The 144,179-nt window shown below is 41.7% G+C and overlaps 4 protein-coding genes across 7 annotated transcripts; all 4 read left to right on the forward strand.

Annotated features, from left to right (window-relative positions):
- The first annotated feature begins 23,644 nt into the window (after positions 1-23,644).
- Positions 23,645-69,278, forward strand: RHBDL2 (rhomboid like 2). 4 transcript variants are annotated; one of them, XM_064493734.1, is made up of 9 exons: positions 23,645-23,819; positions 37,557-37,631; positions 40,848-41,117; positions 43,866-44,014; positions 47,234-47,346; positions 58,748-58,848; positions 60,768-60,828; positions 65,500-65,561; positions 66,746-67,314. In XM_064493734.1, exons 1-9 carry the CDS (start codon positions 23,697-23,699, stop codon positions 66,923-66,925), a joined length of 1,134 nt encoding a protein of 377 aa, XP_064349804.1. In that variant the 5' UTR covers positions 23,645-23,696; the 3' UTR covers positions 66,926-67,314. The 4 variants fall into 4 exon arrangements, with proteins under 4 accessions (XP_064349804.1, XP_064349806.1, XP_031320677.1 ...); XM_064493736.1 differs by lacking the exons at positions 23,645-23,819; positions 37,557-37,631; positions 66,746-67,314 and adding exons at positions 24,799-25,572; positions 68,260-69,278 and having other exon boundaries at positions 40,743-41,117; XM_031464817.2 differs by lacking the exons at positions 23,645-23,819; positions 37,557-37,631; positions 66,746-67,314 and adding exons at positions 24,799-25,572; positions 68,260-69,278.
- A 2,642-nt stretch (positions 69,279-71,920) lies between these two features.
- GJA9 (gap junction protein alpha 9) lies at positions 71,921-74,054 on the forward strand. Its single transcript, XM_010982387.3, has one exon. The coding sequence runs from the start codon at positions 72,054-72,056 to the stop codon at positions 73,599-73,601; it is 1,548 nt and encodes a 515-aa protein (XP_010980689.2). The 5' UTR covers positions 71,921-72,053; the 3' UTR covers positions 73,602-74,054.
- Positions 74,055-74,834: 780 nt separating this feature from the next.
- On the forward strand, positions 74,835-81,998 carry MYCBP (MYC binding protein). Its single transcript, XM_031464825.2, has 5 exons — positions 74,835-74,929; positions 75,123-75,195; positions 78,650-78,698; positions 78,870-78,999; positions 80,210-81,998. The coding sequence occupies exons 1-5, from the start codon at positions 74,915-74,917 to the stop codon at positions 80,252-80,254; spliced, it is 312 nt and encodes a 103-aa protein (XP_031320685.1). The 5' UTR covers positions 74,835-74,914; the 3' UTR covers positions 80,255-81,998.
- Positions 81,999-84,568: 2,570 nt separating this feature from the next.
- Positions 84,569-99,560, forward strand: RRAGC (Ras related GTP binding C). Its single transcript, XM_031464816.2, has 7 exons — positions 84,569-84,898; positions 86,656-86,859; positions 87,830-88,029; positions 90,548-90,662; positions 91,893-92,035; positions 93,768-93,916; positions 98,028-99,560. The coding sequence occupies exons 1-7, from the start codon at positions 84,662-84,664 to the stop codon at positions 98,177-98,179; spliced, it is 1,200 nt and encodes a 399-aa protein (XP_031320676.2). The 5' UTR covers positions 84,569-84,661; the 3' UTR covers positions 98,180-99,560.
- The last annotated feature ends 44,619 nt before the right edge of the window (positions 99,561-144,179 follow it).

Genomic DNA, 144,179 nt, shown 5'->3' on the forward strand with positions numbered 1-144,179 from the left:
TTGGAGTTACTACCATATGGATTAAAGCAAGGTAAAACATTGATATAAACATTGGAAAAGAAGAGATACTAATTTTGTTGATCTCAACAGTGACAAAAAAAGCTACTAGAGTTAGGGGATTTGGTAAGCAGGTAGATACAAGGTAAATATTTTTTAAAAAGTAAACACCTAGAAATGGAAATGGGGAAAAGTTTATTCTCAACAATACTATAAAATACCTAGGAACAGATCAAACATTCTCAACCAAATAAGGGGAAACAGAATTCAGCAGCAATATTTAAAAGACCCATAACCCAGTGGAATTTATTTCTAGAATGAAAGGATAGTTTAACACACAAAAATTGATCAATGTAATAATATACCACATCAACAAAATGAAGGAAAAAACCCACAACATGATTATCTCAATTGATGCAGAAAAAGCACTTGACAAAATTCAACACCCTTTCGTGATTAAAAACTCTCAACAAAATAGGATTAGAAAGAAATTGCCTCAACATAGTGAAAACCATATATGAAAAATCCAAAGCAAATACCATACTCAATGATGAAAGACTGAAAGCTTTTCTTCTAAGATCAGGAACAAGGGAAGGATACCTGCTTTCACCATTTCTAGTCAACATAATACTGAAAGTTCTAGCCAAAGTAATTAGGCAATAAAAAGAAATAAAAGGCATCCAAATTGGAAAGGAAGAAGTAAAATTATTTCTGTTTGTCAGTGATGTGATCTTATATGTAGAAAGCCCCAGAGACTCCACAAAAAGCTGTTAGAACTAATAAATGAATTTATTAAAGTAACAGGATGCAAAATCAACACATAAACATCATTTTCTGTACATGGAAAGGATTTAGAAAATAATTTCATAATCTCAAAAGGAAATTATAAGAACAATTCCATTTATAATAGCATCAAAAAATAAAATATTTAGGAATTAACTTAACCAAGGAGGTGAAAGAATTGTACAATGAAAACTACAAAACATTGCTGAGAGAAATTAAAGAAGACATAAATAAATGAAAAAATGTCCCACATTCATGGATTAGATGACTTACTGTTATTAAAATGTCAGTACTACCCAAAGCAATCTGCAGATTCAGCACAATCCCTATCAAAATCCCAGTGACATTTTTTGGGGGTCAAAATTTTCAAAAAGCTATCCTAAAATTCCTGAGGAATCTCATGGGACCCAGAATAACCAAAAAATCGTGAAAAAGAAGAACTGAAAAAAGAAAAAAAGGAAAAACTGGAGGCTCAGATATTCTGATTTTAAAACTTACTACTAAACTACAGTAATCAGAACAGTGTGTTATTGATATAGAGATAGGCATATAGACCAATGGAATAGAACAGAAATATAAACAGAGAGCCCTCACATACATGGTCAAATGATTTTTGACAAAGGTGCCAAGACCATTCAACGGGGAAAGGACAGTCTTTTCAACGTTCTGGGAAAACTTGATATCCACATGCAAAAGAATAAAGTTGGACCATTGCCTAACACATATACAAAAATTAACTTCAGATGGATCAAGGGTCTAAACGTAAGTATTAAAACAATAAAACTCTTAGACAAAAACATAGGAGAAAATCTTCACGACCTTGAATTTGCAATGATTTCTTGGATAGGATATCAAAGACACTACTAACAAAAGAAAAAATAGACCAATTGGATTTCATGAAAAAATTTTTTAAAATTGTGCATCAGAAGACACTATCCACAGAACAAACAGGGCAACCCACAAATGGGAGAAAATATTGGGAAATCATGTATCTGATAAGGAATCAACATCCAGAATATACAGAGAAACTCTAAATAAATAGAGAAATTCTAAAACTCAACAACAACAACAACAAACTGATTCAAAAATGGGCAAAAGATTTGAATAAACATTTCTCCAAATAATATATATGAATGACCAATAAGCACATGAAAAGATATTCAACATTACTAATCATTAGGGAAATGCAGATTAAAACTACAATGAGGTAACACCTCACACCCATTAAGATGGCTACTATAAAAAATAGAAAATAATAAATGTAGAGAAATTGGAACCCTTGTGCACTATAGGTGGGAATGTAAAATGGTATAGCAACTGAGGAAAACAGTACGTCAATAGCTCAAAAAGTCAAAAACAGAACTACCATCTGATTCAGCAATTTCACTTCTGGGTATATACTCAAGAATAATTAGAAGGAGCATCTTGAAGAGATATTTGTGCACCTATATTCATAGCAGCATTATTCACGATGATGTTCACTGACTGATAAATGGATAAGTAAAATGTGGTATATAAAAACAATGGAATGTTTTTCAGCCTTAAAAGGGAAGGAAATTCAGCAATATGCTGCAACAATGTGGACGAACCTTGAGGATATTATGCTAAGTGAAATCAGCCAATCACAAAAAGACACATACTGCGTGATTTCCACTTATGTGAGGTACTTAGAGTGATCAAGTCATAGAGATAAAAAGTAGAATAGTGGTTGCCAGGGGCTGGGAGGAGGGGGAAATGGGGAGTTATTGTTTAATGGATACACTTTCAGTTTTCCAAGATGAAAAGATTTATGGGGATGGATGGTGGTAATGGTTGTACAACAATGTGAATATACTTAATACCACTGAACTGTATACTTAAAAATGGTTAATATGGTAAATTTTATGTTAAGTGTATTTGCCACAATAAGAAAAGAAAAAAATGAAGAAAAAAAAAAACAACAACAAAACACCCTAGGAGTAAGTTGAACAAAGTCACAGGTCATATATGAAGAATATAATAAAATCTTATTGAAAAACATAAAATTAGAGCTAGGCAAATGGAAAGTTATGTGTTCTTGGATAAGAAAACAATGTTATAAAAACAAAAATATTTTTAAAATATTTATAGTTAATGCAATTCTAGTTAGAATCCAGACAGGCAGTTTAAAAAATATATATTGAATTGTTAAAATGATCTTAAATTTGTATGGAAGACTATAAACCTAGAATAATCAAGAAAAGTATGAAAATTAAGCACAATGAAGGGGGACTATTTGCTTAACTAGATATCAGAACATTCATAAAACTGATGTAATCAAATTAATATAACCGGCATAGAAATAGATTGGTGGTAATAATAGAAAATCTGGAACTAGATCTGAGTGCATAAGAGAGTTCAGCATATGACAACAGTGTCATTTATCACAGTCAGAAGGAAAAACATGGTTCCTTTAGCAAATGATGCTGTTAAGCTGGTTTCATATATGGAAGAAAATAATTTGACCCCTATCTCACACAATTTCAAAATATGGTTTAAATATTAACATTTAAATGTAAACATAAAATTAAACGATAAAAATTTTAGAAGAAAATCTAGGAGGGGATCTAAGGTACAACATGGTGATATAATTAATAATACTGCATTTTATACTTGAAATTTGCTGAGAGTAGATTTTAAATGTTCTCACTACAACACAAACAAAAAGAAACTATGTGAAGCCATGGATGTGTTAATTAACCTGATTGTGATAATCATTACACAATGCATACATATATTTAATCACACATTATATTCCTTAAAAAAATCATGTTGTACAACCTAAATATATGCAATTTTTATTTGTCAATTATATCTCAATAAATCTAAGGAAAAAAGCCACGTTCCCTGGTAAAGTACCTGTGTAAACTGCTGGTGCTAAAAACATTTTGATAACACTTAAATATGTTTAAATAGCTTAAAGAGAAAAATATTTATAAATAAAAGCAACCGGTTTTATTTTATACATGTTTAAAAAAAGAAAGAAAATGTAGGAAACCATATGTACAGTCTAGGTACAAGGTAGACCAAGGCAGCAGTTTCAGATGTTATAAAAGAACTACTTGACCAAATGAAACCTTTTAAATGAATTTATAAAGGAGACAACAAATCTGGTGGAAAATGAAATAGAGAGAACAAACGGTTAATATTTTTAATATAAGAGGAATACCAGCAAATCGTCAAGAAGGAAACTGATAACCTTTTGGAAAAAAATGAACAAAGGACTTGACAAAGTAATTCATGAAAGAACAAGTCTGAATGGACAAAAAGCATACAAAAAGTGCTAAGTCTCATGAATAGCTAAGGAAATGCAAAGTAAAATAACAATGAGATATCACTTTATATTTATCAGACTGTGAAAGTTTAAAAATTCAGATAATGTTTATTGCTGGTAGGATCGCTGAAAAAGAGACATTATTATATATTGCTGTAAACTGGTACAGCCTTTTCAGAAAGCATTTCAGCGACATCTATTAAAAATAAAAACATACTCTTTCATCTACAAATTCCACTTCTGGGTAGACATCCTGTAAAAGAAAAGCACTGAAAAAATGCATCTATGAGATGCTTATTGTCACATTGTTCACGATGGCCAAACTGAGATTAAAGAGAATGTTCATCATTCAGTGATTGCAGAGAGTATGGCACATTGAATGCCGCTATAAAAAGCATGGATCAGAAGTACATAAATTTACATGGCAAGATTTTTTAAAGGAAACTAAGGTATGGAAAACTTACGTAGATCATCCAAGATCGCACAGTAAGTAAGGAGTTAGGGCCAGGGTTCTAAAAGTTTGGGTCAGAGTCCGTGAACTCAGCCACTATGCCATGTTACTTCGGAGGGGGAGTGAATAGGAAGTTGGTAGAGGATGACAAATAAAAGGGAGAAAAAGAGATACAGGAAAATACTGTGAGAGTTTAAAGGAGCATGGAACAAAGTGAAGATAATTATCTGGTAGCCACTCTTTACCCCCACCCCCACGCCCACGCCCACCCCAAGACAGGACAGGACAGAAGAGGCCTCCCTTCCTAGCGTTCAGCATGGTATGGTAATGGTGACTTCTCTTAGGCTACCAGTGGTCACTCCAGCTTCCTTTGTTGGCAACAGGCACCACAACCCTCTGGGTCTTCTTGCCATCCCTTCTTGAGCTGATCCTGTGTCTGCTCTCTGCGGGTGTGGCTCTGACTGCCCCTTCTGCTGGCCGCCGCTGGTGCAGCTGTTACCATTTCAAGAGATGGGACACAGCGAAAGCCTCTCTTCTCTCTGCCGTGTAGCAGAGTGATGTGGTTAAAACACAGACCTGGGGACCTGGCAATGTGTGTCCAAATCCCAGCTCTGTTACTGACCACTTTGTAATTAGCCGAGGCCTGTCACAACCTCTCTGAGCGTCAGTTTGCCCACCTGTAAAATAAACCTGCATTGTAGGTAATTGTCAGAATTGATTGAGATAATGTCTTAAATGTTTAGCACAGCTCTTATGAATAAAGTTAGAAAGTTTCCTTCAGTACTGGCAGTTATATTCAGTTGGTTTTCCTTTACTTTCCAACTCACAACCTTTCTTCTCATTATTTGCTAGGGGACTCCAACAGAAAGAAGTGGGGCAATGAGCCAACTATTATGCTTGCCTGTTTTCTAAAACAACTTTGAAAAATTATGTACTCCTGTGTATAGGTTTAAATTGACATTTACAATTTTTCACTCAAAGATTAAATATTGCAAAGGACGGATTTCCAGCATATTGCAAATATCAAAATCTTAAACTTAAAAAACTATCCTATGCTGTACACCAGAAACTGACACATTGTAACTGACTATACTTCAATTTTAAAAAAAACCTATGCTGTAACTAGGTTGAATGTATTGGGTGGGAATCTGAATACTATAAAGTGGTCCAGAATATGAGTTCTGACCAATAAGGGCATCATATCAGATAATGTTTGACCAACCTAAACCTATTCATTTTTGAACCATCTGACTATGAGTGAAACCGTAGTAGAGGCACAGAAAGAAAGCAGAAGCCGTGAGGTAGTGGTAACATCCAGGAGAAAGAAGAAATCAAGAAGGAGATAGAAAGGGAACAGGGACAGAAGCCATCAGTAGAAGAAGGTAGGAGGAAGCAAGGGCTAGGATAGAGATGAACTGTGTCCAAAGAATGGAGGAGTGACTTGGCTAAGAAGCAATGGATGACCAATTGTGGATGGGAAAGGGGAGTGACAACTAGAGTTGTTTTTCATGCACTAGAGATGTTAGTGTATATTGAATGGCAAAGAACAGGGGTTAAGTTTCACAAAGCCTGATTGTACAACCGGAGATGGTTTTTATGCTCCTTATCTATGAATCTTTACAACAATGAACCTTCATTTCCTGAGGTAAGCTGGGGGTGCCTTTGTTTCCTTTAGCCTGAAAAAGCTTGTAAGTCAGAAATCGGCACCAGAAGTGGGGTTGCAAGGAACAGACCTTCAAACGTTTTGAAGGAGTGAACGTGGCAGCCATAGCAAAACAGTGAGCAGTGGGAGTCTTCTTTCTGTTAATTACAGGATAATATAGCCAGTAGGAGCATAGGCTTTGGGGACAGATAGCCTGGCTATGACTCTGGCTTTGTAACAAGACTTGGGGAAAGTTTCTTCACCTCTCTGGACCTCAGTCTCATCTGTAAATGGGATGTTAGTTTCCGATGGCTGCTAGAACAAGTTACCACAAATCTGGTGCCTTGAAACAACAGGAATTTATTCTCTCCCAGTTCTAGAGGTCACATGTCTGTCTGATCAGTTCACTGGGCTGAAATCAAGATGTTGGCAGGCTCTTCTCCATCTGAACACTCTAGGGTAGAATCTGTTGGTGGTGTCTTCCAGCTCTTGGTGGCTGCCAGCATTCTTTAGCTTGTGGTTCCATCACTGCAGTCTCTGCCTCTGTGGTCACACTGCATTTCTTTTTCTGTCTGTGTCAAATCTCTCTCTGCTTCCCTCCTATAAGTGTACATGTACAGAGGGGTGGGTATAGCTCAGTGGCAGAGCACATGGTCCTTGGCTCAATCTCTAGTAACTCCATTAAAATGTGATTGGATTTAAGGCTCATCTAGGTAATCCAGGATAAACTCTGTCTCAATTTAATCACATCTTTTCCCATATAAAGTAATATTCTGATATCAACTAGGGTACCGCAATAAGAGTCTGGCACTAACCATCTGGAGTTAGTGCAGAACCCATAAATTAAAGGGCATGGCTGCCAATAGAACTGCCCTCACTTCTGAAGCTGCACTTCAGTCATCCCCAGGCCACCAGCACTTCTGACCAACTGGCTACAAATTTGGGGGTTCCCACAACCTCCTTGGACTTGATAATTTGGTAGAATGACTCACATGACTCAGGAAAGTGCTCCACTTACAGTGATCATTTTATTACAAAGAGTACCAGTCAGGACCAACTAAATGAAGAGACACAGAAGGAGAGGTCTGGGAGGGTCCTGAATACAGGGCTTCCATGTTCTCCCCTTGTGGAATCAGGGCACATCACCCTCCTGGCACATTGATGTGTCTGCCCATCAGGAAGCTCTACCAAAATTCTGTATCCAGAGTTTTTATTGGCATTCATTACGTTAGCATGATTGATCGAATCATTTGGCATTGGTTGGCCAGCAATCATTAATTGTCCCCTTCTTGCCTCTCTCGAGTTCAGGTGATATCATGTGAGTATGAAATAGTATCTCATGGTTTTGATTTGCATTTCTCTAATGACCAATGATTAATGACATTGAGCATCTTTTCATGTACTTATTGGACACTTCACTGGTATATCTTCTTTGGAGAAACAACTATACAAATACTTTGCTCATTTTTCTTTCTTTCTTTCTTTCTTCACTTTGCCTAATTTTTGATTGGGCTTTCTGTCTTATTATTGAGTTGTAAGAGTTCTTTATATATTCTGGACAAGTTCCTTCTCAGATATTTGATTCTGCAAATATTTTTCCCATTCTGTGGGGTGTCTCTTTGCTTTTTTGGTGGTATTGTTTGCAGCTTAAAAATTTTCATTTTGAGGTATCCTAATTTATCCATTTTTTTTCTTTTGCCAATTGTACTTTCAATGCTGTATCTAAGAAAGCATTGTTTAATCCAAAGTCACAAAGCTTTATTCCTATTTTTGTTATAGGAGTTTTATAGTTTTAGTTATTACATTTAAGTCTATGATCCATTAGAGTTAATTTCTGTGTATAGTGTGAGATAAGGGTCCAGTGTCATTCTTTTGCATGTGGATATCCAGTTGTCCCTACGCCATTTGTTATAAGCAAATGGTTATAAGACTGCTGGTTATAAGCAAAACGCCTTCCTGCCACACTTCTTGAATTTCTGAATTTTAAAATTTACTTTGAACTGGGAAATCTAAACCAAAATTTTCCCTTTCTTGCTATAGGTACATATAGCAATTAATTACTCTATCTTACATTTTTCAGCTTCTGCAATTGTTCTAATCATCGATGTCTGACTTCAGGGGCACATCATCTGGATGACAAATAATCACAGTTAATTAACTGTGACAAACAGCAGACCATTAGAATTCCAGTGGAATCCCAACCAGGGTTGTTGGTTGCAACAACAGAAGCCAAAAGTGCTTGATTTAGGCAGAAAAGGAATTTATCAGAAGGATATTATGTAGCTCATAGAAAGGAAGGGAAAATGAGAGAAGCAGGCTTGGAAAATGAACAGAAAGCCATTTGCCTAGCCAAGAGAAGCTAGACAGCTTTGATCATATCTCCCTATAAGAAAAATATTTTCGTGATAACGCCACTGGGTATTTGTTACTGCCAGATTCTTGGTATCATCACTGCAGCCCTTAATAATCTCAAATTGAGTCTTTGCAAATTTCCCATGTCCCAGGCTCGAGTGTCTTATTGGTTATTGACCTATGGCGTAGATAATAGGGAAGAGGGACAGAAAATACCTGCCTCCCTTCAAACTTCTGTAATATAATTTGGGCTTCTCCCTCCAACTAAGACCATAAATGGGACAGTCCCTCAAAATAAGAAGGGTGCTCAGGCGCAAAACCAACAAGGTACATTACAGAAATGAATATGAAAAACAATAGCCAAGATTTATTGAGAGCTATTCAGGTACCAGTTTTACATGTGTTAACCGCTGATGCTCACAATAGCTCCATGAGGTACGTTGCATTATTATCCTATGTGGTAGGCTAAATAATGACCTTCAAATATATCCACTTCCTCATCCCTAGAACCTGTGAGCATCGCAAAAGGGTAAATATTACCTGTTGTATATTAAAGAATTTGCTAGGTTTTGTTCCTGTGAAGTGAATTATAGCTCAAAAAGCTGTTATAGAAACCTAATACATGGAGGAATTGCTATGGAAGATAACTCTGATTTCACCATGAATGTGGATCTGTGGCTGCCAGCAGTCCCAGAGTCACGTAATCACAGTATCTTAACCAGAAAGGAAAGGAGCATCTTTCTCCCAACTCTGCTTTGAAAAATCCCAGGGAAAATGCTGATTACACTGTTTTGGCTTATGCTCGCGTCCCTGTGTCCCAAGGAGTGCACAGGTCTGTGATCAGAAGGCAGGGAAGAGTCTGGGAGGACAAAAACAGGATTCCACTGTGTTTGGGAATACACGCAGAGTTAGTAGCAATAATTGCCTAGAGAATCTGGCAGAACCCAAGAGGGAATATTGGATCTTGAATTTCAAGAAGCTATCACCAAGGAGGAGAAAGGGCATAGTTAGATTAGGCACATTTGTTTGCTTTGAGGAATCTCAGTAGAGACTCAAGATTTAAGGAATTAATTAAGGCTGTAGCCGTTGTCTTAATGGCTTACAGGGCTGCAAGGCAAATTTGGAGCCAACACTCTGGCCAACAGAGAACTTGGAATAATGTAGAGGAAGAAATTCAAAGCCATAAAAACTATATACACACAGGGATAGATAGATACATGGATACACAGATAGAGATAGATAAATAGATATGCAAACTATTTGGAGTACTTACTTTTTGGAAATGTACCTGAGGGAAGTTTTCATTTTTTATTGTTTAAATATTTTGCAATATCTTATAATAAATAAAGAAAATAATTTTTTTTTTTTTAAAAACAAAGACTGTGCAAGAAAGAAATGGAGTTCTCTTTGTTGTCAGACTGTCCTTACCTTCCCCAGGACTCTTCTCTCTCACTGGCTATTAAAAGTAGATTGGACTAAAACAGTGTGTATTTTATGCTCATATATAAAAGAAAAAGGGAAAGATAAACATTCACATACCCATAGATCATCTTTGGAATGATAAACAGGAAACTGGTCAAAGTTAATGATTCTTGTGAGGAATACCGGAGGGTTGGAGGATAGAGGAGGGTAAGAGGTTTACTTTCCCTTGTACACTATTTGACAATGTCTGAATTGTTTTACTATGTGAATGTGTTGCCTATTACAAATAATTTTTTTAAAAACAGTAGCATTCAGAGACCGAATAAAGGTGGATAGAGTAAGTAGCTATCTCAACATGTCAATCCCCTCCTATCCTGCCTCCCTATACTGCAGAGGCTGGAAAGCTAAAACTACATTTCCCAGACTCCTTGCTGCTAGGTCTCTGGATGTGTTTTAAGCTCCCCAACACTAGCTTAAGGAATTTGAATCTGGAACTGAGCTAAGGAAGGAGAAGTGAGGCAGCATGTGAGGATTTAAGATGTCTTCGCTCTGGCAGGGCTTCCTCATCCCCAGATCTTCGCTAAGGTGGTGTGTTCTCAAAACCAATAGTTGGGACAATGGCTTCCTAATTTCCTAGTTTTCTGATGTGGTGGAGGTAACAGATTTCCTGGTGAAAGCTGTGCCTGACTCAAATCAACCCACATTCAATAACCAGCTCTAAGTATATATCATTACAATGTGTGAGCTGTGTTTGCAAGCAGGCTCCTTGATGTATACTAGTACCAGTCCCAAGTTGATGTCCTGCATTTGGAGAATTCCCTCAGGCTATGAATCTGATATATAGGACCTATCATCATCTACAAAAGCTGAAGTGCTAGGAATTTCCTTTCCCGCATTCCTTGCAGCCAGATCATCAGCATGTGGATTGGGCTCTGCTGGTCAAGCACACCTGCCTCCTCAAAAGTGTGCTGATCCAATTAGCACTGAGTCCTGGACTGATCACCACCCCTGCAGCCACTGCTTTTCCCGGTGATCTTCCTGAAACCAATTTTTCTAACCAGCTTTGAGGCAGGTGTGCTTGACTGGCAGAGCCCTTCAGCTTTTGCAGAGGATGATAGGCCCTATAATAAATTTCTTTTTTTCTTAAAACACCCAGAATTAGTATTTGTTGCTTGAAATTAAGAATCTTAATGGATACAAATGAAGAAGACAAAGCCTTCCACTAAAGTGGAGGTTTTGCCAGCAAGATTTGCAGTTTAAGGAACATACTTCACATTAACGGAAGTATGGCAATGAATAGATGGCATGGATTCACTGGTGCTAACATATATCTTACTTGTATTAGTCAGGGTTCTTTGGAGATACATATGTACATATAACAAAGTGGCTTACATGGTTATGGAGGCTGAGAAGTCCCACAATCCGCTGTCTACAAGCTAGAGACCCAGGAAAGCCATCCATGTAATTCAGTCCTAGTCAAAAGGCCTGAGAACCAGGGGAACTGATGGCTTAAAGTCTGAAGGCCAGAGAAGACAGATGAGATATTCCAATTCAAGCAAGTAGGAAGCAAAAAGGGAAGAATTCCTCCTCATTCTACCTTTTTTTCTATTCAGGCCTTCAGTGGATTGGATGATGCCACTCACGTTGGGGAAGGCAAACTACTTTACTGACTCCACCAATTCAAATGCTAATCTCATCCAGAAAAATCTCATCCACTCTCACAGATACACCCAGAAAGAATGTTTAATCTGGGCAACCCACAGCCAGTCAAGTTGACACATAAAATTGACCATCCCATACTGGATTAATAAGGATTCTTTTGGTTGTAGGAAGAACTCAATTCAAACCATATTAGGTAAAATGGGAAAAATGTTTTTGGCTTATCAGATCTGTTGATTTGAGCTCATACAGGTGAGCTACAGGACTCCCTCCCTATTTTGCCTCTGATCTTTTTTTGTTCTGTTTTGCATTGTTTTCAGCACATTGGCTTCATTGTCTCTCATTGGCAATCGGCTTTCTCTCCATTGAAGGAAATGTGACTAGTAGGTCCTAATTTTTTCAATCTACAACTTCCACCCCTGGAGATGAATGAATGTAATCAATTCAAGATTGAAAAATCCTGGGAGAGGAGTTTAACTGGCCTGAGTAGAATGAAATGCCCTTCCCAGACCAATTAACTGTGACCAGGAGGGACGTGGTTATGTAAATCCATGATACCAACCTTCTTATATAAAACATAATTTGAAAATCTTTGATCAGTACTTTGCTAAGGAGAGGCAGGATCTGGTGCCAGATTATCTGGGTTCTGCCACCCAGATAATTAATACTGTGATACTAGCCAGAATTAATCTCTCTAAGCCCTAGGATTTATGAATAAGTACATATATAAAACACTTAGGATGGTGCCTGGCACAAAATATGTACCATGTAAGTGTTTGCTATTGTTATTAAGGAGGAACCTACATGATCTTTAAATGAAATAAGTGTCAGATAATTAGGTATATGATATGGAAAACCTTTCTGAAGGTAAGATAGACTAAATTTCAAGGTCATTCAGATGAGATAAAATCTCAGAATTAAGGTAAATAGGTGGGTGATAATCAAAGTACATCAGTCAGAACAATCGGAATGTTTGCAACCAAATGGTCCTTATTTCTTTACTCACCTTGAAATATTTAAGCAAATGATCTAAATGGGAAAATATTATCAGGTCTCTTCCAGAAAAAAATTTACAAAAATCATCACAATTGATCTTGATCTATACTTGATTTTTTTTTTTTTTAACACACAAGCACAGAGTCTCCTACAAGGAAGGATTATTAGGCTTAATTTGATTGAGGACACTGAGATGTTGATAAACTCTAAATTTCAGGGTAGCTTCTACTGTGTTCTGTTTTGCATGTAACTTGCATACCATGAATCTGAGACAGGAGGGAAAGAGGCACTACCATTAAAAGAATGACACAGCAATTGAGGTTAGGTTAACTGGTTAGAACTAACTAAACCCAAGATGGTGGAAGACTTGACTTCTTGCACTTCATTATACACTCATTGTAATATTTTAGCATGCTAAGCAACACACCCACAGGCACCATGACAGTTCTGAGGCTGGCCATAAAAAGTCAAAAAGTGGGTAGGGGACCCAATTCCGGAAATCCCTGCCTCTTCCCCCAAATAGTTGGGATAATTGCCCACTTGTTAGCATATGAAATTACTGCACCTGTAAAAACTAACCCTAGGCCTCTCTTGCTTTTTGAGACTGCCCACACTGTGTCTCTAGAATGTGTATCTCCCTGAATAAATCTATTTTCACTCTACACTCTACTTCAGCTCACTCTTGAATTCTTTCCTAAGTGAAGCCAAGGATCCTCACTTGGTGGGAGGTATCATGGGGACCTGCCCAAGACCTGGGACACAACCATCTTCTGGTGCCCCATTTTCCTGCAACAAATCTAGTAAAGTTCTTTTTTGTTTTGTTCTGTTTTGGTTTTTGCTTCCTCAGCCACACACTTGAAGGACATGGTTCACATTTGCCCAAAGGTAGAAATAGAGAGAACCCATTTTGTTTATGAATAATCTGTGATAGAAAATGAGGATAGAGCCTCCCTTTGGGGGCATAATCAAGACAGAGCTTCACGGAATCCTTGAATAGTAATTTGCCAAGAAAATTCAAGAGACCTTCATTAGCTCTCAATCTTCTCAGCCCTTTAGTCTCATTCAGTTGTAGGCACATATTAATTTCCAGATTACTGTGTCAGAGATTGAGGTGAGAGGGAAATATTTGTTTTCAAAATATTTCAACATGTCTGTGGTAGCCAGCCTTCACAATTGCACCCAATGATCCTTGCCTTGTGAAATTTACTTATTATTTTTGAAAATTTTCCCACTTTATTGAGATATAATTGATGTATAACATTGTGTAAGTCTAAGGGGTATAACCTGATAATTTGGTATGCTTGTATATTGTAAGATGATTATCACAATAATGTTAGTTAACACTTTTTACACCTCACATAATTACTTTCGTGTGTGTGTGGTGAGAACATTTAAGATGTTCTCTCTTAGCAACTTTCCTGGCCTTCTGATATTCATGCCCTTGTGTTGTCTCTTTCCACATTTAATAAAAAAAAAAAAAAGTGATAGTATGATCCCACTGAGACTAGGTCATAAAAGTCATTGCCTCTTCTGCTTTGGTCTTCTGGGTAGCTTGTTTTTGAGGAAGCCATGAACTATTTTATGAGGATGCTAAGTAGCCCTGGGAGAGACCCACATGGAGAGGAACCGAAGCCTCCCACCAACAGCCAACACCAGGTTGCCACTTGGAAGCAGATCCTATAACCCTAGTCAAGCTTCCAGATGCCTGCAACTCTAGCTGACATCTTAACTGCAACCTCATGAAAGACCCTGAACTTTCCAGCCAAGTGGCTCCTGAATTCCTGACCCAGAGAAACTGTGAGATATAATAATTTATCGTTGTTTTAAGCCACTAAATTTTGGAGTAATTTGCTATATAGCAATGGATAATTAATATAATCTCCATTTTCAAGAATAATGGTAATCAGAGAGAGGCGAGCTGTAATATGGCCTGTAACAGTATTGCAAAATTGCCTTCTCTGGGTTTATCCCGTAAGGTGTATTAAATAACAGGACATTTATTTTGTAAGTAAATTTGGCAAGAACTATCCTATTTAGTTCACAAAGCTATCCCTAGAGGACATTGCTAGTTTGGGAGATGAACAGGTTGACAGGCATTATGAGAAACGTTACAGGAAAGAGGTCAGACAAGCTTTGGATGTGCTAAGTGAAGCAAAGTTGAACAGACTTGTCTGTTTGTTGTAGGACTTCTTAGAGCCTCATGACTCTGACGTGCACTCTGAATCTTCAAGGGAGAGTTATAATATGAAACGTACTCTAACCTTAATTAACCAAGAAGCCCTTCTTTTGGAGATCATCTAATGAGACTAGAATTTGTGGAATATGCTTGGGACACTGGCCAAAGAGAAATGACCCATGGGATACAATCTTCCCAAAGCAAAACACCCCATGTCAATCTTGTCATTTAGAACCTTCAAAGGTAATTATGTCTGCTTCAAGTACACAGAACAAATTGAAGTTTAAAATTTTACCAAATTGCAAATTAAAGCCAGGTAGAAAAATAAAATCATAAACCCCTGCAAGAAAATAGGAGACATTACGAATAACCTAGGTGTCAGAGAGGTCTTTCTAGCCAATTCTGGAAATGCAGAAGCTCTAAGGAAAAGAGAGACATATTTTACCATGTAAAAATTAACCTCTTTTATATGCTTAAAAATTGTAAGCAGGTTAATTGATGAGAAATAAGTTAGAAAAATACATATTTTGAGGCTTATGGATACAGAATTAATATTTAAAACATAAAGATCTCACAAATTGACAAGAAAGGAAAAAATAATCCAATTAAAATGGGCAAAAGACATGAAGAAGTAATTCACAGAGGTGCAAATCCTAATGACCTACAACCATTTGAAAAGATGTTCAAATTGATGTGTTAGAGAAATGTAAATTAAAGTTCAATGAGGGGAGAGGGTATATAGCTCAGTGGTAGAACTCATGCTTAGCATGCATGAGGTCCTGGGTTTAATCCCCAGTACCTACATTAAAAAAAAAATGAATGAATAAATAAACCAAATTACCTCCACCACTATAAATAAATAAATAAATAACCACTACAACATCTCTTTTAAAAAGTTCAGTGAAATACTACTTTATACTCACTGGAGCAGTAAATATAAAAAGATCAATAGCACTTATTACTGGAGGGACTATGGAGAAAAAGGAAGCTTCACATATTGCTGTTGTAGATGTAAATTGTTTCAACTCTTTTTGGATAGCAACTTGGCTGCATCTTCTAAAATTAAAAATATGCAACCAGCAATCCAACTCCTGCAAAATCTATTCTATATAAACAAAAGCACTCATATATAAAGACAAATGTATAATCACGTGTATTTGTTTGCTGTAACAAAATACCACAGACTGGGTGGCTTAAACAACAGAAATTAATTTTCCCACAGTTCTGGTGGCTGGAAGTCCAAGATCAAGGTGCTGGCAGGTTTGGTTTCTTCTGAGACCTCTCTTCTTTGGCTTGCAGTCAGCCACCTTCTATCTGTGTCCTCACATGGCCTTTTCCTGCACACTGCACTCCTGCTGTCTCTCCTTATAAGGCCACCAGTCCTATTGGATTAGGGTCCCCTCCCAATGACCGCACTTAACCTGAATCACCTCTTTAAAGATGCTATCTCCGAATACAGTCACATTGGAGTTAGAGCTTCAACATATGCATTTTTCAGGGGATGCAACTCAGTTTATAACAAGATATTTACAGTGAAATTTTTCATGATGATAAAATACTAAAAGTAAAATGAATATTCATCAAGCATAAGAGATAATACCAACAGTCTCTTTGTAGCTGCTCATGTGCCTTGTCCCCCCATCCCATCTCTTACCTCTTCCACAGAATGGCCTGATTTTTTCACTTTTCCTACTTTTCTTTATAGTTATTTTATAAATAAAAATAAAAATAACTTAAAGCTAAACATATTATATACATTTATCAATTTCTCCTTATATCCCTACACTTATTAGGACACTAAATTTATTAGAATCTAACAAGTTTAAATTATTAGAGCACTAAGCTTAAAAGATCCTAACGAAAAAGGTTTATATATGTGTATCTATGTATGTAAGTGTCTATTTTTCTATTAAGCATACATTTAGAATTGTGATAAATTCTTGGGAAATCAAAGTTCTTTTCAATTACAGCAATCCTCTTTATCTCTGGTAATGATGCTTTGACTTAAATTCTACTTTGTGTCATATTATTATAACTATACAAACTGTTTTTGGTTAGGCCTGATATGTACTTTTTACATGCTTATAAAAAAAAAACTTTGTATACCTTAAACTTATGTAATGTTATATATCAATTATATCTTAATAATAAAAACAAAAAACCTTTCCTAGCTTCTTAACTTTGGGATGTGTCTTTTTAAAATAAATTTGTTTCTTTAGCTTTTTTTTTAACCAGGGAAGTTTATTCTCTTTGCAATGATTATTGATATGTTTGGGTTCATTTCTACCATCTCATTATATATTTTCTATTTGTTTCACTGTTTCCAGGTTTCTTTATTCCATTCTTCCTTTCCTTTTCTTGCCTTCTTTTGCATTAAATAAGAATTGTTTCCCTCTCGTTCAGTGTTTCCCCACTACTATTTTTGAAATAATATGCTGTTTTTGATGAGTTCATGGTAACCCTATCAAATTTAACATGCATATTTAACTAATACTAAATTTAACCAATATTTCTACTATCCTCAAGAATAGCAAAAGAACCTTAAATATTTAAACACCAGTCTTTTTTCCCTCACCTTTATGTAATTTTTCACCTAGCATTTTAATCTTGATTTTTAATGCTGCAGACTTGATGTTATTGTTTTATCCTGACAATATTTAATTTATCCATGTTTACCATTTTATTTGCTCATCATTCCTTCTTGAATTTCAGATGTTCATTCTGAATTAATTTCCTTTATTCTGAAGTACATTCTTTAGAAGTTCCTTTAGTGAGGATCTACTCAGAGTAAATTCTCTATGTTTCTGTCTGCAATGTCTTTATTGCACACTTCCTCTTTATTTATTTATTTTTAGTTTAGGCACTGGGGATTGAACCCAGGACCTTGTGCATGCCAAGCACATGCTCTACCACTGAGCTATACCACCCAGCCCCAATACTTCCTCTTTAAAGGGAATTTCTTAGTATAAAACTCAAAACTAGTTTCTTTCTGCACTTTAAAATTAAAAAATTTTTTTCTTGTTGTTGGGGGAGATAATTAGATTTTTTTTTAAAACACAGGTACTGGGGATTGAACCCAGGATCTTATACATGCTAGCATGACCTCTACCCCTGAGCTACACCTTCCCCCTCTCTTTCTGCACTTTTAAGAAGTCATTGCACTGACTTCTGACTTCTCTTGTTGCTGTTGAGAAGTCAACTGTCTTTCTACTTGTCAATCTTTGTAGATATTCTGTCTTTTCTCTCTGGTTTCTTGTTTTTTCCTCCATCATTCATAAAACATTTTATCTTTCAGTTCTTTATACAGTTATTGATGTCATACATCCCTGACTAAATTAATTCTGCATGGTTAATGGATGATGTTCCATCTGCTCACTGACCCCTGGGTGAGCCAATCTAATTGAGGACTCCATGGCAATAGGCTCTATCACTAAAAGTTACAAGACGAGCCTCCTTTGCCTTTAAAAAAATAAATTAAGCATTTCTCATAGAAATGGCTGCAAACACTGGTCTGAGAATAGTCTCTACAGACAAATAAAAAATGTGGCCAATCTGATTTATTAAAGTGAATAGTAGGGGGAAAGTAATTAGCAATGACAGCAAGTCTAGGCAAATAAGGAGAAATCCTAAAAATTCTGGATATTTTCTTGTGTTTAATTTCACTAGAGAAACTTAGGAACCCCTGAACTGCCAGAAAACCTACAGCAAGGTAAATGGGGGGATTAGCATCTGGGGTGCACTGCCTGGCTGAGAGTACAGTTTTGAAGTTCACCTTGCCACCAGTTACAGAGATGGCTGAAGGTTTTCATTTAGAACTGCTGACCTTTGTAAGTTTCTCAGAACTTTATTTTGTGATAAAACATCCATAACATAAAATTGACCACTTTAACCATCTTTCAGTGTACGCTTCAGTGGACTCTCATTGCTTTTTAAGTCTTCTCTTTGTTTTTGATGCTTTAAAGTTTCACTCTTACGACTTTCTATTTATTTACTCTGCTTGTATTCATTTGGATTCCTGATTATGAGTTGATATTATTTATCAGTTCTGGGATATTCATACAATGACCTTTTTGAGAAATGTCTCTCCTCCAGTCTCTCTGCTATCTCCTTCTGGAACTCTGATTAGATGTACATTGGATCTGCTCACTGTCCCTTCTTGGTCTTTAAACCTCTGTTTTATATTTTCCATCCCTTTGTTTCTGTGTTGTATTCTGTGTAACTTCTTCACACACAGCTTCTAATTCACTAAATCTTTCTATCATTTTTAATCTGTGATTTAACCCATCCAATGGATTTCTAATATCAATTTTCACATTTTTTCTTTCTGTACATTTTACTGGATTCTTTTCCAAGTCTGCTTGATTAGTTCTGATGATTTTTTTCCCTTGGTTGTACTTTTAATTCCCTCTGTAATTTATTTCAATGTATTAAACATAATAAAATAACATTTTATAGTTATTAGCAGTATCTCCGATCCTTATGATTCTGTAGTTGGTTGCTTCTGCTTGTAGGGGTTTGTTTCTTTCTGTGGTTAGAGACTTAAAAAAATTGTGAGTCATGTTGAAACTCTGTGGGAAATGTTTGAGGCCTGGGTTGAATGATATTTTTCAAGAGCGAGTTTAGGTTTGCTCTTCCCAGATGCCTGTAGGTCTTACCAATCCAGAAACACTTTAAATTTTCTTCTTGGAGTGTTTTGGGTCACACAGATTAGATGAGACTGTCCCTAGGTAAATACATGAGTGGAAGTATGCTTTTTACTTTGATTCAAGTTAAGACGGGCTTGCACCCCCACTATCCCCCGTTTTTTTGTTTTTGCTTACCCATTGCCCACTGAGGATATTAGTGATGTGGGGACTGGGGAGGCTCAGCCTTGTCCTCTGATTTTACTGTCTGCTCTCCTTAGGCTCAGGCTACCTCACCTCCATGACCCACGAAAACCAAGATGTTCGGTCACCGGGCATCTGCACATGCCCCCGGGGCAAACATGCTCTCACAATTGCTTACTCCCATTTTCTCGTAGGGATTCCTCACAAGATTTTCTTTACATTTTATCAATTTTTTTTTTTAAGTTCTGCTGTGTTGGGTTTTCTGTGAATGATTACTATGTCTTTCTTCATAAACAGCGTATCTTTTTAAACATTTATATTTCCTTTAGACATATAATGCTAAAACCCATAAGGAAAGTGGATTTATACTTATGTTTGCAGTTCATCTGACACATTTAGGAAAGGACTCAGCATTTGGGAGACGTACTCCAGGGACTCTGGAAGAATGCAGTGAGTAACGGGATGCAGCCTCAATATTACTGCTTCCTGTTAGTGACCCGACCCCCTGGGGCCTTAGAGCTGTCCAGGTGGCCACTCTGCACACCTCCAGTGACTCACCTGGAGTTTTACTACCCACTAGGGATCGGACATGAAGCTTGGTGGCCAGAAGCCAGAGAGACAGGTCCTGACACCTGCTGGCGGCTGAGGGAGCCTCCACCTGCAGAAAGTGGGAACCTCCTTTATGCTTCCCAGTTGAAAAGTTTGACAAACATTTATTGCTCCGTACTTTGTGTCAGATTTTGGGTGTAATTGCGTGGATGCAAAGATGAAACAGTGAAGGTTACTGCTCTTGAAGAACTCATAATCTTAGGGCATGCCCGTTTAGCTGGGAAAGATAAAGATACACACCCAGGTACTTTAAATACATTGTGGGAGATGTTATGACCTGTGTGAGATAACAGGATGTATATATTGGTCTCTGTATCCAGTTCTTGGCACAGAGAGTCTAAAACCCTTGTAATTTCCTAAGTGATAAGAGCAACTTTCATTCTGATGAGGTTACTCTGGGTGGGTTCCTGGATGGGGGCTGGTCACCAGAAAGGCCAAGCTATGATTGGAAGCTTGGAATTTTCAGCCCTGCCTCCCCTCCCCGCCTTCTCTAGTAAAGGTAGAAGGGTTGGAAATGCAGTTAATAATTGACAGTGCCTACGTAAGGAAACCTTCATAAAATCCCAATAGCATGAGGTTCTAGAGCTTTCAGGTTGGACCCTCCCAGACCTTGCCCTATATATCTTCACCTACCTTTTCATCTGTAAACTTTATCATAAACTGGTAAATGTAAGGAAGTGTTTCCCTGAGTTTTGTGAGCCATTCTAGCAAATTAATCAAACCTGAGTAAGGGAATGTGGAAAACTCCGATTTATAACCAAGTTGGTTAGAAGTTGTGGGTAACCTGGGGACCTACTATTTGGGATTGGCATCTGAAATGGGGAGCAGTCTGGTGGGACTGAATCCTTCTATCTGTGGGATCTGACACTCTTTTCAGGTAGATCATGTCAGAACTGAGTTAAATCGCAGGACACCCAGCTGGTGTCACAGAGGATTGCTTGGTGGTCACACATTTGGTGATCAGAAATGTTCTGTAAGGGTAGGAAAGGAGACATGCTGGAGGGAAAGATTGGATTTTTCTCCATACACTGTTGTAAGCTTGAGGTGGGAAGCCCTATAAAAAGACTGGCAGGACTCCCAGGCAGGGCCACTACTCTCCTCCCAGCACCATCTGGTTCCCTGGCCCAGGGACTCTATCTCACTTTTTGCATCTGAAACGGTTTACTTTTAGGAAAGTAGAACTTACCCCTAAAATTCTATTGGTTCCTTGAGCTCACTCCTGATTGATTATTTTCTTCACTCCTGATTGGTCCATTTCCCTCACTCCTGATTGGTTATTTCTCTCCCTCCTGATTGGACCATTTCTACAAAGCTTGTTCCTAATTAGTCAACTTTTGTTATACCTTATTTACATATGATGTTACAAAGTGTAAACTGGCAGCCTATAAAAGCCTGTGTAAACCTACAGACGGGGTCTAGAGCTTGGAGTGTTAACTCCTCTGGGCCTGCTGGTGTAATAAACTTGAATTCTCCAACTCTCCAAGTGCTGCTTGGTCTCTTGCCCGGATCTAGGTTGCTTTCACAACTGAGCTGTAACACCGAGCTGTGAACACTAAGCTGTAACACGTTTTTCTGCAACAAGCTCAGAATGCCATGGAAAAGACTAGTTCACTCTGCATCTCCACACAAGTGGAACTCCCTGTAACCTCCAGACTTATTTCTTTCAATTACAGCCATAAGCAGAGACACAGAAGGGTCTTCCTCCGCTAATTGCAAATTTTTAGGAAAGAGAAACGAATTGGCTCAATCTGAGTCAAATGTCCTCCTTCTGTGATCCAATCGCTGAGACCAAAATACATATACGACAGCAAAGTCTTGAGGGATGGTTTGGGGAGGGGCTGGATGTGGTAAGCCAGAAAGATACTTGACTCTTGCCTTTCTGTAGCACCAAACCTGGATCAATCCTACCACACTCCTTCTCTGTTCTTTGCTAGAACAGCTAACAGCTGTAGGGGCGATTGTTGGGGGTGGGGGGTGGGGAGGGGAAACACAAACATTTCATGCAGACATTTCAAATGGAAAGTCTCAGTGGGAAAAGATCCTCCAGGCCTCGATGGTGATTGGGTGAGGAGGGATGGTGCTAGGGGTGGTGGCCTTGCAAAGATGGTGCTGATGGTAGTTTGCTGGCCTGGAAGGTATGTGACCTTGGTGAATTCACCACCATCCAGGATCCGGCTCTGAATTTGCAAGCTAAGAAATATTCAGTATTTCCAGTATTTCAGAACTGATGTGATTTGTAGGTACTGATTCACATGAATGAGGTTCATAAGCAACACCCTCCATAAGAATTTATTAATTTACAAAGTCTATTTAAGGCTATATTGGCCCTCTCCAGATCTGCTTTTCAAATACCTCTTTGGACCCCAACTCATGCTCTGTGCTGTGTGCTGGGGACAGAGATAAATCAGATACAGGATTTGCTCGAAGAGCTCCCTAATATACGTATGTGTTGGGTGTGGGCAGACACTTTCACCCTCTGAAATCCTGCAGCCTGGAAAGCCAAGTCACAATTAGGAAGCAGCTTGTTGAGGGTGAAGTGGGAACAGGGAGGTTGGTTGGAGGGTAGGATGGCTTAGCGGTACCTCTGACAGCCTGGGTCCCACTTTATTTGGTGGGGGTTGACCTGGGGCAGCCACTCTCCCTGTGCAGTTCTGTGACCCACCATGGCCACTGTTGGCCCCATATGCTCTTTGCACTTCTGTGGCTGCCCACCGTCCTTTTGAACAGGACCTTCTTTCTGTAGACATTTGTCATCTTATGTGAAAGCTCAGGTCTCCAGTCCTGGGAACTGAAAGGTGTTGGTGGCATTCCCCGTGAGTCTCATCCATGTCACACAGATCTTACTGTCCTCTCGCTCAGGACCGGACCTGCTTTCCCTGGTCTCTCACTTCCTGAGGGCCGCTCACTCTTGCCGCCTTGTTAATCTGCGACATTCTGATTGGGTTCTCAGCACCCATCTCTGAGCCTCTACATTACTTTGGTCATTTTTTTCTCTCCTCCTGACTGTTTTTCCAAATATCTGACAATTTCCCTCAATTGTCCATCCAACCTCTATCCCTCTAACTCCTAACAGGTGACCCTGCCACTTACTTTAGTTAGAAAATTGGGGTGGGGCGCAACTCACTTCTATGTAGGCATAAGCTCCTGATAAAAGGCTCAGCTGCCCATTTCTAATGCTTCATCCTGGGGCCACCCCTCCCTGCCTTCAGCCTACTTGCTCTGTCCCCTCCGGTCCTCGTCTCCGTTGATGGCATCTGAGTCTTGCCTTCCTGCTTCATACCTACAGTGGGGAGTATGCCTGGTGCCATGGACTGAATTGTGTTCCCTCTCCCTACAGTTCACACGGTGAAGCCCTAAGCCCTCATGTGATGGTGCTGGACATGGAGCCTCTGGGGGTAACTAGGTCACGAGGGTGCAGCCCTCACAACGGAAGCAGAGCCCTTCTAAGAAGATATACCAGACAGCTTGCTTCCTTCCCTTCTCTCTACCACATGAGGACACAGGGAGAAGGTGGCCAGGACGAGGGCTCTCACCAGACACGGACCTGCCAGCCCCTCGGTCTTGGACTTCCCAGCATCCAGAGCTGTAGAAAACAAACATCCACCCAGCTTATGGTATTGTATCTCCCTCACTTCTGGCCTTTCCTCTTCCTTCCCCCCACTCCACGCTCCGCATGTCCCTTGTTCGTATTTCCCGGAGTCCTGTCCCAGATTCCCTTTTCTCCTCTCTCTGGTTTCTCCCCTTGAGTGACCTCATCCACTCCCAAGGTTTCAGTTGCTATTTCTGTGCAGCTCCTAACTATCTTTTTTTCCCAGCTGTTTGCTTCCCTCTGTGAGATAACAGAAAATATATACATTGTTCTCCTGACTCACAGCTCAAAAAACTCTTGTAATTTCCTAAGTGATAAGAGCACAAGGAGCATCTTTTTGTTCTCATATTTGGTCTTTGACTTTGTCTCTGGCACGGGGCTCTTAAAACCATTGTAAATTCCTAAGTGAAAAGAGCTCAAAGGAGCATCTTATGTTCTAATGAGGCCACTCTGGGGAGGCTCCTGAATGGGAGCTGGTTGCTAGCAAGACCAGCTTAGAAGACCAAGATTAGAAGCTTGGAATTTTCAGCCCCGCTCCCTCCACTCCTCTAGAAAGGATAGAGGGGCTGGAAACGGAGTTAATCACTGATCATTGCCTACTTGAGGAAGCCTCCGTAACACCCCAATAATATAGCCTTCGGGGACCTACTAGGTGGGTAAACACATCCACCTAGAGGAAGGGCTGTTCATCCCAGCTCCACAGGGACAAGAAACTCCTGTGCTAGGGACCCTCCCGGACCTCACCGTATATGTATCTTCATCTGCCTGCTTATCCGTATCCTTCACCATATTTCTTAATAAACTGGTAAATGTAAGCACGTGTGCCCCTGAGTTCCATGAGCCACTCCAGCAAATTAAACTTGAGAAAGGGAACGTGGGAACTTACGACTTGTAACTAAGATGGACAGAGGTTGTGGGTAACCTGAGAACCTACTTTTTGCAATTGGCTTCTGAGATGGGGGACAATCTTGTGAGACTGAACCCTTTACCTGTGGGATCTGACACTCTCTTCAGATAGATTGTGTCAGAAATGAGTTAAATTGTAGGACACCCACTGGCTGTTGCAGAATTGGCTTGGTGTGGGGGTTTTCCCCACATCTAGTATCAGAAGTGTTGTGTGGTAGTAGTATTTGACTAAAGGAGAAACACAGGAAGGAAGACTGAGGGGTTTTATGGTTTTTTGTTTTTTTTTTCCCTATACTCCCTCCTGCCATCCATTCTCTTCCCTTCTCTGCCTTGCTTTGGGTCTTGGGGCACTGACCTCTGTGACTGCATCAATGAGCTCTCTTGCCCTCGGACTTCTTGTTGAGTCCAGCCAGTGAGAGGAATCGGAAACTAGGAAGGTGGGAAAGAAAGGAGTCCTCCTACTGAGGTCTTTCCCCAGAGACCCGAGAACAGAGGGCAGGGGACTTGCGGGAGGATTGAAGTTCAGGGCCACTGCCAAGGAGAAAGAGTGAAGAGGCAGTCAAAGGCTCCCTGGCTCAGACCCAGGCAGGCGGATCGGGCGGACTCATTCATCCAGGGCCAGCCGGGGGCCGAGACTGCCGAGCTGGCTGGCCCGGCCCAGGCCCGTCTGGGGGCTGGGAGGGGATTTCTTCAGACTCCCTCCCCCAGGGCTGGGCGAGCAGGAACCTCTGGAGGATTTTAATTTGGGGAGGGACCAAGGCGTGCCTGGCAGGGCGGCAACTTCAGGGCAGCTGAGGCAGCCCGTTGGCCCAGGGCGCCTGGAAGCCAGGGAGCAGCCTCTCCTGCCTGGGACGCCCCTCCGCCCCGCCGAGGTAAGCTGCGGGGGCCGGGAGCCGGTGGCCCACGTCCCTCCGTGGGGAGCAGGGGGCGGAGGCCGAAAGCGCAGGGCGCGGGGTGGGGGAGCCAGGGGCCCAGGGCCAACCGTGGGGTGCTCCCTTGGCAACCTTCTTCCGGTGTAGCCTTCAGGAGTGGCTGCTTGGGATCCTGCTACTTTCATTTTAAAAGTTGGCAGCATGTTGGACCAGGAGTTAGGGGGCTTTCTCAGGCTTCCCGCGCCAGCGACGTGATGGGAGGATCAGGTAATGAATGCCATTGCCCTTCCCAGCGCTGGTCAATCACTGGCCGTCTTTCTCTCCCTTCATCACATTCTCCCCAGTAACCTGCCCCTACTCCCGCCCCGCAATTTTTTAATCTCCCTCCAAGGAACCGGATCCTAGCCCTCCTGTGCTGCCCCTGGAGACCACAGCCAGGGGACACAGTCTCTGGTTTGTTCCTGCAAGGCGAGTTTCCAGGGTTATTTGTTTCCTTCTTCCTGGTACTGCTGTCTGAGGGATTCTGTTCATTTCTTCATTTGTTATTCATTTGTTTACGCATCATTGTTTGAGCCTGTGCCTGGATTCTCTGTGGGGGATCAGGCACGGGACACACAATTTCCTCTGGGAATAAGGAAGACGGAAATTTGTTTCACAAGTGTGTAATGATCATTTATAAGCTGGTGGATAGCATAGCAAAGTGGAAACTCATTTTAGGGTCATAGAGACACTGGATTCAGGTCCCACCTCTTCCTGAGTCTCGGTTTGCTCATCTGTAAAATGGTATGGTTATGAAGATGACATGAGACAACACATGTCAAGTGCCAAGCCAGGTGCCAGGCACACAGTGGGGCCTCAGCAAACATCTGTGCTCTTCCCTTCTTCTTGGCCCCCTTTCTGCCATGCCCCTCCCTAACTGCCACCTTCCCGTGGCTAGTAAAGATAAGTCGGACAACACTGGCCTTGAAGGCACTTAGCAGGTCTGTAAACACCGAACTGGGAGGGAAGGGGGAGGTGGTGAAGGGAGGGGTGGGGGTGGGGCTGACTAGGGAAAGCGCCTCCTGCAGGCTGAAGGTAAGAACGCAGACCCGGCCTGGGACCTCTAGTTGGAGGGAAATGGAGGCTGTCTTGCTGTGTTTCTGAATTTGCATATTCCCACCGGCCCTGGGATGGGAACTACCAATTCCTAAAACCAACTCTGCCTGACCTCAGACTATAGGCTTTTAAAAGCATTATCTCATTTAATCATAACCCTTTTACAGTATTATTAGCCCTATTTTACAGATGAAGGAAATGAAGATACAAACAGTGGAAGGGATTTGCCTAAGGTCACATGGCTAATAAGTAATGAATCTAGAATTCAAATCGAGGTCAGACTCTAGACTCCCTGCCCTTTGTTCAACTCCTTGCTGTCCTTCAAGTTTCTATGTAGCAGAAAGCACAAAAGGACAGCATCACTCCCCCAACCTCCTGGACGCTGGCTTCCCACTTCCTGTGGATCTCCTGCTCTGGGCTGCTTCAGCCAAGTGGGAAAGCTCACACTCCTTCCCTGATTCACTAATTCACTCATTCATACTTCATGCATTCAGTCAAGGGCTCTGTTGGTCCCCAGAGGGCAGGGGCCATGTCTGTGGTTCACTGTTTACAACCAGTGCTCTGTATATGTCCCTGAGACTGTTTGATAAATCCTTTGTGAGTAAATGATCCAATAAACATTAACTGATGCATTCTATGGGTTCCATAATAGGGATTCAAAGATGAATAAAGCAGAAGTTCTAGCTTCAGGGTTTTCACTGCCTTGTGGAGGAGACGGTGATGATATAAAGAAAACAGTGGTACCCTAGGCAGGAGCCGAGGTTGCTGAGGGAACTAAAAAGGGCATTTAATTCTACCATGTCTGCTTTGTTCACCACTGTACCCCGTGCCTAGCACAATGACAGGCACACTGCAGATGCTCAAAAAGGCTTTGCAGAGGAGGTGTTAGGACAGAATCTTGAAGGGGGTGTTAGGACTTCTCCAGGAGAACCACCTGGGGAGGGAAGATACTCTGGCAGAGGGAGATGCTTGTGAAAAGCCTAGTGGAGGGCAGGGGTTGGAACTGCTTAGGGGCTGAAACTAGTGGTTATCGGGGGGAAAGGGAAAGGGAGGGGGACAAGATAGGGGCCAGAGATTAAGGGGTACAAAGTACTCTGTATGAAATAAATAAGCCACAAGGATAGATTGTAAAGCACAGAGAATATAGCCAATATTTTACAATAACTATACATGGAGTATGATCTACAAAAATCTTGAACCACTGTGTTGTACACCTGAAACTAATATAATATTATAAATCAACTATACTGTAATAAAAATTAATTACTTAATTAAAGGCAACAAGGGGTAAAAAATGAAGGTGGACTTTCTTCTGGACAGGAAATTATTCTGGTTTGGTTGATTGGTTTGACAGTGAGGACTAGTTTTGACAATTGGATTATATGGTAGACGTGTTCCATAAACTAAACAAGCTAAATCTGTAGCTCCAAGGTTTGGATGAAAATATATCTAAAGCATGTTGCTAATGAAAACTATGCCAGGAAATTCTGTCTTGGAATCGATTTTCACTTGTGAAACATAATTTCAGGTATTAACTTAAAAGTGAGAGAGACGTAGCTTTTCCAAAATTCTTACGGGGATCCATGAGCAATAGAGATGCAGACTACAGGTGTATGGCGTACGTAGCATCAGTGGCCACATGCAGCATCGTGGGGACGAGCATCCTGACCAGGTCAGGTCAAGTGGCTTGCCCGCAGGTAAGCAGGGGCAGAGTTGGAGTAAGAACCAGGGTCTTCTGAGTGTGGTCATTTCATTGCTCTTTCTATGACTCCAAACTTCCTCCTTCCTTCCTTCTTCTACTCGATGGTTTATTCGGCAAACACTTAGTAAGCACCTTTCGATGGAGTAGAAAAGAAACCTCTCCTACTTTCCTGGAGCTCATATGGTAGTTGAAAGAGACAGACAACAAGTAAACAAGCCAGACATTCTTACACAGCGGTAAGTGCTGAAAGTGCATAAGCAGGGGGCGTGATGGTGTGTGTGGGGCAGGCAGAGGGCGGGCTGAAAGCTTCAGGGAGGCCACGAAAGGCTTCCTAGGGAGGAACTGTTATGAGGGAGCTAGCCTTGAGTGCACGTGTTGGGGCTTGGGGGGCGGGGCAGAGGAGAAAGCGTTAGGTAGAGGGAGCAGCAGGTGCAAAGACCCCAAGGCCGGAGAGTGCTTAGTGTGTACCTGTGACGGAAAGAAGGCCCCGTGGTTGCAGCACAGAGATGTCGGGAGAGAGTGGTAGAATTCTACAAAGAAGGCAGGAGCTAGGTCACACAAGACTTCTCAGCCGCGGCAAGGGTCCTGAGTTGATCTCGAAAGCAATGGGAAGCCACTGAAGGATCTTAAGCAGAGAGTCGATGTACTCTGATTTATGGCTGTGTTTTGTCTGGCTTTGGAGAGCAGGCAGGAGCGCCAACAGAGATGGAGACTAACTGGGAGGCTGTTTCAGGTGAAACATCTGCAGTCGACTCTGCTGAGGGACACGAAGGTGAACCATGTTACTAGGAAGGCCGAAGGGTCTGGGATGTCATGTTGCCTTCTAGTTCTGATGTGTTGGTAACTATTGCTGTATAACAAGTCACCATAAAACGTTATATGTACAACCACTGCCGTATTCACTTGTCATGATTCTCTGGGCCTGGAACTTGGGCAGAATTCAGTGGAGCAACTGCGTGTAGTGATGTAGTGTCAGCTGGGATCATTCACTTGGCTGTATTCAGTTGGTGGATGAGCTGGGCTGGAAGGTCCAAGAAGGCATCACTCATAGGTCTGCCACCTGGGCCCTCCTCCACGTGGCCTCTCTCCATGTGAGTAGCTTGGGCTTCCTCATATCATGGTGGCCTCGGGGTAGGTCCACCTTCTTGTATGGTGTCAGGCTTCAAAGAGGGAGCATTCCAAGAGGAAACAACGTGGGGCTGCAGCTCCCTGCATGCCTGGCTTGGGAGGTTTCCTGCACTAATTCTACTGTGTATTATCAGTCAAAAGCAGTCACAGGGCTGGCCCAGATTCAAGGAGAGGGGAAAAAAACCCACCTTTTAGCGGAAAGAATGGCAAATAATAAACTCAGTCTTTAATCTACTGCACCAGGCTTCTGGGAAGTGAATAACTGTAACTTCCCTGATGATGCTGACCCACTTTAAAGTCTAAACCACAGTAATGTAGTCCCCCTTCCTTATCTGTGGCTTTGTTTTCCCCAGTTTCAGTTACCTGAGGTCAACCTTGGCCTGAAAAATATTAAATGGGAAATTCCAGAAATGAACAATTCACAAGTTTTAACTTGTCTGCCGTTCTAAGTAGCGTGATAAAATCTTGAGCTGTCCTGCTCTGTCCCTTCTGAGATGTGACTCATCCCTTTGTCCAGTGTGTCTTGCCCCCTTAGTCACCTAGCAGTCCGGCTATCAGTCGTGGTATCACAGCACTTGTGTTCAAGTCACCCTTATTTTACTTAATAATGATCCCAGAGCACAAGAGGAGTGATGCTGGCCTTTCGGATATGCCAAAGGAAAGCCCTAAGTGCTTCCTTTATGTGAAAAGGTGAAAATCTTGACTTAATAAGGAAAGAAAAAAAAATCAAATGCTGAAGTTGCTAAGATCTGCAGTAAAAAACAAATCTTTTCTGAAATTGTGAAGGAGGAAAAAGAAATTTGTGCTAGTTTTTCTGTCACACCTCAAGTTGCAAAAGTTATAGCCACAGTGTGTGATACGTGCTTAGTTAAGATGGAAAAGGTATTAAGTTTGTACAATAAGATATTTGGAGAGAGAGAGAGACCACATTCACATAACTTTTTTTTTTTACAGTATTGTTATAATTGTTCTGTCTTATTCTATTGTTCTAAATTTGTTCTGTTTTAAAATTGTTCTATTTTATTATTATTAGTTATTGTTGTTAATGTCTTATTGTGTGCCTAATTTATAAACTAAACTTTATCACAAGTATGTATGTATACGAAAAACATAGTATATACAGGATTTGGTACTATCCACAGTTTCAGCGTCCTCTGGGGGTCTTGGACCAGATCCCCTGTGGATAAGGGGGGATTACTGTTTACTGTGTTGGAACAATTTATAGATCTTTATTCCCCCTGAATAGGAAGGGCCTGGGGAACAGGAAGTGGTTTTGTTTTTGTTTTGTCCTTCATGTTTCCACAGCCTAACATATACAAGGCATTCAGGGAATGCTTGTCCAATGAATTCACACATCACATAAGAATTCATTAGTTATCAGACTACAGTGTACATAAGAATCCCCTGGGGAGCTCTCAAAGAGACATGCAGATTCCTGGGCAAGACCCCAGCCCAAAATCCAAATCTCTAGGGCAAGAGGTTTTAGTTTTGGCTGCACATTAAAAAATACCAGTGCCCAGGCCCTAGCTCCAGAGGCTCTAGCTCCACTGATGGCGTGAGCTCAAACAACAACGCTGCTTTATAATCTCAGACAATCCTGATGTGTAGCCAGGGTTAAGAGCCACTGTTTTAGGATTAGAACCAGCCATCTTCACTTGACTTCTCCAGATGATTTTTTTTTAAAATAGGTTTTTCCCTAAGCTAATTAATTAATTAATTAATTTTAAATGGAGGTGCTGGGGACTGAACCCAGGATCTCATGTATGCTAAGCATGCACTCTACCACGGAACTGTACCACCCCCAGCACACCCTGGATGATTCTGACGCAGGTGGTCTATGATAGGGTGACCAACTCTCCTCAGTTTGCTCAGCACGGCCCTGATTTTAGCACCCTAACTCCCATATCCCAAGAAATCCTAGTCCCATACCAGTCAACACAGTTGGTCATTGACAATGCACCATTGTTTAAGAAACATCATAGATGAGGCAGTGAAAGCCTTTTTGAAAAATACCTACAAATATCTAATGAAAGCAAAGATTCTGCCTCCTTCCTGAAGGAACTGAAATAGTATCATAATATTATCACACTGAGCCAACCCCTTGAATTAAGGAGGGCCAGAGTTTTCCTTCAGCCCTGTGTTCTGGTGTGCTAGGTCTGTTAACCTAGTTAAATAGTGTGACGGTCTTTGGGAATTCTCCCAGACTGTATTCCTTAGTGTACATGAGGCACAATCATCAAGGATGATGTGGTGAGGATAGTAGGAGATACACGATGAAGTTTTTGTGTCTCTCCACCAGTGTGTATTATTACTTCTACTATTCATATTATAATAGGGTACAAAAATATACGTAATATCTTAAATAGCTCTGTGGGGAGGCAGTACAGTATAGTAGAGTGACCCAGGATCTAGCCACAGAAGAACGGGATTGTACTAGGTGTGCAGTCACGAGTGCCTCTTTTTGCCTTAGTTGTTCATCTGTAAAATGGGACTAAAAATGGGATCTTCTTCCTAGGGCAACTGGGGAGGACTCATCCAAATCATACAAGTGAAAATGATTCTGTAGATGGGGAAGGAGGCGATCCTGTTTGTCTTCAAATAGGAAAGACACAAAGAAATTATTCTGCTGAGAGGACTTTTACGTGGCCAAGGCCCTGGTCCCCCTGCCCTGCACCACAGCCAGAGCTGGAGTCCAAGGAAGAAGCTTTTAACATGCAATGGGCATACAGAGGCCTCAGGAAGCAGTGTCCCTACCTTAGCTGCCCTCATAATTGAGTAATTGCTTTGCTTCAGGAGAAAGGAAAACTTTTGGAAAAGGGGGTTTGTGAAGGAATTTTTTTTTGTTTTTTTGTTTTAAAATCTTTTGCTTGTTGATTTCAAGTGTATCCCCAGAGATGAAGCAAAACGAAAACAACCCCAGCCACAAGCCCGTAATATTGAAAAGTTGGTTCTTAATTTCTGTAGCTAAAAAAGCATGCTTTCAGGCTAAAACCACAGAGAGATTGCTGCAAACCTCTGGAATGGGGCATAATGATGGTTTGCAGTGTGATGAAGGAGGCTATTAGTCTCTGTGGCCCAGAAGCCCAATCCACGGCCTCTCCAATTACCCAGGTTGCCTAGCAACACCACCAAAAGCCGCCCCACCAGGCCCAGCTGGGTTGCAGTAGGGTACACCCCACACAGCCTCCCGCCCAGGCTGCTGGGCACCCCGGCCACATCAAGGCTGGACTCGGCCTCTGCAAGGGCCCGCCTGGTACCAATGAATGGGTGGGGTCAGCTGTTTAAAAAAAACAATTCAGATATTTGAAGCCTACTTGTTTGCATGCAGCTAGAAAAGCAGCACAAGCTAATGATCCAAAGCCTCTTCTGCCAAAGAGGAGTTGCCCTAACATTGGTGGCCTTGGCAGTGCTCTCCTGGGTGAGGTGACGAAGGGAAGGTGAGCCTGACTTCGTCCTCGGGTTCTCAGAGAAGCAAATTCTTTTCCTTTCCTGAATGTCTGTTTCCATCTTGACTCCCTGTGGCAGTAACAGGACTGGTGGGGATTCCCAGCCCCATCCTCAGGGCTGGTGACCTGCTGATTCTTCAACAGCCCCCACCTGGGAACTCCCAGGGTCTAGTCTGGGTATGTTTGGGGAGCTGCAGGAAGAAGAGGAGGTTAGGGTATAGGGAAGGACGGGATGAAAATAATCAAAATAAATACATCCACTTCTTCAACACTTGTAGAAATCACAGGGCAGAAGTACACACCGGGTCTTTGGAGTCAGATGTCTCCCAAGGCTCCTGTCCCAGCCCTCCCCTCACCAGCTGTATGACCTTGAGCAAGTTACTCTGGAAGTCTGAGTTTCCATATCCATAAAATGGGAATGTTATTATCCCACCTTACACGGTTATAATAATGAAGAGAATGCTCATAAAGTGTTTAGCATAGAACCTGGCACACGGTAACTGCTCTCTCTTATGGCAAGTCTTACTTTCATTTGATTGGTACAATAATTCTGTAAGATAGAATTGGGTGGGTAGAACTTGGGTCTTCACATGGCCAAGCACGAGGAACACTGCTCCTCAAAGAAGGTGACAGGCCCTTTTGTAAGCATTGTGGCATGACGGCTCCACAGGTCTTCTCTGACAGCTCAGTGATGGCACAATGACAGTGGAGGGGGTGAGTGTGCAGAGGAAAAGGGTGGGAGGTGCTTTTCAACATAAAGTGATATTAAACTCTTAGTTAATATGATGTACCTGGAATCCCTTTCTCCTTCCTCCCTTCCTTCCAGTATTCTTTTAAATAAATTTCTTATTTTGGAATAATTTTAGATTTACAGAAGAGTGGCAGAGAGTTCGTTTACCTTTTACTCAGATACAAGTATTTTCTGAACACCAGGAACTTTCTGGGCACTTGGAATACAGCAATGAAACAGGCTCTGCCTTCCAATGGAAGATCACAGAGACTGAAGGGGACATTGGAGAGCCTTAGTTTATGGTTCTCAAAGGTGCTGCTGCCTCCACTTCACTGGTACAATTGGCAGAAATGTACTAAGTCTATTAAATTCGTTTCTTTAAGAGTAGGGCCCAGGAATCTGTTTGAAACAAATGTTGAAAAACAAATGTCTGAGGGAATTCTAAGGCTTAACCAGTTTGGGGAACCACTGGTCTAAGGCAGAGTGTCCACTGTGCAGATGAGAGAACTGTGGCTCAGAACTGGGAGGGGACTCACTCCAGCTCACACAGCCAGGAAGTGGCAGAGTCAAGACCAAAAAAGGATCTCCTAGCTCTATGCTCTCCTTACACTAGGTCTCCCAAACACAGAACAAGAAATGAGTTTAACTTGCCATAGGAAGAACCCAGATAGAGTTAAGAAGAATTTCTGGTTATTCAGGTGTATTAGTTAGGTTCTTGGTTGCAAAGGATAGAAATGGATTCTGGCTGATTACACCAGTAAATTGATGTTATTGAAAGTGCATTGAGTCATAAGATTAAAAAAAACAAACAAGCATTTCTCTAATCCTACTCACGCTTCTGACACCAAATTGTGGGTTTTCCACACCAAGCAATTCTGACATTAGCTACCCTACAACTTAAGTGGGCTCAGTCCCACAAGACTGCTCCCTACTTCGGATGCCAATTACAGGCCTGGGCTTCCAGTGCTTCTGACCGATGGGCTATAATTTGGAGGTTTCTATGACCCACCCCCTTCCTCGGGTTCCATAATTTGCCAGAACAGGTAGCAGAACTCAGGGGAGGGCTTTACCTACTATTACCAGTTTATTATAAAGGTTATAACTCGGGAACTGCCACATGGAGGAGATGCATGGGGCCAGCTGGGTGCATGACCCTCCCAGCTCCTTGATCTGTTCACCAACCTGGAAACTCTCCAAAGTCATTTATTTAGGGTTTTTATGGAAGTTCCATTACATAGGCATGATTGATTAAATTATTGACCTCTGGTCAACCTCTAGCTCTTCTCCCCTTCTTAGAGGTGGGGGCCGAAATTTCTATGGTTTTTTCTCTGGCAATCCCTCTCTATCCTCCAAGAGTCATTTCATTAGCATAAACTCAGGTGTGGTTGAAAGAGGCTTATTATGAATAACAAAAGATACTCAGCTCACTCCTATCACTCAGGAAATTCCAAGGGTTTAGGAGCTCTGTGCCAGGAACTGGGTAGGAAGACCAAATACATATTTCCTAGTATATCGCTAGATCATGGTAGATTACACAATCACTGGAAGGCTGCAGAAACAAAGTTGGGAAATAAGCAGAAACAAAGGGAGACCAGGCATCTAGAACCATACCAAAATCACATCACAGAGCCAGGTGGTGACCACAGACCCATTGCACTGCTGTATGCTCATTGCTACAACTTGCATCAGAGACACAGCTGGCACTGGAGGCTGGGGGCCACTCTGACTCCAGGGGCAAGGCTGGACACCGGATACTGCTGCTACCACTTTAAGGTGCACCACCTTAAAGAATCTTCCCCACCCCTAGCTCTAGTCTCAAAAATTGTAAGCAAATGCAGCTGACTGTTCAAGCCTGGGTACGTGAGCCCTAGCTGCCTAGAGACCTGGAAAGGTGCGCATTGGGCATTTTTAGCTTTTATACTGGGAAGTGGTCCCTGCTCCCCACTCATTCATGAGATCGGGGACTTGCTGAGAAATGGACAGACGACCATTACATAAGTATTATCAAAATAATACTCTGGAAGTCCTTGACATTTGCAGATTCAACACTTACAGTTTTGTGTAGCATTAGCTACCCTCAAAGGCCTGCTGGAAATGAATGTAAATCGAATGACTGGCCTTGCTTACCTGTCATTTACTTGTGAGTGAGCAGGCCTCCCTTCCACCTTGGCATCTCATGTGACTTCACTATTCTCACTAGTTATTGCCTTTGTGTAACGTGCATGCAGTGACTGAAATCCTTGTTTCTTGTTGGAGGAGTAGAAAACTCATTAAAAAAAAATCACTTGATAGCGCCAGTGTTGGAAATGAAAAGAAAGTGAAGAGGCCTGCGAAAGTGACTTTTATTTATTTATTTTTTTTGGTTGCCACAAATAGAAGTTTTTGATAAACTGTCACAGAATGTCAAGTTCAGTGGTGTTTAGGCTCTGTGATCTCAAGAGATCTTCCAAAGGAAAAGTGCTTTGGCAAGTGGTTTTAATGTGTTCTTTAGCCAGTTCAGACATTGCTCTTCGAGAGACATGAAACTTTACTGAAAATGAAAAGAGGCCCAGCTAACTAACCAAATTTTCTTTTTCTTCTCTTCTTTGGGACCTCGGGTGCAAAGTGTTAAGCATAGTTAATACTCCTCAGACAACAAACTTTATAAAGAACTTTACTGCTGCATTTATAGAATCCTTTAGGGTCTGAGATGGAATCACTTAAAATTTTCTGGCTATAATTTATAACATAATTTGGGGAGACACTTTGTGATATACAGTGAAGGAGATCTTCGGGAAAAAATCCCTTGCCAGTGCCAAAGGTCTCCTGTGTAAATCTCCTTATGGAAATCTTTCTACAGATTTCTTTTTAAAAGACAGATGACTGCTCTGGGTAAATGAGCACAGCCCTGCCCTTTCCAATCCTTGGCCAGCATACTGGCTCCATGATTCATAACATAAGCAATGCTTATACCAGGTCAGGTCAGGAAATAGGAAAGTTCTTTCCATGTTTCCTCTTCTTAAGAATAATTGTTCACTGTGGAGGGAAGGTCTTTGATTCTTGGTATGCAGTCGGAACATCTCCACGAGAGTCTTTCCATTCTTCCATTCTTTTTAACAATCTCCCCGACTTGTTCCCTGAGGGTAGGATGGGAACACGTCACAGCAGTGCCACCCAGTTTTGATCTGAGTGTGTGTATGTGTGTGTGATTTCAACACAGAGTTGGCAGTCACTTGCTGCAGATAAGAGGTAGGAGGTGAGGCATAGCATCAAGACAACATTAAGGAAATCTCAAGAAACCTGCATGATCTTTGCTTAGTGAGTAAGAAAGCGTAGTCAGTGTGGTAAACAATGCACTCAGTGAGTAACACTGGGATGCGAGTTGACCCAGTAAATCATTTGATAACTGGATGCTTTCATGTCTCTGCGTGACTGTAATGTGTTAGAATCATTGCTGATTAGTTTTGAGACTCTTGCTCTATTCAGCTGGGCCTCCCAAAATTCTGGTCATCTAAAGTGTGCTTTCGGATACTCTGTCCCAGTTTTGACCTTTAGAGCCCAGGGAGTGTACAGGCCACACCCACACAATTAGTGAATGACCTTAGGTTAGACTTGTCTTGCGAGGCCCTAGGGAGGGACACCTTGAACCCAGGAGCAGAAGTGCTGGTGAGCAGATCTGAGTACTGTGGAAGGAAGAACTACCCGGGAGGCAGAACTATTCAGAAAATCCAACAACCTGATTCAAATACTCTCAGTTTCTTTGTAATTTTTCACTACTGTAAGTAGTTCTGCACAGAACGTCTTTGAAATATAGCCTTGTGTGCTTGCTCAAATACGTATGTAGGATAGATTTCTAGAAGTCGGATGGTTCTGTTGAAAGACATACGTGTTTCATGTTTTATAGATACTGCCCAAATGCCTTCCAAAAAGGCTGCATCAATTTACACCTTGTAAGCTGCACGCATTTCCACACAGACTCGTAAGTATAGAACAGTCTTTTTCATTGTTGCATCTGGTCAGTAGTGTTTTCAAGGTGGCGCATTGTGCTCAGACATCCAGGTGTGGGAGCAGAGGATAAACAGGAGTGGGAGGAATGGGGAACGTCAGTGTGGAAGCAGCACCTGTGAGCATCAAGCACTAGGTGTTGAAGATGAGATGAATCAGAGAGGCCTCTGTCCTCAAGGACCAGGGCACACAGACAGGTCCGGACGTCAGAGTGTTGAGAGTGACTGAGAAGAGAGGTAAAAAACAAAACTGTGCACTCACTACCGACATGGTCATTAGTTTCTAGAATCTACAGTAGGTAGAACTACATGTCACATTCCTTTACTGTACGTGCTGAGGAAGCACACAGACAAAGTGAGTCTTGGCTAAAGTGAATGGGTCAGATATCTGCAGCACAGGAAATATATTTCACCAAAGTATCAAAAATGATGGACTTGAAGCTGGAAAATTTCTTGAAGTTTTGAAATCTGGAAAAAAGAAAAATTGGGGAGAAGTGTAATCTTTGTTTTTCTAGCTCCTTTTATGGATAGAAAGTTGTATTATTAACAATGCAGAATTTCGTTTCCTCATAAAATGACCATGTGTGATATTTAAATTTACAATAGGGCTTATTAACACAATGTTAATCACTCCTAATTGAACATATTTTTAAAATAATTTAATATTTGTGTTTAAGAGCTGCTGATCTTAAATCCACACTCTGTTTTGCCATTCATGAGACATGACAAAAACTAGAAATAGTCATCAATTTTCAAGGAAGATTAATAAAATGGTTATGTCTAAAGACTTAATGTCTGACTCTGGGAGGTGGAAGATTTAGGGGAAGAAGGCTTTATTTTCAGAAAAGTTACTGGGGAAAACAATAAAAGGAGAATTCTCTTCTTCCCTAAATTTATTGAATAAGACCTATTGTAATGTGGAACCTTGCCTAATGAAATACATTTGAAAATAAATTGAATTTGACATGATTCCTAGTAACTTGCAGTGTGAAAATAGACCCCAGACTCAGCCCCATCCCTTCTATCTATCCATCCATCCTCACACCAACTCATCCATCCATAGCCAATAATACCTAATAGTTGTGGAGTGTTTACTATGTGTCAGATACTGTTCTAAGTGCTTTACATCCATTATTGCAAATAATCTTCCCACCAGTGCTATGAGGTCAGTGCTCTCATTATCCCCATAGACCCAGATGCCTGGGTTTAAACACAGCTCTACAACACATCAGCTGTAAAGTAACCTTAAGTAAACTCATGCCTTAAAAAAAAAATCCAGATTTTAAAATGGAATCTGAAGGTTTCCCAATAAGTTAAACATAGAATTACCATGTGAACCAGCAATTCCACTCTTAAGTATATACCCAAAAGCACTGAAAACAGGTATTCAAATAAAAAGTTGTATGGGGATGTTTATAGCAGCTTTATTCACAGTAACCAAAAGGTGTCCTTCTACAGATGAATAAATAATGTGGTTTTGTTTATATACCTATCTATACAATGCAATATTATTCAGCCATTAAAAGGGATGATATACTCACACCTGCTACAACACGGATGAACTTTGAAGACGTTTGCTAAGTGAAAGAAGCCAGACCCAAAAGGTTACAAATTTTATGATTCCATTTATAGTAGGTGTTCAACAGATATTTGTTGCATAAATGCTTGAATGATTGGATGTTGAGGATTGAGTTCAAGGGAATACAGGATCTGGAAGTTAGTAGGAACTCAGGCAAGAGTTCCAGATGTCAGGGAGTTGTTGGGAAGACGTGTTTCAGCAAGGGTGCTGATGTTGTACCTGGAGAACCAGTAGGAATGGCTTTTTTTTTTTTTTTCAATTGAAGTATAGTCAGGTTACAGTGTTGTGTCAATTTCTGGTATACAGCATAATGTTTCAGTCATACATATACATATATATTCCTTTTCATATTCTTTTTCATTATAGGTTACCACAACATATTGAATATAGTTCCTTGTGCTATATGAAAGAAACTTGTTTATCTTTTATATATAGTAGTTAGTATCTGCAAATCTTGAACTCGCATTTTATCTCTTCCCACCTCCTTCCCCCCTGGAACTATGAGTTTGTTTTCTATGTCTGTGAGTCTGTTTCTGTTTTGTAAGTAAGTTCATTTGTGTCTTTTTTTTTTTTTTTGATTCCACATATAAGTGATATCATATGGTATTTTTCTTTCTCTTTCTGGCTTACTTCACTTAGAATGACAATCTCCAGCTCCATCCATGTTGCTGCAAATGGCGTTATTTTATTCTTTTTTATGGCTGAATAGTATTCCATTGTATAAATATACCACAACTTCTTTATCCAGTCATCTGTTGATGGACATTAAGGTTGGGGAATGGCCTTCTTAACTCAAATGTGCTACAGAATGAGTAGTTGTGGCATTTTAAATAGAACACTGATAATTTAGGAAGTAAAGATGTGGATTTAAATTTTTTTTTGCAGGGGGGAATAGGAAGTACATTTTTTCTTTTTTTAACCATTAAAAAAAAATACAGTATAGTTAATTTAAAATGTTGTGTTAGTTTCAGGTGTACAGCAAAGTGATTCAGTTATATACATTCATATATATTTTTCAGATGGGAAGTGAATTTTTTAATGGGGCTCCTAGCATAGTACCTGATACACAGTAGATTCCCAGTAAATAATTTTTGATTCTGAATCAGAAGCCAGAGATGTGTGTTTGGCCTGGGAGTAAAAGCAAGATGAAACTAAGAAGGGAAAGGAGACTGTTAATGTTAGACAAAACTGAGTTCAGTAATGCAGTGCGCATGGCTTGGGCTCTGAAATGCATCACTTCATGGCAAAACTATCTCTTACACTAATGGTTGACTTGCAAGTGCATGTCAGAAAGGAAGGGGCGTGCCAGCTAGAGCTGCCATTCCAAAGCTCCAGTCCATCCCTTAGGTGGTGACAGGAGATAAATCTGGCAATGACTCCTGGAGAGCCCTCTCCCTCATTCAGGGGAGACCCTAGCACCTTTTCACAATTACACACTGGTGATGAAGGTATGGATATTACATGTCTTTGGGCACCAGATCTTCAGCTGCCATCTGTTAACTCACAGGAAAGGCACTGGAAACCAACAGCTGTGCCAGAGCGCCTGGGAAAGAGCCACGGCCCTAAGACAATAGGGTCGTCCGTTTCTCTCTGACATCCGTGTCCCTGTCAGGTAGAGGGAGGACCCAGGACAATGGCTGCTGCTCATGATTTGGTGATGGAGGAGGAAGTGAATCTGAATATGGACAGAGAGATGAAAGAAGAGCTGGAGGAAAAGGAGAAAGTGACAGAGGCCCAGGCAGGTAAAGAACCGTTCAAGAATAAAAAGGTCCACAGGATTGTCTCAAAATGGATGCTTCCTGAACCGGTGCGAAGAACATACCTGGAAAGAGCTAACTGCCTCCCGCCCCCTGTGTTCATTATCTCCATCAGCCTTGCTGAGGTAAGCTTGCGGGGTGGGGTGGTGGGCACAGGAGCAAAGACTCCGGGGGGGTTGCAGAGACCCTGGGGCTTTAGGTCAGATCTAGATGAGGGACTGGAAAACATGTAAGAAGAGAGCTTGGTGGTGGCAGGTACAGCACTCGCAGAACTCCACCTTACCCACTCCCGGGCTCGCTTCCCAGGCTCTTCTCATGGCCCCAGTCACTTTCAGCCAAAGGTTGAGTTTTATTTTTCCAACAACTCCCCTGCCTGGCAGTCACAACAGTTCCAGTGGCTTCATTTCATTCTAGTTGGTGGGGGTTTTTGAAATCAAATAATCTTGGGGTTGCAAATTGGTTTGATCTCATAAACTACCTTTGATTGACTGTGTACGGTCTATCAGGAGCCATATGTTTAGAAGAGTTATTGGTTGCCTCCAAATTTCAGTAGGGAAAAAATGGGATCCTCTAATGATGTCTACAATGGGCAACATGTAATGGGTTCCAGATTCTGGTCTAGTCAGCCCTTTTGTTTTCCAGAAAAGAGTACAAGGCCTGGAGAGGTGGAGTGACTTGCTTAAGGTCACATACTTAGTGATTTGGCCAAGACTGGGCTTCTCCTGAGCCTCATCGCACCTAGCTTTTTCTCCTACAGCATGACGTCTCATAAAGGAATTGGCAGAGCTTGGCTCCCTGTGGGGTGTGACTGCAGGGGCATTAGGAAGCCCCTAATGTCATCTTCTTCATTCCCACTGATGCTTGAACTTTCTTATCAGGGACTGTATCAGTCAGGGTTCTTTAAAGAAGCAGAACCAATAGGATACATATCACATACACACACACACATACACATTTATCTACTATTTACACACACATGTGTATTTAGAGAGATTGATTTATTTTAAGGAATTTGCTCATGTAACTGTGGAGGCTTGACAAGTCCAAAATCTATAGGGGGTGGTTGTGGGAGTGGGTACAGTTCAGTGGTAGAGTGTGTGCTTAGCATGCAGGAAGTCCTGGGTGCACAAGGTCCTGGGTTCAATCCCCAGTATCTCCATTAAAATAAGTAATTAAATAAACCTAATTACCTCCGCACAAAACAAAACAAAAGCAAAAAAAAAAAAAAATTAAAAAAAACCCCAAACAAAAACAAAAACAAACAAAATCTATAGGGTAGGCCAGCAGAATGGAGACCTAGGGGGTGAGACTTACAGCTGAAGTCCGAAGACCATTTGCTGGCAAAATCCCTTCTTGCTCAGGGGAGGTCTGTTTTTGTTGGGAGTAAACCTTCAACTGATCGGATAAGGCGCACTCACATTATGGAGGGTAGTCTGCTTTATTCAAAGTCTCAGAAACATCCAGAATGATGTTTGACCAAATATCTGGGTACTGTGCCAGGTTAACATATAAAATGAGCTATCATAGGGACCTAGGCTCTTATGGCTCAGAGAAAGATGAGGCTAATGTGTAAACATTCCTGAGAGCTTGAATCAAAGCTGTTTTGATTTGGGGGTGGACATGGTTCTAAATTTTCTCAAGGGGTTTTATTGTGAGACAATGAGATTCTAACTTAGTTGCAATTTAGTTGCATCTAGGAAGCCATCCGAGTTCTTTCTGCTTCTACCTCACGTTACCCTTCCAGCCTGTGGATTGGCTGGCCTGCCCATGGTCTGATCAGCTGTGCGTGTGCTGGAGGAGAAGAGTGGGTGAAGGTCACATGGTACAAAACATGGCTGCCACAGTCAGTGCATGGAGAGCGTAGTTTTACATACAAGCAGGTGCTGAGATACCTGTGTCTCACAGTAGGATCAGAGTTTTAATTAAATATTTTTTAAATAAATTTTTTATTTTGGAATAATTTTAGCTTTATAGAGCAGTAGCAGAGGTAGTATAGAGAGTTCCTATATACCCCTCACCCTATTTCTCCCATTGCTAATATCTTAGATTTCTATAGTACATTTGTCAAAACTAAGAAACTCATATTGGTGTGTTACTATTAACTAAACTCCCGGCTTAATTTGGATGTTACCAGTTTTTCCATTCATGTCCTCTTTCTGTTCCTCCTATAGCCTCAAACCCAGGGTATCAGAGTGTGTGAAGCTATCACATCTCCCCAGTCTCCTCTGATCTGTAACAGTTTCTCGGTCTTTGTTTTTCATGGCTTTGAGAGTCTTAAGGAGTACTGGCCAGGGATCCTGTAGAATGACCCCAATCTGGGTTTGCCTGATGTTTTTCTCACGAGTAGACTGGAGTTACAGGTTTTGGGGAGGAAGACCCCAGAGGTGAAGTATCACATCACATCAGAGAGTAGGGGACATCCACATGACATCCCCGGTGCCGTTAGCCTTCATTACTTGGTGAAGGTCATGTTTGCCAGGTTCCTCACTGTAAAGGTACGATTTTCCCCTTTCCCTACTCTATTCTTCAGAAGCCAGCAGTGACTTAATTTCATATCAGGTTGTAAATGAATGACCAAATGGTGAGGATGGGAGGATGAGAGCAGTGGGTATTTAAGAGGGAAAAAGGGTGGGGGTTCAGAAAGTTTACACCTTGGTCCAGGGCTGCTCCTCATCGCTGGAGGAAGTAGCATACGCCCACAGTTCTGTGGTCCAATATACGCAGGGAATTTCATTCTTGTCGTCTTCCAAGCACATGCTAGGGAGTGGCCCACTTGAGAGCTAATCGTCTGAAACAGGGTTAAGTGCCCGTGGACTTTAATGGGGCCACTCTCTGCGGAAGGTGTGGTAACATTCATGTCCCCTCCCCGTCAGCTGGCAGTGTTCATTTACTATGCTGTGTGGAAGCCTCAGAAACAGTGGATCACCTTGGACACGGGCATCTTGGACAGCCCCTTTATCTACAGTCCTGAGAAGAGGGAGGAAGCCTGGAGGTTTGTCTCATACATGCTGGTCCATGCTGGGTAAGGAACGACAGCAGTCACTGATGTCAGAGGTGACTATATGTAATTGTAGCCCCGAACATTTGTTTGGTGCTTATTATTTTTTAAATTCTGAGCGTTTTTTTTTTCTTTACAATTTCACACTTAAAATTTTTAATTCTTGTTTGGGGGGGAAGTAATTAGGCTTTTATTCATTTTAATGGAGATACTGGGGATTGAACCGAGGACTTTGTGCATGCTAGGCATGCACTCTACCACTAAGCTATACCCTCCTCCTGGTGCTTTATTATTAAGACACTTTCACACCTGTAATCTTGTTTGATCCTCCCGGCAACCCCAGGAGGCAGGTATTACTCCTGCTATTTTACGTCTGAGGCTTAGGGGATGTCCTTGCTCCATGTCACACAGCTAAGTTGTAGAGCTGGGATCTCAACCCATTAGTGTTCCCTTAAGTCCAGTGTACTTTGTAACTGCCTAAATTACGTAGGAATGTATTTAGGTAGGAATATTATGGAGAAGAAACCAATTCATTACCAAATCAAAAGTGTGTTCCCCGAGTTGTGTGATGTTGTTAAATGTTCCCTTTAAAACATAAATCAAGTCACTTCTGCCAAACACTTAAAAAATTAACTCATGAGCATTTTGATGAGTGTATGATATTGTTGGTCATCTAGAATAACACAAGCAATAGGTGATGTAGTGCCTAGTAGTTTGGCTTATAGTTTCTCAAACGCTAATAGCCTTTTGTGACCTCATTCAGGATTCATGATTTACCATGCCCACCGCAGACAGTGAGCAGCTTGGTGCTTGGCCCTTTCTCTCTGGTGGACTCCTGGGAGTTCAGATGAGGCCAGCTTCACCTATGCAACCTACCCAGCCCTGGACCTTGAAAGATGATTCTGGCCAGTAGCTAAATAGGGATCCATGGCAGGACACAGGGCTCTGAGGCTGTACAAGTTAGGGACAAAATGACCAATTGTCCAGTTTCTACTTCCACACTTTAGTTTCCCTTTAACAAGTAGGGTCTAAGCAAATGTGGCTCCTGCACTCAAGGGCTTTAAAATTATAAGGGGGAACAGTCAGTTAAATAGTAATGCAAGACTGTGTAGAATTATACTTTACAGTAGTTATTTAATGGCTTTGTGCCTCAGTTTCCACATCTGTAAAATGGGGTAATAGTACCTACCTCGTAAGATTGCTGTGATTAAATGAGACAATGGTTGTAACAATTTTTACAGTGCCTAACACATATAGTGAGGCACTCAAAGAAAATGCTCAAGATTATGTAGGACATGTCACATATGGGGTTGTATAAATTAGGGTTGCTTTTAGATGCAAGTTACAAGCAAATATAACAGGAGCTTAAAAAAATGGAGGTTATTTTGTTTTCCCATGTAAGAAGCCCAGAGGTATCTGGTTGGTTCATCAGTTTCATGAAGCCAGGACTCTTGGTCCTGTACCGACATCTCTGCTTTTCCCTTGGCCAGTTGCAATTTGGTGCTGTAGCCCTGCATTCAAAGCAGGAAGGGGGAAGAGGCAGTACCAGGTACTGGTGACATTCATCCCTTTTGTCAAGACATTGCAGCTCACTGGCCAGGACTGTGGGGGCGTGGCTGCCTCTTATCTAAGAGAGCTTGGGAAATCAACATTAGCTCTTCCAGCCCCACTAGAGGAGGTAGACAAGATGGATTTTGGATTAGGTACAGTAATATAAACAGGAAGAGGGAAAGATCAGAATGGGGATGGCTTCACAGATGGCTTGGATTCAAGATGGACCCTGAAGGGTGGATAAAACTTGGATGAAAAAAGTTAATCTTTCTCTTCTGGGTCTATGATAGGATCTGACCTTTATGCCATGTCTCCTCTGGCTATTGCACAGTAGAAAGAGTGCTTGGGGTGAATCTTTGGGAGTTTTGTGCTATTAGTCACTTTGTCCTCACACTGTTCCCAGAGGACAGGATGGGATAGCTTTCTTTGACCTTCTTGTTCAAATTCACAAGGTGCACATATTTCAAAAACCCCTTTATGTCCAAAGTCTCCATAAGACTGGTACAACTGTCCTTGCTAGACTATTCTGTGCTTAATTATATCACCTCTTATATGCCATGAAGATGGCTTGGACAGTGATATATGTGACTGGGTGCACACGTGGCCATAAAGGTAAGTAATCTGCTCTGTAGGGAATGCCCAGAAAACCTCTTCAATGATCTGTTGGATATTTGTTAAGTAAACTATAATGCAAAAACACAATCCCTAAAACTAACATGAAAGCTGCTGCACTTTGTGGAAGATTTAACATCTATGTTATTTTTTAACTTTTTGGTTTAACCTGAAATCTCTTTAAAAAAAAAAAAGCATTGTTCTATATAGCAACTAAATTAAGAATTACTGTAATATGGAAATTTGCCAAATTACATTCAGAGACTCTCCAGAGATGCTTGTGGGGTTTGATAAGTAAAGTAATATTAATTTCACTTTAAAATATTTTTATCTATTTAAAAACAGTAATAAGAAACACCTGCCCTCAAAAATGTTAGAGGCCAAATTATAGTACATGGGGGAATGTCAGCTTTAGCTAGTGTTACCAGGTCAAATTTTTTTTCATTCTGGTAAACTTAAAAAATTTTTAAAAAAATGTAGAATGGGGAATGAGGTTTCCCCTGCCATCTCTGTTTTATTAAAGAATATCCTGAGATATTTGTTGTTTAAAAACCTATTGAAATTTAAACTCAGTATGAGTGAATTAGTATTTTCTAACACTACTGTGCAACCCAAACAAAATGAGATGCTGAGGCTGACATAGGATGGTAACTGTCATCTAAACCCTGCAAATGCAAGCTTATTGTTTCTTAAACCAGCTTCATTGCTCTCTTTTGACATTATCAGCGATTGCAGCAAAACAGAACTTATAAATGTATACTTTTTGGGGGAGGGAGGAGGTAATCAAGTTTTATTTTATTTAATTTTTTTTTAAATGGAGCTACTGGGGACCAAACCCAGGACCTTGTGCATACTAAGCACACACTCTACCACTGAGCTACACCCTCCCCCTAAATGTATACTTCTAAAATGTCCTTTTATCTGCTTTACATATTGAAGCTCCATATAAGATTTTATTAAAAAAAAGTCACCTTAAAAATTAGAAAATGGAATTCAAGTTTAACAAGTTCTAAACTATTCTCCCCAGGAAATAACTGCTTGGGTTAGTCATAATATTTGATAATTCTGTTTTCTCTGCAGAGTTCAGCACATCCTGGGGAATCTTGTTATGCAGCTGATTTTGGGTATTCCCTTGGAAATGGTCCACAAAGGCCTCAGAGTGGGGCTGGTGTACCTGGCCGGAGTGATTGCAGGTTAGTGTGGGGACTGTAACACAGAACACCTCTGGACTTAGGAGGTAATAAACAAAGCAAAGGTAGTAAACATTTAAATCAAGATTTACTGATTCCTAGTATGTGCTAGGGCACCTGATAAGTTTTCGAGGTACGTTAAGCAGAGATAAGGTGAGCATACCAGAGAGAAGCCATTGTGTCCGTCCTCAGGTATCTCATAGACAGGGTTTTGCACAATTGGAAACTGTGATTGTTTGGTGTCCAGGTGTACATATTAGATAAAGGACTAAGCCAGAAGGACCTTCAGTGTCAAAACTAATGATTTGGGAAATAACAAGATCAAATTTGCATTTAAGAATGATACCTTTGAGAGAATGTTGAGCATAGTTAAAGGGATCCAAAGACTGGGTAGGGTCGAGCATCCTGGGACTAGCAGCGTATGCCAATGATCTCTAAAACTGGGTTTGCCAAAGATTATGGTGTGGGTAGAAAATATTAAAATGCCTAGCTATCTATTTATTTATTAGAAACTTTTAAAAAATTAAACTTTAATTTTGAGATAATTATAGATTTACACTGTAAGAAATAAATATCTACAAGTCCCATGTACCCTTTAACCGGTTACCCCCAATGATCACAGCTTGGAAAACTATAGTACAGAATCACAGTCAGGATATCCACACTGACAGCGTCAAGATGCAGAGCATTTCCAGCACAGCGAAGATTCCTCACAGTTGCATCTTCATAGCCATACTCACCTCTGTCCCACTCCTTTTTTTTTTTTTTTTTTTATTTTGGGTTTTTTTTTGGTGAGGGGAAAGTGATTGTGTCTATTTATTTATTTATTAATTTTTACAGGAGGCACTGGGGATTGAACCCAGGACCTTGTGCATGCTAAGCATGTGCTCTACCACTTGAGCTACACCCTCCCCCCTCTCTCCCTCTCCTCACACCCTCCTTTACCTTGGGCAACCACTGATCTGTTCTGTTTCTAAATTTTCTCAAGAATGTTATATAAATGGAATAATACAGTACACAGTCATTTAGGATTAGCTTTCTTCACTCAGCATAAGGCTCTGGAGATTTGTACAGGTTGTTGAATGCATCCGTAGTTTATTCATTTTTATTGCTGAGTGGTATTCCAAAGTATGGATGGAACACTACACTGGTTTAATCCACTCATTGGAGGATATCTGTGTTGTTTCCATTTTGGGGCTATTACAAATAAAGCTGCTATAAGGGGGAGGGTACAGCTCAAGTGGTAGAGTGCATGCTTAGCATGCATGAGGTCCTGGGATCAATCCCCAGTACTTCCATCAAAAAACTAACTAAATAAATACAATTAATTACCTCCCCCTGCAAAAACAAACAAACAAACAAAAGCAACAAAACAAGCCAAAAAAATAAAGCTGCTATAAACATTTGTGTACAGGTTTTTACAAACATTAAGTACAGTTCTGGGAACATAGTTTTCCTTTCTCTAGGATAAATGCCCAAGAGCAAGTTAGCTGGGTTGTATGGTAGTTGTGTATTTAGTTTTATAAGAACCAGCCAAAATGTTTTCCAGAATGCTGTTCCATTTTACTTTCCTCCCAGCATTGTGTAAGTGATTCAGTTTTCCACATCCTCACCAGCATTTGGTGTTGTCACTATTTTTAATTTTAGCTGTGCTCACATGTATGTGATCTCATCATGGCCTTAATTTGCATTTCCCTAATGGTTAATGATGCTGAACATCTCTTCATGGGCTTATCTGCCATCTTTGTATCCTCTTCAGTGAAATGTCTGTTCATGTCTTTTGCCCATTATCTAATTAGATTTTTTTAACTGTTGAATTTTGAGAGTTCTTTATATATTCCAGATCCTTTACAGAATATGTATACAGATATTTTCTCTTAGTCTGTAGCTTGTGTTTTTATTGTCTTAACAGAGTCTTTCACAGAACAAATATTTTAAATTTTGATGAAGTCCAATTTATCAGTTTTTCCTTTTATGAATCGTGCTTTTGGTGTCACATCTAAGAACTCTTCACGGAGCGCGAGGTCTTGAATACTTTCTCCTATGTTATCTTCTAAAGTTATGTTTTACACTTGAAATGTGATCCATTTGAATTGGCTCATTTTTGTATGAAGTGTAAGGTTTTGACTGAGTTTCTTTTTGCTTATTTGCCTATGGATATCTAAGTATTCTGGAATAATCTGTCAAAAAGACTATTCTTCCTTTGAGTTGCTTTTATACCTTTGTCAAAAATCAGTTGGCTGTAGTACTCACAAGGTCCTGGGTTCGATCCCTAGTGCCCCATTAAAAAAAAAAAACAAAACTCTTAAAAATCATTTGGTTGTAGTTGCGTGGAGCTATTTCTGGGTTCGTCTTTTCATCCCATTGATTGGTATGTCTGCCCCGCCACCAGTTCCACACAGTCAGTGCCGCTGTAGCTGTATAACAAGTCTTGAGCTCAGAGAGATTCCTCTCACTTTTATTTAACTCATTTTAAAGACTAGTTTATGCATTTTCTTCCTTTACAAAAAGATGGATGTCTAATTTTTGACTTTTTTTCTGTGATAACAAAAAGGCTTTCAGTAGTAAGCTACTTAACAGAAGTTGGAAAAAAAAAACCCACAAGATATGTCGCTAAGATATGACAGTATTTTTCTCTTCAGGAGTGAGAATATAACTGTTTTTCCAAAACTACTCATGCTACAAAAAGGGCATTTTGAAAACTTGTCATTGGAAATCATTCCATCATTCTGTGATTTTGCTGCTGAAGGTGATTGATACAACAGCTCTTAAAAGTTCACCCTTAAAAAGCCGGCAAACAATTTTCTCATCTGATTGAAAATTTCTCAATGAAGAGTTTTAGTGGATTTTAAACTTACTGATTGTAACACTTCCTGACTAGTTTGCAAGAACAAATGACTGACATTAGGGAAGGTGGGAATTAATAGCTAAATTATAACAAGAGTTTTGCATAATTGGAATAAGCAGGGGCGATGATGTAATTCTTCCATTTGAAACTGCACAATTCTTTTTAATTTTACATTTTGGCTGTGACAGTGATCAAAAGGAAATTTCTATGGAAAAAAATTGAACTTAGGAGTATATCTTTGCATTTCTGTGTCATGATATTAAACTGGGATTTAAAAAAATTATGAAGCTTATTTAATAACACTACTCATTGAAAGATTCTTTAAAAGATTTTAATTTTTAAAAGTAGTTTTGGGTTCACAGCGTACTTGAGAGGATGGTACTGTGCTGAGATTTCCCATTCATCCCCTGCCCCCACACGTGGATAACTTTCTCCATTATTAACAGAATGGTACATTTGTTACAACTGATGAACCTGTATGGATGTATCATGATCACTCAAAGTCCATGAAAACTAGGGTTCACTCTTGGTGTTGTACATCCTATGGTTTTGGACAAATGTATACTGACATGTATCCACCATTACAGCATCCTACAAGGAGTCTTCACTGCCCTAAAAATCCTCTGTGATCCACTTATGCATCCCTCCCCACCCTCCAACCCCTGGCAATCTCTTAACTTTTTACTGTCTGTACAGTTTTGCTTTTCCCAGAACGTCATGTAGTTATAGTCTTTTCGGACTGGCTTTTTCAGTTAGTAATATGCATTTAAGTTTCCTCCATGTCTTTTTATTGCTTGATAAGAATTTTTAAATATCATTAATGAAGTAAAAACAATGAAAAAATATTGTGTAACCAATATGTCCCATCCTTTAAAATTCTATTTCTGTGTTTTTAAAAGCCACTAGGGGAGTGGTACATATATACATGTAATTTATAAGTGAACATCCCTATATTGCAGTGGGTGGTTGTTTCAGTTTCCTAGGCTGCCATGAACTGGCTGGCTTAAGACAACACAGCAGCATTTGGGCCAGACTCCCTCTGAAACCTGCAGGGGAGAATCCTTGCTTGCCTCTCCCTGGCTTCTGGTGGTGGCCATCAATCCTTGCCTTGCAGCTGCAGCACTGAGACCTCTGCCTCCATTGTCACATGGCGTTCTCCTGTCAAGTGTCCCCTCTCCTCCTCTGTAAGGACACAGTCATGTTGGTTTCTGGATCCACACTTCTTCAATATGACCTCATCTAACTAATCACATCTGCAACAATCCTATTTCCAAATAAGGTCACGTTAGGAGGTGCTGGGGGTTAGGACTTCAACACATCTTTCTGGGGGACACAAGCTGACCTATGACGGTGCTCAGAAATTTCCCAGTCACACCTTTGCCCGCCTCCTGGAGCAGCAGAGATAGAGAGCAGGACGCAGGCGGGAGGCGTGTTCAAGAGATAGGCTTAGTGACGTAGCTCCCCATCCTGGCTCCCTCCTACTTTCATGGATCCTGTTCTTCCACCTTCTCCTTCTGTTCCCACACACCTGTTCTTCCTGGCGCCAGCGTCCGTACCCGTTTCTCCCACAGCTTGATGTCAACCTGTGGAATCAGCTCTGCCCCAGTTTCAGAGGAGAGAGGGGAGAACGTGAATAACCTGTTCACAGCCTCTGCCTATTTTTGCAATGGCTTTCGGCAGGTATCTCTTTGCCATTCCGGTCTCTCCTTCACGCTGCTGCTGGGTTAAGGTCCTTAAACACAGATTACATCATATTACATCCTTCCTAAAACATCTACGGTGGCCACAAGAAAGCTGAAACGTCCAAGATCGCTCTTCATTCCCCTCCACTGTCTGGCCCCATTGCCTTTCTTTCTTTTCTTCTTCTTCTTCTTTTTTTAATGGAAGAATAAACATCTTTACTATGTTTTAAAAAAAAGCAATTATATATGAAGAGGTTAGATGGAGACGATGCAAAACATTTTTTAAAAAATCACTTTTGAGGTATGATTGACATACAAAAATGTGTACACTTTTAATGTATACAACTTGATGAGTTTGGAGAGAAGTATACAGCCATGAAACCAGCACCACAATCTATGCCGGAAACATATCCATCACCTCCAAAAGTTTCCTCCTGCTCAGTGTCTTTCTTCCTTTGCTTTTCTTTTTTTCAAATGAGGGAAGCAGTAATACTTTATTTTTACCTCTTGACCCCCTTCACCCATTCTCCCATTGCTTTGTAACATATGTGTAACACATGAAACATAATTCCAGTTTCCCTACCCTTGCTCCTGGCAAAGTGTGGTCATGAATCACTGGCCTTGGGCTTGTTAAAAATGCAGAATTTTGGGCCCCACACGAGACCTACTAATCATAATCTGCATTTGAACAAATCCACATGTGATTCATAAAGATTGAAATATGCTGGCCTGCAGTCCGGCCCCATGTTCCCAATGTGACTGGCCATCAGAATCACCTGGAGAGTTTGTTACAACTACAGTTACTCAGATCCCACTCAGATCTGCTGATTCAGAATCTCAGAGAACATGGTCCTGGGGTCTGTGTTTTTCCGCTTGGTGAGGTATAATTGCTATTTAATAATGGCTGATGTTTTGATATGTGTATATAATCATGACAATCAAGGTAATAAACATTACTCCTCCGCTAATTTGCTGTAACCTGTTGGAATCCCACCTTCCTGTCTCTGTCCTTCCCCCACCTTCCTCTCTCAACCACTGATTGATTAATTTGTATTTTCTAGAATTTTATATAGATGGAATCATGGAATATGTACTCTTCTTTTTTGGTCACTTCTGTTATGTAGCATAGTTACTTTGAGGTTTATCCATGTTGTGTGTACAAACAGTCAATTCATTTTTATTGCTGAGTAGTATTTCATTGTGGGGATATACCACAATTTGTTTATTCACTCTCCTGATGGACAGGAGATGATGGACATTTGGGTTGTTTCCAGTTTGGGTCTATTACAGAAGAACCTACTATGAACATTGGTATACAAGTCTTTGTGTGGACAAATGTTTTCAGTTTTATTGGGTAAATACTTAGGAATAGATTGGCTGGATCCTATCACATGGGTTATATTTAACTTTTAAGAAACTACCAAGCTTTTAAAATAGCTTTACTGAGATATAACTCATATACCATACAATTCACCCATTTAAATAATGTTTTTTCAGTTAATTCACAGGGTAACGCGCCCATTGTTGCAATCTAATTTTAGAACATTTGTGTGCTTCAAATAAACCCCATACCCATTAGCAGTCACTTCCCACTCCTTACCCCAGAGTCCTTCCCCAGCCTTAAGCAACCGCTAATCTACTTTGTCTCTTTAGGTTTACCCATTCAGGACATTTCATATAAATGGAATCATAAAATATGTGGTCTTTTTTTGGCTGTTCTTTTCATTTAGCATAATGTTTTCATCATTCATCCATGCTGTAGCATGCATCCATACTTCATTCTTTTTGATTTCTGGATTCCATTATATGGATATTCCACATTTTCTTTATCTGTTCATCATTTGATGCACATTTGGGGTGTTTTCATCTTTTGGCCATTATGAATAATACTGCTGTGAATGAACATTTATGTAGAAGTTTTTGAGTGGATCTCTTGTGTACATACTTGTGAGTGGAACTGTTAGGGCATATGGTAACAAAGTGGTAATTTTACATCCCCACCACAAGTTCCAGTTCCACCATATTCTCACCAACACTTGGTATGATCAGACTTTTAATTTTAGGCAATCTGTTGGCAAAATTGGTGGAGTATAAAGGTATCTCATTGGGTTTAAATTTACATTTCCTAATGATAATGAACATCTTTTAATGTGCTCAGTTGCTATCCCTTTATCTTCTTTCGTGAAGCATCTGTTTAAATTTTTAAATGGAATTACATTTCTTATTCCATATTCCCATTACAAGTTATTTATCAGATATAATGACTTACAGATATTGCCTCTTGCTCTGTTGCTTGTCTTTTCATTCTTTTTTTTTTTTTTTTTTTTTGATGAGGGGGAGGTAATTGGGTTTGTTTGTTTGTTTGTTTATATTTGGAGAAGGTGCTGGGGATTGAACCCAGGACCTTGTGCATGCTAAGCATGTGCTCTACCACTTGAGCTATATCCTCCCACCTCATTCTCTTAATAGTATCTTCTGAAGAGTAGAAATCTTCAATTTTGATTAAATTTATTTAAATATAATTTTCAGTTTTCAAATTTTAGGATTAGCATCATATTTAAGAAATTTTGCCTAGCCCAAGGTCACAAAGATTTTCTCTATGTTTTGTCCTAAAAGTTTTATAATTTTAGACTTTGCATATAGATATATGATCCATTTTTATACATGGTGCAGAGTTTGAAGTGCCACTTTTTTGCATGTGGCTGTCAAATTGTACCAGCATCATTGGTTGAGAAGACAATCCTTTCTTTACTGAACTGGTTTGCATCTTGTCCAAATCAGTTGTCCGTATATATGTTTGTTTATATATAGAAACAAACTGGACTTTCTGCTGTGTTCCACTCATGTATTTATATATCTTTACACCAACACCAAAAACCAATCGACAATCTTGATTACTGTAGTTTTCTATTAAATCTTGAAATCAGGACATGCTAGTGCTCCAACTTTGCTCTTTTTCAAAGTTGTTTTGGTTATTCTAGGTCCTTTGCATTTTCATGTGAACTGTAGAATCACCTTGTCAATTTCTACAAAAAAGTCTACTGGGAGTTTGATTTGGATTGTACTGAATCTTTAGCTTAAGACATTTTAACAATATTGGAGTCTTCCAACCCATGAATAAGGTACATACTTCCATTTATTTAGGTCTTTCAAAATTCCTTTCAGCATCTTTTTCAGTTTTCAGTGTTAAGGTCTTGCACTATTTTGGGGTCAGATTTATTTCTATATTTCATATTTTTTATATACTGTCAATGGCACTATTTTTAAAATTTGTATTTCTGACTTTTCATTGCTATTACACAGAAATACAGTTGATTTTTTGTATATTGATCTTGTATCCTCCAATCTTGATAAATTCACTTATTACTTCTAGAAGTCAGTCTAATCATTTAACTGTTAAACAATGAACTTCTAAAGAGATTTAGATAATAAGAACAAAACTTTGTATGTTTGCCCATGTTCTTAACCATTTCCAGTGTTCATTTCTTTGTGTAGTTCCATATTTCCATCTGATTATCTTTTTCCTTCTTCCTGAGGATTTCTTTTAACACTTCTTGTAGTGTGGGTCTGCTAGTCATCAAATCTTTCAGCCTCTGTATGTCTGAAAAAATTCTTTATTTTGCCTTCATTTCTGTAATATACTTTATTAGGTTTAGAATTCCAGCTTGATTATTTTTCTTTCGGTATTTTAAAATGTTGCTCTACTGTTTTCTCATTTGCATTGTTTCCAATGAGAAATCTGTTGTCATCCTTTTGTTTGTTTGTTTCTCAGTATGAAGCATGTCTTTTCACTCTGGATGCTTTTAAGATTGTCACTGTTTTAAGAATGTGATTTTGTTGTGCCCTGGTGTTGTTTTCTTCATGTTTCTTGTGTTTGGGGTTAGTTGAGGCTCTTGGATCTGTGGGTTTATAATTTTCATAAAACTTTGGAAAAACTTTGGCCATGATTTCTTCAAATATTTTTTCTGTATCTGCCTTCTTTCCTCTCTTTTGGGGACTCCAATTATGTATATTAGGCTGCTTGAAATTGATCCACAGCTCATTGATACTGTGTATAAGTTTAAAAATATTCTTCTGTGTGTTTTATTTGGATAGTTTCATTGCCATGTCTTCATGTTCAGTAATCTTTCCTTCTGCAATGTCTAATCTACCAACTGACTCAACAAGTTTATTTTTTCACCTTAAACATTGTAGTTTTCATCTTACAGAAGTTTGAGTCTGTTTCATATCTTACGTGTCACTATTTAACTATTGAACATATAGAATATAGTTGTAACAATTATTTATTGCCCTTATTTGCAAAATCTAACACCTGTGTCAGTTTTGGTAGGTTTTAATTGATTTATTTCTCTTCATTATGGGTCATATTTTCCTGCTCCTTTGCATGTTTGACAATTTTTGTTTGGATGCTAGACATTTTATCTTTGGATGATGGATATAATTGTATGCCTATAAATATTCATTAGATTTGTTCTGTAACTCAGTTAAGTTACTTGGAAACAGTCTGAACTCAAGCTGCCTAGATCTATATGCACCTAGATGCTAAACTCTATCTCATCAACTTAAAGTTTACTGTGATCTGCCTAGCTTCCCCCACTTCATGTACTGCAGCCTAAAATCTCTCCTAAGGCAGTAAACTGGGCAATTAGACAACTCATCTTTGTTTTTTTTTTAAACACCTTTATTGTGGTATGGTTCCTGTAAACTATATGTATTTCAGATGTATAACTTGATGAATTTTGATAGATGTATACACCGATGAAACCACCACCACAATCAAGATAGCTAACATATTCATCACTCCCCAAGAAGTGTAATTTTCTAATTCCCAATTTATCCCTTCCCACCTCCTTTACCCCTGGTAGCCATAAGTTTGTTCTCTATGTCTGTGAGTCTGTTTCTGTTTTGTAAATAAGTTCATTTGTGTTCTTTTTTTTAAGACTCCACATATAAGCGATATCAAATGGCACTTTTCTTTCTCTTTCTGGCTTACTTCATTTAGAATAATGATCTCCATCCACATTGCTGCAAATGGCATTATTTTATTCTTTTTTATCACCGAGTAGTATTCCATTGTGTATGTGTATGTATGTATGTATGTGTGTGTGTATATATATATATATACACACACACACACATACACACCATATCTTCTTTATCCAGTCATCTATTGATGGACATTTGGGTTGTTTCCATGTCTTGGCTATTGTAAATAGTGCTGCTATGACCACTGGGGTGCATGTGTCTTTTTCAATTATATTTTTCTCCAGATATATGCCCAGGAATGGGATTGCTAGATTGTATCATAAGTCTATTTTTAATTTTTTAAGGAACCTCCATACTGTCCTCCATAGTGGCTGTACCAATTTACATTCCCATCAACAGTGTAGGAGGATTCCTTTTTCTCCACACCCTCTCCAGCATTTATCATTTGTAGACTTTTTAATAATGGCATTCTGACTGGTGTGAGGTGATAGCTTATTGTAGTTGTGATTCCCATTTCTCTAACAGTTAGAGATGTAGAGCATCTTTTCAGGTGCTTGTTGGTCATCTAGACAACTCATTTATTTCTTGTTTCTCAGGGTTCACTGTCCTTTGTTATCTGATGTCCAGTATCTTGAAGACCATTGTTTCATATATTTTGTTCACTGCTTTTAGCTGTTTCAAGCAGGAGGAAAAATCTTATCCTTGTTACCCCATCTTGTCCAGAAGAGGACATTTGTATCTATATTTTAAAAATAAATTTCTCATGATTAAGACGCAAGCACCCCAGCCCTAGTCTGTAAGTTAACATTTGAGAACCATCGCTGAAACCCTATTGGACTACTTCCCACTGATTCAGTTATCCATATGCTGTTGTTTCTATGTCTGCTTTTCCAGATCCCTAAGATCCTGATCTTCCATCCCTTTGTTTTCCCTGTCCAAATCTTAAAGAGTCTTCAGAGTTTAATCAAAATGCTATCTTCCCACTCTCAGAGAAGCAGGGCCTCCACCGGTCTGCTGAGAAAGTCATTCTTCCCTAAATGTTTCCATAGAAAATTTATTATACTTTAAAAATGTTATATTTTGCATTTTATGATAACTGCTCATCCATTTGTAAGATTCCTAAGGTCAGACACTGTCATTTTTGCACAAAGTAGGTATTGTATTGTATTGTAGCCTAAGGAATGAAGGAGGGCCTTGAAGGCAACAGAATAAGTAACAGAACTAAGCAGTACAGAGAACATCTCAGAGTTCGCATAAGGTGGTTTTAAAGCCTTGCTTTGGTTCAGGCACTCTAAGATTGGGTTAGCAAATTGGTTTCACCTTGCTTCGTGAATTTGATTGAATGGTATGTCATGAAGGATTCTGAGACCACACCTTGACTCCGTGAGAAAGCTAGCCATTAGAAATGAAATGTTGGAGTGTCTCAGGTATTTTGATAGTTTTGGCTAAACACGTAGGATATTTTGAAACAATAGTTAACAAGTATATAATACATGTCAGGCAGTGCTCTAAACATTTATGCACATGTAAACTCACTTGCTTCCCCTGACAACACATTGAGGTAAGTTCTATCAATACCCTCATTTTGTAGATAGGGAAACTAAGGCACAGAGAGGCTAAGAAACTTGCTCAAGCCACACAGTTGGTAATTCTGGCTTTAGAGTCTATGTTATTGTCACTGTTATACTGTCCTCATGTCTCGAACATTTAATATTTCATAAAAACTGAGGTAGTTAGCACACATAGCTTTACTTTTCTAATACGGAAGGGACAAAGTAAATTTGTTGCTTGTTAATATAATGGTCCAAGAGTCCCCAACTTTTACCTTAGATTAGAAGGATTTATCCTTCATGATTCTTACCAGATTCTTTGTGTTTTATTTCTTTAGGATCCCTTGCCAGCTCCATCTTTGACCCACTCAAATCTCTTGTGGGTGCTTCAGGAGGAGTCTATGCTCTGATGGGGGGCTACTTTATGAACGTCCTAGTGGTAAGAACTTTGGGAATGGAATCTATGGACCGTTAAAATTTTTTTTTAATTGAGTTATAGTCAGTTTACAATGTTGTGTCTGAAAAATTCTTTTTAACAGTTACTGGTATTTGGTTCAGGGAATCTTCATTTATCAATATTTCCTAAGCACTCATCTTACTTCTGGCCACAAGAGTTTTCCTTTCATATTTTAGCTTTATTTTCTCCTCTGATCTCAAAAGTAATCAATACTAAATAAAATTTTAAATTGAAAAATAGAAAGTCAAAATCCCCAATTTATTATGTTAACAGTTTGATATACATGCTTTCAGACATTTTCTATACATATTCAAAATTCTACCAATAGTAATACCACAAAAGTGGAACCACCATTATATTGTTCTGCATCTTTTTTTAAAAAAAGACTTTCTTTCTTTTTTGGTGGGGAGGAGGTAATTATGTTTTTATGTGTTTATTTTTAATGGAGATACTGGGGATTGAATCTAGGACCTCGTGCATGCTAGGCAAGCACTCTACCACTGAGCTATACCTCCCCCTTGTTGTGCATCTTAACATAAAGTGTCCTCACCATCTACTCATGTCAGCACACAGAAATCCAAATTAATCTTTTCAAGTGCTCCTTAGCACCCTTTATATAGCTGTATCCTGACTTATCTAATCCTTCACTGAAAAAAAATCTGGGGTGCTTTTCACATCTACAAATAATGCTGTAAGGAATGTGCTTTCACATTTAGCCTTTTTGCGTCTGTGTGATTCTTTTTGTAGGTAAATTCCTAGAAGTGGATTTACTGGATGAAGGCTTTACCTTTTCATAATGAATGCCTCCAAGTTTGTGCATACCATTTTACAGGCTCATGATATAGTATGTGAGATGCCAACCACTTTTAAAAACAGGCTAAAATCCTAACTAGTTATTAACCCTTTAACCATGTAGGTATGCTTTAAAAATACTCTAGGGAGAAAAATAAAGCAATTACAAAACTGTTCCAAAAATAGAAGTCATTTAGAAAAATGTTTTTCAAACTTTGGATTGCAACCCATTAGTGGTTGTGAACTCAGTTCAAGGGATTGTGACCAAAAATTTAACAAAAATTTCAGTTTGCATTACGTGAAATAAAGGTAAATACGATTTAGTGTGTGTGTATACTGGATTGTTACGTAAGTTATTTCTTACTGTAGGTCATGGTCATGACAGATTGAAAATAATTGATTTAGAAGAAACACAGCTATTTCAGCATCTCTACTCTTGGGAAGAGAGTTAATAACTTGAAAGGGCAGAGAGAGGTAACTCAGGCTGAAGTGGAAGTGTCTTTCTGAGTCTGATCAGTCCTCTAGTAACACATGAGGGTACTGCAAGCTGGTCTGAGATTTTTCAAAGCTAAAAGCAAACTAGGATTTTTGCACCAATACTTAAATTTTTTTTGAAATTATGTAAAAAAATTAAAGTAATACTCAAATTTTAGTTAAGTCTTTGCTAACTCCTACTGAGAAAGAGGATTAAGGTATATCAAGTGAATATTAACCAAGAAACTTGGAAATATTTCATCAGATTTAGTTTGACAGCATCTATCTATCTATCTATCTATCTATCTATCTATCTATCTATCTATCTATAACATGTTAAGTGTTAACTTTATATTACTTATATTTAGATTATTTCTTCCTAATAAAATAGTGTGTAGTTTATATTAAGAAGTTAAATCTCAGGTTTCACTTTGTTCTCCAAAGTACACCAGCATTGTATTTCCCAAAGACATTTGAAAACTAGGCTGTAACACTGATACTTTGTTTTGCAAATATCTGACTCTTACATTTTATTTTAAAGGAAAAAGTAGATGAAGGGGGAGTACAGGTGACGCTTCATTTGCTAACTGACGGTTTATATTACTATTATTATTATTTATCTATCTCTTTGCAAGAATTTTCGAGAAATGATTCCTGCCTTTGGAATTGTCAGACTACTGATCATCATCCTTATAGGTAAGTGTGTTTTGTATACCCTTCACACCTTCAGTTTTATCGGTTCAGCCTTCAGAAGGCCTTCTCATCTTCCTTGATACTAACATGCAGTACAACGCTAGCTTACAGTCAGAAAGAACTGTCAGCTCCAGAGCCCTGAGCAGAAATTGTGAATGGAATTTTCACAGCCCCTGGTGAGTGGCTCTTAGAGGGGCCTTTTCTTTCTGGTGTGCGGGAGTCAAGAGAGTAGCACCCTAGGCATTCTGTCTACTTCAATCACAATACCTTCATTTATGTTTTATATAGTGGAATTTTCTTATTCATACATTGGATTCTGTATATGATTTTGTCTGAAAAGCGAAAGTTTGAAAATCATTGATATAATCTATTTTCTTCCTCAATTTCTTAAGTTTCAGATTAGAAAACAAAACAAAACAAAACAAAAAACTACCAACAAACCGATCTAGGCTCTAACCAGGGAGTGGTGGCTGAGGACTGAAGATGAGAGCAGAGGTGAAGGAACTGAAAGGGTCAGGGAGCCAGAAGGATGAATGATGATACCTGAAAACTGGGTTTGCCTCTTGCTGGGTGTTGAGCCAATAGACATAACCATGCCAGAAAGTGGGAGGAGGAAGGATTTATTACTTGCAGCAAGGACACCAGGGATATTTCCTAAAGCAGTGTCTCCCTGAAAAGGAAAATTGGGGAATTTTTAAGCTAAGGACACATGCATATTCATGAAGGGGCTTGAGCAGAGAATTCAGCATAGAATTGGGGCAAAGGTCAACAAGAGTCCAAGTCCTAATTGAAGTCAGGAAGGTCTACACCATCATTCCATCCTCTACCTGGGTGGGGCCTTGGTTCCAGCAGAACTCAATGATATATTATCATGTACATCCCTGGAGGAGGACCTAGGCCTCTGATTTATCTCCGCACTATTGTTTGACTCCTTTTCTCTGTCTTCCTTGGTTCCCTTAAGATCATCAATTACCGAGACCCGTTCAAGGGCAAGCACTGTAGCCAGGCTTAGATCACAAAATGGCTTAGGCCAGAATGGGTTCTCTTATGTCAAGACAGCCATGCCTGGTTCTCTTTCTCTGGGGACCCCCAAACCTGTCTTCTCACAGTGTGGCTTTTGACATCCCCAAGGATTATAGTGGAGAAATACCTGCTAGAGGAGCTTAGGAAGTACGTTCAAGCTGGAGAGGAGGTGGAATTTTAGCTGCGTCTGAGAGTCAGGATTTTGGCTGGTGGCAAGTCATCCACAGTAGGAAAAAACAAGAGCAAAGGCAGGGCTGATAATTTGATTTCTGGACCTGCTCCTGCTGAAGATGAATCTGCACGGAGGATGTGGGGAGAAGGCAGGTGCTGGGGTCACGCTGTGGGGTCAGTCTTGAAGGGCAAGACGGAGGTGACACTTGACACAGGCTGAGATTCTGGCTGTCCACCCGGTAAGAAAAAATGATTCTGCTACTTGGTATCAAGAGTTCAGTTACCGCCTTGTGGGAATAGGGGCGACTACCTTCAAGCAAGGAGACTAAACTTAGCTTATGAGCAGTTTAACTGTAAAAATTATATTTCATCCTCAGAGAAAAGAAGTGACTTGTTTCTGGTTTCTTTCTTTCCCCGTAAGAAATCCAAAAAGTGAGGGAAAGTGGTCAGCACAGAAAGGAGAGCAAGTGTCTGGGAGTTAGCAGAGTGGCTGGCTGGACAGAGCCACCTGAGTTGTTAAGAGTCATAGCCATCGGGCCAACTGACGTCCTTCAAAATCCAACGATCCCCATTTCTGGGCTCTCAGATAAAGTACATTCTTTACTGGGCGTGTTTCGCCTAACAAACAGCCCCAAGTAATGCTTACTTTATCAAACCCCACCGCCCTTCATGGACCCTAAACCTTTTACCTCACCTACAGCCAATCAGAGATTTGCATACAAGCCAGTCAGGCACCTTGTGACCCGACCTTATAAAACACCCCAATAACCTGCCCTCGGGGCTCATGCAGGCACCCCTCGCCTGTGTGGCCTGCTGTTGCCTATGGCAGTGTACCCTAATAAGCTCCTTTCTATTTGTATACTTAACCTCCGGTAAATTCTTTTACCAACCCACGTGTCACTGGCTCACCAACCGTCTGCCCCGCTGTGCACACAATAACCAGAGCCAAGGGATAAGATAGAAAACTATTATTACATAAGTCACCTGGGTCTTCAGCCAGTCTGCTTCCTTCAGGTAATTATGAATGACTTTTGTAAAATAAGCCTCAAACCCTCAATGGGGAAATGGTTTTAATGTTCTTAATACTCTTGCACAGGGCTAGCTCCCAATGTAGTTTATGTAACTTTATGTCACTCTTGAAGTAAGTCATGAAGTCACTGAATGAGGTGCTTTTATTAGATCCTATAAACATAGGTAGGACACACTAACATCAACACTCCCCAGACAACATTTCTAAAAGTTCTTTGGCCTGGTTTACCCACTACTGAAAATGAGAGAAGTTACAGCAAACTCCAGATTAATCAAATGCATGTACATTTTAATTTTAAACACACTTCCTTGGGAAAGTGTATAGTTTTTTTTTTAATGGTAAATATTATTCTTAATTGTAAAGGACAGTTGGCCTTAAGGACCTTCCTTCATTAAGCATTGTTTGTTGGATGTATTTTCCAACAAAGCAACTGAGCTTTCCTGGAAAAAGTTTAGGAAATCTCACATTTTCATCCTTCCAAAAAAATCCATATAAAGGCAACTCCCTTAAAATGAGTGTCCAATTTTATTGAGGACAATGATTTGGTTTATTGGAATGAGGGCTTCTTTTCAGGTGGGAAGATAAGTCTCAGTTTAGAGACTGCAGCAACTTAGAAGTAAACTCCCCTTGGAAAACAGAAAGGGCCAGGCAGAGATAAGCTGGAAGGGGCCAAACCCAGAGAGAAGTGGAATGGAGAAACAGACATGCTGAGGGTTACAAAGAGGTTTTGAAAGGAGGCCTCCTACTCATGGAAGACTAGACCAAAGTTACTGCAGGAAATCAGCCCTGTTCTCCAGCAGTGGTTTACTCATACTTTCCAAGGCCTATTTCTGTTATTTCCACTGGATCAGAAAATGCAAATGATGATCGAAAATACAATACGATCACATATATCTAGCATTTTGTGTGACAGTCATTTACAGTTAAATTAATATTGAGTACTTCCTCGACCTCAATTTCTATCCAGTGACGTCAATGTCAATATCGTATTGAAAGGGAAACTAGCCAGAACACATGGTCCCGATGCTATTTTCCCAAAGGCAAGGACTAGGTCTTTCCATCTCTGGGGACACTCACTAAGTAGAGCACAGGGGATTGGGGGATGGGTGTGGAATGTGACAGCTGCAGGAGATGTTTCCAAGATCACATGTAGGGCAGAGTTCTTCTAGGCCAAGAAACCCGGAAGCTCCTTTAGCATCACAGATCTGACTGATCAGAGGAATGTCCAAGTTCTGGCTCTCACTGCTCTAAGAGAATATGGACTCATTTCCTTTCCTGGCCTATCTTCTGTACTCCTGATGGCGATTAGAGGTGATTAGTGTGGTGGGTGAGAATGGAAACCCCCAGTCAGACTGCTTAAGGTTCAGATCCCACCACCGGCTCTGAGCTTTGTGGCCTTGGGCAAATACCTGACCTTTGTGTCTTGGTTTCTTTATGTATGAAATGCCCATCATACCTCACTCGGATTGCTGCAATAGTAGTAATTAGCTGGTATGCCTGCTCCTATAATTGCTCCCTTATAGTCTATTTTCTATAAGGCAGCCAGAATCATCTTTTAAAATCATAAGTCGGATCATGTCACTCCTGTGTTCAAAAGCTTTTGAAGGGTAAAGGTCAAAGTCCTTACAGTGGTCCCTAAGGCCCCTACATGATCTGTCCCCTGCTACCTGTTTGATTGCATCACCTACTACTTGATCCCTAACTTTAGTCCAGAATCACTGGGAGGTCTTGTTCAAACACAGACTGCTGAACCCTACCTTTAGAGTTTCTGGTTCAACAAGTCTGGGGTGGGCCTGAGACTTCATCTCTAATTAAAGTTCCCAGGTGATGCTGGGATCCCTAGTGGGGGGAAGAGAACCATACTTTGAAATCCACCTATGCAGTGCGATCAACTGCTCAAACACACCAGGCACAGCCCTGCCTTAGGGACTTGGTGCTTTCCTCTGCATGGAAGACCCTGACTTCAAAGGTTCTTCATCCATCAGATGCCATATTCTCATTGAGCTACTCCCCAACTCTCCTGTTAAAAAAACCACATCCTACTCCCAAGCATTCCCAATTCTCGTTCTTTCTGCCTGTTCTCTATAGCACTAAGCACTGTGTGACATAGTATATGTTTCACTCGTTTGTCTGCCTTCCCCAACTAGACCGTCAGCTCCATGAGGCAGTGCGATCGGTTCACTGCAGTATCTCCACCACCTAGAACAGAGCCTGGCACATAGGAGATAATACTTATTGTATACATAAGTCTATAAAATGGGATAAAGATAGTACCTATTTCGTGAGGATTAATGATACAAGGTTAGTCCACATAAAGCTCTTAGAACAATACCTGGCACAGAGTAAGCCTCAATAAATGTTAGCTGCCACTGTCATTAGAGGGGAACCGAAAACAACCGGTGCCCTGCTGTGGAGACCCTGGGGCTTCATCTGGCTCTTTTCCTTTTTAGTCTTGTCGGATATGGGATTTGCGCTCTACAGACGGTTCTTTGTCCCTGCAAACGGGTCCCCGGTGAGTTCAATTTATTTATTTTTTTTAAGTGAAAATGTGTTTAACTTATCATATCAAGAACTTAAAAATGGGGGCAATAACTGGTTTAGGGCAGTCACGTTTCCATTGGGAAGTTAAGAAAATTCTTGAGGTAATCAGATGTTTGGTTTGTTCTTTTGGCTTCTCACTGTCATAGCCTTGACTTCTCTGTCCTCTCTGGCTTTGCTTCTTTGTAACTGCCACGCTGGTGGCTCTTTCAAAACAGGAGAGAAGGGACTTCATGGTCCACAGGGAATAAAACGCAGATTAGAGAGCAGCAATAATTGGGGTCCAGGTGAATTAACAATCTAAAGAAAACTGACAAAGATGTCCAGTTTTACTGGAATTAGTCTTTGAATTCGGTAGTTTCTAGTTGAGTATTTCTGTGTGTACTACCTGTGTCTTAATTTAGACATTCTGTTTATATGGGATCAGATCATGCTCCTATAGAGACCCCTCACAGTGCCTCAATTCCTCCTCTCTTGGTTGGCATTATGTAGAACCATCCTAAATGCAGAGACAGCTGAAAAGAATGAGAAATGACAGCTGTCTTGTGTACTCAGCGCAGCAGTGAAAGGACATTTTTTTTTCAGCTTTGCATGTTTTAGAATATCTCCTTCTCTCTGTGCACGTGGAGTTTTGGATCTCTTTTTGCCTCACCTCCTTGCTTGTCACACTTCTAAGATTTTTTTTTTTTTAACTGAAGTATAGTTGATTTACGATATTGTGTTAGTTTCAGGTGTATAGCAAAGTGATTCAGTTTTATATATACACTTTTCAGATTATTTTCCATTATAGGTTATTAAAAGATATTGAATGTTGTTTCCTATGTTATATAGTAAATCCTTGTTGCTTATGTATTTTATACATAGTAGTGTGTATCTGTTAATCTCATACTCTTAATTAATGCCCCCTGCCCTTACTCTTTGGTAACTGTAAGTTTGTTTTCTATATCTGAGTCTGTTTCTGTTTTGTAAATAGATTCACTTGTATTATTTTCTTAGATTCCACATAAAAGTGATATCATATAATATTGGTCCTTCCCTGAGACTTTTAACTGTTGTTTGGCTGGGATGGTATTTGTTCTTTAATAAGAGAGATGCAATTGAAATATGCAATTAGCATTTTCTTCGCTTACTTCCATTTTCCCTCCCTTTTCTCCCAAGGTGTCTTTTGCAGCTCACATCGCAGGTGGATTTGCTGGAATGTCCATAGGCTACACTGTGTTCAGCTGCTTTGATAAGGCATTGCTGAAAGACCCAAGGTTCTGGATAGCCATTGCAGCTTATTTAGCTTGCGTCTTATTTGCTGTATTTTTCAACATTTTCCTATCCCCAGCGAACTGACTCGCCCCTAACACAAACCAATGAATAAAAAGAGCCATCTGGGAGAAAAACTGAAGAACTCTGTGAAAACAGAGAAGTCCCAGCAAATGCTAGTAATTTTATAAAGAGGACAAAACACCCCTGAAGTTGTCAGTTTCGAAGACTGCTTACAAAAGGAATTAGGGTTCAAGGAAGGGGCTCTTCTGAGTGCATGGGGTGGGGGGAAGAGGAAGAGAGAAAAGGGAAGGGAAGTGAGACCAGAGACTGGCTCTTTCCCAGGCATGAGTTGTGCTGGTACTTATCCTTTAAAAGAGACTTGCTCTCCTGGGAGGATATAGGGTAGAGACTGCTTGGTAGAATTCACAAATAACGTACTATGCTGATAATAAAAACTTTTCATTTCTGTCAGACTATTGATTATCACTTTCGATCACTGTTCAAGTCAACAGGTCACTATTTGATGTGTTTCACATGCATTATTGCTAATCTTTTTTTAACAGCTCAGAAAGGTAGCTATTTCTCTGTATCTTAGAGATGAGGACATGGAAACTTTTTAAAAAATCAAATAAGTTGTCTAAGAGAGGGCAGGATTTAAAGGTTGGTAATGACTTGGAAGCCCATACTCTCCTGCCCTCCCAGTCTATCAGCGCTGTGTTCCCCAAATACAGTATCACGGGAGTAGGGGAAGAAACATTTCTGTGGGTACACGGAAATGGTGGAAATACCTTATAGAAGAAGAGTGAGTTCTCTGGACTGCTAGTTTAAGATTCTAATAGGGTGTATAGCATCCCAAGGAAATGGAATTGTCTTTCTGGTGCAAATCATGTTCCTGGACTCCTTTGGAGATCCATGATAAGATCTCATCTTTCATGTGCTCAGAGTGTGTACGATTTATTTACAAAAGGCAAAACGTTATATCTGAAAGCTGAGATGCTTGTGTGCTTTTCCTGTATAGAATCCAGATTGCTGGCCATTCTTTCTCCAAAATAGTAGTTTTAAGTCATCTGAACACAGAAAATACAATTTTTCCTTCTTTAATCATCAACGTGTTTTGTTTATAAACACCCATCTAAACATGTTGCTGGATTGTGAAAGGCGGATACCTGCTTAATTAGATATAGTGAGAAAAGTAGTATTTGAGCATTTTGAGAAAAGCTGATCTGGGATTTGTTAAAAAATTTTTTTTAAATTTGAGTATGAGAATATAAGTATGTTCTTGGTGAAACAAAGATTTTTATAAGAACTTCAACAATAAGAATCCCTTTTACCTTTCCACCCCAAACCTGCTTTTTTCCCTTGTGATGACCACTGTCACCAGTCGGGTGTGTATTCTCCCCGACCTTTTTCTACCCTAGATGAGCAGAAAGGGAAATGGATTTCAGTTGATGGCTGACTCACTCATGGCACTGAAGGGCACTGAATCTGCTCTGCACCCCCAAGGAGAGAAATTCACAGAACAAGTCGAAGACGACTATGGTATAACTTCCAGCTCCTCAGATTCACCTAAGCTAAGAGAGGTTTGGGTTAATCTTGCTGTTTTTGCTATTTAAATATATGAAATATGGGTTTTTAATAAGACAATGAGCTCACATTATATAGATTGTTCTGTAACTTGTTTTATAATGACTTAGGGATCTTTCTGTTAGTTCATAGAGACCTTTATTCTCTGAATTGCTGAATGATAAAGATATATTATAGTTTATTTAACCATTCCTCTGTTGAACACTGAAGTTGTTGCTGACTTTGTACTATTACCATGTACTATCCTAGTATGTGCAGTGTGTCTTTGAGAGTGAATGAATGAATAGTTCAAGCATCCAGAAGCAGAAACGTTAATTTTGACCGATTTAGACTGCCTTTTAAGTAACTGTACCACTTATATTCTTACAGATAGCATATGAATTAACGGTTTCCTCATACTTTTGGCAAAGGCAGGTATTATAAATCTTGGGAAAATTTGCATTTTGATAGTTAAAAAATAATACGTTATTTTAATTTGTATTTCTCTGACTACTAATGAGGCATAGTGTTTTTTAAGTTTATTAGTAATTTATATGACATAATGTACAAATATGAAAAAAATATATAAACTTTTTTCCCTGATGAAAGAGTTGCATTTAATCTGAAAAGTAGCTATTGGTTGGCAAAGAAGCCCAGGGAAGAAATATTCATCTGCCATCACCAGCCCACCAGGTCACTAGCTCTGAAGAGAGATCTTTAATGACCTAAAGTGCAACATAATTGTTAATAATAGAAAACTAGACAGAGAAACAGGATTCATCTAACTATGAAATCGGACATGACCCATTGATTATTAAGACTGATGACTAAGAAGTTATCATCTAGTTAGATTTTTTTGGTACTAGAAACACCGTTCACAAAAAGTGATATCTTACTGGGTTCCCCAGGGGACAAAATTACCATTAAAAATACACACACAAACATCTGGTGTTTTAAATTTGACATCTCTGAATTAAAGAGGAACCATTTATTCAGCTTAATTTGGGGCTCATCATTTTAGTCTTCTAAACTGTGCTGTCTTATTAGAAATATGGGAACTATTCTTCATCTGTGCTGTCCAATAATGTAGCCACTAGGTACAGGTAGTTAAGTTTAATTAAAATTAAATAAAATTAAAAACTCAGTTCCTCTGTTACACCAGCCACATTGCAAGTATTCAGTAGCTGTGCGTTGCTAGTGGGCACCTTATTGGACAGCGCAGATAGAGTCTACTTCAATGTTGGTGCAAAAAGTTCTACTGGATAGCACTGCTTTAGAAGAGTGATGAGAAGGAAATGGATTTTAGCTGATGGCTGACTCATTCACCACATTGAACCAAACTGAATCTGCTCTACACCTGTGAAGGAACAAGCTTTCAGACAATAATTTGAAGATGGCTGTGGTATAACTTTTAAGCATGATCTGCTTCAATCCAGAAAGGTTTGTGTTAATCTCTCTGTTTTAGATATCTAAGAGTCATTTGAAATGTTTTTTTTTCTTTTTCTTTTGAATTTTATAGTACTGTATCGATGTATACGAGTGTTCATGTCATTTGCTATGAAAGCTTGAGAACCTAAGATTTGTAGCTAAATACTACTACTTCTTCCAGCAAATACCATACTTTTGTCCTTTATGGAAAAAAATTTTTTCTTTCTTTTTGTGATTATAAAAGTAAAGTGCTCATGGTAAAAAAAAAGTTTAAATATATATAATTATAAAAAAATTAAGTCAATTGTAATCACGCTGCCCAGAGATAATCATAATTAATATTTTGATGAATACCCTTCCAGGCTTTATTGTATACATCTCTACATACAAATAAGTTTACAATAATGGGGCCACACTATTCTATTTTATAACCTGAATGTTACTGAAACAATATAACAAAGTTTTGTTTTGCTTTTGTTTATATATTTATTATTTCTACTGGCTGCATAGTACCACACTGTGGATGTATTATTATTTATATGTAAAATACAGTCTTTCTTGTATTGATAATTATTTTGGATGTTTTCAAGTTGTGATTATTATAAACAAACAACAAAAATAATATCTTTTCTCACACTTTAAAGTGCTTTGGATTGTTGGGTCAAAGAGTATGCTATTATTAACATAATAAAGTCAAAGAAATTTTCCCTATCTCAGGAATACAGCTGAATTTTAGAAGGCTGATGCTTTTGCAAATCTTTTTCACTACATAAAGCTTTAAAAAAGGAACTAAAGGCTCTAGAACACATTATTTAAAAAGTCAAAACTATCAATATTTGACATACCTAATTTAAATAAACTTTAAACAGAAAACAGCTGATTTTTTTAACGTCTCTTTCATGAAAATTTCAAATGTGCTTAAAGAGGGAAAAATAACAGTTTAGTTAAACAGTTAAGAGCTGACTTTAGAGCCACAATGATTGGGTCTGAATGCCAATTCTAGCTGTGTGACCTTGGGTAAGTTAAGGTGTGCCTCATCTGCAAAATGGGGAAACAACATACCTACCTCATAGGATTTTTGTGATGAACATATCTTGTAACTGTAATATCTCAGTATGTTGTTTGATTATGTAGCACTTCCCTTTCTATAAGGGATGTAGGACATACATTTATATTTTAAATGAAAGTGAATGAAAACCCTTCACTTTTTTTCTTTCTTTTGGGATGTGTTTCCTCTTAGATATCCTAGGGTATCAACTTATATGGAGCCTACTGGCTGATAATCCAAGCATCTAAATTATAACTCACCCCACTGCTCCCTCCACAAAGCAAGCCACATGTCTTAAAAAGGTCAAATACTTTTAAAATGAAAATTTCTCTAATATGACCACCATAAGAATGATCCATTTATTTCAAATAATATCTAATAATATCCTGGTAGTACAAAATAGCTGAGAACTTTTGGAGTTCATTCTAAGATGATAAATACTTACAAAATTTTTCACAGCCAAGTATAGTAATAATTTTATAAAAAGTATAGTAATAATTTTATAAAAATCCATAAACATATTACTGAAATGATTTCTGAAAATGCTCAAAACTGGCAAAAAGAAACCAGAATTTAGACATTTAAGTGTGGATTAAAAAAACAAATCTAAATTCTTATAGCAAGAGCCAGATCCATTTCCTTTGGTTGCATTAAATGCTGTGCCTTACTGGATTATGAAATGAAACACGTACATGTATTTTCCTTTGTGCATAAATGAAATTTTAAAATCATTGACTTTGGTTATAGCTTTTATATACAATAATCTTAATAAATAGGTTTGTAAGATCAATTCAGTCATTTTAGGAACCTCTCCAAAAGTTCTCAGTTTAAAAAAGTAAAACAACAACAAACTTCAGCCACATGATTCCTTACAGGGACTCCTACAATTTTATTCCTCATAGAGAATATATATACCTCACCTCCAGGTATCTTTTTTTTTTCATTGCATTGTAAGGTCTAAACATAAATGATTTTAAATTCCTGTCATCTTAAACACATTCTTGTAACTGATTACAACTTTCTAGGGAAAAAGTAGAGCAACAGGCATGCTGAGTGATACTTTGTTCATATTTTGGCTGTAGGTTTGCCTAAGAAACAGCACGCCCTTCAGAATGGAAGATTTTATCTGCCTATTTGATGGGGTTCAGAGCTAAGATGGCTGACTAAATAAGCATGGGGGATTGGAATTTCCTTGGAGGCATCCTGGAGGAAGTTCACATGCACTCTACCATGATTGGAAAGATCTGGCTCACTATCCTGTTCATATTTCGGATGCTTGTTCTGGGTGTAGCAGCTGAAGATGTCTGGAATGATGAGCAGTCTGGCTTCATCTGCAATACAGAACAGCCCGGCTGCAGAAATGTATGCTATGATCAGGCCTTTCCTATCTCCCTCATTAGATACTGGGTTTTGCAGGTGATATTTGTGTCTTCACCATCCCTGGTCTACATGGGCCATGCTTTGTACCGATTGAGAGTTCTGGAGAAGGAGAGGCAGATGAAGAAAGCTCAACTGAGAGGAGAACTGGAGTGGGTAGAGCTTGAACTGCCTGGAGACCGGAGGAGACTGGAGCAAGAACTTTGTCAGCTGGAGCAAAGGAAACTAAATAAAGCTCCACTCAGAGGAACCTTGCTTTGCACTTACGTGATACACATTTTCACTCGCTCTGTGGTTGAAGTTGGGTTCATGATTGGACAGTATCTTTTATATGGATTTCACTTAGAGCCTCTATTTAAATGCCATGGCCACCCATGTCCAAATATAATTGACTGTTTTGTCTCAAGACCCACAGAAAAGACGATATTCCTATTATTTATGCAATCCATAGCTACTGTTTCACTTTTCCTAAATGTTCTAGAAATTTTCCACCTAGGTTTTAAAAAGATTAAAAGGGGGCTTTGGGGACAATATAAATTGAAGGATGAACATAATGAATTCTGTACAAACAAATCAAAACAAAACCTTGCCAAATATCAAAACACATCTGCAAATTCACTGAAACGACTCTCTTCCGCACCTGATTACAGCCTGTTAGTGGACAAGCAAACACACACAGCAGTGTACCCTAGTTTAAATTCATCTGCATTTCAGACAGACCCTGATAATCACAGTAGAAATGATGAGAAAGGCATTTTGGATGAAGAGGAAACTGTACTTTCTAATGAGATGTGCACACCTAGGACTACGTGTAGTCATCTTCAAAACATCAGCTCAAGTAATAAAGAAGACACTCATAAAATATCTGGAAAAGAAGTTCATGGTGACCAGTTGAGGGAAAAAAGAGAAACTGACAGCAAAGACAGGAAAAGGGACCACTACTCTAGAGGTCACTGTTCTATTCCAGGTGATGCTATAGATCTGAACAACCGCACAGGGCAGTCACCCCAAACAGTTTTCTCTCTGCCAGCTAACTGCACTTGGAGACCGAAGTGGCTTCGTGCTACATACGGTCCCTCTGCAGAAAATGAAAACCAGGCATTACCTCCTAAAGGTAACCTCAAGGGCCAGCTGAGAGAGAGCACTATCAGAACCCTTGCTCCTTCACAGGGAGGCTTCCAACCACTTGACACTCCAGACACTCCTGATTCTTTGGGAGGGTTGTCTTTTGAATCCGAGTTGGTCAGAACCTGCAATAACCATGCTGCTTGTTCTCCAAATCCTTTAGTGTCACTGACAAACAACCTCATTGGTAGGCGGGCTCCCACAGATCTTCAAATCTGAACAGCTGTTGGCTTTTACACATTCTACATATTATATTATCATAGAAGTAGCCTAGTGATGGTGGAACACAGATGATACAGATAAGGGCTGTTTTAAAGACCAGGTGTTTAGACAGACAACAGCAAACCCATTTTAAAAAGGGACAATGGCTCTAATTCTGAATTGGGGAGGAGTGGTTTCAAATTCAAAGACATAGAGTTACCAAATCAGGATTACTTTTTCACGGGGCTCCCTTCAAAGTATGTGAAAACTGATTTGGGGAAAATCTTATGTTCAGAACTGAAGTTAAATGGAACCAGGTTTTTCCTTGAAGGGAGTACAGGCTTCGGAGATTGTTCTTGGTCTATGTAATTCCTTCTTTTAGTTATTAGTCTTTTATTTTTGGACACTGGTTAAATTTTGTTTGCCCCTGCGACTTAACTTAGTTTCCTTATAGACTGGAACCTGATGTGTCTTGACTATAACTGCTATCTAGTAAATAAAATCTTAAAAAGATCGGTCTCTTTCTTTCACCAGTTTATAGCATCGTGATTCAGTGCCAGGATTGGAAGATTGAGCTCTGCTACTCACTGGTCATCTGACCTCGCTAGTTTACTCACAGTATCCACCTTACAGGGATGGTGTCAAGATTAAAATAAGAAACATATGTGTTTAATTCACTGCCAGGCACACAAAAGCGCTCAAAAGTGCTATTATTCGCACGTTACTGCTTACCCTCCGGAGCCCACATTGAGCCGGCCACAAAACAAGGAGACTCCAAACGTAAAAGATGGGAGTCGAAACATACGATTCTAAGCAGTCCTCAAGCCACTGCAAATCCAAGGTTGCTCTCGTCGGCTGAGAGAGAAGCCAGCTCAGACAGGTCGCCACAGCTCCTGAGGTTCCAGCTGAGACAGGTCCGCCCACTCTCGGTGTCGGGAGACCCTCCTCTGTGGGTTCAGTCCAAGAGCCCCAAGGCTCCGCAGGCCCCACTCCCTGGCGCCACGTCCACCTTTGGCCCCACCTGGACCCTAGTCCCGAGTTACCAAAACCTAGCCTCCCGCTAAGCAACCGAATTGTGGCGAGGACCGGAAAAGGAAAGAGAGGTGCTGCTTCGCTAGCCAGAGGGGCGGGCATACGCAGCCTCCTTCCGCTCAGCCCGCTATGGGGCGTTCAGAGCGTCCTGGTCGCCATGAAAACAGGCCACACCCCGGCGGTCCCAGGCCGTGGTTCGCAAGTGCGCAGGCGCGGGAGCCCTTCTGCGCACGAGCAGTGCTGTTCCGAGCCCGCCAGCCACGGTTTCGGGCGCCAGCTACGCCGCTGCCGCTGTCACTATGGCCTATTACAAAGTGAGGGGGGCGCGGCGTGGCTGGGGGGAGTGCGGGCGGTAGCCAGCCGCTGGTCGGCTCGGGTGGGAGTTGGGGCGCGCGCAGGTTTTGGGGGCTTGAGGTAGCGAGGCGGAGTCGGGGTTGCCGGACCCCCAGCGCCTTCTTCCTGCTCCGGCCCCCGGGCTTCGGCCGCTGACCCGCCGTGTCTCCTCAGGCCGCCGACTCGAAGCGCGAGCAGTTCCGGAGGTACTTGGAGAAGTCGGGGGTGCTGGACACGCTGACCAAGGGTGAGCATGGGCCAGGAGAGGGTTCCTCGTGCCCTCGTCGTGCTCCTCGGCGCTGCGCCCCTGACGGGCCGTGGCGTGGGGAAGGAGAACAGGTGGGACCCGTCTGGGGTCCAGCGAGGGGGCCCTCGGGGTTCAGCGGAGACCGGCGCACGCCTGGCTGCCGGACGCGGCCCGGGTAGGGTAGCCTCGCTCAGGCTACCGCTCTCCCCGCGGGGAGTGAAACTCCTGCAGCTGTTGCAAAGTCCCTCCAACTTCCATTGCTTTGCCTCGAGCAGCCGCAGTGAGCATGCTTGCTAAAGACCTTGAGAGCCCAAGTCCTCTCTCCTGACAGTTTTTGCGGAGTCCTCAAAATACTGTACAGAAATATTTTCCCTCGAACAGAGGTCAAGTGGAAAAATGACCAGATTTGAAAGCAGGCTATAAAGTAGCTAAATGAACCTAATTCCCAAAGTAGCGGTTTGGCTATGGCTTTTCAAATGAACCCCGTTTTGTATTCTATATCAATTCGCACTTTGTACAGATTTAATAATTAAGAGGAATTACAGTTTAAAGAGCTTGAGGGCACATCAAAATGGTTATATTTTCATTTTTTAAAATGGAAGCTGTTACACTGCATCTCTTACTCTGGGGTTCAAGATCTAAGAGGAATAAGGTGCTTGAAACTGGAGGGTTCCAAGAGATAGTGTGGGTACTGCTAATAAGCAGTAATGTGAATGCTCATTATGTCCTACTCACTTACTGGCTGGGACTCTCAAGGACGTAGAACAGAAGAGCTGGCAGGAATGATGATCTGGGTCCATATGAGAATAGTAAGTGGTAATAATTTGGTAACTACTTTTTGGCCAGAAGCAAAAGTTAGGAGAAAATTCTGGGAGAATAACAACTCTGGATCTTAGCAGAAAGCAGAGCTTTTAATTTCCAAGCATGGGCTGGTAATTTTGAACTGCTACCTACCTTAGGTACTAGTTTCCCATCTCTTTGCTAATAAGTTTCAGTGAACATTAAGAGCCTCTATGAAAACACTGTGCTGACTCTCCGGAAGGATCACAGAGTTGTAATTTCATCAATCTCCCCCCTACCCCCAACAAAACAAAACTCCACAAGCTCATTTCTTTCATTTATTTATCCATTTAATTCAGGTCTCTGTTCTAGGCACTGGGGATACAACAGAGTGTGGAAAAAAAAAAGTCCCTGCTCTAAATGAGCTTATACCCTAGTTGGGGGAGACAGATAAACACATAGTGTCAGCCAATGGTAACTGTTATGTGAATAAAAACATAGCAAAGGGAATAAAGAGTGATGGGTGTGCCATTTTATATACGGTGGTGGGGAAAGGCTTTTCTTAAGAAATAACATTTGAGCAGAGACCTGAACGAAATATGATGTCAAGAGTTTCAGAAGAGTAAGGAGGCCAGAATGGCTGGATGGAGTGAATGAAAGACTGGAAAGGGCAGAGATGTGACCATTGTGGGAGGTAAATGAAGATATACAGCCCTGTGCTCATACATGGATTTTCCTTCATGAGAGACTGGACACCACTGGAGGTTTCTTTTCCCTTGCTGACATCTACTGGTATTTCCACTCAGCCTCCCTAGATTTCCAGTCTCCTAAGTAACATCAGACAACAGAGTACCTACCGATGTGATCTATTTAAGATTTGATCTTGTGTACTTTACACAGACTTAACTTATAATTTGTATCCAGCTTATTTCCAAGAGGATTTGAAACTGCTTCTAACATTAAAACATTGTAAGGATGGCTAAAGATAAAGATAAGTCGTTTGGAAAAAGAAGTATTTTAGTTATTTTGAGCACTATATCAACCTCTAAAAATCCTGGCTGCTAAGGCAAAAAGGAAAACACTGGGTATAGAGTTCTTGTCTGATTAAAACGAAGTATATTTCATCTATAGAGAAGCACAGGGAACTTGACATTTACCTTATGTTCTGTAATTATCAACCTTGTAAGTACCACTGACAAATTTAGAAGCTAAAAGAAAGGGTGAGGGAAGAGGAGGAAGAAAGGGTAAGAGTTTTCATGTCTTATAAAATTAGGATTTGGTAGAGATCAGTGGAAATCAATGGAAGGAGGAACAGGTTTGAGCCTATAGTTTAAAGACAAAAGTAATAAGTAGAGGAATTAAAGTGTGTACTGTAACATCGAAAGAAGAGAGGGTAGTGGTGATGTAAATATATGAATTTCTCAAAAAATAGTGCTGTGAATACATTTAGAAGAGTAATTATCAGAACATAAATTGTTAGAAGTAGTTGCCTATTTGATTTTTTTCTACTGCCTATATTTATGAATTATTAAAAACAATAAAAAATAAAAGGAAAGCATCTAAGTTGGTTTACAATAGTTCTTAACCTGGGGTCTAGATAGCACACTTTCTGTGTGTCGTCACAGTTTTTGTTTTTTTATGAGATTTTTCAAAGAGCTCCATGCAACAGAAATATTAACCAATGGTTTAGAGAGATTTTTATCTGAGTGGTACATCCTGGGAGGAATCTGTTCCGTATAAAATGACACAGGTAGTGCTGACACAAACTATTGGATATGAAACCACAAAGTATATATCTAAATATTGATTGCACAGGCTGACTACTGGTAAAGTTTTTGTCTGGTGGTTATTTAGCATGTGGTGTATGAAACTTCATTCTTGAACATGTTGAATTCAAAGCTTTAACATTTTGAATTCAAAGTATCTTCCTTCCAGTAATTACCCATAGCCCTGTTGATTTTCTCCATAATTTTTCTCAGATTTATCTGCCTTGTTTTCATCCCTCTGTCACTCTAGTGCAGGTTACTATTTTTTTAAGCTGGATTTACCAGCGTCTTAATTGGTCTTCCTACCTTTAAATCCTCATCCCACTCGTCAGTCTTCCACACGAGTCAAGAGTGATCCTGTCACTCCCCTGCTTAAAACTGCTTAATTATATGCTATATTGTTCTTAGGGTCAAGGTCTGACTGAACTTGCAGGATCCTCCAGTCTCCCCCGACCACCGGTCCCAGCTTACTTTCCTGCCCCACTGTCCACAACTCTATCTAGCCATACTTGAATTTTCAGTTCCTGAATCTGCTGTTCTTTTGTCCTCGGCCTTCCCTTTTTATCTGAAACCTTCACTGCCTAGGTCTCAGGTCTTATTTCCCTTCCTTGGGGAAGATTTCCCCGGTGCCCTAGGCTGAATTAGGTGTTCTTCCAGCATGCTCCCATAACCTGTTATCCGTATCACTGCTTGCTCTTTTTTTTTTTTTTTTTTGATCTAGTTTCTTGCTTATCTGTAAATTTATTGATAGCAGGATCTTGTCTGTCTTGATCACCATGGTACAGGCAGTCCTAGCAATGTGTGTGGTGTATAACAGGCACTTAGTATTTACTGGGGTATGGAATATAATTTCAGCCGCTCAAATTTAAGACTTTAACTGTTGTTTTTTTCTGCTTTTTGATTTGCAGTATTGGTAGCCTTATATGAAGAACCAGAGAAACCTAATAGTGCTTTGGAGTATCCTTTTCATTTTTCAAATCAGAAAAAGGCGTTTATTATTTTTTTTGAACTCTTACTTTTTCACATAGATAATAACCTTTAAAATACTTTTGATTACTGAAAATGTTACTTTCTTTGAGTATTTGGATTTTGATCTCTGCTCAAGTAAATTCTTAACTTTGATATTAGTTTTTTAAAGCATCACTTAGGAGCTGCTACCCCAGAAAATCCAGAAATAGAGCTGCTTCGCCTAGAATTGGCAGAAATGAAAGAGAAATATGAAGCTATTGTAGAAGAAAATAAAAAACTAAAAACAAAGGTAAAATTTTTGAAAGAATTCATGTTAAAAATAATTTCACCTGTAATGACTGTATGATCAAAACCTCACTAAAATGGACAGTAGGGGAGGGAGGAGGGTGAATATCAATCTTGGTTAACTGCAAAGCCAAGCTGATGCCCTGTCTAGAAAACCATGGCAAACTGTAAATAGGATGAGCAAAGTGTGGTCAAGAAGAGGTTCTTGGGAAACTTTGGTAACAAAAAGATGAGAATATTGGTTAATGAATATTGATTTATAAGCTAATGGAGATTTTTGAGAGTCTTAGGCAGTTGATTTAAGTAAGTAGGTCAGTATAGGGCCACTGCTTTGTGAATGGCACCTCTTAGATTGTGCAGTGCTCAATCTGCATAGTCATATATGGCGGCCCTGTAATGTGTTCAAGCACCTCTGTAAATTTGTTTGCACTTAGTTTTGTCTAGTGCTGAAGGTTTTTATTTGTTTAAACTCCTGTGAGAATTTTCATGAACTTCTTAAGTCTTTTTACTGCATTCGCAATCACATAATGCACTTCATATGACTCTAGGCACCTCTCGTGTTTTATCTTCTCAACAGCTTGTGAGATAAGTGAACACAGGTACACAGACCATTTTATAGGTGAGGAAACTAAAGCACAGTGAGTTATCTTCTCAAATCCAACAGCTAATTGGAACAACTCAAATCTTAGTTTAGTGTTGTTGCAGGGAACCACAACTCAGCACAAAAGAAAATGCAGTATGTTAAATTATCCAAGATTCCACAACGTGTAAATGCCAGATAACTTTTTGGCACCTTTTAAGTCAAAGATGTTAGCTGCTCTCTATTGAGTGGCTAGATTAATGTATGTCACATAGTTCTTTTTTTCCTATTTTTTAGGAGAAAGCTCAGTAAACTTATGGTGGAGAGGAAGAAAGTACCTTACTATAAGCCACAAAATCTTTGGGAAGATCTAGATTATTGCATATCAAGTATTTGTGCAGTGCAGTCATGAATGGGAATAATTGTAAAGGTTTATATAAAAAGAGCTTTCATTAGGTTTGATTTTATTAAATACTAAATATCACTGAGTGGTTTAAAAAGGACAGGATTTTAATATAAACTTACTGATTCAGTAATTAAATTGAATACTATAGTTAACTCGTTTTGTTACTATTAAGTTTGTTACCCAATTTAGAATAAAATTCACCTAAACTCCTCTGTCTTTGCCCCATAGCTTGCTCAGTATGAACCACCTCAGGAGGAGAAGCGTGCTGAATAGGATTCTTCTCAGTTGAAAAGACACTGAAAAATGGTTTTGTATGACTTGAATAGTTTGTGTAGTATATGATCTTTTCCGAACAGATGCTATAGCACTCTTTTAATATGTTAAATTCACCTATCACACTTTAACTGTTATAAACACATATACTTAGAATCACCAATAAAAACTCAATATAACTTTCTTTGGGTCTTAAAAGCAGGAGAATCAAAAGTGAATCCTGAAAAAAAAAAATCTAAACACAGCCATCTAATTCATTACCTTAAAAGACATTCTGTTTATTAGTCTGACTAGGAATGATGGTACTGGTTGTATTTTAGCCAAGGAGGTTTAGCGTGGAGCTCTTCCTTGGTTTAGCTCAGGATAAGAGCACAGGTACAGTCATTCTTTAAAATGAAGATGACACTGTTGTTTATATTCTCTGTAGGTAGCTGGAGAGATGTGTGTGACTTAAGATGCTTTTGCATGGGTTCTCATGAATCTTTTGCTCTTGTTTATATAATGTGGAACAAATGACTCTTCTTTGCCACCACTTTGCCTTAGATAACTGTGTGTGTGTGTCCCAGTGTGAACTCTGACACCACGTTTCCTTCTATGCAATCCTGCCCTATCTGATAATGTTGCCTTGCTTTGCTGTGTGCTGCAGTGGGTCCCAGTTGCAAATTGGCCTTTCTGTGTTGTTTTTCAATTTGCTATAATAGCAGTTACCCTGATTGTAATTTATATGACTAAAGAGGATCACACTGTTCCCCTGCCTTACTCAGTTGCTTAGTTGAACACAGAACAGAGGCAATATAAAATTCTGGATTCATGCACAAGCTGGGATGAGAAGGGGAATGAGCCATATATCGTGGAAAATTATAGTTTGCGGGTATAATTACATAGTGCTTTTTTTTCCCTCAAAGTATTTTTCTAGCCTTGAATTCATTTTATCTTCATTATCCCTGTGAAGTAGGTAGGCAAGTATGACGGGAGGTTGGGTGCTGAATTTTTAGGCCAAAGACTGATATGAATACAAATTTTTTTGTATTGGGCACATCAATATTTTGTATTGAACCTTGGGCACATCAGTTAATTGCTCTGAGATTCACTTTCCTCATCTGTTCAATGGGACTCTCTGTGCTGCCTACCTCACAGGGTTGTTGTGAGGGTCAAATGGAATGTATGTGAAAGATCTGTAAATGGTAAAGCACTATATTCTTGTTTGTTAGTCCTTTTTCCTTTCTTAGAAGACTGACAGATGTTTTGTGTTACTGATCACTTATTTTCCTTATTGGTTGACTGACATATTAAGAAGTAGTCCTATTTCATGTATTCTGTCCCTATTGTTAGAGAACTCTTATTTTTTGGTCAAAACACACAAGAAAACAAAACAATCCAAGGAAAGCTGGTTTAACAAGCAAAAGCCTCAGCACCTGCTGGAAACTGTGACCAAGCCAATTATAAGGGCATTTTAATCAGTCATGTTAGCAGGAATGTAGCAATGGTCTGTGCCTCTTCTAGTCACAAGTTTGTTTTTGGAGGAGATCCAGATACTGTTGGAAGAATGTTCACTTGAATTGGTTTATCTTTTACCAACATGAGTGCCTCCTACACGGACAGCAGTGGGCTGAGTGCTAAGTGTTATAAAGATGAATGACTTGAAGTTAGTTGTAAGACATGTATACAACCAATTACAATGTGGGATAGGATGTGCTAAGAACCATAAATGATAATAAAACATGGCCCCATAGGGGTTTTGGAAGAGAGGGAGACTTGGCTTCTTTAAGCAGTTGGTATGACTATCTCTTGGTGGATACAGGCAAGTAGAAATTTTTTCTGGTAACCAACCCTCATCTGCCTTTTTTCCAATGGGATTGATATTAAAATTATGTAAGTCAGGTGACTATACCATCATTTTGAATAGAATGGCAACCTGTGGGTTGGTAATCAGACTTGGGGCAGGAACTGACCTGCTTAAACTGCTATACCAGTCAGTGCTATGTAAGAATTCAGGGTCAGCTTGGCCTCTGGAGGTCCTCTTCATTTCTATCAAGAATCTGGATGAAGACAGTATCCAAGAAGATGCTCAGTGGAGTAAAAAAGGATCTGATCCATTCAGTTCCTGCTGTGTCAGCTGCCTTACCTATAAAATGTAGATGTCACATCTTGCCTACCTCACAAGGTGTTGTAAGGATCAAATTAAATATAATGGATGAAAAAGTACCTTGTAAATTGTAAAGAACTATATATGGGTCAGATGGTAGTAATGCCAATTCTGTAAGTGCCACAAAGTTGGAAGGGCTGGTTGGTAGATTATATTGAAATGAGCTTGAAAATGATTAACAAATTGGAGTACCTAAATCTCACGGTCTAAACAAAAAAGTTGAAATATCAAGTCTTAGATTTATGTTAAAAAAATGCAGCTATACCAGTTTAGGCACTAGGATTGCTAACACAGTACTAGCTACAGTGATTATCAGTGTGAACCACTTACACTCTCTGGATATTTGAAAAAAAAATTCCATCTGGAAAGCATTAATAGAAATATTGTCCAGGTGCTAAACACTCACTCTAAAGGCTGTATTGGTCAGTACTGCATTGTATGTGTCAGACATTTGATGGATGTTGACAAGTTGAATTGCACATAAAGGACAGTGCATTTGAAAATACAAGGTTGTGCTGTTCAATATGGTAGCTGCTAGCCACAACTGGCAATTAAAACCAAATACAAAATTCAGAGCCTCAGTCACACTAGCAACATCTCAAGTGCTCAATCCACACTGGCTACTGTATTGAACAGTGTAGATGGAGAGAGAACATTTCTATCACCACAGAAAGTGCTATTGGACATTATGGCTGAAGGAAATGAGTACGTTTAATGTGGAAAAGAGAAGATTTAGTGGGTAATGAAGACTATAATCTACTATTTGGGGGGCTGTCATGAAAAAGAGGAAGACCACTGCTTATACATTCTGGTGTATAAGCTCCAGGGAGTGTGGTTTTTGGCATCCATAAGAGACTTTTAAACAGTTTTGCCACAGGGGAATTGCTGTCTTGAGATAAGGAGCTCTCCCCTTGGAACTACTGGAGCATATGCTTCATGTCTATCACTCAGACTCTGTAGAGTGGATTCTTTTTAGGTGAGAGGTTGGACTAGATGACCTCAAAGGATGTGTGCTACCTTTAACTTCTAGATTCACACACAACCAGCTCTGCATACATGCTTTCCTTTCATAATCAATAAGTTAATTTCCTTATAAGACCAGTACCACCACCCATGCCCCCTTTAAGAGGAAGATCCTCTTTTGTCAAATTTCCAGTTTTAAAGCCCGACTGTGAAGAGTGAAAATTCCTCTAGCTTTCCAAACAGATTTGGTGACAAGCATTTGCTTTGGTTTGCTTTCGTTACTCATTCCTCTGGTCTCTGATCTGGTCATATTAGATGAATGTTCTATGGGGGATGGAATTACTGAAGAAGTAGACTTTTACCAGGTGGGAAGGAGGGGGAATTAGGTCCTGATGAGTCTGAAATGGCAGCAGTATTCACTGTCAAGTGATTTGCTCAAGAAAGAGGATGACATTTTAGCTTGGTTACGTTTGGTTTCCCGTCAGGATCCAGCTACCTGCTAGAAAGAACAATCTCACCCATACCCTGCCTTGGTTGAGGCTTTGTCCTCACTCTGGCTGGCTCCTCCTCGATACCTGTGCATATCTCAACCATAGCCATCTTTCTAGTTCTGTTCAGACGCCAGCTCCTTAGAGACACTTTAACCTACCTAATTCCCGAGCATTTTTATCTGCACCTTTGACCTTCCTACTTCATATCTCGTACCGAAGCTACTTACGCAGACGCCCGGTCTTTATTAATCTTGGAGCACCTTGAGGGCAGGCAGGGTCCGAGTCGGTTCCAGTTTTGCGCCCCTCGTGCCCCAGGTCTTCGCGGGCATCAATAAATAGTGGTTGGGTGAGCACAACAGTGGTAGGACAATCAGTTCTCCCAAATGCCCAGAGAGCACCTCCCATTGCGATGGCCTCCGGAGCCCCGAAGAAGGTAGGGGAGCGGTGAGGAGCAAGGCGCGTGGCTGGGCAGGACCGAGGTGCGGGCTGGGGCGGAGGGCAGAGGGCTCGGCCCGACCGGGCCACCCTCCTCGTGACTCCTCCTCCCCCCTCCACGGCTCCGAGTCAGGTGATTCCGGGCACGTGACGGGCACCACCTACCCTGCTGCTCCCGAGTGGCAGCTTGGGCGGCCAATGGGAGGCCGGGTCCAGGCGCGGAGCCTATGAGACCCCGGCTTCGGGGGGCGGGCCGCACGGCGGTGGCGGCTGCCGGGGGCGGCGGCGGTGGTGGCGGCGGACTGGGGAGGCGGCGGCCTGGCTCGGCCTGGCCTGGCCTGTCAGGGCGCGGGCGGCCGCGGCTCCAGCACCATGTCCCTGCAGTACGGGGCGGAGGAGACGCCCCTCGCCGGCAGTTATGGCGCGGCGGACTCGTTCCCGAAGGACTTCGGCTACGGCGTGGAGGAGGAGGAAGAGGAGGCGGCAGCCGCGGGCGGCGGGGTTGGGGCGGGGGCCGGCGGAGGCTGCGGCCCGGGGGGCGCTGACAGCTCCAAGCCGAGGATTCTGCTCATGGGGCTCCGGCGCAGCGGCAAGTCCTCCATCCAGAAGGTGAGTGGGGCCGCGCCGGCCCCTCCGCCCCTCCCCCTCCCCCCTCCCCGGGGGCGCGGGTGGCCGCCGGGCGGGGAGGCCCTGAGGAGGGCGGCGGCCGGGGCTGGTCGGCTGGGCTGTCCCAGCGCGCTTTCTCTTCTCCTCCGGGGAGCAGAGCCCGGGCGCAGCCCGCGCCGGGACCCCGATCTCGGAGTCCACGCCCGGGTCAGCTGAGGCCGAATGAGTCCCCGCGCTCCCCGAGTGGCCGGAGCGAGGCAGGTGCCAGTGGCACCGCCCGGGACCTCGCCTCCTGGGACCCAGCCTCAGTGCCATTCACGAAACTGAGACGTGCTCCCCAGCTCTAACTTGGAGAACTTCCCGGACTCCTTCCCCGGCCCCGGTTGTGTGTGTGCGCCTCTCACTTCAGGTTACCTGAGTTTGCAGGGCGTCCTAGGTGAGACCCAGGGAGTGGCATCAGAAAGAGTTGTGACTAACTCCCTGGCGTTTCTAATGCTTGCTCTTGTTGCTAGTACGGAAGAGACTTTAGTATGACGTTAGTGAGGATTGGGGGCTGTTCTTCCATCTGTTTTAGTACTTGAGGCCCAGTGGGTATCATTACTCGTGATATTCCACCTGGATGTGTGTGGCTACAAAAATCTGAGACCTGGAGAATATTTACAGACCTGTGTTGGTGCCTGAGCTTTCCACTTGGGCCTGTCAGGAACGGGTGGAGGGCTGCACACTTTTTAGTAAGGGGTCAGTAGAGGCAGGGTTGACCTCCTCCATTAGCCATCCCTGTTACACACAAAGTGAGCTCGTGATAAAATGCCAGATACTTGGCCTTTTGCCCTTTCCACTCTGTTGCAAAGGTCTCTCCAAAATAAATCTCTGCGTGATATTCTGTAGACATGATGATTTTAAAGAGTAGCCTTCTTACGATTTACTGGTGTTTTATTTATCTTAGTTTCCCCCTCACAGCAAAACTTGAGTATGTTTATGGACGGGTTTTAGCAAACTAATTTTAATTCTTTTCGTTTGTTACTCACCATCTAAACCTGGAAGTAATGATCCATTTTTCTCTTCTAGAAAGTGACAGTGAGAGGCAAATTAGTTTTATGTTAGATTTGTATGGATGGTGATTATTGTGACTCTTAATAATTGCCTTCACCATTTCTTTTCTCATGGGAGCCATCTTTTCCTTGTCAACTCCCATTCTTCCCCTCCCCACGTATATCCCTCCTCCCTCACCAATATGTCACTTTCTGCTTGGTCACTTATCACTACTTGTCACTTGTCACTACTAGTCATCACTTTCTAATTTGTCTTTATTTCTTCCACAAGACTGCAAACCCATTGAGGGCAGGATCCAGTCAGTTTCATTTCTGATTCCTCAGAATGTGGCATTCCGATGTTTTCGATGAACAAAACTTAAACTTTAGCTATAAACTTTCATAATCTTAAAGCAGATTTTGGCAGAATGAATACAACTGAACAGAAAAGTTGTATTGAGATGAAAGACATTGCTACTGCTAACACTGCGTACGGGCAGAGAAAATAGCAGAAAAGTTTCAGCTTTTCTGGTGATTTGGTTTCAGTAATTTGGTGTCTTCTGTTAGAAGTTAAAGGATGATGAGTACTAGTGGGTGCACCATTCACTTTTTATCTCTAAAAATTTTTGCTCTAGGATCAAGTTCTTTAATTATGTTAATTCAGGGTGGAATTTTGAACTTTAAATACAAGGTTGAATAGTCATTAAATTGTCTTCTTTTTTTTAACAGGTAGTGTTTCATAAAATGTCACCCAATGAGACCCTCTTTTTGGAAAGTACCAACAAGATTTATAAAGATGACATTTCCAATAGCTCCTTTGTGAATTTTCAAATATGGGACTTTCCTGGACAAATGGACTTTTTTGACCCAACTTTTGACTACGAGATGATCTTCAGGGGAACTGGAGCATTGATATATGTCATTGATGCACAGGTAGTTAGAAATGATGATGTTTACTTTTCTTCTTGGTGGCAGAAGATGTAGGAACAAAGGAAAGTTGTTTATGTTCTTTGCCATATGCTTCTTGCAGCTTTTTTCTTTGCCAGTGGATTCTGTAGCAGTGTGAGCGATGGACCTGCACAGATGCATTGGGAGCAGGCATGCCATTGTATAAGGACAGAGTATCAGATGCTCAGGAGATATGGTTTATACCCCTGAATTCTAGTTAATGAGCAGCAGTCCACTTTTGTTGATAGTAGGTATTGCTGCACTGTGTTAACTATTAGAATCATGGTGTTACTCACTGAAAAGTTCTCGTCGGGGTCCATAGTATAAGGAAGACTGTGAGAACTGCATTAGTAAATAATAAAGTAAGTAGTTTCTTTAGTTGTCCAAATTGAGTTTAGCCCAACGAGCACTTATCGAGGGCCTGTCATGTGGCAGGCACTCACACCAATGGGACATGTCTCTATTCTCAAGAATCTTACTTTTTCTAGGCTTCAGCATTAGTTAGGAATGCGTTCTGAGTGACAGGCTCTGTGATGGGTACTTTCACCTATGTGATCTAGTTTAATTTCTTCTTCATGATACTGTGAGGTAGGTACTGTAATTCCACCTTCACAGATGAGTAAACTGAGATCACAGACTTTCAGCAACCTGCTTAAAGTCACACATCTAATAAATGGCAGAGCTGGGATTACTTTAAAAATTTTGTTGGGAAGAAGTGTCCATTTCCCATTTTTTTATATTATTAGTACTATAAATAACCAGCATTTACTTGGTAGTTGCATTTTTTATTTTGAGAGACTGAAGATCTATTTAGTAGTATAAGTTAATGCATTTGGATGTTTGAATATTTATGAATAATTAGGATAATATATTTTCTATGGTTGGGGAAAGTGGTGGTTTGAGGCTTTCTTAATGTAAGATTTCTTTTTAAAAAATATTTTGTTCTGACTTACAGGATGACTACATGGAGGCTTTAACAAGACTTCACATTACTGTTTCTAAAGCCTACAAAGTTAACCCAGACATGAATTTTGAGGTTTTTATTCACAAAGTTGATGGTCTGTCTGATGATCACAAAATAGAAACACAGAGGGACATTCATCAAAGGGCCAATGATGACCTTGCAGATGCTGGGCTAGAAAAACTCCACCTTAGGTAACAACCTGTGTGTTTGATATGAGAGCCCTGAACAGTGTGTAAATGTATTCCCATCTCTGTCATTACCGACACGTAGCTCTCTGTTACTGGTACGCCCTTCCCAAATCTGTAATGTCTCTGATCTCTTCTTTGTTGAATTTAAGCAGTTTTGGGAGCCTGATGTGACTGAGAAGTTACTTTCCTCCTTTTTTGCATTCTCCCAGAGGTTGAAGTCATGTAAAGTGTTTCTGTTGGTGCGTTTACAAATTCATCTCACGAGACTGGAGTCAGGCTGTTTCCTCATGGCATAAATCTCCCCTCTCTTAGTTTCATCATTCGTTTTCTTTTTTTTCTCCCTCCTTGCCCCAGTTCAGGGAATCTCTGTCACTTTTGTTGTAGAGCTCTGTAGCGTGAGTCTTCCCAGTGTCTCTCTCAGTAGGAAGAACCTTTTAAAGAGGGTACACTTTCAAGTCTGGACTCTAATGTATCTGGTCTGTTTTTAAAACTCTATGCTTTTATGAATCTCAAAAAATTGGGTTAGGTCAGTGTGGTCTGTAATCTGCTTGGGGCTACTGTTTAAGTTTCAAGAACTGCTGATTCATAATTAAGCATCATTACTATGAAAGAACATGCACTAGATAGGATGGATGATTTGTGTACTTGTGTTCTAAGTGTGAGGAATATTTCCTACATCTTATATATATATATATTTGTGTGTGGTGTAGGTAGAAATGAGTAATAAAAATTACCGAAGAAAATGTTCTTTTGATGATACAAACAGCTTAAAGGGGAAGCGGGAGAGACAAAGCATAGCTATTTCCTTATCCCTGGTCTGTTACGATGACTTCCCTATAGGCTTGAGCCAGCCCCCAGCCCTACCCCTAATATTCGCTAGGGCTTCCAGCTCCAAAATCTTTCTGTTTTTCTCCTACAAAAGTAGGAGAGAAAAGTCTCATTGACCTCTAGTTTGCCTGGATTAAAATATATACAAGTAATTCATGCTTTAAAAAAAATTCAACAGTATTTGTAAGAGAAAGTAAAAGTATCTTCCCATAAAATTGTTCAATCTTATTTTTCCACCATGAAAAATGGATTTTAAGCCATGATTGTCCTGTGTTCCCCAGTGCCTGTGGGAATCCTTCTGATCCTCTTTGCACCATGTCTGTGTCCCTTTCCAGGGCATCCTACCTCAGTAGTACACACTATCCTTTTTCCCAGTTCTCTGTGGGGCCTTAGACCTTGTTAATTTTGTTTCAAGCTTATATTAATTACTAGCAGGCCTATGGATGAAGCTCTATTTGATTTCCAGTTTCCGGAAACTCAGCTTACTAAAAATGCCTGTGCCTTGGAGGGTCTTTCCTGTCCCCATCCACCTCCAAGACTCATAGTTCCAACAGGACCTCACATTGCTAACCTAGAATATTCTTTTGTCCCTAGTGCCTATGGAGGGATCATCTTGGTCTCACCTGTCCCCCTGCTCTTACATCTAGATTAGAGCCCCATCTTGCATAGGGTTAGGTTTTTAGATGAGCTCTTGGAAAGTATGTTTCAGTTACCTACGAAGTGTGATATAAACAGTTCTGTGTCTCCAACTTTGTAGTATGTACTTAGAAATATATCACGGACACAACTATGTAAGGAATAGTTTCCTCTCAGTAAAAAGCAGGCATAATTGACCACACTGTTTAAATTGTTAAAGGCCTTCCCTTTCAAATATGTGTTTCATTAAATCTGCCCATTTTACTTTACTGTACATCCTTTTAGGCCTTCAGCCAGCTTTTCCATTCTCCATAGGGCCCCAGATCCCATCCTCCTTAATGTGTTACTTAACATAAATTCTAAGCACTAATTTTACTCATTTGTTTATTCAACAAACGTTTATGAGCACTGTTCAGGGCGGTGGGCCTGCAGCTGCGAGCAAGGCTGACAAAGTCTCGTCCTCATGGAGCTTACATTCTGATGAATCAGACAGCTCACAAGCACTTCTAAACGAATGTATAGTGTAATTGTATGTACTTACCAGTGCCGTGAGGAAAAACAAGTTAGAGGAAAGGAGTTGAAAGCAATGGGGCCAGGGGTACTATTTTAGGTAGCGGGGTCAGGAAAGAACTTTTTGAGGAGGTAACATTTTAGTAGAGACCTGATTTATATTCTGGTTTAATAAATGTCACCTATTTTCTCTGAGCTTTCTCTTGGTTTTTATCTTGGTTTTTTGACATTTATGGGTTTAAGAAACCAAGCTTTTTGGATCAGATAGCAAAGACTTAGATGAATATTCAAGTTTCTGCATCTGAAAATGCTTTCCTGGATACTACCACAGTTGCCCTCTGTGTAAATGCAGTACTGGGATGGAGAGCTACAAGTCAGGTGGGGAAATTGAATTTGTCATCCTGAATGATGGGGATGGTGCACAAGATAAAGAGGCTTTATTTGAACTTACTGAAATCAAATGTTCTGAAGTGTAAAGTTTTATGTATTAATTGTTACTGAACTTAAGATATTTTTTGAATTAATCAAATTGTGTTTTGCTTTGCAGCTTTTATTTGACTAGTATTTATGACCATTCAATATTTGAAGCCTTTAGTAAGGTGGTGCAGAAACTTATTCCACAGCTGCCGACCTTGGAAAACCTATTAAATATCTTTATATCAGTAAGTTAGATGTTTAATTCACTATAGTTTCTGATTCCATTTTAGTTGAATATGTTTGTGTTATCAGATTCTCCCAAAAGTGTCTTGAATTTTTTTTTTAACATTTTTTATTGAGTTATAGTCATTTTACAATGTTGTGTCAAATTCCAGTGTAGAGCACAAAATTTTTTCAGTTATACCTGAAAATACATATATTCATTGTCACATTTTTTTTTTTTGCTGTGAGCTACCACAAGATCTTGTATATGTTTCCCTGTCCTATACAGTATAATCTTGTTTATCTATTCTACATTTTGAAATCCCAGTCTGTCCCTTCCCACCCCCCTAAAAGTGTCTTGAATTAGTCTCAAGCTTAAAGACTAATTATGCACTTAAGTGTAAAATAAATAATAACATTTTAAAATTGACTTATTTTCTGAATTTTTTCCTTAGTACTTACCCTGTTTGTCTTAAAATGACCTGATGCAACATTTTCTCATGCTTAATTAAGTAAGAATACCTTCATGATATCTTGTTTCCTGAAGGAAGAGTAGAACCTGGAATAGACTGGGTTTTGGGAATTTGACTCAGTTTAATCTCTCTCTTATTGGAGGTCACATTGAAAAATTGGTTTTTTCCTTGCTAAATGTAATCTCAGTGTCATATTTCACATTTTTTATTTTGAGGATTCAGCTTAATAAAAAGATATTCCTCCAATAAATTTAGCACTCAGCCACTACATTTCCCAGACATTGCTTTGAAAGACTTAATGTGTCGTGATCCCCAGTTCTTTGGGTTTTGTGTTATCTTAGATGTGGATGTCAGACATTCATTTATGGTTTGCTCATTGCCACATAAAGCGTTTCTAGTAGCAAGGTCATTTGAATCAGATTGATTATTGTCACAAAAAAGGACTATTGAAAATGTAGCATGGCTTGGTTTTTGGAGGATTTTTTTGTTTTTTTATGGTGGTGTCTTAGAAAATAATTCATTTGAGTAAAGAGGAGGAAGCGAAAGCAAATTTGACTAGTACAATTATGTCGGAAAATCAGAGCAGAGAAGTAATTCCACTTTTATTCTTTGCATAGAAGAAGTGCCTCCAAACCAAGCACTACCGCTCTTTCGGTATTGTGTTGTATAATTAAAAATGCCCTTGGATGTCCATCAGTGATTGAAGATCTTTGATAAGTTTGTAAATTCTGATTCTTAAAAAAAACAAACTGAACACTTCCTCAATTTTGTTTTTCCAAGAATTCAGGTATTGAAAAAGCTTTTCTCTTTGATGTTGTCAGCAAAATCTACATTGCAACAGACAGTTCTCCTGTGGACATGCAATCGTATGAACTTTGCTGTGACATGATTGATGTTGTGATCGATGTCTCTTGTATATATGGGTAAGTTGTGTGTATATTTCTGCAAGATCTCAGGTGGAAAACTACCAGTTTGATTTGTCAGGGGGTTAATTTCTGAAGCCTCTAACAAGTACTGTATGAAGTAGAACTGTTCCGACCATAGTGCTTCAACTTGGAGCTTGGTATCTCTGTAGGTGGGCTGCTGGGTCTTACTCCTTTGGAGAGGATGGATAAGAGCCATTGAACAAGTGTGACTAGTGACAGACTTATCACTGGAAGTTTCACTCACTATTATTTGGGGGCTTGCACTGTGTCTTCTCTCTACTGTGACCTAGCTAGGTCACAGATTAATTTATTTAAGACATTCTGAATAACAAAGTGTGTACTGGTTCCTCATTTAACCTCAGGCTTTGTGGAACTGAGGGATTCTTAATCTTTCAGAGAGCAAAGAAACAAGGAAATCAGAATTGTGGATGTCAGAAAAACTTACAAAAATTTGACCTATGCATCTAAGTTTCCAAAATAAGTCTCTAAAATGTAAACTCTTCTTTTGTGCAAGTTCATCAAGCTCGAAACTGAAATGTGTAAAACCCAGCAAAGAAGTGTTTTTGTAGAATAATCCAGAGGACAAGTGAAAATTTTGGAGAATTTCCTGGTATTTCAAAAGCAGCCTCTAATAGCCCTGATTCATCTTGTGTATTAACGTCAGCACTCCCAGGGCTCTTCTTGATGCTCTGACACTACCTTTGCTTTCTGATAGCTGTGTTCCTCTCTGCTCCCCTTCGTCTAAATTCCTCTTTCATCGCTGTGTCCCTGCCCTTCACCTTGGTCTCTCTGCCTAATTTGTCAGTGTCTTTCTCCAGCTGCCCTTGAGTAGGAGAAAGCATTTGTCTTACCTGTTCTTTACCTGTCTCCTCCTCTCTTTCATTGCTGTCTGTTTTCCATTTTTGTGATAATATGCTCTTCTTTGTTTTAATTCTTTCCATAGTGAAAATGAGATGATGTTATACAATAGGTTATACAATAAAGTTTCATGTTCACATTCCTAATTTTAAAAATGGATGAATAGGACATTTGTTCTTTTTTTGAAACAAATCAAAATTTCATAAACCAATTTTTTATAATAAAAAATCAAAATTTAGTTGTAAAGTTTATTTTCAGTATAAAGTACATTGTAAACTACATTATACATTATAAAGTACATTATAAAAAGGAAGAAAAATACCCAGTATTTCATTATTCTTAACACAATCTGTTTCTGCAGTTCGGTGTGCTTTATTGTTTGTTTATTACTTGACTCTTGATTTACATTTTTTGAAGGGGGCTAATGGCTAATTGTAATTCTGATAATTTTAGTTTAATAAATGAAATAGCTTTCAGACCCCATAATGCTCACTTGGCCAGCATCAGGATCCTGCAGTATCTCTGAGAGACCGTATTTATTTTAGTTTTCCTTTTTCACTAATGGCAGTTTTCACATTTAGGTCCCTCTTTATGTGTAGACGGTGTCAGCACAGGTTAGTGGGAGGGAAGATCGGACGCCTGCTGTGTTCCGCGTGTCCTAGGTGAACAACATGGTGTGAGCGCATGGGGTGCCTCAGCAGAGTCTGGGCACCTGTGCCTAAACACAGCTTCTGTTCCAGCGTGGTGGGGCCAGCATTCTTCTTTCTCAAAAGACTTTCAGGAAACTGGGTGGAAAGACTTGTCGTTGTGCAAATATGACAAAATGCCTAGTTGAGAAACCAGTAATGAACAGTATTTTGTTTTAAAACAGGTTAAAGGAAGATGGAAGTGGAAGTGCTTATGACAAAGAATCCATGGCCATCATCAAGCTGAATAACACAACTGTCCTCTATTTAAAGGAGGTGACTAAGTTTTTGGCACTGGTCTGCATTCTTAGGGAAGAAAGTTTTGAACGAAAAGGTAATAGTTTTAAAAAGCTGTATTTATATTAAGTTCATTGTCATAATTTCTTAGGTTCTTGAAAACAAGAGAAAATACTGCAGTGTTGGATGATTTATCAGCTCCAACTACTTTTGTACCTTCCCATCCACATACGGTCCAGACTTTCTCCTTCCTTCTTTTGGTCTTTTGTTTTAAGCCGAGTTTTTTATTCCAGCCTCCCATTACCTGTCTGACTGCCTGCGATTGGATTGCGCTTGAACTATTCTGCTGAGGCTATTCTTTGAGAGGTTACTGGGTCACCTTCTTGCTGCATTTGGTGGCCTTTTCTCATCCTGTAGCCTTTTCAGCCTTCTGAAGCATGTGACCCTGTGTGTACCTCCTTCCTGAAGCTTTTTTCTTTCTTTGCTTCCCTGCAGTGGAACTCACCAGGTTCTTTTAGGTATTCATTTCTCTGACCACCTGTCCTGTTTCTTCTGACAGTTTTTCTTTTTCTCTGTTCTGAGTGTTTTTCGGAGGTCTTCTGCTCGCTTACTTCTTTTCGTAGTCTCCTGGTCAGCTAATCACATCCATGACTTCAGTTAATCTTCTCTATGTAGTCGATTCAAAAATTCACATCTCCAAAACAACAAGTTTATACTGTATAGCGCAGGGAACTACATTCAATATTTTGTAATAACTTATGGTGAAAAAGAATATGAAAACGAATATATGTATGTTCTTATATGACTGAAGTATTGTGCTGTACACCAGAAACTGACACAACATTGTAAGCTGACTGTACTATAATAAAAATACATTAAAAAAAAAAATCACATCTCCAGCTCCAACTTGGGCCTGTGTTCCCATCCTGCGTTTGGAGCTGTTAGCAAGACTTCTTCACTTAAATATTTGATTGTTATCTTGTCTATGGTGTCAGGAAGCGATGAGTATTTCCCCCTTTGTTTCACGACTCTCCTGGTGACCCTATTTCTGTTACTAGTCACGCCAGTTCTCTGGTGTCTGAGCTTAGATGCGTGCTCACCTGGTGATCACAGGTGACCATGTGCTGTAATTGCTCAGGAGGTCCTTGCAGGTCATTTTGCACAGGCCGTTCTGTGTTCTCCTCTTCCCATTCTTTCCCTGTGTTTACATGGGATTTTTCACCCACTCTTACCATTTGTTTCTTGGAACTGTTTGTCGGCTTTTCTTTTCATTTGCACTGTCAGTGACTCTAGTCCAGGCTCTCATCCCTCCAGGCCTCTGGTGCTGCATTCATTCAGCATATTTATTGAGGGCTTGGTATGTGTTCTCTTTTATTCTGAAGGCAGACTAGTTTTCAGAAAATTACTTTAAAAATTAAAAAAAAAAATGGGGGAGGGAGTGGTAATTAGGTTTATTTGTTTATTTTAATGGAGGTACTGGGGATTGATTGAACCCAGGACCTCGTGCATGCTAAGCACACGCTCTACCACTGAGCTATACTTACCCCACCAGAAAATTACTTCCATCCTGTTATTTAACTACTCAGAGATGTGCAGTAGCTCTCTGTTATTCACTGCAACAAGTCCCTGCTCTTCTGCCTGAGTTTCTAATGATTAACATTGAATGAGTTAATATTATTTCACTAATATTGATATTAATGAAATATTTCAGATATACAAAATTTTTTGGCTAAAACAAAAATGTGTCTATTCACCTTTGAGCTTAAGAACTGAAACATGACAAATAACGTATTTGTCGTCTGTGTATTTCTCAGTTGAAACCTCCTCTTGCACTCTGTTGAATGTAGTGTTTTATTTTTCCCATGTGTGATTTATTGTTTTACTTTATATCTATCCTTAAATGATATAGGGTACTGTGTGTCTTGGTGGAATTGATGTCAAAATGTAAGTCGTCTTCTGCAGCTTGCTTGGTCCTCTTCATTTGAGATTGTTTTTAAGATTTATTTGTATCGAGAGCATGTATTCATGCTTTATTCATATTCACTGACACACAGTAGTCTGTGGATTGCATGTACCACAATTTATCTTCTTGCTGGACATGTAGATGATTTTTAAAATTATGAATAGTTTTGCAAGAAATACTCATGAACAAGTTTGGCTTTGCACATGTGGAGAATTTCTCTAGAGTGAGTATTTAGGAGTAGAATTTGCAGAGGACATCCATCTTCAACTTTATTAGGCATTATTGAATTGCTTCCCAAAGTGGCTTTATCATTTTCACCCCTGGCAGCGCTGTGTGGGAGTTCTTGTCACTTCCTGTCCTTGATAACGTCTGATCTTGTTAGACTGTTTAGTCAGTCTGGTAGGTGTGAAATGTTACCTCACCCAGTTCTGATTTTTCCTTCTTTAATTACTGATTAGAGCAAGTGTCTTTTTCATTACAAGTACCTTTTTATGCCTGTTCAGATGTCTCCTCTGGTAATTTACCTATTCATATCCTTTTATCTTTTCTATACTGTATCTTTTTCATACTTCTTAGCTGGTCTTTATTTTTCTCCCTTCTGATCTTAAAATTTTTTAAAAACTTTTGGTTATGGAAAACTTTAAATAAACACAAAAATAGACCATCTCCCTGCTTCCACAGTCATTAACATGGTCAGGCTTGTTTCCTGTATATCCTCCCCATAACTAAATTACTATCTTTTACTCTTTTGTTGTGGAAAAGTAGAGAACATAATATAAAGAACCCCTTTTTATCTATCACCCAGATTCAACAACTATCAAAATCATAGCCATTCTAACTTTATCTCTATACTTTCCCTACTGGATTATTTTGAAGCGAATCTCTGACATCAGATCATTATGTCTGTACAGATTTCAGCAGGTATCTCTAAAAAGTAGTACTCTTTTAAAAGCATAACAGAATTACTATTAATGAACATGAGAAAGTTAACAGTGATTTCATATCATAAAATATCCAGCCAGTGTTCACATTTCCCAGGTTGTGAGTTTTTATTTTACCATTTGCATAGAAATCAATTTTAATTTAGTTGAGCTTATTGAAACTTAATTTTTTCCTGAATCTGAAGGACTGTCTTACTTGGCTCCAACCTGCTTACTCAGACGTCTTACTTACTCAGACTCAGATTCTCAGTCCTCTCTAGAATTGTCTGCTCCGATCTCCAGTCAGGCCAGTTTCTTTCCTGTCTTCCACCTATGAGCTGTGTTCCCATTGCCAGCTCCCTGCTGTTTTCTTACGATTTTGCTCCTCTTTCCTGCTTAATTAAATCTCACCTGTATCCTCAAAGTTTGGCCTCATCCCTGAAGCTTTCATTGCTACTTTTTGCCCTGCACTTGGCTCTCCCTCCTTTGGAATACTTCCACGACTGTAATCAGTTGAACAGCAGCTTGTAATTTGTTTCTTGTGTGTTGTCTTTATGAGCCAATATCCTCGAGGATGTGGATGCTTCTCTTTCTGCTCTGCCATTCTCAGCACTGGCTTCTATTCTCAAGTTCACCTCGGAGTCTGGAATGGTTCCTGGAGCTCCAGTCATCTTATCCATGTTCTGGATATTAAGGAGGAATTGGGATGGAGGAGAGAATACATCCCCTTCCTTTTAAGAAGACGTCACAGGAGTCCCACACGCTTGCACTTATCTCGGTGGCCAGAATTGGTCAGGTGTCCACATGTACCTGCAAGGAACCCTTTGACCCAAATCTTATTTGGAAGCTGGTTCATGAAGCAGATGAAGAAGGGGCTACCCTGCCTGAGGGGGATCAGGCCTCCTGAGGCTCTCTGCCTGATGGGCCTCTCTGACACCTCCCAACCCCAGGGCTCTGCTGAGCAGTTTGCCAAATTACTGTTCTAGCTGTTTCCTTCAGCATTTCATTGGCTGCCCCAGAGACTTGTAAAAGGAAAAGCTTGATAAATCAAAAAGTATTTTACTTTCACTTTAGGTTTCATTGTAAATTTTATTAGCAGATCTGTCTTCCTGATTGCCTTTTTATTTACCCTGTTCACTGCCAGGCCCCGGAGGTAACCAGTGTGAACAGTCTGGGCATATGCTTTATCATGTTGCCAGCAGCGGGAATCCCTCCGTTGGATGTGTTTTTTTAACACGTCAGTTTTCTCTGTCACCAAATGTTTCCTCGTAGGTAGTTTCACAGTTGACCTTCAGAAGGCCTGATCTTCTTTTCCTCTCTTGCAGGTTTAATAGACTACAACTTCCACTGTTTCCGAAAAGCTATTCATGAGGTTTTTGAGGTGGGGGTGACTTCTCACAGGGGCTGTGGTCACCAGACCAGTGCCCCCAGCCTGAAAGCGTTGACACACAACGGCACGCCGCGAAACGCCATCTAGCCTGCATTCCAGTGGCCGGGGCTCTGCGCCAGCTTAGCCTTCACTCCAGGGTCAGGTGCCACGTGCTACAGGACGTGGGAGTTGTGCTTGTGGGAACCTGGTGCCTGTCCCACTAGTGACAAGGGGTGGAGTTTCCTGTTTGGATGAAAACCCCTTCAGCCATGGTGTGCAACTGAAGCTACTATTTCTTTTCTTAAAAAAAAAAAAAAAAGATTGCAAAAAATTGTAGAGACCACAGAACTCAAGTGTGTCTTTCTCCTCTTTGGGGTCCTACTTTAAGTGGTTGGGCTGTTTTGGATCTGGAGATAACACCACTTACTCATCCTTTCCAGGGAATGTTGCCATCGACTACCAGTTGAAGATAATAGAAAGGACTGAATTTTTATATGCTTTGCTTAGATTTTCATTTGAGTAGTCTCTAAAAATCCTGCCTTGCTTAAGTTCTAACACTGCCTCTCAGATTTCAGTTTTGGACCTTGTACACCTAAGACCTTCTAAATGCATCTGCTTGCTAACTCAGAAGACACGTGGCTTGACTGCAGCAGAGGACATTCCTCTATTTGTTTCTGAAGAAATGAGAACATTTTATGCTGCATCAAGTCAAGAGCAAGGCTCCACAGTGGCTGCATTAGTTCCTTGGAAGTGTTGAGGAACAAACTTCAAAACAGAAGAAAAATTTTGCACCTGTATTTTGGGTACCAGATATCTGAGTTCTTTCTCCTACATTAGATAAATGATTCTGATCACTGTAACAAAGGGAATTTTAAAAAGTTTTTCCCACAGTCTTCTAGGAGAGAAACTCATTATGTCACTGAAATAATTAGCTCACTTTTCTTTAAACTTGATACCAGCCCCCACATACCTTTTGTTCTGAGCTATCGAGATTCTTTACGAATGGCTGTTTTGTTGACCATGAATGACCCTGAGGCACCGATGGCCTGTCCCCTGGGTGTTGAAGAGAGCATGTTGGCGCCACGACGCATGTCGGTAAACATCCTTCCTCTCCGAGAGCTGACACCGGTTGTCACCTGCGGTACTTTCTTCACCTAGGATATTAATTCATAATTGTTTCTTTTTGTTGAAGGTTGATAACTCTTTCCATTGATTGAAAGTTAACATTATTTTTACTCCATATACTCAGTAGTCATATATTCCAAAGCCCCTGGACCACTTGAGTACATAAGTGCCACTGTTAAATGAAATATGTATATTCAGGTCTGTAAACCTAACCGCGTGACTTGGCGTGCTTCCCGCAGAAGATTCTGACTGTTGAGTATTTACATGGACCATGGTGATATCCAAAAGAAAAATGCTTTTATATTTATAGATTATTTCATTGAACTATATAAGATGGGTATCAATAAATGTATTTACTCCAGAATCAGTTTTTTATTTGTCTGATACAGAAGTTTGGGCTGATGGGGCATTGGAATGTCCCACTCTGCCATTTCATTATCCATTTCCTTTTCTTTTGATGCCTCGTATGGTTAGAGTGCCATATGTTTCAGGAGTTCAGGTTCTGTCCAGTGGTGAGAATTTCGTGCCTTGTGCCTGTCTCCTGTCTTTCTGGTTAGGGTGAGAGGTTTCAGCCCAGGTAAAAATGGGTTCTCTGGTTGTGGTGTTTTAGACTAGCAGATCTCCTGGTGAGAGTGTCTGTGGCCTGGCATCGTTGACGTCATATATCCAAGCCAGGAAGTGGGTAAGGGGGTGAGTTAAGTAGTACAGAGTGTACAGAATTTGTACCAATTCCAGCTTGTTTTTCATTTCTTCTAGTTTCTGAGACACTCGTTACTGACTCTTAAATGTTGGTTCTGCTTAATATAGTTAGGTTGGGTCTAAAATGATGGGAGTGAAGTGTGCATTATTCTATAGAAAGGAGGCAGGTGACCGAGGTTGAAAGAGCTTTCATTTCATGATTGGACTACTTTAGAAGTTCAGTTTTAAAACTGAAATGGAAATCACAGAAATAAAAAAGATACTATCTAAGGGGGAGGGTATTTTAAAAAATACTGTCTAACCCTGTATCATTTTTCAAATTATGGGAACTGAAGTCCAGAGGAGTAAAGAGCCTTGTCTGGGGTTATATATGGGATGACTGTTTAACTTAAACTCCAAATGAGGACACTGTTGAGTGTGGAAGGGATGCCATTGATGATTATGCCAGAGAAACAGGTGTGTTCTGCACCGTCCTGGATAAACCGGGTGGCCAGCCCAGTAACACGTCGAGTTAGCGGGGGGACTGTGCTCCACACCTGGCAGCCCAGCGCTGCCTGCTTCATCCCCAGCCTCAGGCTCCCCTTGGATCAACAGAGACAGTGCCTCAGGATGAGTGCACCATGGTACACAAGAGCCCAAGAAAGACTTTTTTCCTATTACTATGGAAAATTGTAAATTCGGGGACTGATGAAGGAGAACAGGTGGAAAATGGTGAAACAAAGTGAATGAGGAAAGGGGACAACTCAGGGAAAAGGACATGGAAAAATCAGAAGATGATTAAGAAGTGTTTGCCTGAAATGTTTTGTGTCTTGATGGATGTTTATCTGTACTAGGCTACCTCAGAGAGCTGGGAGAGAGAGATGGTGACGTGATACCTTTAAATCTTTCCCAGCAAGCTGTTGGAGCTGTTTCATATACCACTACCTCTCCTGTGCACACACATGCAAACATACACACATTCATAAATACGCACGTGTATGTATGCACACAGACACACATATGGAATGACGTCCCAATACAGAATGCTCAAGGGATTTGTGAGTTGTATTAATTTACCTTCTGCATTTAGGGTTCTGTGCGTACAAAGAGAAATAAGGTATTTTAAAGATAAAATTTTGATTGTCACAAGCGTAATGTGTGTGATTCGGGGGCTTTGTTAAGGTTGTCTGTTTATCCTGTTTTGCAGATGCTGGAAGCTCTTCCAGTTATATCCAAAGGAGATTGTTAGTGAATATCGTTATTGTTTTTCATCTAAGCTAGCAAAGTGACTTTAAACACTCCCCTTCCCTTCCCCAGAGAACCTGAAGGAACAGAGCCTTCCAAGGGAACGTAGGCGGCAGTTGGGCATAGCTGGAGTGTATTTCTGTTAATAGCCTCTTCCTTGACCTGCTCCTACAGAGTGGGGGGACTGTGGAAATAAAAAGCATGCAGGAGGGACACAAAGGGACAGAAACTACCACCGATTATTTCCGGTGGTTTCTATATGTGTTACCCCATGTAATCTTCACAATACCCGGTAAGGTAGGTATATTTGCAGATGGGGAAACAGGCATGGAGAGACGCAGCTGTGAGTGATGGAGTTAGAATTGGAATCTGTGCAGTTTGAGTCTAGAACCTGCATCCTTAATCCACTGCTTGGCCTTGCTTCCCTATTAGGGAGTGGAGGGTTTGCAGAAAATGAATTGTATAGTCTAATTTTGGAAACGGCATTCTGTGGTCTCTTCTTGGAGATTTACTACGTACGGTCAAATCTTAAATTCTTTGAGACCTGCCATAGAGAAGGCTGTTTCCCTTGGTTTATATCCCATGTTCCTAAGTTTATTTGACTCTTCTAAGAAATGCCTATTCCAGCTGCATGTATACCATAAACAGGCTGACGGATGCTTTACTGAAAAGTTTTCAGTGGGATTGGAAGTATGATTTTTATTCTGTTTTCCAAGTGTTTTAATATAACCTTTGGTGAACTGGTGGTAAAATGAGGGTAAAAGCTTGTACATTTTCACAATTGAGATTAGTAGCTCATGCTGTTCTTTTGGCCTGGAATCGGCTTCTCTTGGCCCGTGGAAATTCTAGTTATCCTACTAAGTTCAGGTTAAATGCCACCTCCTCTCCAAAAGCCCTCTAACCATCCCCCCTCCCCAGCGCCTTGACAAGGGTGGGTCTGTTCTCTGCCCCCTTTCTTGGTGACTTGCTCAGTACCTGTCCTTGTAAGCAGTGATGGGGGAAGCACATTTTGCTACTCTGTAACATTTCCCCAATATCCTGTATGTTGAGGAAAACCCATGCTCATTTAAATCACCTCTTATTGCGGCTTTGATGTGAAGGCAACGGTGCCTTTCTGGTCTGGGCAGTAGCTTGGTCTAGCTTTTCACCCTGTTCGGCGGCAGTGTCCAAAACCTTCGTGCTTGACCTCTAGGTGGCAGTGTTGTATTATTTAAACTCAAGCTTTCAGGTTCCCCGTTGGCTCTGTTCTGAAAGTTTAAATTGCCTATATCACCAGAGTGTACACCCAATCCAGAGGTCCAAAGGATTCCTGAAGTTATTTCTCCTGAAATCATATTCAGTGCTGATTTGAGACATTGTATTGGAAGTGAAGCACTTTGTGATTTTCACTTTTTCTGTCCATTACCAGCTTTTAAACCAGGGCTTGGATAGGATGAAGGTCACAACATCCTTCATGGATTATGGGTTACAAAGACACCTAAAAAAGACCACGCTAACCTCATGCCTCCAGCAGGCAGAATTGCTTGCTCCCTAAGCCATCTGCTGTAGACGGGTGTGCTCTTAAAGACTCCCGAGGAAGGAAATGCCGCATATTTGAATGATAATATCTGCTTTCATCACTTTCTTTTGCTTCAGATGAGGTTTGTTGTAATTATGTCACACTTGAGAGCTAAGACACCACAAAAGAAAAGGCCACAGCACATTATCCTTCCCTGGGCATATCGTCTCTCTACAATCCCCAGCTGGGACTTTGTTCTCCAAAGACAAATTGTAATGTAAGGAGAACTAGATACATCAATGCACTTTCAGAATGGTTTAAAATATAATTGAGAAAATTGCAAAAGGACAGTTATAATGAGGAACTGAGTGGAAGGAAACTAGTTATCCCCCGACCCCCAAGTGCCCATTACCACCAATGTGTTGCCCAAAAAGTGCTGCATGCAACTTCCACTTTAACAGCCTTACACTTTCGAAAGCCTCTTTTGAGCTAAAGTGATAACATATCAGAAGGCACGTGGCAGACAATTAATTTGGTTTAACACAATAAAGCCTGCAGAACAGACAGAAGCTTGGGCTGTAAAAAAGTGGAATATTAATATACAATCTTCTTATTGCTGTTTTTTGTTTTTGTTTTTGTAAAGAGAGATGCTGGTACCCTCATTTTGGTAAATTGTAAATATTCCTTCCTTTTCATGTCCTGTCTCCTGTCTCTTCTCAAATAGGCATGCAAACTTCGTGTTCCAGTTAATGAGTCAGCTGAGAAGGGAATGTTAATTTCTTTGAGCCTATCTTATTCCGAAAAGCAATGCCAAAACTCTCTGTACTGGGACTCTGTCCTAGAAAAGGCACTGGCTTTTTACAGTTTTGCAAGAACTAAGGAGTACGCTTAGAGCCCTACTCATCATTTCCCTAAGGTCTGTCTTTGGAAGTTGGAGCTGTTAGCCATTTCCATGCATGGAGGATGCTTTTTTTTTGCTACACTGTAGCTCTTCCTGGTTAGACATCTAAGATGGAAGGTTCTTTGGGCTCTGTTTCCTCGCTACATGACCCTGTGGCAGTGTATTGATGGAAATGGGATAATTGAGAAAGGCAGGCTATTTGGCAAAAAGGAACTCATTGAGGTGTCGGGGTCACAGGATCTTAGTGGAGTTCTCTGGACAACTCAAGTGATGAGGCTGGAAAGAGGCTGAGTTAAAGTTGAGTGGCCACCATGAGGTGGTGGGGGCAGGACCGAGGGATGGGCCATGGTCAGTCGGTGGAAGGAGGCTCGCTGGGGAAGAAGTCAGAACGATCTTTGCGGTGAGAAGAAAACCAGGAAGGTTATGAAGTGTGAAATGCAGCAAGAAACCTGAAAGATGAGAACAAATAGACCTTAATTTTGCCTCGGTGTGTGGGGGACGGCTGACCTGGAGAGCTGGGCCATCTCCCACTTCTATGGGTCCTTCACTTTCCTCTCCCAGGGTATTATTAAATCTTGAATTTATGTGTTCCTGATTGCTTTCAGATTCAAGAGAATGGTTAATAGTGCTTATTTGACACTGGTGTTCTTTTTATTTTATCCTAAGCCAGATCCTTGTCACATTTTATAACCTTGGCTTGTGTCTTAGCTTCTTTTCTTCATTTTCAAAATCTGGACTAGCCTATAATAATAGCAGGACTATTTTTGTCATAATTATTATTAGCACTAGCATTGGTATTAGAGTATTTGAGTGCTTACAACTCGCCTGCCATTGTGCTAAAAGCTTTACTTGCACCTTCTCGTATAATCTGCCAGTGTTGTGAGGTTGGAACTATTGTCCATTTTACAGATGAGAAAACTGAGGCACAGAGGGAAACTTCTAAGAACATATTGCCAGGTATTTGCAGAGCTTGGACTTGAAGTCCCATTTGTCTGATGCTAGAGCAAAGGCCTGCCTTCTTGGTAGCAGTAGAGCTCCGTAGAGGGCTGAGTCTACAAAAGGAGGAAGGAAAATGGCTAATGGGGACTCTGGACACCTTGCCTGAGAGCTATTTGACAGTAGCCGTAGACATCCACTGTGGCAGAGGCAGGATACCTGTTCATCAAGTGAGCTTTCTCTTCTCCGGTACAGGGATAACATTTCTAGCCTCCCTTGCAGTTAGGGATGGTTATATGATTGAATTCTGACCACTGCCACGAGAATGTGAATGGGAGCGGTGTACAGTGCTCCAGGACTAGCCCATAGAATCCTCCCGTGCACCACCCTCCATGCACGCTTCTTTCCTTCCACCCGATGGCCGCCAATGAGCACAGCAGCACTGCCGAAAATGCAGAACGTTGATGTGGAAGGAACCTGGGTTCTCTGACAAATGGTGGAAGGCTCATTGGCTGATCAGAAACAGTTGCATTGGAATGTGACATAAGCTGTGAATAAATGCCTTTGATGTGAAGCCTTTGAGATTATGGACTTGATTTGTTCTAGCAGCTGGTATTATCCTAACTTACACACCTACACACTAGGGGGGTCATGATTCTTAGCTAGGAGCTCAGGCAGGTAGTGAGTGAGGATGGAAATTATCTCTGGAATGAAGTGAACCAGAAAGATCCAGATTTGGTGACCAGTGGCAAAATGCCAAAAATAATGTTTTCAGGCCAAGGAAATTATAACGGTTACAGAATTTGAAGTCTGGAGTTTGCTGGATACTCTTCAGGGCAAACTTCTGATGCGAGGAATTTTCTCTGAGACCCTAGGAGTCATTGCATGGACTACAAATTACATGTATTTGTGTGCAAAATTACATACACCAACTGGACAGAGGGAACCTGACCTTCCTCTGCATTCTGCACCCCAAAAGGTGAAGAACTAGTTGTGAATCTGAACACAAACCACTTAGGGGGCTTATTTAGAACAGAAACGAAAAATCTGACTTGGCTGAATGTTCTGGATTTCATTTTTTTTTTCCAATTCTCCCTCTTGTTTGTGTATGCAAAAACTATAAAAGGAGAGCTTTTCTTGAAACCAGTCCATTAACATATGGTACGAGTGTCAATGAGCAAGTAAAATAGTCTGGATGAAAGAAATCATGAATATAAAATGTAATTGTCTTGTGGTCAAGTAGCACATTAGGCCAGTCGCCTCGGGAATAAAAGCAAGTCTCAATCCTGGTTTACCATCTGGCCTACAGCCTCCTCCTGTGTGTCGGAAGCGTCTTCATCCTTTAAATCCCTTGGCAGGGACCTCCTTTAACAGGCCTTCCCTGGTCCTGCTTTTCCTTCTTGATCTCACTTCTTAGTAAGACCCCCGGCCCACATTCTGGCCCATCTTATCATTTAACTGTTCTGTGTGTCTAACGAAGCCTCGCCAGGGCCATCGCTAGGCTGAAGGCGGGGCCTGTGTGTTACTCCTCTTTAGTATCCTGGGATGCTCAGAACAGGCCGGGCCTCATTTTATACACTCACTACATACTTACTGAGCTGGGGAATAATGGGAAAAATGTAAACAGCGGGACTAGGAGATACAAATTCTGACCCATTAAAGACAGTGATGTCTGGGCTTGCTGTGGGTGCCCAGTGTTCACTGATTGCTTGTTCTGAGGTCTCAGCCAGATGCTTGTTCATTCCTTTATAACAGATATTCATTTTTTTTACATTTTTTATTGAGTTATAGTCATTTTACAATGTTGTGTCAAATTCCAGTGTAGAGCAAAATTTTTCAGTTATACATGAACATACATATATTCATTGTCACATTTTTTTCGCTGTGAGCTACCACAAGATCTTGTGTATATTTCCCTGTGCTATACAGTATAATCTTGTTTATCTATTCAACATATGCCTGTCAGTATCTACAAATTTTGAACTCCCAGTCTATTCCTTCCCACCCCTCCCTTGGCAACCACAAGTTTGTATTCTATGTCTATGAATCCATTTCTACAACAGATATTTCTTGAGTGCCTACTGGGTACAAAGCCCTGTTCTAGGTTCTGAGGAGGTATTAGTGACAAAGGCAGCAAAGTTCTTGCCATTATAGTGGTTACTGAATTTCATCCTGACAAAAGTTAGGATGCCAATGAGAGAAAGCAGAGGCTCAGAGAAATGGAGTAAGGTGCCTTAAATTACACAACTCATAAGTGAGGGTCCATCTTCTGACTCCCAGGGGCTTGTCAACACACAAAGAGGGTGGGGAGGAGAGATCTGAAAGATAATAGAGGCAATTTAATGAAGAGTTCTGAAAGAAGATCTCATACCGGTCCTTCTCAGACTCTTCCAAAAAATTGAAAAGGAGAGAGTACTCCCAAACTCATTCTGTGAAGCCACCATCACCCTGATAGCAAAGAGTTCTGTGTACTGTTTGCTTTTGCCCCGTAAGAATGGAAAGCTTCTTTATGTCAAAATGAACTCTGAACAAAACAGAAGAAACCAGGAAAAATATTTGCTAGCGTGTAATAGACAAAGTTAATATTCTTAACACAATTTTACACACCAGTAAGAAACACATCCCGAAATAAAATGAGGAAAAAATGTGAGTCCGTGATGTGCGTGCACAAAGCAGAAGAGGCCCCAAACAGGACAGACCACACAACCTCCCAAGTAACAGAAGACATGCAAATCCAAATGACAGCTGGCTCCCTGTCTCTTTATCAAATGGACATTTTTCAAGGGAGATTTGGTGGGTGAGAGTCCAAGAACAGGATCTTCTGACATGCTCAAGCAGTCAATTTTAGGATGCTTTAAAATTAATGGATCGATTCTTGTACTTAAAATAACAGAGATTTGAAGAGTCTCTTCCTCTTTTCTTTTTTTTTTTTTTACCTTTTTAACAGTTTTCCAATTTTTCTACAATGAATATGTATCCTTTTTTATAATTAACACTCTACATATATGCATTTTAAAATATCCCATAAAAAATGAAGAGAAGAGGAGGAGGAGAAGTTTATTGGTTTTGCACATGCAGTAGAGCATGGTCCTAGACTCAGAGTAGGGGACCACATTTCTTGGCCGCAGTTGCCAGTGCATCCCATTGCCCTTCTGTGCATCCTCACCTGGCCTGTCCGTGACCCTCTTCCTTCCATCTCCTAGTAACAGCCTGATCGTCAAGTCCTCAACTCTCCAAGCATGGTCTGAGTAGTTTCTATTGTTGTAATGTCGAACCCCTCTTTAGCAGCAGTTCTGAACCCCAGCTGCACCCTAGAATCGCTTGGGGCTGACTTTTTTAAAATAGTGATACCAGGTCCCTCCCAAACTGATTAAATAAGGCTGGCCCCATGTGACTCTCTGTTAGTATTGTTCAGACCCACTGGATCCAACCACTTTGCATGGTTGTTACTTTGCGTGCTCAGGCCTAGGTCATGAACATAATAGAAGCTTGTTGAATTGAGTTAAATAGATTTGGACTCCCAGTTCCTCAGGCACAAAGGATCCTGATTTTGTCCCTCCTTTTTTTTTTTTTTTTTGATGCTAACCCAAAGTATCAACAGAGACACATGAGAGATGTCAGATACGTATCTGTTAGTTGGTACACTGTTCTTTTGAATTCCTGGGTTGTGATAGCTCAAACAACCCGCAGTTAGTACAAGGTTTATTGCAAAAATTTCAAAGCAAGATGAATTCTGATTCATTTGGTTAAACAAAGAAATAGGTTGCGTTGTGTTATTTGACAGAAGGAAAGCTAGCCCCCACAGGGGAGTAACTGTATTTATCCATCTCTGGTACTTGGTAGGTGCCCAATAAATATAGGATGAATGAATGAGTGAACGAATGAATGACAAAATTGAAACCAGGGCAGTACAATGTCTCAACCTTTATACTTGTCTTTTATAAGGGTCTATAACTCTTTTAACTACTACCCAGACTGCCTTTTACTGCTAAACTATTATTTCAGATTTAAGTTGAGTATTATTGTTTTATTATTGTTGGCAGTGCTTTACCCCAGACAACATTCAAGCACTAAATACTCTTCAGAGTAAACCAGTTCACGAGCTAGGACAAGGCCCAAGAACATCCCCTCCTGGTGGAGGGGAGAGCACAGTGGTAGAGCACACACTTAGCACGGGAGAGGTCCTGGGTTCGGTCCCCAGTACCTCCACTAAACATGGGGAAAAATATCCCCTCCAGAACTGGGGCTCCTGTAGAAGGCCTGTCACTTTCTCAAATGCCAGCATTTGCTCTCAGACAAAAATTCCCCCTTCCTCTCGCCTCTGACTAAAGCCTCTAAAACAAGGATAGGAGCCTCCCCAAACTTCTCTTGTTGCATCTGCTCTGCTGGCTGACATGATACCGTGAAAGCAAATGTCACTGCAGCAGCCATAATTCAAGACGTCCTTTTAAAAAATTCCAATTTCATCATTTCACAGAAGAATAGATCAATATTTCTACAGTTAAGAGTTTAGTTAAAAACCCTGCTGTGCAATGAAATAATGCATCTGCTATTGGCGTAGAGCAACTGGGATGTTAATTCCCTGGTTTTGTGTCAGTTAAGGGCAAATTAGCCTTCCAGCACCAGTCATGACTCATTATGTCATTATGTAGAAGGTACTTACTGTACCTCCACTACTATGCAATTTAGATCCAATAAAAATTGTGACAGCGTTTTTATCCACTTCATTAAGCTACTAATTTCTTGTAAAAAAATGTACATTAATCTTTTTATAGCTTCATGCAGAGTGGCATATTTTTAGACTCTAACATTGATTAGGTCCTGGTTAAGAATAATTTTCACAGTACTTTTAAGAAATGTAAATAAAGTTACAATAATTTAATTTTTCAACATAGTTATGACAGTATTGATCTTAAAATGAACATGTTGGCTGAATTAAATGTGGAGCCCAAATGAAATACAGACTGAATATTTAAACATGCAACAAATTACAAAGCACGCTTAACAATACCCTGCAAACAGAATGAAGAGAGGGAGCATGAACTTCTATTAATTGCTCGTATTTTAAGAGATGTAAATGGGGATTTTTTTTTTGACATCTGACTTTTCTTACCCAAATGTTTAAAAAATACAGTAAAAAATTGTCTTCCTCCTTTGATTTTTCATTCCTTGTGAAGTTATTAAGGGCTCTTCTGCCTGAATGCATTAGGGGAAAGTAGAAAAAGAAAGAAGTTCCCTCTGCCAGGGTTGTGATAGTAGGTTGGATCAGGGAAGAAGTGCCCGAGGTTTTCAGAGGGTCCCGTGGGCGGTTGAGGGCAGCGTGCTGGCATCTGGGTACTTGGTGGCTTGAGTTGTTCTTCTTTACTCCAAGCACCCATCCTCCCTGGTCTTTTTGGAACAAGGCTGACCAAGCCATGAGTCACATCCTCATTGGCTGTAGAAGTGAGCTCTAAATGCTGGCTGGTATTTGATGCAATTACACAGATTTCCCATTCGATCCTGACCTGCCTCGCTGGACCTTGTCTCCTTGCTCTGGACTCTGAGCTGCATTCTGACTTTGCTCCCCTCTGGCAGGGCTGTCTTCGGCTTACCCTGCCCAGGGAACCCCAACTCTGTCCTGGCCTCCAAGCTGACCCATCCTAGCCCTTGGCAAGTGTCCACCACGCCATCCCCAAGAGGCACGCAGGGAGCGATAGGGGATAAGGGATCATTCGCCTTTATCACAGGAGCTGCAGAGAGTGTGAACAGTACTGTATTGGTGTCAAATACATCGATTCTTCCAGGAAATAGCTGTGTCCCATCTCCAAGTCTGTCCCTGTCTCCCATATGAAGGCTTTGTGCTGGGTGATTACAAAGGCTGGTTATAGAACTAAAGTTCTAGGACTGAAGACCTCCCTCTCAGTGAAGGAATTCCTCCCTGGGACATACCCCGTGGGCTGTGTGTGTACGCTTCTGGTGTCGGGAAGCTCACTTCTTTTCGTTTTGTATTTTGAGTTTATGAAGCCCTGCATCTCTCCTAAAGGGATTTAAAGTGGGGTCAGAGAAGAGCTTCCTGCCTTATAACATCTTTTTCACGCTGAGACAGTACAAGTCAGAGCAGTTCTAAGTGCTGCCACCAGCCAGGCGCGTCTCAGTAGGAAAGATGCTGCAGCTGCTGCTAATGTAATTGTGTTCCCGTTACCAGTGTCCAGTCCCTGGTTCTGGGAGTGTGTTGTCCCCAGATAGGCTTGTGTGGGGCTAGCCTTAGCCTGTAGCCCAGTTTGAATCTCTCTGGCCCTGGGGTGCTCCCTAGAGAGCCCACGGTGGCTGGAAACAGTCATTCTGCTTTTGGGCTGCCTCAAATTCTGAGCTCAAACAGAGCCTCCTTCCCTGGTGCTTCTCAAAAGCCACTCCTCTTTGCAGCTGCTGCCACTGCTTCCCAGCTGTTTACTGCTGGTCAACGCTGCCCCTGGGAGCGAGGCTTGTTGTGGCTGCTCTTTTCCTCTGTGCAGTGCTTTACCCATCAGGAAGAGCAGTTAGTCTCAGCCCTCATCTCCTAAGATCATCACCGCCACTCAGTGAGGTGGGCAGATAAACTGGGACCCAGAGAGCAAAGTGACCTGCCCAAGGTCACACAGCTAGGGATCGGCGGAACCAGGACTGGAACTCTTGCCTTCTAACTCAAGGTCCTGTGTTCAGTATCTCAATGCTTACCAAATGCTTTTGGGAGTGGGGCAGACTAGTGAGCGGTCAAACGCTTGGGCATGAGGGTTGGGTCGATTTGGTCTCAAACTCCAGCTCTCCCCATTTCTAGTTTACTTGGCTTGGGTAAGCTTGCGTAGCTTCGTAACTTCTCTGAACCTCTGTTTCGTCTTGTATAAAATGGAGCTCAATACCTCTTAACCTCCCATGGTTGTGGTGAGGATTAAATGAGATCAAATGTGTAGCACTCCGCCTTGGACCTGGCACATATTAACCTCAATACATGGTAGCCATCATCATCATCACCACCGTCACTGCTTACTCGAAATCTCACCATAACCCCGAGCAGCAGGTATTCATTGATTCATTTATAGACATTTCCGATCATAACAGCTACAGCTGACAGAGGGGAAGGTGAGGCTCGGCGTGGTTTGTTAGTATCTCCTTGTTAGGATCTTTCTTTCTGCCTGTGCTCAGCACCGCTTTGACAAGCCCACAGCTCCAAGGCTGCTGCCTTCTTCCTTTCTTTCAGCAGCTCCTGCTCAAGGATGATGGTCTCATGGCTGCGTGACCCCTGGTTCTCAGGAGGCCACCCAGTGACACTGATGCAGTGGCTGGGGAGACAGGATCCAGCCCAGAGGAGGAGCTGAGCTGTGCCCCAGGGACCCTGCCTCTCTCTCCAGGAAGAATTTGTGTTCTTGAGGTCACCAAATTACTCTCAGCAGAAAGCTCTTTCAACTTAAGTATAGGGTTCTGGATGTGACGCTGTCGGCAAAGCAACCCTGAGGACTGGCGGGCGGCTAAGTTCTGTTTCTCTTCAAAACAATGATTCCTTGGAGGTTTATATAAATACTCAATCAGTTTCCTATTATGACAATGTGAAGGAGCAGTTGGTTGCATCTTCATAATTAAGACTTGAAGAAGAGTTAATGGCAGAGAAAAAATTAGACTTCAATATTTCCCCCCTCCCGGTCCTGCTCTTCCTTGTATGCTAAGTCCCCTCCTGGGATCAGCCTGCTGGCTGGTCCCTGGGGTCCCTGGAGTCCCAGACAGGTCTGTCCTGAGCATCAGGCTGTGGGCTGTGGACCGTCCTCTCCCCACCAGGCTGCGAAGTCCCAGAATGGGAGGGGTTTAGGTTTGCAGGCTCCTTTGCCAGATGGCATTTGATACGAATATTGACGTTAATGGCGTTTGGATAATGACGCTGTCTGTGGCAGGGGCTTTATTACTGTTATGAACGGCGTGGTCCTGGAGGGAACCATTCGGATTAGTTACCTTTGTGTGTGAGTTGCAAATGTTTAACAGACAATTATCAGGGGAAGATGTTCTGGGGGATTCGGGTTATTCTTGGATTCCCAGGCAGGTTCTGAGAGCAGTCTGTGCTGTGGAGCTCAGAACCTTGGAAGAGTCAGTCGGGGCTGCCTGAGATCATGCAGAAGCCGGTCACCCCCAGTCTTTCTCATTCGTTCTCCGACAAGGCTCTCCCATTCCCGGGGGTCCTGCTTTGTTGCAACCTCTCCGTATCAGATACATCAAAACTCTACCTTTTACACTTCCTGGGGGAGTTTGCGCCTCTTCCTATTAAAAATGAATAATAAAATCCTCCGCTTTCATCCTAATGGGGTTAGTAGGAGGTGTTTAGCTTTTTATAGCTACCTAGATGATGGAAGGAGGCAGATGAAGCCATCACAAAATTAAGGAAGAGGTCATCATTAGAAGGCCAGGGACCGAAGTCTTTTAAAAGCATTTCTGGTCTTAATTCAAAGCGTCTCTCTGGAGAGCGTCAGTGAGCAGAGGCCGAGGGGGTTTCCTCTGTTGGAACCAAAGCTGTGGCGAAGTGCAGACTGTGTGTAGCCGGCTTCTCTGCAAGTCCCATGGAAGGACCAGTACCTTCAGAACAAATATGACCCTTTCAAGATGGAGTTAACCTGTTTCCCTATATCAGGCAAAAGGCTTCTGCCCTTGTGAGAAATGAATGAATGAATGAGAATTTATGTATTTTGGGGGGTCCTGGGAAATAGCTTCAGAGGCCAGGCTAACCATCGCTGTGAACCAGATGCTCCTGGGAGCTTAGCTATCAGGCAAAATGGGAAATCAGGAGGCTGAACTGAACTTCTGGAAACAGCATAAAAATGGATTGTTGTGTGTGCTCCCAGTGCAGCTCTAAATCTGAATACAAAATAGAGAAGATGCTCTTTTGCTCCTTTCAGACTAATGATTTTGTCCTTTTTCCCTCTCCTCCTCGTTTTATTTCTTCATCTATAACATCTGCAAGAGGGCAGCCAGACTAATAAAACTGTGCTAAGCTCGCCTAATGCCAGCCATTGATCCAAGGGTGGGACCCGATTAATCAATGGGATTTTAGTGGCATTCACGTCCCCAGGGGACATCAGGCCCAAAGACAGCTCTTGGCTCTGCCAAGGGGAGGCATCTGAGAACTGATGGTGCTGAGATTCACTGGGTGTGGATTCTGGGAGGTGGTGAGAGACCAGGATGCCTGCCCTCCAAAGGACAGCATTAGTGGCAGTTTCAAGACAGCTACTTTGGGTGTTTGATGGCTTTGCTTTTGGGGTGTGGTCTCACTTCCTCCGCAGGGAGACACCACTGCAGGATTTGCTGTGCTCCAGGGGCATGGGTCCTGCGGGAGATGGAAGGGGGTTTCTAGAACAGAGAAAACCTCACCCAACACACACGATGCCTCTCACATAACTACAGGCCTGGGGAATCACCTCCCCTCACCCCCTCACTGTGCACTAGAGGAAACAGGCCCAGAGAAGGCAGGGACTTGCCCAAGGTCACACAGTGAATGAGTAATGCTGCAGTGTGAGAATTCAAGTCCTCTGGGCCAAGCTCTTCCCCATCCTTGTATCTATAAGGCTGAGTCAGGGTTAGAACCTGTTGCAGTCACGTGAGAGAATTAAACAAAGGGTTGATACAGGAGTTACAGAGAATTCAGGCAGGGTGTAGACACTCAAACTGAAGAATTCAGTTTGAAAAAATTATAGTGCGTTTCAAAAATAGGCTGGATATTCCTTTTCTTCCTTTTTCCTGAACCTGTTGTTTCTTGTGAGCTATGACACATATACAGAAAAGTACACAAAACACAGACACAATTTAACAAACAGTTTATAAAGCAAACACCTGGCATCCACTACCCAGATTAAGAAACAGAGTATTACCAGCTCCCCCAAAGCCCACTGTATGCCCCGGCTTATCTCAACTCCCCTCTCTGAAAAGCCACCCCAACCTGATCATTTCCCTGCCTTCATAATTTCCCCACCCAAATAGCTTACTGTTGTCTGCTTTTGAATTTTGTATAAATGGAATCCCCTTGTATGTATGTGTTCTTTTGTGTCTTGTTTCTTTGAACCAGCATGGTGAGATTCAGCCACATTGTTCCCAGGCTGAATGTCATTCATTTTCATTGCTGGTATATATATATTTTTTTACATGAAAATTATCTTAAAGAAACCTATTAGAACCCTGCCCTGTGAAATAAAGTGCAATCCCTGACAGAGCTCAGCCTCGAGGGCCCCTGTTACAACGAAGGTGCCCCAGAGAGGTTATATTTTGGACTTCGGTTCTGGCCATCCTGACCAACGCTGTCCTGCTTTTAGAGCATTGGGGCCTGATGGTTTTATGAATTCCCTCATACACTAATTTAAGGGACACAGGGCTGTGCTGGAGTTTAGGTCGCTGCACAACCAGGCCAGGGGAGGGAGTCTCAGAACTCCTTGCTTAGCAAATGAGGAGCCTGACCTAGACTGTGAGCCCCCTGGGGGCAGGAGCTGTTTTATCTGTCTTACATCCCCACCACCCAGAAGTCAGTCCACAGCAGGAGATCAATAACATTTGTCCACTGAAGGAAAGAGTAAAGGTCATTCAGAACGGCCCCTCTGCAGGACTACCGAATTTTCTCAACAATAGGGTCTTCAGGGACCAGTGCCGGAGGAACTATTTCCTTGGTGGGCTGATGGAGGCCCCCCTCCAAATGCAAAAAACCAGCTTAGTGTTGGAAGCAGGAGTCGGGATCATCCTTAGTACATCTGTGTCTTAGATTCAAAAAGCCCTTAGAAAGGTCAGTGTTAACCAGAGACTCACCATTTCTCAAGAAATTACATAAAAGGGAGTGTGGGGAAGAGAAGTCTTATTAAAAACAAACACAGCCTGTGATGGGCTTTTGCAGGGAGCTCTGGAGAGCTGGGTAGGGCTGCTCCGGGCCTCCCGCTCTGAGGTGTAGGGTTTGTGGCCACTGAAGCTACTCTAGCTGGCTCTGAGCCTCCTGCTTAGTCGGGAGAAGCGGCTGAAAGTGAGACCATCCCTGCTTTTGGTGGGTGGGGCTGGCGGGACAGCGGTCTGATGGGCTGTCCGCGTTCTCTTCCTCCACCTGCGGATATGTGATGACCCTCACCTTACCCAGCCAGGTCAGGCATCAGGATGGCTACCATGGCAACACCAGATGCACATACATTTTGCTTGCATTATTTTTAAGCTTAAAAAACCCTCATCCATTGAAGAAATATTTAGGACACTCAAGGCTTATTATAGGATCAAATCCCAGCTCCACCTGCAAAAGCCCCTGGAAGCTTCCGGAACTTTTATGTGATTTATCCACCTGGAAGTTAAAACTCTTTTCTTTCTTTTCTTTTCTTTTCTTTTCTTTTCTTTTCTTTTCTTTTCTTTTCTCTCTTCTTTCTTTTATGTATTTCTTTTTTTGAGGCACTCACTGTAATGTGCATGGATTTATTTCTAGGATTGTTCATCAAGTCAACCTTCCCTAACCAGCTGTGAATCCCACATCTGTTTTGATCACCAGTTTTCAGCTAAAGGCTTGGTACATACATGGTGACTGGTACATATTTGTTGAATGAATGATGGGTGAAAGCTGAGGGGTCCGACTCAGTTGTGGACGGAAGGAAAAAGACCAGTCCTCCTCTAACCCCATTCAGATCTCGGTCAAGGCCAGTTCAGAGCTCTCCGCCCAAGAACCACCGCCTGTGAGCCCCCGGAGAGCCCTGGAAGGCGCCTCAGGCAGGCCCGCCTTCCTGGAAAGCTTCGCTTGGAATTGTCTTCAAAAGCTGCGACGCAGCCCCCGGAGTTTGAGCACGAATAAATCATTAGCATTTTATTTACAATTCTGGGTTTACAATTCCTAGAAAAGAATCCTGCTGTTCAGCGCGGATTCCTGCTTTGCCGGCTTTCCGCAGCACCGCCTTCTCGCGTCTTTTGGAGACGGGGTTTGCTCAAGACTCATTTGGGCAAGAGTGGGGTGTGAAGCGGCCGCGTGGAGGGGCCGGCCTGGAGGAAGGGGTGTGCGCCTCGCCTCCGGTCTCGAATTTCCCGACGACCCTGAGCGAAGAAGTCGTACCCTCTCCGTTTCACCGGGAAAACAGGTTTGATTCAAAGAGGGCGGGGACTTGTCCAAGGTCACACAGCTCGGGTTGAAGTCGGCACCGAGTCCTTGGCCTCCAAACCCGGCCGGGTGCTGCAGACCCCGGGAGCCGTCTGCTCCCTGGCGGGGTTCCGGTCCCCCCCGCGCCCGCCCGCCGAGCCCGCTAGATGGCAGCCTTGGTCTCCGCCGGGCCGCGCGGCCGGCGGGGGCTCAGCGGGCGCCTCCGCCACGCTCCAGAGGGTCCGGCCGGAGGCCCGGCGGGCTGCCGGGTGGGAGGCGCTGCCGCAGGCCCCCAAGCCCGGGGTGAAAGGGTCCAAGTGAGCCAAAGAAGAGGGTTGCTGGAAGCAGTCCATGCTCTCCTGCCTGGAATGAGCGGGGCTTGTTGCGGGGTCCGAGGGCGCGGCCGCTGCGCTCCGGGACCTCCGTGGGGTGGCGGGCAATTTCAGCCCTGGGCAACTTGGGACGCGCGCGCAGGGCCGAGAGGGGCGGCGCAGGGTGAAATCCGCAGCGGGAGGCCACCTGGCCTATTTGATCGGGTCCCTTTAGACGTGGACCACAGTTAAGTCTTCTCCCTTCTCTCTGCCCCAGACTTGGGCGTTCTGAGCCTCGCACTAGGGGCATGGCGACCCTGGGTCAGTCACTGAGGGCCTGTTAGACACGGTGGCGCCCATCAACCCAAGACCCACAAAGGCGGGCCAAGTCACCCCTGCCCCTCCCCACCGCCTCACCTTGGGGAAGAAGCGATGGCATCTCCGAGGCTGGCACACCTGGGGATCTGGGCCCAGCCCCTGGAGAGAGGTTTGTTTGTGGAGAGAAGGTGGCCATGGTACTGGTGGTGGCGCAAGCACTGTCCTTCCCAGAGTAGAGGAGAAGGGGGAACCCAGGGGACTGGGGTCAGTCCTGTTGTCTCTGGAGTGGATAATGGGAACTCGTGGATTTGTTTTAAGGGCTGCTTTCTTTTGGGCTCCAAGTCTTCGGGTCTCTGCCTTCAAGGATCTTGCTTTACTCTGCTGGGAGCTGCCTCCTGGGCAGGTGAGGTCTACAGTCAAGTTCCTTCTCTCCAGGTGCCTTCTCTGCTTTTGAGAAGGAGAGAACCCCTACCTGAATTCTTCTTGGCCTAGTGGCCATCTTTATCAGGATGGGTCAGGGACTGTTCTGATCTGCTTCAGGTCTGAGAAATTGGGCCTTGTCATGATGCTTGGTGGTGGGGACACTGAGACTCCCAGGGGGAAAAGCCTTTGTTAAGGTCACTCCCAGGCATCCAGGTGTCCCACTGCAGGACTCTAGCTGCTGCAAGTCCTGCTCACAAGACTCTTCCACTTTAGATCGGAGAATCCGTGCAAAATTCTGCAGTTTGCACTGATTTTGAGAAGCATCCGAGGTTTCCTCCTAGAGTGCATGATCCATTATGCCCTAGGCATTGGGTCAGGCATTGAAGGGGCGGTTTTTCCCAGGTGTTTCCCCTGGCCCGGTGTCTGCAGGCCATGCCTTTCCCAGTCTGGGCCCTGCAGGTCAGGTTGGATGAGGACAGGCCTGTGGAGTTAGGGAATGGTGGTGCGAACATCCTCTGATCCTATCAGTCACGCAGGGAAAGGGGCCTGCCAGGCAGTGTAGGTTGGTGCGAGTAATTGGTATCCACCACATACCCCTCTGTTAAGATCACAATTTCCATGACAGAGCCCCTCTCTAATGGAGCCTGTCAACTTGGCTTAGGCTGCAATGGCTCAGAGCACACCCGCCCCAGAGCCCTGAGAATGTGGGATCCCAGGCGTTAACCGTGACTTGCCCACGGAGGACACAGAAGGCAGCGGAATTTGCTTTTGAAGGGAACTTGAATCTGGCACCTATAAGGCCCGCGGTCAAATTACTCGGTCATTATTCCGCACAGCCAAGCAATCGGCCGGGTCACGGGCGAGCCGCCATCAGACGGAGGGGGAAGGCGAGTGTCCACGGAGGCCTCAGCGCGCGCTCTGGGCAGAGAGCGCCTCTCTGAACCCGCTGGTTAAGGTCCCCTTTGACCGCGCGCATGGGCCTAGAGCCGCCGTCTTTATTGGCAGCAGGAGAGGCTGTTTGGGGAAATGGAAAAACTTGTGTCGGCGGCGTCAGTCTTGCAAAGGGGTAGCCAAGCAGTTTGCAGCGCGTTCTGTTCCTCGCGCTGCCGCCACCGCCTCGGCTCCTCGGAGCCTGCTGGGGAGGGGCGAGGGGGAGGAGGTGACCGAGTTCACGTCCCCACTGCTGCATCTCCTGGAGTGATGGATGGCTGTCTACTCAGGCGGGGGAGCGCCAGCACAGCTCCCTCTGCAGGGGGCGGCGCTCAGCCTCCCACACCAGGCGCTGCGGCTCCCTTTCCCCAAAACTCCATTTCCCCAAACGCTCAGAGAATATGGACTCTGGGTCAGTTAATAACCTGGCCGGTTATTTTGCCTTGATGAGACCATCCTTTTCGGTTTTATCCCGATCTACGGCAATCTTGCACAAACGTCCATCTCCTCCTCTGGGTTCCACTGACCCAACCTCCTATAACAAACCCACGTGGGTCTTCCTTCCTCCGATGCCCGAGGCTCAGGAGGTGCCAGGACTCACTTGAGTTTCCTTGGGGGTTAGCACTTTGCGCTTCGGTTAGGGAACAACTTTTAACTCTGGAAGGACAGATCAGAGAGGGTGGGTATCCGTTCCTCTCTTCTCTAAAAGATTCCAGTAATTGAAAGCTCTAGTTAATTAATGTCAGGAATTAGATTCGATATTGTCTTTCTTTTCTTCCTATCCCCAAATGTCCTTAGTAAATCTTGGGTAGCTGGAAATTCTGAGATCAAAACCTGGAGGTGGGAGTGGGGGTGAAGGTTGGGGAGGAGAAACTCCTCCTATTAGAAGGAAGAGTTTTATTTTGCAGTTTGTCTCATATTAGGGGATCCTTGGGTCTAGTTCATGATGCAAAATCAAGTCCCAGGTGTTGGTTTCAGGGCAGCATGTGTGGATGCTACTGTATCTGGGGCCAAGGTACTTCAAAAACAACCTCATCAACAATAATGATGAAAATAATATTATGAGGCGGAGAACATTTCTCGGGCACATAGTACGTGCCAGGTACTGTGCACTCTATCTCCATCATCTTATTTAATCTTCAGAGCAGACCTATAAAGTAGGTGCTACCATCCCCATTGGCAGGGGAAGAAAATGAGGCTCAGAGAGGTTAATTAACTTTCTTATGGTGACACAGCTGGAAAGGAACAGAGGCAGAACTCAGCCTTAGTCCTCCTGATTGCAAAGCCCTGGACTTAATCGCTCTGCTTTATTGTTACAGAAACTTGCAGTTATTTTGCTGCAAAGCACATTTGTATGTTGGGAAATACCCTTTAACATTATTTTACAGTTTTGCAATGAGTGGCTGTTTGGTTTTGTTGTTTCTCTCTCTCTCTTTTTTTCAAAATAGAATGAAAAACAAAAACAACCCCCCCACCCCCAGCCTCACTTTCCAATGGGTCAGCTGGATCAGAGGAAGAAATTGCTGAGTTTCTTTGCTGGCTTATATAAAAGAGAAGTTGCCTTAGAATTATCTGTCCTTAAATGATCCATTAATTTAACTAATATTTAATGCACTCACTGTAAAGTCATATGGGATGTCTTTCTTTTGCCACTGTGCCCTCTTCCCAGCCTGCCCAGCCGGAGCTGAACGAATCTGTCCTCCCGTGATACCCCCTGTACTTGTCCTTCACCCTTTGTGGGGATGCAGAGAGTGACCCAAAGAGAAACATCTGCATAAGCTGTTCAACCAAGTTGGCTGTGAGTTGGCCCAGAGCCACGGAGAGTCAGAAACTTTCAAATTTCAAAACTGCCCTGGGCCAATTTAATAAACTTCTGCCACCTCCATCCTCTCCACATTTTTGAATTCTCAAAAATTCACTCCCATCTACGATGCGTACAAGAGTGGAAGGATTTTGGAATGTTAATAATGCAGACTTTTCCAGCACAGCAAGGTGAATTCTCAAGGGGCAACGGTTAACATCTGCTTTCTCTTTTCCCAAGATAACGATGGGGAAGCTCTGCACGCGCACACACCAAGCCAGGATTGTGAGAGCCGAGTTTTTCTCTCTTTTTTGCAGCAAAGAGGTAAATTGTCCCCAGATCTGGCACTAGAACAATAACCAGAAAAGTTGGATGTAGCAAGAGTGACAGTGATTAAAAAAAACCCCAACAAAGCCAAATCTCTCATGGGGCTGTGAACACGACCCTTTCTTCCAGGGGGTCTGAACAATGGAAAGAAGCTCTCTGCTTCCTCCCAGTGGGGCAATTCTTAGCAATCAGCATCAGAGCCATGGTCCTGACATGTCCCCTGGGAAGCGGCAGGATGCTTTGTATCAGGAGATAAGCTGAGAGAGCTCAGTCTCTGGTTCTAGATATGGGCGCTGGAACATTTGGGGGGTCTTGTGCTTTTCTTCTTTGAGGATTTCTGTGCTTCTGCTGTTGTCTCTGCCCTCCATGGTAAAGGGTCGTGATAATCAGTGAACTCTGGAAACAGAGGAACCTGGGTCCCAATCCCAGATCTGTCTGTGTGAACCTGAATAAGTGAACCCTGAGCCTCAGTCTTCTCATTTGTAAAATGGGAATAATAACACTGGCCTGGTGGGTTGTAGGTTGCTTAGCAGAGAGTATGGCTCAATACATGGTAACTATTTAAAAAAACACGGATATAAATAGCTATAGTCCACATTTGTTTTCTAAGACACATTTCACACTCTTTGAACTGCTCATTTTAGAGAATGAAATGTTCTGTACTTTGGAAGGGACCCAGTGACCCAGGATCTAATTTCTGATCTAGCTTTGCCATCTAGATTCCTTTGAATAGTTCGATGGAAATAAATGCTCCAGAGTCAAATCTAGAAGTAGCGCAGACATCCTTTTTAAGGGAATCTCTTGGTGAGTTTTATTGGTAAAAAATATGACCCTAAATTATTTTTAAAAATGAAGGGTGCCAACCTTGTGCTTGCAGCTACCTAGGGATTTTTATCACGGGAATTTTGGGGCTGAAACCAATACTCCTTCCTATATGTTGCAGCAATATCTTGCAGCTCAGAGAAATGTGAAGAAATGGTCAGGCTTCACTGTTACAGATGCCATCCTGGCCGAATACTGGAATCTCCGAGCCGGTGCACTGGCTTCTCGGCTTCTGTGTTTCACTTGCATAATGCAATTTCAATCCCTTGTTAATTTCCAGGTCGAGTTTCATTCATGAGGATAATCTTTAATTGATGTTAAATATAGGGATCAAGTTAAGTGCATTATTTCTTTTTTACAAAGCGCTAATTGTTCATGTTCTCATAAATTATTTTCTCTTCTCGTGTAGCAGGTTTTATGAAAGAACTTTTCAGCCAGTGCTTTTAACCTCATTGTATGAATATTACCCTGTAATCAGCAGGTCGTTCAGATCCTTCCTGGGCTGATGATCTCTATGTCACCCTTCAGAGCAGAAAGGAGAAGAAAAATGAGCTCGTTTGGAGCATAAGCATATATGGATATATGGATGGCTCACAGACATTAAAAAAATCTGTTTACCCAAACATTTTAAACTTTAAGTGCCCTTCCTGCTGCTTTGTTCCTGCTGAGATCTTTGAGGGATTCAGCCTAAATCTGCTATTGTTTAAGGGTCTGAACAAGTTATTTTATTTATTTATTTATTTATTTATTTATTTATTTATTTATTTATTTATTTATTTATTTATTTATTTATACACAACATAAAATGTACCATCTTGACCATTTTGAAGTGTACAGTTCAGTAGTGTTACGTACATTCGTACATTCTCAATGTTGTGCCACTAATTTCTGGGGTGCTTTCAATCTTCCAAAATAGAAGTTCTGTGTCCATTCAGCGACAACTCCCCACTCTTCCCTCCGCTGCCCCTAGATACCACCATTCCAACCTCTTCTGTAATTTGACTACTCTGTGTGCCTCCTATTGTTGCCGGTGGTAACTAAGTTCTTTTCCCATAGCAGGAAGACTTCAGGGACAAGATGCGGGGGTTAAGAAAGTTAAGTGAGGGTTTATTAAGGGATAGATAGTACACTCTCCAGGGGAGAGCGGGCAGGCTCAAGTGAGCAGCTGCCCTGAGTTTCTTTGGTAAGGTGGTTACAGAGTGTAAAAATGAACGGGTGGAATATTCATTGAGGAGGGAAGAGTTTGGGGTTGTATTCCCAGATTTTCATCCCAGCTGCACCTTCCCGAGGGGAGGAGGGATTTTCGTCCTTATTTAGTCTGGATCTGAAGTGTCATGGTGCTGGTGTATGATGGGTACTTCTGATCTGCAAGGCTAACTTTATTGAAATGAGGGCATAATGAGCAAAAGGTTACATTCGGACGCTGGAGATTCCTGCCTTTTCTCATCTTTCTTTGTTGGCCTCCAGGCCGCTTGTCACCCCAAAATGTGAATCAAATGTGTTATCAGCCCAGAGGTTCCTGCTTTTCTTTCTCTGCCCAGGGACCCCTGTTGTTTATGTGATGTAAGGTTTCCTGCTTTTGGCCTGTGCCCCTCCTTTTTGTTCAATTCCTGCTATTTGGCCTGTGACCCTCTTTCTGTGCTCATATCCAGCTATCGGCCTGCTCAAACAATATCACAGAGTTGTTTTTTTGAGGACCTGCTTATTTCACTTAGCATAATGGCCTCAGGGTTCATCCATCCATACGTCAGAATTTCTTACCTTTTTAAGGCTGAATAATATTCTATTTTATGTAAATACCACATTTTATTTACCCATTTCTCTGTTGATGGACACAGATTGCTTCCACCTTTTGGCTGTTGTGAATAATGCTGCTATGAACATAGGTGTATAGCCTGAAACTACTTTTGGTTATTTCATTTATTCTAAAAATGATTACCTATGTTCAGGAAGGACCCTGTGCTGAGCTGTAAGGAGATGAGAAAGATGCTATGCCTGCCTACAAGGAGCTTATGTGAAAAGAAAGACAACAGTAATACCAACTATTAATTGAGTTCTTACATGCATCGTTTTATTTAATCTTCACTCTCGCCCTCTAAGGGAGATGTTATATTATTCCTATTTTACACACGAGGAAGGTGAAACTCAGGACTGTTAAGTCACTTGCCCAAGATCATCACAGTCCAGGGAACTGGGATTCGAACCTAGGTCTGTTTGTGCCCTTAACCCAAACAATACTGTGCCTCTTGCAATGGCATAAAATCCCATAAAAAGAAGGGAGAGCCACAGACATTGTGCTGGGAGGGTTCAGAGGGGATGAGATGGCTTCCCCTTGGGATGAAAGTGGGATTCTTGGAGGAAGTTGGCTGAAAAAATATGCACAACCTAAAAGCTGAGAGTTATGTTTTATTAGGCGAACTTTCTAAAGACTCAAGCCAAGGAGGCGGTGTCTCAGATTGCTCTGAGAGATTGCTTTGAAGAGACAAGTGAGGGGCTAGGATATATAGGAGTTTTTGCAGCAAAGACCAGGTAATTGGAACATCAAAAGATCACTGTCAATTAAAGAAAGCCAGATATCCCAAGTTAAGGAATTTAGTGCTTTGCTATGTATGGAAAGGTCCAAAGGTCTGGGCTCATTGAAATCATTCCTTTGATGCGCACCTACCTATCTAGGGCCAGTATCCTGTTCTTCCACGTCCAGAGTTCCCTCAAGGTGCTCCACTGGGGGCGGCCGCAGTGGCTGGGCTGCCTATTTGTCTCCATCCTGAGTTCCCTCCGCTCACTGTCAGGGGCAGTGATAGTGGCTGATGACTTGATGGCCACAGCATCCTTTGTTTACTGATATTGCTGGCAATATTTCTCATTTACAAAGTCATGTTTGGGCTGGAGCTGGGAGTCCAAGGAAGATTTGAGGGGGCAGGGATGGGAGGGAAGAAGATTTTACAGGAAGGGGCATCATGATCAAAGACCCAGGGGAGAGAAGGCATGAAGATTCCAGGGCAAGGCAAGTACCTTGGGTGGAGAATGAAGGACTTCCTGGGGGATGAGGCTGCAGAGATACTCAGAGTCAAGCCAGTTGAGCTAGAAGGGCTGAGAGATGCGGATGCTCATTTCACTGAGGAGAAAGCCCAGGTCCCAGGAGGAAAACAGAGCTCAGGTCTCCAGAGTCCAGACTAGTGCTTGCTCCACAGCCGACTGGAAGAGGCCTTGTGGTCTGGTTGTGGAGGTGATGGGAAAGCCTTGAAGGTGTTTGAGCAGATGTGATTCGGACTAGCTGGGGGTCTGACTTGTGATTCAGTGCCCTACTGGCTCTGGCAGAGTGGACAGGGTAGAGGGCAGCCCCTCTCTCCAAACACCTGCTAGAAGCCAGTAACTGTCTCCCTGTAAAGCTACTGAGTTTGTGACTCCCATCATGGGTAAATTTCCAGACCTTTTTTTTTTTTTTTTTTTTTAAAGAAAAAAACAACAGAAGGCAGTATATGCAAGCTGGTTAGGAACACAGCCTCTGGAGTCAGACAGGTGCAGGCTGAACCCTCCTCTTTGCGCTCTAGTTTTCTCAGTGTAAAAAAAAACGCGGTGGGACTCTCCCGCAGATTAAATGAAATACTGTATCGAAGAAAGAACAGTGCCCGGCTCTCGGAAGCACTCCTGTGGGTATTCCCAAGATGACTCAGCAAGACGTTTCCCCCTGAGTTGCAGCCCAGCTGGGGCAGTCAGCACTGGCACTCGGGCTGCAGCTCCTTCCCTGCATCCAGAACGACAGAGAAACCAAGGGCCCAAAGGCCCATGTCAGGTGTCAAGCGTCTGACTTTTGGATTTTCACGGCCTGGCTTAAGTCTGAAAAGCTTACTGCTTGGGACTGAAGGAGTCAGCCTTTTCTGTTCTTTCATCTGTCCACAAATTATTATTTGTTAATGGCCTCCCGTGGCAGGCATTTCCCAAATGCTGTCCCCCTACGGAGGTAACCAAGGCACTGCTCAGGCCCTGTGACTCCGACTCTAGGCGCGGCCCTTCACAAGCTGCTAGAGCTTTTGGGTGCATGCTTGTGGCAGGATCTATTTTTGACATATGAAAGCATTTTACTTTCTTTTCTGTTTTTTTTTTTTTTTCTTATTCCCCAATCCCTGCGTTTCAAGCCATAGTCCTGACTCTTCGAATTCCTCTGCCTCAGGGATTCTTGCACGGGGCAAAACAGGAGTTGATTGAAGAGAGGGCTCTTATTCCGTAAAAGCCAAAGCTCCTTGAATAAATGGTGCTGGGTATCTTAGAGAGTAGGGAGAGAAAGAGAGAGAGGGAGAGAAAGATAGAAAGGGAGAGAGAGAGAGAGAGAGAAGACAGAGCCTTTGCGAACCTGGAATGGGAGAGGGCAGTGGGTTCCTCTAAGTGGATCCCAGGGACCCGTTTCTAGGAGAGAGAACCTGACCTCAGAAGGCCAGCTGTGTGGCCTGGAGTAGTAGACCCGTCTGGCCAAAGGGGCTGTGAGACAAGGCTTCCAGGACTTGTCCTTTGGAACAAATAGGTCAGATGGTGACCAGAGGGCCTCTCTGATGCTGCCCCAGACCCCAGGATCCTGGAGCAACCCTGGGGCAAGGAAGAGTGCCAGTAATGCCTGATTACATTTCCCATGGTTTAGAGGGCTAAGTCTCCGGAGCTGGACTTAAACTTATTTAAAGAAAATAAGAATATTCCCTGACTGCTTGAGTCTGAAAATTGCACTTAACACCTGCCACGCTCCACTGGAGTCACACAGCCCTGGGAGGGAGGTGGGCAGGCACCGCCGACCACGTGACAGGTGAGTGGGCATGCTCCAAGAGAGCAGAGCCAGCTGCGCAGCCAGGAGTCGGGGAACCACGGTTCCCTCTGCCGTAACTATGCTGCTTCAGTGTCGGGCTTTGTGCCTGGAGATGTTTTCCTGGGGACCCAGGAGAATGTGGATGGACAGCTTTCAGCTGAAGTCACTCTTTGACCTTCCATTGGTCACTTGTTCAGTACTGAGACAGAGCACTTCCCGTACCTGGAGACAGGGCTGGCTGAATATTTCATTGCACTGATATCCCATATTTTAGTTTTGCATTCATCAGTTGATGGACATTTGAATTTTTCTACACTTTAGCTATTATGGATAATGCTGCTACGAACAGTCACAAGTTTTTGTGTGGACATACTTTTTCAATTCTTTTGGGTATATACCTAGGAGTAGAATTGCTGAGTCATATGGTGATTCTGTGTTTAACTGTCTTCTAGTGGCTGCACCATTTTGCATTCCCACCAGCAGTGTCTGAGGGCTCCAATTTCTCCACATCCTGTCTGTCAGTTTGGCTAGAGCCTTCCTTGTGGATGTGAGGTGGTAGTTCATTGTGTTTTTGATTTGCATTTCCCTAATAACAAATGATGTTGAGCATCTTTTCATGTGCTTACTGGCCATTTGTATATCTTTTTTGGAGAAATGAAATGTCTATTCAAATTCTTTCCCCATTGAAAAAAAATCAAGTATTTATCTATTCATTATTGAGTTGTAAGAGTTCTTTATATATTCTAGATACAAGTCCTTTACTAGATACATGATTTGCAAATATTTTCTCCTATTTTGGGGATTGTTTTTCACTTTTTAATTTTTTTTTAGCTCAAATGGTTTAAATTTTGATGTAGTTCAATTTTCCTTTTTTTTTTGGTCTGTGTGTGAGCGCATGCGCACACTTTTGGTGTCATATCTAAACTATTGCCTAACCCAAGGCTACAAAGATTTATTCCTATGTTTTCTTCTAAGAATTCTACACTTTTAGCTCTTACATTTAGGCTTATGATCTATTTTCAGTTAATTTTTGTGTCTGATGATGTGGCTATCCAGTTGTACCAGCACCATTTGTTGAAAGGACTAGTCTTTCCCCATTGAATTATCTTGACGCCTTTGTCAAAAACCAGTTGACCATAAATGTAAAGGTTTCTTTCTAGATTCTCATTCTATTCCCTTGATCTCTATGTCTATGCTGATGCCAGTGCCACGCTGCCTTGATTACTTGATTTGTGGTAGGTTTTATGCCCCCTGCCCCCTCCTTTCCTTTCCCCAGGCAATTGCAGGTGCTTAGCATATACTCGGTGCATGAATGGTGGGAAGAGGCCACCACTCCCTTTGATTGATGAGGGGAGCAAGTGCCTGTGCCCACGTACCTGAATCAGCAGGGCTTCTTTGCGCCTTCTTTAAACGTGCCACCCCAATCATAGCCTTCTTCTGCCTCCTCGTTTGAATTCATTTGTTCCTGAGCTCCTTCCTGGGCCAGAAAACTTTAGCTGCATACGAAGTGTGCACCTCAGTCTACCTTAGAGACAAATATTAATGCTCTTGGCCGCTTCTTCCAGCAGTGCAGGGACTTCTAGCTGTCAAGACCTCTGCCACTTCAGAGCCCCATTTACTTTGACAGTATTAATACCCACCTCTCAAGATTGTTGAAGAATAAATTAGATAACGTGTCAAGGAACAAGGTAAGTGCTTTACAAGTGTTGACTCCTATGATATCCGTACGCAGCTTCACTTATATAGGCGGGGAGATTGAGGCACACATGGAAGAGGTTGTAGACCAGGACTCATATACCGCTCGGTGGCAAAGCCAGGACTCCAGCCCACCCCAGTCTGGCTCCAGAGGCTCTGCGCCCCGGCCAGAGTTGCAGGGACCATGGCAGGGAGCTTTCCTGGGAGAAGACCAGGCTCAGGGCAAATTCTGGGGCGAAGTCTGCCCCTGCCCAGACCCCTTCCCTCCTTCCCAGACCCCTTCCCTCCTTCCCTGGCAGGCCGTCCCCCAGGGGGTCTGGCCGGGCAAAGCGGGAGGCAAATCCGAGCAGCCGCGTTCTGCCTCGGTGGCCCCGCTGCTAAGGACGCGGCCCGGGATGTGCTGAGCCTTCGGGCTGGAAAATGAGCACAAAAGAACAAACAGGAAGGCCTCTAAAATGCTAATACGGCGCCCGCGCGGCTGGCGGCGGCGCAGCCCGGGGCCGTGGTCACGGCGCTCTGCCTCATTATTGCCGCCGGGGGCCCGCGGCCGCGAGCAGCGGGGGACACGGGGCCGCACGCAGCGCGGCTGATGGCGGCGCTGATGGCGCGGCGGCGGGGCCGGCGGGCTCAGCGGGCGCCCGGCCTGCCCGGGCTGCACGCTCCGGGGACCCGCGACCCCTGCGCGCCCCGCGGCCGGAGCGGGCTGGCCGGGGTTCCGGGGGCGGCGTCGGTGCGGAGATCTGGGAGTGGCGCCTTGCTCCGCCTCTCCCCAGCCTGGCCGCGGCGGCGGTTTGTCCCTGACTCCTAATTCCCGTTACTTTTCTAATGAAAAAGTCTTTACTACTTTTCAAATAAAAAAAGTGATCAATGCTAGTCGCGAAACGCTCAAACAATACGGCGATGCATAAAGTAAAAAGCGAAAGTCCCTCCAACCCTTCTTTCCCCAAATCTCTCCAGAGAGAATCACCGTTTACAGATTGATGTGTAGACTTCCAGACGTTTTAATACTCACAGCAATATGATTTTTAAAAAATTCAAAATCGAAACATAATATAGCTCCCCCCCCCCGCCCCTTTTCTCTTTTTTTCCCCATCCCTAGCTGCAGTCCTGTTATACATTCTGGTCTCTCACTTGTTTTTTTTCGTGTAAGAATGTGCCTGGAGATCTTTGCATGTTATCAGGCATAGTCCTATGTAATTCTTTTCAAAAGCCATACAGTAACATTCCAGAGTAGCAGGGTACAATAATTAATTTAACCTTCCTCCTGCTACTACTAATTAAATGCTTGCTTCATGCCAGGACTTTAAGCACCTTACCTGTATCTTGTCATTTAATCATAACAGAAGGCAAGTGTAATAATTCTCCTTTTGATGAATGAAGAAACAGGCACAGAGAGGTGAAGGAACTTGCCTGAGATCACACAGCAGGTGCAGGAGGACTTGACTCTGAAGTCTTGCTCTTCTCCCAAACTCAGTGCCCAGCCAGATGTATCATTCAGGTCACTGAATATTGGCAGGGAAGCTCTTTCTCTACTCTGCTGGTTCCTTATCCCACAGACAGTCTCTACATCTGTTTCTGTGGGATTCTGTTGATTTTCACGGTGGTGATTCTAGCGCAATGATTTTGATCTGGGGATTAAATAATTGCAACTGTACTGTACTTACTTGTTAAGAAACAAGTCTTAGTGGTTATGAAATGAAAAGTAATTTTTCCACTCCAGATTTCTAGTTTCCTTGTCAGAAGAAATCCCTGCTAGCAGTTTCTTATGTATCTTTCTAAACAGTTTCAATGCATATACCTTCCCGCATAAGTGGTAGTCTACTTGACAGGCTTCTGAATCTTGTATTTTTTCCCATTAGCATTGTATTTGGAGATCATTTTGTATTGGCATATACAGATCGATCTCATTCTTTTTCTTGTTTTTTTCAACTCAATTTTGTTTTTGGAATAGGTAATACATTCAAAAGATTCAAAAATCAGTATAGTAGAAACAGGAACACAGTGAGAAACCTATCTCCTATCCCTGTCTCCCCTGTGGGTGTTCCTCTCCCACCTTGGGCATCTGCTTTTATTAGAGTATCTTTTTCAAGGCCTTTTTATACAATATTCACTATACTTCTTATGTGTTTAACTATCCTATTGATGAATGTTAAGGTTTTTTTTTTTTTTTTTTTTTTTTTTTGATGATCACAAAAAAGAGCTGCAGCAAACATACTCTTTGTGTGTGTGAGTTTATCTGGAAGAAAAATTCTTAGACGTAAAATTGCCGGCTCAGAGAACATGGAGGATGAAAATTTGAAACTTAACTGCTAGTTTCTCCTTCAAAGACGTTGTACCGATGTATAGTCCGTTGACAGTACATGAGCATGCTGGTCTCTCCAGATCTTCGCCTACACTAGGTATTATTACGTTAAAAAAATCTTTACCAATCTGCTAGATAAAAAAATAATTCATTGTTTTAATGACTGAGATGGAACATCTTTGCAAATGTTTAAAAGTCATTTGTGTTCTTTTTTTGGTCTGTCACCATTTTTCTATTGAGTTGTTGGACTTTTTCATTTTGGTTTGTGAAAGTTCTTACATAATCTTATGGAAATTAGCTTTTTTCCAGTTTGCCATTGTCTTTTGATTTGGTTTTTGTTTTGTCTGGCAGAAATTTTCCACATTTTTCTATTGTTAAATTTGTTAATTTTAAAATAATTCATGGGGTATGTATCTTCCTCAGAAAGATCTTAAAAATAGTTTTCAAATTTTCAAAAATTTTTTCATGTTTTCTTTTGTATTTTTATAATTTTTTTTAGTGTTTAAATCTTTCATCTACTGAGAATATATTTTAGTATAAGAAGTGAATTATGGATTTAGCTTTTCTCCCCAAAATGGCTAGCCAGCTATTCCAACACTATTTATTAAATAATCAAAATTTTCCTGATTGTTTTAAAATGCCATCTTTATTACATAACAAATCCTGATGTATATTTGTGTCTATTTCTAGACCCTCTATTTGTTCCATTCATTGGTTGGTCTATTCATATTTCAGTACCAAATTATTTTAATTACTGATGCTTTGTCATATGTTTTAATGTATAGTAGGGCCAGTCCCCAGGCCATTACTCTTCCCCCCCCCCAATTTTTCGGGCTATACTTTATGTTTATTTTTACATGTAAACTTAAGATTTCCTTGCCTATGCAGAGGCTATAGCTCAGTGGTGGAGCACTTGGTCAGCATGCACGAGATCCCAGGTTCAATCCCACTACCTCCATTAAAATAAAATTTAAAAATATATTAAAAAAAATTTACTTGTCTTGTTCCAAGATATGTTCCCTCGGTACTTTAATTGAGACTATATTACATTTATGGCATCATTTAGGGAGAATTGATATCTTTATTGTCTTTTATATCAGGATCACAATATGACTTTCATTTACTCTGGGGCAGAAACAGTAAATACTCAACAGGTATTTAATTTGTTCCTCTACGTTTTGCAGCTTCTCCAAGATGGCAGGGCTAAATAACTTGTTCTGGCCAGTGAAATATGAGTAAAGGTGACATGTGACACTTTGGGGCTGAGACAAGGGGCTGTGTGATTCTCTATGTTTTCTTCCCTGGCTTAGGTGATCATGGAGGCAATGAAGTATTGCAGGATCAAAGTGAGACTGTTGCTGATCCACACAGGAGGGCAGCTGCTTTGAACACTTCCCTGGACACATGACTGACTTCAGGTGAGAAACATAGGTTTGTATTGCATTAAGTTACTGAGATTTTGGTTCTGGTTGTTTCTGCAGCATCATTAAGCGCATACTGCCTGATGCACTTTCAGTGGAGTTTTAATTAAAGTTTTACTGTCATAGATCCTGCATATTTCTTGTTAGGTCTGTTTCTTTTTTGTTGCTATTATAAATGGGATTTTTTCCCTTCCTATATATTTTCTAATGGTTTCTGATTTATATATGGGAAAGCTATCAATGTTTATATATTAAATCTGTAGTCAATCATCTTACTGAAACTCTTAAATTTCCTAATAGATTTTCAGTCTATTATCTTGGGTTTACCTTTCCTTTAAAAATTAATTTTCAATTTTTAATTTTTTAATTGAAGTATAGTTGATATATAATGTTATGCTAGTTTCAGGTGTACAGCATAGTGATTCAGTATTTTTACAGATTATATTCCATTAAAAGTTATTACTGGATAATGGCTATAATTCCTTGTGCTATGCATTATAGCCTTATTACTTATCTATTTTATACACAGAAGTTTGTATCTCTGAATCCCATACCCCTATTTTGCCCCTCCCCTCTTCTCTCTCCCTTTTGGTAACCACTAGTTTGTTTTCTATATCTGTGAATCTGCATGTACATTCGTCTGTATTGTCCCACGTATAAGTGACCTTTCCTTTTTACCTTTTTCTTATTTGCCAGTCTGGAGGTTGCTAACTAAGTGCTCTAGAGCCAAGTGTATCTTCTATATTTGCAAAACAATTAAACCATCTTTAAAAAAATGGAGTTTTTGCACATATACCAAAACTGGAATTCTAGTTTCATGTGAAATTTTAGGTGATCAGACCACAATGGGCTGGTATTCCTGCAGAAGAAAATGCGCTGAAACGACATGAGCTGCTGTCTTAAAATGGGTCCTGACTCCAGAGTTTAACCAGTCCCTATTTTTTTTAAACCTAATTCTCTTTACTTTTTCACATTACCTGCATGCCCCTGAAGGCATTTGAGTTTGCAACTTTGCTGGCACTTTCAGAAAGAAATTAAGTTAATATTGTGAGAGTGGGTATCCTTGACTTATCTCTGACTTTAATGGAGATGCTTCTAATGTTTTACTATTACGAATGAAGCTGGCTTTTTCCTCTAACATTTTATTATGAAAAGTTTCAAACATACAGAAAAGCGGAAAGAATTATATAGAGCAAACAGCCAAATATCCAGCACCGAGTTGCTACAATTAACATTTTATTATACTTGTTTTTATTAAATATCTGTCTATCTTCCTTTCCCTTCATCCATCCATCAAGCTATCTGATTTTTTGGGATGCATTTCCAAGTGAGTTGAAGACATCGATGCACTTTAAAAATTTTCAGCATGCATGGCATTAACCAGAGTTCAATATTTGAACTTGTGGTCCCTTTTGGTGGGGGTAAAATTTACATATAAGTCAATGCACAGATCCTAATTACACTATTCTATGAGTTTAGACAATTCATACATTTGCATAACCTTAAATCCTATCAAGATACAGGATATTACTATAATTCCAGAAAGTTCATTGTGCTCATTCCTAGTTCAGTCCCTATCCTTCCACCTCAGGCAACCACATTCGTGACTTTTTTCCTACCATAGGTTTATTTAACCTAGTCTACGATTTCGTATAAAAGGAATCATACTCTTAATATAGGTCTTCTTTCACAAAGCATGTTTTTGAGATTCATCCATACTGCTTACTGGTATCAGCCGTTCCTTTTCATTGCTGAGTCTTGTTTCATTGACATGAACTGAATTTTATGTCCTCCCAAAATTCCATGTTGAAGCCTGAACCCCCAGTGTGATGGTATTTGGACATGGGGCCTTTGGGAGGCAATTAGGTTTAGATGAGGCCGTCAGAGTGGAGCCCTCCTGGTGGGATTAGTGCCCTTATAAAAAGAGACACTGGAGAGCTCTCTCTCTCCTCTGTGTGCAGACTCAGTGCCGCCTGGAACCCAATGAGAGCACCTTCATGGTGATGGTACCTTCATCTTGGACTTTCCAGCCTCCAGAACTATGAGAAAATAGATTTTGGTTGTTTAAGCCATCCAGTCGATGGTATTTGGTTATAGCAGCCCGAGCAGACTAAGACTTTTTTTATACAAATATGCTACAGTTTGCATAACAATTTTCCCATTGATGAATACCCAGATCCTTTCCAGTTTTAGGCTAATATGAGTAAAAGTGTTATGAACATTTATGTAAAAGTCTTTTTGGGGACATTTGCTTTCATTACTCTAGGGAAAATACTTAGGAGAATTGCTGGGTTGCAGGGTAGATATATTTAATTTTATAAGAAAGTACCAGACCTTTCTGAAAGAGTTTTGCTTGTCCACCAACAATATATGAGAGTTCTGGTTATTCTGTGTTCTTGCCAATACTCAGCATTGCCTAAATTTTGTTTTGATGCTTAAGATGTATAAATCTTGTAAACAAAGTTTCCACCTATTCCTATTTAATTTTTGTTGAACTTTTCTGTTTTTAAAATCTGGAGTGAATGTTGAAATTTATAAAATCTTTTCCAGCACCTGTAAAGTGATCATATGGGCCTTATTCTTTGATTTGTTGTTATAGTGAATTATAGTAATAGATTTTCTAAAATTGAACCAGCCTTGCATCCCTGGGATGAGCTCAGTTTAGTCATGGTATATTAGTCTTCCAATACGTGGTAGGATTCTAGTTGCTAATGATCTATTCAGATCTTTATTCACTATTCATAAATAAGATAAGACATTTTCATTTTGGGTTCTTTCTTGGTGAGGTTTTGGTTTTGATGTCATATTGGCCATGAAAACAGATTCAGAAGCTTTTTAGCATCTTCTGTTCTCAACCAGTGATTTTGGACTTGTGGCTTCTGTATGATTTTTTTCAGCTAGTTGATTGGTTGATTTTGGCCTCGTAAAAGTTACTGGCAGACCCTTACCACCTGTCATGTAAGCACTATGCCTATAGCCACAATGTACTGAGGCAGTGTGGCAAGTGACTAAGAGCATAGGCTCTGAAACCCAGTAAAGTCAAATTCCAGCTCTGCCACTTGCTAGTGGCATGGGGCAACTGAGGCTCAGTTGCAAAGGACTGGGTCAGAGCATAGAAATAAAGCTTTCAAATCCTTATTTATAAAACAAGGACAATAATAGTGTCTACCTCCCAAGGTAGTTAGGAGATGCTGTGACAGGTAAAGATGCTAGCAGAGATCCTGGTACACCATAAAAGCATGTAGGAGACATTACGGCAAAGCTGGTTCCAACCCCTTAGTTGAATTGAATCAGTCAAACTTGCATTTCTCTGCTGATCCACAAAATTTGTGGCAGTGTTTTGTTTTCTTTTTTCCCTAGACACAGTTGTAAGAATGTAAGAATAGTCAATCCAAATTCCCCTGGACGTTCAGCGGGGTTGATGATAGGAGCCACCTCCCAGATGGGTCCAGTTGGACTCACTCAGACCCATGAAGACTGGGTACCAGGAGGGATGTCTTCTCCATCACTCACTTCCTTCACTTGTTCCTGTGTTCCTCAAGAAGGGAAATCGACAAGTACTTTGGAGCAGGCTGGGTTCCTGGCTGTTGCTGTATTTTCTGTTTTTCTTTGTTTTAGATGATTGTTAATGTAAATTGTTTAGAAGCTAGCTCTAAGGCTTCCCTCTTGTCATTCTACCTTAGTGAGAGTGAAAGTCTTCCTGGCTCTCCTCAGTGGAGAGGCAGGAAAGAGTAGGGGTGCTGGTAGGGGACAGAGGCTTCTTCAGAAGGGAGTGAGCCTTCTATCACTGCAGGGGTTCGAGCAGAGGCCGGGTGCTACAGTAAGGATTCAGGCATTGGATGATAGGGGTGGGTATGGGGAGTGGGGTGGATTGGACTACAAACAACCGCTGAGAAGAGCTTTAAAGCTGGACACACCTGAGTACAAGTCCGCACCTCTGCAACTCGCTAATAGTGTGATTTCTGGCAAGTAAGGACTTTTCAGAGCCTCAGTTTTCCCATCTATGAAGTGGGCACAACGATACCTCCCTCACAGGAGGTTGCAAGGAGCAAATGGGATAATGGGGAGAAAAATGCTGTTTCTTTTCACTGAGAGATTCTGTGAAGCAGGGAGACTTCTCCCTAATGTTCAGGAAGATGAACGTTGTTATTTTTAGCATCTGCCTGTCTTTGCAGCTCACCACCGTCTTTTCCACAGCACAGGCTGTGCTTGGGTTTAGAGGTTTCCACATGAGAGGGTTTAGATTATGTGGAGGCTGTGTCTAGACTAGGCCCAAACGTCTCTATGAGTGGGTGCTGTTGTGGGTGCTTTCTGTTATATTTGTCCTCATTGGCTACTTTTCCCAATTTTGTGAAATATATATGGGGGCATCATTGGGATGTCCAGTTTGACAAAATGACCCTCTTTGGACAAGAAATGTAGCTGCCTGATGACCTCCTGTGGTCCCAAGGAAAGTCAGATTTGACTGTTAATTCCACTGTGCTGAAAAAAATACGGTTGAATACTAGTGCAAACCATTACCTTTTGGGATATTCAGCTAACAATCCATGGTGCAGAAATTTCCAAGAGAGGAAAGATTTGAAGTTTTGAAGTACAAGCCTGTCTTGAGATTTGATGGTTAAACATTACGTTCTAGAACTACAAGATGTAATAATAAAAAAAATTTTGGGAAAATTTCCCTATAATGGCAGATGGAGATTAAAATGCATTTGGGGACATTTCCAACATACATGAACATAGTGGATAAAAGCAAGTCCTAAAAGAGCTAACCTGTGGGAGCCAAGCTCTGCCCTCACACCTCGAACGGGAGGGGACATTCCGGAGACCAAAAGGTCTTTAAGTAATTAGATTGTAAGGGGAGGGCTAAGAACTAAACAGCTGCAGCAGCAGCTTGGTGAGATAAAGTGATTCTGGAACAGGAAAGTAGTTTTAATTTGGAGTTTCAGATTATAAAAGATGCCAGCACTGGAAAAGATCCATCCAGTACCAGCATGGACTCAGAATCATGCCCATTCTGTGGTTGTGGTAAACCAAGGCTCAGAAGCACACAGATTTCTAGAGGCAACCCAAGGAATGAAGCATACTTGAGACAGTAATGAACGTTTCCTTATCCCAGACTTCCACCTGGATCCTCTCCATCTGGATCTAAATATCCTGTTGTTTAGGCTGGGCTGGAATGAACCCCACCAGGATTACAGATTCAGCTTCTGCAGGTGATAATTAGCCATGCAGAAGAGAGAAACTTTCACATCCTAGACAAAGGCTGTATCCCATGAGCTGCATGTGCGGGCGATCTGGCTGTATCATCTGCCCCAATCTCTGCAGTTGGTCCTCCCAGGATGCTGAGATTGTGGAAGACTTAGGGATGCAGAAACAGTTCAAAAACATAGGCACCTGCTGAAGGAAGTATCACTGGGTGGTGGGATGCTCACTGCTACTTCTAAACTGGGATTATCAGTGAACTGGCACTGAGGGATGCGGTGGTGGCATGCTTTGTACTGCCTGAGGCCACTCCTCTCTCCCCTCTCCCTACTCCCCATGCCACTCCCAAATCTTCATAGAGTCTATAGGAACTCACTGAATGCTCAAGAGTGAATGGATTTCCAGTGGACACTGGTCAAGGGGCTGAGCTTTGCACCCGGGGTGATGTGGAGCAGAACAGACATCACGGGGAGCAGAATCTAGACCACAGGTGTGAGTCTGGGGACACAACCCACACCCTGGGAGGGTTTGAAAAGCCCTTGTGGAGGTCCCCCAGGCTGGCTGACCTTATCAATACCCCCTGTTTATCATGGAGGAATCTGAACCTTGAGAGGTTATCAGATGGCTGGTTGAGGGCTCGGTTCTTTTTCCATCGGGAGCTTTAGATCCTGACAGCATCCCTGTAGCCTGAGTCTCCTGAAATCTCCCATGCCTGGAGAGAGAATTGGTCTGCTGCTGGGGAAGCAGGTGGAGAAACATTGAGAGATGAGCTGTGAAAGCAAGGGGCAAGGTAGTCCGGGAAGAGGGACCTTGCTATGGGCCAGATCACTCAGCCTATGATCTCTGAGGATTTTGGAAGCTGCTTTCTGGAAGCCTGAAACACCCAAGGACTTCTTTGTTCCCCAGACCACTTCCTGTAGCTGCCCCTGGCTTCTCTCCATCGCTCTGTCCCCTGAGCCCTGGGCCCCCGGAGGTCAGGTTCCCACCCCAACATCCTCACCAGTCTGCCATGCATACATTTCAGCGTGAACAACACAAGCCCTAGAGAAAAGGGGACTCTTCTCTGGAGCATTTATTATTAGCGGCCAGTGGTACCTGGAGGGAAAAAAAAAACACCGACTTCCAAATTCTGTACTGGAAACCAAACCTAATTTAGGGAAGTACAATGTGCAGAAGAAAGATTGCCTCTTAATTTTAGATTCATGCGGAATGTAGGCAGGAAGGCAGAATCCCTTAACATAACACAGGCTTTTTGGTGGTGTAACAGAATAATAAATCCTTGAGGAATTCTCCAAGCAAGGTAGAGTAGGATAATATACATTTCTTAATATTGCAGAAGTTTCCTTAATCTTATTGTTTAAACTTTTCAATAAACCATAATGTTTATTAGTAGTTTTTCATTTCCAACTGTCAGATAATTCTCTTTGCTAAGTTGGGATAAACAGGGCCCCCCAGTGCCTCTGGTTTCAGTTTCCCGTGATCTATATCTGACCAGACACTTGATGTAATAGAGAAGTATTGTGTTTTCCACTGTGGTGAACTTAGAGGTTCCAGTGTGTTAATGCAATTGAATTGATTGTAATATTTTATAAAAGTTTCTCCAAACGGAAATAGCGTTAGCAGTTCGAGTTGTCAGAGGTTATGAGAGCACATTACTTGCCGTGCTAGAAGCTTCTGGCTAAGTACTGGGGTGGAGCGGGGCGGACAAGGAAGCTCGGTGTTGGGCAGTTCATTTCCCCATTTTCTAGAAAGAGACTCATCGGAAGGAAGGGCAGCCAGGTTTTTCCCCAGAAAGTTCTGCAGGGGGGTGGACAAAGTGCATTTGTACTGTGTCAGGGGATGCATTTGTCCACGGTGAGCATTTCACGGAGCCTTCCTTCACCCAGAGCCCCAAACTGGGGTGTCGAGGAGGCTACACCAAGCTGGAGATTGAACTGAAGAATTCCAAGCCCCTTTTGCAGAAAGAGGTGGGAGATGACAATGTTAATCACCACCGAGAGAGAACTTTTGCTTTATCAAAAGCCCTAGACTGTTATTCTTTGCAGTATCCCCGCAGGGAAGAATCTTATCTTCAGTGATCTTCAATGATGAAGAAATTCTATTTTACTCTCTCCCTGACTCTTTTTTAATTGATTCCACCCCCCCCTCGGAAATGGCAAATAATTTAACATTGTTACAAAATTCCTTCCGCTCAATAGCAGAGGGGGAAAAAAACCGGCAATCACAGTGAGGAAAAGGCTACAATCACACCCGCTAATGAGATCTATAACTGAGCCATTAGTTCTGTGTGAAGCCCCTGTCAGCCCCAGATTAAGCTGATGGCCGGTCCTGGTGTTTGCAGATTCCTTCGGTAACACACTCTGCATATCCTCTCACCACCTGCCGGGTGGCTTGGCATTCTGGTCTTTCAGAATTTAAAGGAAAAAGAAAATCGGCCTGAGGTGTTTTCTGCTTTCTGGGCAGGTGCAGGGATGATGGAGGGGATGCTCAAGGCAGAAGCCTGTGGGTTTTCTGATGCTGGATTCCAGCTCCTCGGCCTCCTAATATTTAGCGAGAGAAGCAGTCTGAATATAATTTTCAGAAAAGACTGGATTGAATGGAGCAATCAGTAGAGAAGTGTTCTGAACTCACCTTTTGTAATTTCTTCTTTTCTCTTCTTTAAATGATGCTCCAAACTGGTCAGGACCCATGGGGTGTGGAGGCACAGGTGTGAGCCTGTCTTCCGTAGGGTTGTCCTTGAGCCTTGACTCTCTTCCCTCTCTTAAAGTTTAGACCTGCCCTGAGGCCTGGGAATGGAATCTGCACTGTCCAATATGTTAGCAACTAGCCATACGTGGCTATTTAAATTTAAGTTAAATTAAAGTTCAAGTTAATTAAACAAGATGAAAATTAAGATTTGGTCCCTCAGTTGCACTAGCCACATTTTAAGTGTTCAGTAGCCATGGGTAGCTAATGGCTACTGAACTGGGTAGAGCAGACTATTTCCATCATCACAGAAAGTTCTGTTGGACAGCGTCCGCATTGAGGCCTGAGTCTGGGGGCCCAGGCTGGAGGGCTTGATTATACTCGAGGCAAAAAACTGGAAAGCCCATAGAATTTAATGCTGTTTAGACAGCAAGTGTTACTGTTTTTTTTTTTTTTTTAAAGAACTTTCAATGAGGTATAATTGACATAAAACATTGTAGTTTCAGAGGTACAACATAATGATCTGGTATTTGTATATGTTGTGAATAATCGCCATAGAAGTCTAGTTAACGCCCGTCACCACGCGTACACAGAAGGCTTACTGTTTATTGGCAGAGAGCAGGAAGGAGCCCATACAGAGACTAAAGGAGAAAGGACAAATGAACTTGGGCTCTTTTTGAGCGAGGCTGTAGGCAACCGCAGGCTAGGGTGAAGTGGGGTCCCGCCACGTGACGCTGCCAGCTGACCTGAGGATACTCAGCAGAGGAAATGGAACAGGTCAAGGCCCCGAGGAGGAAGAGAAGGGCACATTCCAGGCAAGGGAGGCATCACTCATTCTAAGGAATTGGCAGCATAAATGCCAGGCCAAGGCATTGGCTGTGATTGAACCTACTGTGTGCAGAGACTGAGCTTGATGTCAGGGTAGCATCCTCAAGACCTCTTCCCACTCAGGGTTTCAGAGGGTCTCTGGGTGACCTTCACTGGAGGCCCCAAGTTTCACGCCCTCTCCCAGGGCTGGAGCCATGAGCCTTTCCTGAAGGTGATGTCAGTCTGGCTTCCAGCCTCCAGAGGGTGCTCACAGAGAGTATGGTGGACTGGCATTTCCAAAGATGGCCCCACTAAAATACATCCCACCTGCACTCTTCTTATAATGTGAGATTGCTCTCTCCTTGAACCCAGGTGGAGCTTTTGAAACTTTAAAAAATTTTTTTGAACTAATTTTATTTTTATTTTTTCTGTATTATCTTTATCTCAAAAAAATTTTTTTTTTACTCTTTTCTTGGGGGTGGGAGGAAGTAATTAGGTTTACTTATTTATTTATTTTTAATGGGGGTACTGGGGATTGAACCCAGGACCTCATGCATGCTAAACATGTGCTCTACCACTGAGCCATACCCTCTTCCCAGGTGGACCTTTGTAACTGCCTTGACCAAGGGAGCGTAGCGGAAGTGAGGCTGCATGATTTTGGAGGTTAGGTCATGGAAAGTGACAGGTGGCCTCTCTTCCTGCTCCCCAACTCTATCCTCCCTTCCCCCCTCCTCCCCTCCCTGTGCCCTCCATGCCACTTGGGAGCCCTGGGCTGCCAGGTAAGCCGTCTGACTACCTTGAAGCTGATGTACTGGAGAGATCATGTGAAGAGGCTACATGGAGAAAAAGAAAGATGCTTGAGGAGCCCTAACTGGTAGCATCTAGTGGGGCCCCAGCGGTCATGGAGCAGAGACGAGCCGTCCCTACCATGCCCTGTCCGAGTTCCTGACCGCAGGACCCACAAGTGTAGTAAAGGAGTGTTTTGTGCCACTTTGTTTTGGGATAATTTGTTATGTAACTGCAACAGTGGGTCTGGTAGGATCTGTGGAGATTGGGAGAAGTACCCGCTGTTCCTCTTGGGTGGCCTAGAGCATCCTTGGCAGGTGCTGGAAGCAGTAGGGTGCTTTTGCAAATGCCAGTCAGACCTTGTGATTTGAGAAGTTGGAATTTGGTTTGGTTTCTAATCAGGGTTGGGCTGGAACTCCCCAGAGCAGCTTCCTTTGAGAAAGGGTTTGCAGAAGTACGTAAGAGTGGCAGCCGAGTGAGGGGGCGTGCTTTCGTTACCTAAGAGGACAGCTGATTCTGAAGAGAATGAGCCAAGTGTGTGCACTATTTACACATAAACGATTGATATGCCTACCACAAGTCCTTGTCACGCCACCAAAGAGGGCCCCTGAGGACCTAGCTGTGGGAACTAGGACTAGGCTTGTTAGACTGAGAGCCTGGCTAATGTCAGTCGAGTCACTTGCACTTAAAAAAAAATAATTGATGAGCATTTCCCAGCGGTTCTTAAAATCTAATTTTTACTTTTTGAGACAAGACCAGCCCTTGCCCTGGTCTGGTGTACACCATCGTCACTGCTATTTATTGAGAGCTTGAAATATGCTAGGCAGGCACTGTGCTGGGTACTTTAACCTGGAATATTCTCATTTAACTCTTGTAGCTCACCTTTGAGGAAGGTTCTAGAATTATCCTTGTTTTGCAGATAAGGAAATCACGGCTCAGAGAGGTAAAGTGACTGATCCAAGGTGGCCCAGCAGTCTGACTCTGGAGCATGAGTGAGTGACCATCACGCTGATTCAGCCTCTCCAAGGAATCCTTGTCTGTCTTCCCAAACCTTCTGATGGAGAGCAGCTGGTACAGTGGCCAGGAACACCTGTAATCCATGTATGTGCCCAGGTGACAGGTCTCCTGGGGGTGCCAGTGTGGTGGACAGTGTGACCTTGGGCAAGTCACGTCCCACTTTGGGGAAGGCTGGCTTTGAAGACCTCAAAGCCTCCTTCCCAGTCTTGTCACGAAGATGCTCCCTGAACCCAAGGTAGCAAATCTTCCCTTAGGTTGCAGCTCCTGTTCGCAAAGCCTGCTACAGATGCCTTAATTAATTATTCAGGCTGACATCTCCAGCTCCAAAATCAGAGGGTTGAGAAAAGATCATAGGAATATAATCAATGTGAACTCAGCTGATAATCGCTGGTCCCAGGGTGGTGTGCAGAGAAGAAAACCCTCCAAATTGGTCTTTCTGTACACTTTGGCCCTGGTTCTGCCAGCGGCCGACATAAAACCGTCCTGCCTCAATAATTAATGAGCAGGAGTGCTCTGGGCCCCCGGAGAAGGCCCCTCACCCTGGCTGTGCCCAGCTCGCGTGTGCACACACCCACGTGCACCAGCCGGTCTAGGGGCACGAACACTGAGTCACCACGGCTGACCCAGCAAAGTGCTGGGAGTGTGACTGGAATGAAGGGTTGCTCTGTCTGTCTCCGAGGTGGTGTGGCAGATCAAATCACAGTGGATCAGGCGCCGAGATGTTGCCTTGCTCTGAGTGACAGAAGTTAATAATTAGTGACAATGATTGACAGATACACTCCATCTGCTGCTCTGACGCCTAGGAGCAGTTATTCCACAACTGTCTGCGGGCACAATGAACTCCCCTGGGAGCGCGGGCTGGCCTGTGATTGACAGCTGCCTCCAAGAGAGACAGGCCACTGACGGGAAAGTCGCTGTCAGCAGAAGCACCCCGGTCCCCTCGTGTTCCAGAGGAGGCTCACTTGCTGTATACATTTATTCTGTTTCATTTATCATGTCAGCCGCGGTTTTAAATAGATTACTGGCTAGCCTGTTTTTTAACTGGAGAGTTTCTATCAGTAAATTAGAAACATCCCCGCTGTTGACTACTTCCCGGGATGCTGGTCTTCCTCCGGTTTGTTCTCTGGATAGACGGGGGGGGGGGGGGGGGGGGGGGGAGGTAGGAGCTTGCCTGGGTTGTAGATGTAACTGATCTTCCTATTAAAATCACAATGGCATCTTTAGCTGGAAGCCCTGTAACATGATGCTGAGCATTACTTGGTAAACCTGGGCTCCAGAGTCCAAACTAAAGCAGGAGAACTCACTGGTTTGTTTTTTACCCCCCCACCCCCAAGAAATAAACATGTCTCTGAGCGTGCCTTTAGATGCATAACTTGTAACAATTGCTCCTTAAATGATACTTGCATTTTTAGAGATGAGAAGAATTCCTTGACGATTCAGAACCCCAGCTCTCAGGATGAACTGTTTATTCCCTTGTGGTTTCATGGTCAAGATCTGGAACTAGCTAGCTGGGTAAGCTTCAGTGCGCTTTACAGTTCCATCTAGACCAAAGTCCCTTTCCCCATTTCTTCTCTGAGTATTTTTATCCTGAATTAAAGCTCGACTTCAAACCAGCCCACATATAACTAGAGGACTCTGACACTTTCTAGCTCTATTATAAATAGGAAAACAGAAATATATATATATACTTTTTACTCGAGGAATTGTCATCACCTAATTGTTCCTACTTATAATTTGTTTGGCTTTCTGGAAAAATGCATTTTAATTTTGCTTCATTTAGGATCCCACAGATGGGCTTTCCAGGCCACCACTTACTCTTCTCTCTCCTTTTTTTACCCCTGATGCTTCCGCATAATTTAAAGGACTGTCCATCCCATTATGAATAAAAGCCTACTTAAATCCTGCTATTTAAAATACAGTGAACCCTGTTTATATTGATCTCATTCAGAATGTTTTCCCGCATATGATGTCCATCTTTTAAAGGATGGGTCATGTTTCCTCTTAAGATGTTTT

The sequence above is a fragment of the Camelus dromedarius genome, chromosome 14, assembly GCF_036321535.1.
Source record: "Camelus dromedarius isolate mCamDro1 chromosome 14, mCamDro1.pat, whole genome shotgun sequence".
Lineage (NCBI taxonomy): Eukaryota > Metazoa > Chordata > Mammalia > Artiodactyla > Camelidae > Camelus > Camelus dromedarius.

What these genes read in the sequence shown, in the direction of transcription:
- RHBDL2 (XM_064493734.1), top strand. Translation starts at nt 23,697, where the DNA reads ATGAGGACACAGGGAGAAGGTGGCCAGGACGAGGGCTCTCACCAGACA. An exon ending in ACGCATTTCCACACAGACTC is followed by an intron (nt 37,632 to 40,847) that starts GTAAGTATAGAA and finishes TGTCCCTGTCAG; the next exon opens with GTAGAGGGAGGACCCAGGAC. An exon ending in ACTTTATGAACGTCCTAGTG is followed by an intron (nt 58,849 to 60,767) that starts GTAAGAACTTTG and finishes TCTCTTTGCAAG; the next exon opens with AATTTTCGAGAAATGATTCC.
- GJA9 (XM_010982387.3), top strand. Translation starts at nt 72,054, where the DNA reads ATGGGGGATTGGAATTTCCTTGGAGGCATCCTGGAGGAAGTTCACATG.
- MYCBP (XM_031464825.2), top strand. An exon ending in AAACCTAATAGTGCTTTGGA is followed by an intron (nt 78,699 to 78,869) that starts GTATCCTTTTCA and finishes CTTTGATATTAG; the next exon opens with TTTTTTAAAGCATCACTTAG. An exon ending in ATAAAAAACTAAAAACAAAG is followed by an intron (nt 79,000 to 80,209) that starts GTAAAATTTTTG and finishes TTTGCCCCATAG; the next exon opens with CTTGCTCAGTATGAACCACC.
- RRAGC (XM_031464816.2), top strand. Translation starts at nt 84,662, where the DNA reads ATGTCCCTGCAGTACGGGGCGGAGGAGACGCCCCTCGCCGGCAGTTAT. An exon ending in TATATGTCATTGATGCACAG is followed by an intron (nt 86,860 to 87,829) that starts GTAGTTAGAAAT and finishes TCTGACTTACAG; the next exon opens with GATGACTACATGGAGGCTTT. An exon ending in GATGTCTCTTGTATATATGG is followed by an intron (nt 92,036 to 93,767) that starts GTAAGTTGTGTG and finishes GTTTTAAAACAG; the next exon opens with GTTAAAGGAAGATGGAAGTG.